Raw genomic sequence first — 144179 nt, forward strand, 5'->3', positions numbered from 1 at the left:
CTAACTCTACAAGCAAATTCAACCTATCACTAAAGCCAAGAAATCTACCTAGTCATGGATGCACTAAAGGGGGTCCCTAAAGCCTCTCCTAGGGTCAAAACAACATAAAATACGCATATAAGCACTCAAAACAGTGATTTAAAGCTCCAAACACGTAGTAGAAAACCTACACCGAATCTTGAATGATTACACTTGAATGGAAGAACAAAATAAGAGGAACACAGTGCAATAAACAAATTTGAATTCGGATTACCGTAGCCACAGTAGCGAAGATTACAAGTTGGAGCAAGATAGAGCTCTCAAACGTACACTATCTTCTTCTAAAACTTGTGATAAAAGAAGATAATGTTCAAACTTACAAAACTGACCTTTATAGTTTAGGTCTTTACAAATGGCTTGTCCGGCCAAAAAGTCCTAAACTTCTAACTGGATCTCCACTATACAATTGCTCCCAGAAAAATAATCATAAATCCTTTTACAAGTTCTTGGCTTAGAGATGCTCTCTTACAAAACAATTTTACAAGGGTTTCCCACTAAAATGTGACTCCTTCTCTGGAAATTGCAGCTTTGTCCGCCAAACATACCCCTTCCAACATAATCTAATGATTCTTTCACTACTTTGTCCACTTTTTCCTAACTTGTCTTAGCATCATCTGATTTGGGCATATCCCCTAGGGTGTTTGAATTATCTTTTAAAAAATCTAAAACCATTGGGATGTTAAATCAAACTTGGTTTTTCAAATCCTTGCAATAAATTTGCTTGCATGTGCTCATTTTGATATTGAATGCCATGTTGTGCTAATGCATGAAAGTAAAAAACCATTGCATCATATTTAGCATAGAAGCCTCTTGCAATATATGCATTTTCTCAATCAAACATTTCTTGTCTCAGCTTGTTTAACATTGGGTTCACCAAAGATGTTGGGGGATATTCTATTCAAGAGGTGATCCGAGATAAACTAGGGCTATTTTTTGTGAGAGATATGAGAAAGAATAGATGATCCACACAAGAAACATTACACAATTGACACATTGGAACCGAAAATTGTTTTACTAAATGAATTTTGAATTAATTACCAAAAGTAACTACCAACGGGACACTGTTTTCTCCTTTCTTCTTCTTGAACAAGAGTGAAAGAGTGAGAAGTGATTGGGCCTTCTTCAACACGTGTGTGTGTGTGTGTGTGTGTGTGGTGTGTGTGTGTGTGTGTGTGTGTGTGTGTGTGTGTGTGTGTGTGTGTGTGTGTGTGTGTGTGTGTGTGTGTGTGTGTGTGTGTGTGTGGTGTGTGTGTGTGTGTGTGTGTGAGAGAGAGAGAGAGAGAGAGAGAGAGAGAGAGAGCTATAGCTGGGAGCATAGGGGACCTTCAAAATAAACAAAATACCATGTTGCAAACTACAAAACAACAGATATGCATACCTGAAAGACCATAGATGCAAATAATCCAAAGCGAAGTTGATAGAAGAGAAATAGAGAGGAAGATAGAGCATTAGAGAACATGCGAGGTGCACCTCCTAGAGCAAAGTGCTACACCGACACGGTGAGAGAGAACAGAGGAGAGGAGAGGAGAGAAGAATAACATAGACACTGGGTGCAATCTCCCCCATGCAAGAGTGAGCATTTTTCTCTTGCACATATTTGTTTATAGATCCTTGAATGCTAAAAAATGGATACAAATTGCCCTGCTTGACATAATAATGATCATGGTTCATAAAGAGCACTTGAATAATAAAATGTGCATAAATGTGATATTCTATCACATAAGCTATACATCAAGCAAGATTTTGCCACCTGTCAGCTACAAAATAAGCATATATTTATCAGTTCCCATTACATACCTCTCCGTTCGAGAAAAACTATCCTCAATTGCCAAGATAAGAATCTGTAAATCATACTTGTCAAAAACAAAGCTTAAGTGTCAAAAATATGATGTATCAAAATAAAAATTCATAAACTTAAACAAACACAGAAGCAATGTATATCATATCCTGATGTATCACAATATCATGGTCACACTCATCATTCAATAATCACTTTTCATAAATTTCAAGTCCAATTCCATAAACACTGTCGCAACAAGAAATCATCATATACCAAATCCAATTTCAAATCCAAATATAAGTCCAATCCAAATTTCTTCCATTATAAACCCCAATAGAAAAATCATACCAAGGATAGTGGTGGCCAGACACTGTAGTATGATTTTGTAATTGGTGTTTCCTAAATTGACAAATCTACACCAATGAGACATGTTGCCTAAATTGGTAAATCTACAATTGTGCTGTCTAAAGTGCTAAATCTACACTTAATATTCTTTAAAATGGTGAATCTATAATTTGTCAATCTGTTGCCTAAATTAGCAAAATTGCATTTAGTTTTGTACTGCCTAAATCGGCAAATTTGCACTAATACTACCTAAATTAATGAATTTGCATTTTACTTTTGTGTTGCCTAAATTGGTGAATCTAGACTCATGCTAATGATAGCCATTTTTTGGCTATCCTTATTTGCCATAGTGAGCTACCTCACCCAATCAAAATCACCTAAACACTATGGCTATCTTCACCTTTTCACTGTACATAGGCGTGTGTGAGTTAGGAAACTTTTTCCATATCTCCTTAAAAATCCTCAGTTACCCATTCATTGGGCTAGTTGAGCCAAAAATAAAATAAAGATAAAAATAAAAATATATTATGGCCCCTTTGCATGTAAATATTTCCCCTTACCTTGGGCCTAACTATATTATAATTTTAATTACTCTAATATATAAGAAGTATGGGCATACTCTTTTAGGTGTACGTTTTTATCGATGTTTTACCATCCATAATATATTTTAATATCATCCATGTATACATCTCGTGCATTCAATGTCCTCACTTAAGCTTACACTAAGCTAGGTGTGACTCCACTCTAGCAAAATTCACAATAATCCTTTCACTCCCTCGAGATAAAATTTTTCTTACCTATTACATCTATTTTCTTTACAATAGAAAATTTAATTCACAATCACCTACCATGCTAATCAATAATTGAGAGACACTTAATTTATTTTTATATTTTTAGCTCTTTGTCATTAAATCCTGTCACAAGTCAATGTAGCAGTTTGTTTGTTCTTTCCTCTTGTATATATTTTATTTTACCAAAAAATTCTCATCCATATATGTGTAAAGGGCATGATCTCAATTATTCCCTCCATGCATCATGGCATGGAGGGACACACTCTTGGAGCCACATGGAGGTTTAACCAAAGAGGGACCGCAAGAAGACTTTTGTAGTCTTGAATCATACATATTTTGGTGGAATCCACCTCTAGTACAAATTTGAAGAATTCATCAAAAGACAAAATGTAGTCCACGAGCTGAATAATTGCCCTTAACATTTTCATAATTTTTGCAGCTACTACTAGTGAGATATGATTTTTTTGGTGGACTCCAATTTGCCCACTTTTCTAACAAGTCACCCCTAGTCTTCTCTCACCTCCTTTCACACTTCATTGAAAAGAATATTCTCTAAAGTGCCAACAACAAAGCAAGCATGGGATTCCTTGAGGAGACTTCAACAACATTGTGAAGCCTACTATGCTTATAAGGAATGTGGACTTAATTCTACTTTTTTGGATTATGTAAATACGTCCATCAATTTATGTTTTGATTGTCTTCTTTTCTAAAACAACGTAGACTACTTGTAATGAACCCTCTATCTTTAAAGATGCAGTCTCTATTGCCCAGAGAAAGTTTCACAAGTACTTCTACATCGAAAAGGGAGTCCATCAAGCATGAAGAAACCTACCATCATGAAACTTGTTTCAATCAAGTGATTGTCTCCTTTTCCATATTTCTCTACTTTTACTCTAAAAAATCTTGAATATGATGTTTACATGTCTAATTGCCATAGAGATTCAAATGTGACATCTCTTTCTTGTACCTTCATCACAAGTCTGCAACAATCGGCACAAGATATCTCAAATGGCGTTGAGGATGACTCAATAATGGATACATCAACATTTTGGAGCACCAGTTTTTTGTGAGATCCAAGAAAGCTTCAATGAAATGCAACTCTATGGAGAATGAATATCTCAAAGGTAGCTTTTGTTCTATGGAGAGTTTTGAGAGTTCTTCTTGTTTAAAAGAAGAGAGTGAAGAAGAAGAGAAAATCATAGGTGAAGAGACAATAAACTACATGATCATCAAGAGAAGACAGTGGACATGGATTGTCAACTCCAAATTAAATTAGAAGAGTGTAAAGTGAATCCATGTGAGGATGATCTTCAAGAAGTTTGTGAGGGCATTAAAAAGCTTTGGTATGAACCCTCATGCTCTAAGCATGGAAGAACCTACCATACAATAAGCCAAGGATTTTATAACTTTAGAAATTAATCCATCAACCTTTGATCTGGTACGATGTGAGGAGTTTCTTTCTTTTCTTTTTTTTGGGGGGGGGGGGGGGCTTAGTATTGGACGGAGAAAATGAGAGAGTAGCACAAAATATTTTCATTAAAGGGAACCATCAAAAGGGCATCATTCTCTTCAATGGTAGATTAGTGAGTCGCTTTTCATTTATGGGACAATCTCCTAACACAAAAATCCAAGATTTTGAAGCTCCAATGAATTTAACATTGGGTTTCACCTCTTTAGAGTCAACCTCCCCTTACCTTGGGCCTAGCTATATTATAATTTTAATTACTCTAATATATAAGAGTTATGTGCATATTCTTTTATAGGTGCGTTTTTACGAGCCTAAGTAAGCCACTTCTCATTTTTTACCATCCATAATATATTTTAATATCATCCATGTATACATCTTGTGCATTCATTGTCCTCACTTAAGCTTCCATTAAGCTAGGTGTGACTCCACTCTAGCAAAATTCACAATAATCCTTTCACTCCTTCAACATGAGGGAGGAAAAAAGAGGCCCAGAAATGACAAAGAGACCTCAAAAGGAGGAAGCTTAGAGTTTGAGCCAAAGAAGCCAAAGACTGGAGCAAAGATAGTAGAATAGGGAGAAAGTCACGGGGATACTGGAGTTCATATATGAGACTAGCCTCCAGAAAGGTCCCTTTGCATTGCTTCAGAATCTCAAAGGAGATGGATTAGACAAATTAAATAAATTTTCACAGGAGAGTCTACAAGAGCTCCTAGGGCCCTTGATAACCAAACCACAGGTATCATTGAATCTAGAAAGTGCCTAACGTACACAAGTAAAGGAAACCCACCGATAGGGGAACAAAATAGAGAGGATTGATGAATTGTGATTAATGGAGACTTGAAAAGAGTACTATGAAAAATTGTAGAAGCCACAAGTGCATCTCAAAACCAAGGCAATAGATGACCTCCAATGCATAATATTGTTTGATAGAATGTCGTTAATAAACCTGAAAGAGGAAGAGTTCAACTTGAGTGTGGAACTGGAGGCACAACTCAAAGCAATGTTGGTGACCATAAACACTATGACCCTCCAAGCATAGCATGTGCTCAAGGCATCTACTAATAGGTAATCCAGCTCCAAAACCAAAGAGGAAAAGGAGGAGCTAGCACAAAAAGACAAACAAAGAGAAGAGCAAGCGAGGGAGCTGGAAGGACAATTGAAAATCCAACAACAATAGATGGAAAACTAGAAAGGAAATTCTCTAAGGCCAAAAAGAAATTGAAGAAACACGTTGCCCAAGCTTAGAACATGTATAAGAAAACAAAAATGACACAAAAAACAAAACCAATAGGGCTAAGGACTGCCAAGACTATTTCAATCGGGCAATACTGCTAAGGATATTAGAGAGCATGAAAGTACACCCAAAAGAAGGGATCTAGGTGAATAGTGATTAACCACAAAGTCTCATAAGAAACTCTATGGATCTGATCAATCAACACAACTAGGAGCTACTGTAGTAGTTGAGCAACAAGGAAACAGAGCAAGCGACCAACCAACAAAAGAATGAAGATGAATATGTGGATGCGGGTGAGGAAGAAAACTACGATTTCGATTCTGACAATGAATATGATGATGAGGAGAAAGGAATGGTAGGGGGAATGATACAGCAACAAATTAATGAGTAATCTAAGTCAAAAGAAAAACTAGAGAAGGAAAACACACACGAAGACAACATAGACAAAAATGAGAGATAACAAAAAGGGAAAACTAAAGAGTAGATAAAGAGGAATCAAGCTAACCCCTGGTATGAAAAGAAACCTTTCATTGTCAAATTAATCAAGAGGCTCACAAAGGATCACAAGGAGCTGAAATAATTCAAAATGGATGCCAAGATCAACAAATTGGCATGGGAAGAGGTAAAATTTGAGGATAAATTGGTAGAATTGAAACACATTTTCATAGGTTTCTTCAAGAAGTGGCCAAGGTGATGCCCCCATGATAAAACCAAATGCCAATTACCCCTCCACCCCTCATGTATTCAAGTATTGGAAAGGCCACCCAAAGTAATTTCAACAAAGGAAATGGGACTAGGATCCAAGTGGACCACCTTCATTGTGGAGAGCCCTATGACGATGGACATGGAATCACTATTGGGCGATAGGCCCAAGTATGCATGTATGGAAGATTGTAAACAAGCTATCAAGAAAATCAAATGGCAAGCTTAGATAAAGAGTGAACACTTGCAAAAAAAATATGAAACTTGGAGATTTCACCATAAAAAGAATGATGCAAGTGTTTGGGAGGAGTGCCTGGTCAAAGTCATCGAGTTGCTAAGCACTGGTACTAGTTGGCCAAGGAGTATGTCCAATTCATGGAAACTTGTGTGGACGATCTACTAGCTGTATGCCATAGCATCCTCACCTAAAGCTTTTCCAAGGTTTTGTTGAGTGCTACACCCAAGGATGACAAAGCGAGCAGATTCTGAAGAATATGTGGTGCTGGTGGAGAAGTTTACAGAATGGGGTGAGAAAATGGAGGAAAACCACAAGTTCATAAAGCACATACTTCAAGAAAACCTAAGGGGGGACACATTCAAAGATATCTTTGTAAAATGGACTCAACATCAAAACAAACTAAACAAATTTTGTAATAGCATCAAATTTTAGCACGAAAGATGCTACCCAAGAAGCAAGAAACAACCATTGTGGACCTAGATGTGCAGTGGCTATCAGAGGAGCTATTGGAAGCGAGAGTGGAATCCAATCGTCAACCTTTGGCACTTGATTGGAAATGTCTTAGTTGGATGTGCACTCAGGTGGCAAGAGCAATGATAAGATCTGATACAAAAATGGTAGAAGTCTTTAAGGGAGGGGATGAGATTGCTAGAGGCTTCACCTATTTGAAAGGGCCGGGGCCCAAACATAGGCAAATCCATTCGGCATAGTTCTCATATCACAGAGCCTCTAGAAAGTAGGGAAATCAGAAGAGGGGCTCCTTATGACAAGCAAGTAAAAGAGGGCCTCCACCCTGGCCATGAACAAGATCTGATGCGGGTCATAGCCAACCACCAAGAAAATCGAGACATGTTTGCCACGAACAAGAGGGCTAGAACTCTGGTTAAATGCATGCCAAAATCTGACAGTGATTGAGATTAGCCACTAGATAATTCATGGGCTTTTGGCTTCAGTACTTGGGCCTACAAACCATGTCAAGGAGCTAATTCAAAAGAGGGAGGACAATGTTAGCGGTGAGAATCCAAAAAGGGAAACCAATAACCATGGGTAGTTAGAATCAAGAAGCAATATTTAGGAAGTACAACATTTAATGCGAGTAAGGATAAAAGAAATTCGATTCCTATACGTGGGGAGTGGATGTGTAAGTGCATGGTTTCCTTGAGCAGTGAGCACCAATGCAAAACATAATTGTGTACCTACTCATTTTTTATAATTATAAATGAGTAAGTGATGTGTTGGTTTTCAGTTGTACATCTCAAGGAGGGTTGTGCCACTTTTGTGTCTGGTACTGGTATAGTCATGGACTATAACCAAAGTTTAGTAACACTGTTATTTAGAAGTCTTTAAGGGTGTTGTACACTTCAGGAAAAAACTTCACCAATAGGCCACCCCATAGCCCTTCACTTCTTCCGGTTCATGCTCTCACTTTGTAAAAGCTAACCTTCAACAAATGAATTGCCTTTATTATTCGCGTTGCATTGCTAAAGATTTTGCTCATCCAAAAGGTTAACCGTGCATGTAAGACTCCTTTCATATAACATCTCATCACTTTGTTATGACCACCTTGTTTTAACACATTTATAGAAGGGAGATGCCATGAGAAAGTAGAAACCATGGGTTTAAGATGGGAAAACCTCCATGGAAAACAATTGACAAGCGCAAAGCGCAATATGGACCCCGACGGCCTCAAATGCTAGGAGCCGATGCACGTCGGCCTGGCTACGATGAAGCGAACAGGGGGCACCACTTAGTTTTGAGCAGCTAGGACGTGGACAACGGTGATTCAAAGTGATACAAACTCTGCGCGCGCGCGCACACACACACACACACACATAGAGAGAGAGAGAGAGAGAGAGAGACGCAGGTGATGAAAACACCTCGGGGGTGTGAGGGAAAACTATTTTCATGCAATATTTACAGTAACCTTATTTCCGACGAGGTGGTAACCATGGTGATAGAGAGATATAGTGAGCCTAATAGTGCATTCTCTGGAGGTGACTCATAGACATAGAGATCTTTACCATCGTGAGTGTGTGTGTAGCGACCATTGGAGTCAAGGTGTAGACTTGGCTTCTTCAAATAGTGCTTATTCCCAAAATGCTACACTAAATCCCCTCTCTCTTTATACAAGTGTTGCCGATCCCTCCCACCAAAATGCGACCAAGTGCTGACCCCCCCCCCCCCCCCCCCCCCCGATAGTGACCTCTCAATGCATTTTTATAAGTGCTGGCTGCTTTAGGTTTAGGGAAGTATGATTAGGTTAGGACCTTAATCAGGGGAGACAACGCGAGGTGGTGGGACCTATATGGTTGACCCTTGCTTTGTCCTAGGGAAATTTAAAAAATGAAAACTCTTAGGTGGGCCTTTGTGACCATCACCTAGAGAGAGGTGACAATTTACAATTGGGGTTTTTACAAGATTTGGCTTGAAACTGGAAAAATAATGACAACCTACGGATATTACTACAAAGATGCGTTGTGGACGAGATCCAGTGAATGGCGGGCCTTGTTGGTGCGTCGGTGTAGCGCGTTCGTCATTTCCCGGGCCGCGACCGGGGCATACCTTCAGCATCTTTTCTTGTTTCGGTGTCGGCGGCACGCAAGTCGGCCATCTTTCTTCTTTTGCCGATGATGTTGATTCCTTCGGTTTTTATTATTTTCTGTGGGTGCATATGGCGTGCATGTGTTGTGTTTTGGTGAGTGTATGTAGGCGCGTGTATATATATGTGAGTGCGTTTTATGCTGTCAGTGCTTGTATGTGTGTATGCGTGTGTGTGCATGCATATATACACGGGGTTGTGTGTGTGGTTGTGTGTGTGGTGTGGGTACTTGGAAAGAATGTGTGTGTGTGTGAACGAGAGGGGGGGAAGAGAGTACATTTTGTATTATACATATAATATATATATATATATATATATATATATATATATATATATATATATATATATATATATGATTTTTCCTACCCAGGTAGGGGTGGTATGGCGATGGCGTGTCTGGGTTTGTGTGTGTGTGTGTCGAGAGAGGGAGAGGGTGTGTATGTATAGAGAGAGAGAGAGAGTTTTTCCCTACGCCTCCGGGCCTATCAAGAGCGCGCGCGCGCGAGAGAGAGAGAGAGAGAGAGAGAGAGAGAGAGAGAGAGAGAGAGAGAGAGAGAGAGAGAGAGAGAGAGAGAGAGAGAGAGAGAGGAGAGAGAGGAGAGAGGAGGGAGAGAGAGAGGTGTGTGGGGGGGAGAGGGGGGGGTATGGGGGGGGGGGTAATGTGTGTGTGGGTGTGTGCATAGAGAGGGGGGGGGGGGGGGGGGGGGGGGGGGGGGGGGGGGGGGAGAGAGAGAGAGAGAGAGAGAGAGAACAGTTGAGCCCTGTGGGCCTGAATGAGAGGAGTGAGAGAGAGAAAGGGCGAGCTCAGGCTGCACGTTGTCGTGCAGCTCCGCTCCCATGCTAAGAAAGATGCCAAAAAAATGCACATCAAGTTTGTTTGAAGCTTATATGTTTAATGAACAAAGATTAAGGCCTGGTAATAGGCCAAGTTCAATGCTGAATGTATGTCAAATACAACTGAAAGGGCCAAAACATGCCTTAAGGATGCTAAAAAGTGTTATGCTTGAAGTGGGCATGGATGGGATATTTTGACCTAGAACTGCAGTGCTCAATGTGCTCTACCGGCTTGTCTTTACGGCTCGTCGATTGGAGCTACGGTGAAGAAATTATGGTAGTTTAAAGTTCAAGCAATTGCAGATCCGTGCCGGATTGGGCAACTGCAGTTGAGGGGACATAAATGAAATGAATGCATGGGCTTGAAGTGCTCGCTTTGTGGAGCGTGTTTGTCTTTTCAAATCAGCGATTGGAGTTCTGGTTGCCAAGTTATTGGCTGTTAAAGATTTACTGGGGGCCGGTTTTGCACCAGTCCGATCCACTCGGTTGGAGTGCCATCTCGGAGTTTTTGTCTTTCGTCCGGGTTTGGAATGCAACCATTGCGGGGAAAGGCCAACACTGTTGTGGCTTGCTGGAGAAAAATGAGTTGCTAGGCAATGCTTGACCGATGTGTATACTAAATGTGATGCTGTTTTACGAAAGCACAAAAAGTGCTTGAAGAGCTTCGTGTTCGGAATGTGGCCTCTTTGAATGCATTGATTGTGGGATTTACCCCAAGGTGAGAGATTACCTGATGAGATTGTTGGACGGGGCTGCTGGAGAAAGTTGCAGTGCTTGGCATTGTTTGGCCAATATGTATGCCAAATGTGATGCCCTTCAAATGGCCACCCAAGGGCCCAATTCAAATGGCCGCCCTATACAATGGCCACCCTAAATAAAAGAGGGTGTGAGAAAATGGGAAAATAAAAGAAAGAAAAGGCATGGCGTGAGCTGCAACAGTGAACGACGACGGGGGAGAGGAGTGTTGTGCTCGCACTGGCCTGCACGAGGCTCGGACGAGCTTGCGGCATGAACAAAAACTGCACATATCAGCAGGGCGCACCATTTTGGCTCTATCTCACCAATTTGGGCACTAGGTCCGCAGCTGGCCCTGCCACGTCATAGGGATGGGTTCCCCCACGTCAGCTACCCATTAGCAACATCGCTAATGGGTAGGCTATTTTAAGAAGGGAGCCATGCAACCTATATTAAGAGGGACTAGTGTTTTTTTTAAGGGTCCTCACCTCTTGATTTGAAGCTCTCTCTTTGGAAGAATAAGGAAAAGCTCTTAAACACTCATTAAGCAAGCCATTAGGTGGGCTTTCATAACGAGCTCTTGGGCAAGCAATTAAGCCATCTTAAGCGCTCATCGATCTCTTTAGCGCGAACCATGCTAACGTTCATAAGTTCTCTAAGCCAAGCTTTGAATCCTAACCTCATAAGCCAAAGCTAAGCCTAAACTCTCATCAATCAAGCTTAAGCCCGATTTCTTAATTTCTGAAGCCAAGCCAAGCATAAGCTCGGATCTCTTAAGCTCTTCTGCCAAGCCAAAGCCAGCAGGCCTAAGCCTAATATCATAAGTTGAGCTCTAATCCTAATCTCCTTAATCCAAACCCAAAGCTCCCTAATCTCTCAGGAGCTAAGCGAAGTTTGCCCATTCTCACTCTCATAAGCCATAAATCTTAAGCCAAATCAGATGTCCATTGGAAGACGAAGTTCTTATGCCATAACGGGAAGAAGAAGAAGGCACCTGGATTAAGCCAGGTTCCACCTTGTAAGGAGCATAAAGCCTCCATTAACGATTAATTGATCATGGATACTGTTGATTAACTAGTATTAAGGGAATTGTTTGTTTTGAGCTCTGTTTCATTAATTGTGTCTGCTGCACCTCTTTCCTTGCAACTCTCACAGCCAGGGGCCCGGTGCCTTCCCAGCTCACCTTTCACACACTTATCCCCTGACATTCTTGGTGAACCCGACGCGAAACGAGCCGGGGTGAGGAGTGTGGTGGAAGAAGATGTCGACATCGCAAGAGGCTACCATGCAGCAAATGATGTAGCCGTTTGCTGCTTACATGCAACAACAACAGGCTCCCCAACAACAGTACAATTTACAAGAGAGGATCCGTAAAGCTCGGCACACGGTTATCAAGAAATTGCATCGATTTGAAGGCCGGGATATTAGCAAGTTTTACAATATCTATGAGCAGGCAATGGAAGAGAATGGAACTGATGATCAGAATGCACTGGAAGGGTTCCATTTAATTGTGGAGCTAGAACTTAGGAGCTGAATTAAAGAGATTCAGGCGGTTCAAGGCCCAAATTGGCAGGATTTCAAGAAGGCGCTTCAGGAGGAATACTTCCTTGAGGATTCGCAAAGAGTAACAAGGCAAAGCTTTATGAAGTGGGTGCAGAAGAAGAACAAAAATCTGTCTGCACGAGAGTTATTATGGGAATTTGAGAAGAAATTCGAGCAACTGTTCTCGATAGAGCAATGTTCAATGAGGGATCAGAAGGTTGAGCTATTCATTTAGGCTGCTCATCCTTGACTTCAGAAGAGTTTGGTGCAGTTGCTGGAGGATTAAATAGGAGAATTGGGCTTAACATCATCCGACTGGAAGGTAGTCACTGAAGCAGTCAACATGATCGTGAAACAACAGATGAGAGTCGATAAGCTGATCGTGGCTGACATCATGGATGTTGTGGAAGAGGAACCTAAAGAGAAAACAACCTCGGTAATACCCAAGAGCCAGTTCTTGACAAATTTAAAGCTATTAAATTTGACGAACTAGCTGCAAAGGGGTCTACATCTGAGCCTAGACAACAGCCACCACGCAAAGGCTACGACCGATGCATGTGGTGTGACAGTGAAGACCACAAGTACGTTAAAGAATGTGATGAATTTGACGAAGCTTATAAAAGGAACGTGGTGTTCTGGAAGGACAAGAAGATACACCTTAGGGAAACAGGTGAGATGCTCCACCTGAACTTTGGTAGGGGCGGCGTGAAGAAGATAGTTGAAGAGATCCAGCATAATGTTGCTCTTGTAGAAGCAGCTACATATGGGCTACAAGTCTGCGGGAAGGGTGATGATGATGGTGCAGGTACCAAGGGTCAATTATGGCCTTATGCTTTGAAGACAACAGAAACATGATAGGTAACTTATGGGAAGTTGCGGCAAGTAGGGAATTCAATTTGAGAAACCATAGGGTGGACTGATCTAGTGGATTCCCTCTCGGTGTATGCATTCATTGCGAAGTCTCAAGCTAATGAGGCTATGGTGAAGGAGAAACGGAAAAGAGATGAAGAAGTTCCTGGGACATCGAAAAGGACAACGAGGTTCAACAGCAAGCAAGAAGAAGGTCCTGCTCCTAAGCCTGCTCCTGAAGTGGTGATGGAGGATGCACCCAAGGACAGAAAGCAAGGTAAACCCAAATGACCCTCATATAAGCTTAAGTCTGACATTGAATTAGCTATAGATTTAAAGAAATTTTTTGAAGAGCGAATTCTGAATAGCAAAGTGGAGCTCACATTGGGTGATATTTTTGGCATTGCCAAATGTGAGTTTCACGAGGAGATAATAGATATCATCAAAAGAAAGTGGCAGATACCAAGTGAACAGGAGCCGGAGTCAGTTAAGAGCCAGGCAGTTCGCCACATTGAAGCAATTTTGGATGGCTATGAAGAGTATTTGGAAAATCTTGAAGAAGAAGAAGAGTCGAGGTCTATGGTGATGTCAAATCCAACCGTACCTGAGGTAAGGTATGTTCATTTCAATGAAGATAAAGATAGTGAAAGTATACCAAGGAGTCACTTTTCAAGGACTCATTGGGAAAGGGCAACAATCAAAACTGTTGTGAAGCTTGGCGACATTGAAGAACCGGTCTTAGCACTCATAGATCATGGATCAGAGATCAATTTGATGGCTAAAATCTTGCACAAGAAAGGAAAATGGGCTATTGATGTGGACCATGGTTGGCGGTGTCAGGAGTTTTTTGGAGCAAGGGATTGCGCATATGTACATACCCATGCATGGTGCATCGAATAAAGGATTGCCCATTTTTCAGAGCCAGGTGGTTACGTGGGGCCCACATGTGTACAAGTAAGACACCATGTACATAGTGCATCGATTTTCACTATCACCAGTACCAGTGTGTTTTTTCTACAATAATGAGGATTTGGTAGCGAGTAAAACTTCTCGAGGAAGCTATCCGCAGGCCGACGACATGAGGTAAGCAGATGCGTCAGATGGCATCTAGTGGCGTCAGGAGGTAGAATGGGGTCAATACTTGCACGTGGAGAAGTACGGGCACAACGTGGGTGTTTTCTTGTGATAATTATGCAGAAAGGTCATCATGAGGACCATATTTTGGGACCACTTCATGTGGTGGCAGGATGCATTATTGGAAAAAGCTAAGTGCCAGGTGTGCGGATGATGAAAAAAGGTGACAACTATGCACTGCGGGGTCAGTTTTTGGCCTGTTCGGGGTCCGTTTGAGGTCAACTAAAAGGCCAAGGGTGCCCAACTAATAAAGCTAAGTGTGGGAACTGAAAAAAAAAAGAGAGAAGACCATAAAAAACGTGGAGAGAAGAGGAGGAACAGCCGTAGGTGTGTTTTTGGGTTTATGGAGCCTGTTTTGGCCGTAAACTGCTCATCCGAGGTCGGATTTGAGCACTTTGACATTGTAGATTGGGGTTTTAGGCCATTCCGGACGCGATGGCACTGTCCATTTTGCCAAATTCCTCACTCTTTTTCTGTTGTTTTTGTTGTGTAAGTTTCTCCTATGAGCGAAGCTTTTGCTCTAGTTTGTGATTGTATCTAGCATATTTTACCCATATTGTGTGAGCTATTTGCCCCATTGGTGTTGGCACAAGCTCATTTGATCTAAACATCAGAAGTTCTCCTCTTTTGAGCTGAGTTTTTTGGGTGTGTGTGTGTGTGTCTTTGTGTGGAGTGGACAAACGGATAGTCTCTCTCCTCTCACTCCATAGGTGTGTTCCCTGTCTCGGCCAGGTGTGTTGTGTAAGCCGAGTGGTGCCCAATAGCGTGTGTGTGTGTATCATTCCAAGAGTGTGTGTCGGGTTGTTATAGAGGCGTTCTGTGTGTTTCCATCTCGCCCACATTCTTTTGGTGCCCCCACTGAGGATCTTCTTCGAGTACCTTCTGGTTCGAGCTACAAGCTTGCAGATTACAGGTTACAGGTTACAGGTTGCAGATTACAGGGATAGGTACAGGTACAGGTACAGGTGATTCACACAGGTACAGGTAGCGGGAGTATAGTGATATACTAGCAGTGGTGTCACTTGCAGTTGCCGTGGGTATGCATCAGTTGGCGCCTGTTTGAGCGCATTGTCCTGCTGGTATTGTACGTTACTTGTGGAAACTGCCATTGTACGCCTTTGTGGAGTCATACTTGGTTTTATTTGGTAGTCCCAGCCATTTCTGAGACTTGGTCTGGAAGATAGTCATTTCTGAGACTTGACTATATGCGATTTGCATTAGCCTTCGTGTGAGGGTCGATAGCGTGAGATTTTATTGAGCTGGGGGATTCTCAAATGTGGAGATCCTTTCGGTGATACAGGTAGCTGGAGCACCCTTTTCGTGATCTCACCATAGGCTATGTACTAGTGAGTCCTATTTGATGCTCGGGTTCTATTGTTGACAGTTTATGCATACATATAATGTCTATATTTTGGGTTCCTACTGCTCAATTTCTAGGGAAACTCTGTCAAAATTTTTCCAAGTTATGATGGCTGGTTTTTTGGTCTTTTGAGCCATTTATGTTGTGATGCTGCTGAAATTTTGGCAAAATCAGAGGATAAGTCAGGTGTGCCTTCTTGAGAGCTTCATGGTTGACTTTAATGGATGATCAAAATGGCCCTCAATTCACTCCTTTTCATTTAACTCAGAGAATCCAGATAAATGTTCATGTGTCCAGGAAGATTTTTTTCCAACAGCGCATAGTCTTTATGTTTGGGCCAAGAAGATTAAGAGAGATCCTGGAATGTCCTTTGCCTGTTGTAATTCAGATGATCAACTATGAAAACTCATTTGATGTGCATGTGTTTGTCCTTATCTAAAACTGAGCTCCATTGAAGTTTTTGGGGATTGGGTAGTGAAAAGTTTTGGGTTCTTGCACGTTTGTTCGAAGGGGTTCTCAAAGCATCGTAACTTGGGTAGCCATGGCTTTCTCTTACCCGGAGTTTCATGGAAGAAGTAATGAAGATGTGGAAGACTTTTTGGAAAAGATGAAGGTTGCCTGCATTAGCAACCAAATTCATGACCCGGCGCAGATGTTACGTCTTCTCCAAATTTGTTTGAAGAGTGATGCACGAGCTTGGTCCAAGGCATTTGAAGAGGAGTTGTGTGTGGCTGATCCACCCGTAAGGTTGAGTTGGGACAATCTACGGCATGGGTTGGAAGTGGAGTTTGTGAAGATAGAAGATCCTGACAAAGTGTGGCAAGAAGTACAAGGTTTGGTGCAAAAGGAAGGTGAGCCAGTAGATGCTTACATACGTAATTTTTCAATGGCATGGGAGCGGATGTGCAAGGCCTTAGCACCACAGGTACCTCCGCCTGACATGATGAAGAAGGACAGATTCTTGGCTGGTCTTTGGGAGAATATACGTTGGAGAGTGGAGCTAAAGAAGCCTAGGACATATGAAGATGCACTAGAGGTAGCAAGGAACAAAGAGTGGAAGCTGAGGAAAATGAGCCAGTTAGGGGTGGAGTCTTTGCCCATGAGGTCTAAATTTCAGTCTATGGACTCTTTACAAGGTTGCATGCCAGGGGTTCATCATGAACCAATGGTTGTTGTTACTCCTCAGGTTATGCCAGCAGTGGTTACTATATCAGTGCAAGATGATGGGTTAAGGCAAGACATGAGGCAAGTGGTAGATTTAATGAAGAATCTTAGCCTAAACATGCTAGGTCAAGTGGGAAATAATCGAGGTCGAGGGAGGTTTGCAAATCAGCCAAGAGGTGAAGAAAGACCTAGGAATGGTGTTGGACAAAGCAATGGTAGGTTCTGGAGGCAGACGCCCACATGTTATAATTGTGGAGAGTTGGGCCACATCAGCTCACAATGTGATAAGCCACCAAGGATGGGTGGAGACATGTATCCATTTCCAAGACAAGTGCTAACTAGGTCAAATGATTATGGCATCGAAATTAAGGGAGATGAAGGAACCAGTGGATTAACCCAGGAGGAAAAGGGAAAGACAAAAGTGCTAAGTGTAGTCACCTTGGAGAAGGCATCAAAGCTAGAGGATACATTAGTGATGCCTATTGGGAAGAGGACCACAGAGGAAAAGGAAGGAAGAAGTGCCCCAGGTCCTAGTAAGAAGAAGGGAAAAATCCATGAAGGCGAGGATGTCAAGGCCAAGAGAAAAAGGAGGGCTCGTCGCAAGTTTCATGTTTCAGATTTTCCACTAGGGGATGGGCAATTAAGCTATGACTTGAAGGAGGATCTGACAAGCAGAAAGGCAGATGTTACTTTTGGGGAGCTCATAGAGATGGTGCCTAAGCTAAAGCAACAGTGGAAGAGGATAGTTAACCCAATGGAGAAAGAGCCAGAGAGAGGTTCAGTGAAGGTGTTGGCGATGGATGAGCTACCAGACATTTGTCCAATAGTAGATGTGTGGCACAAAAGAAAAAATATGGGACAAGGTTGTGTGGATGGTGGAGCCCAAATATGCGTCATAACACACTCATGCGTTGAGAAGATGGGTCTCACAGTGACTGGGGTGTCAGGCTTTCGGATCAGATTGGCCAACCATCAAAAAGTAAAATGTCTGGGTGTTGTAAAGAGCTTAGAAGTGGAGGCGTATGATGCAAAGGCGGTGGTTGATTTTCATGTGATGCCAGTAGGATTGGGAGCATATCCTATTATACTGGGTAGACCATGGTTACGTGCAGTGGGAGCTGTTCAGGATTGGCGACGTGGTACGATTAGCCTCTATGGAAAGACAGGTGCCAAGAAGCTATATAATATGGACACAAGGAAACGATTGGAGGAGCTTTATGAAGATGAGGATGAGTCTAGTGATGAAGACTCTTCCACGGTGACAGATGAGGACAGTGATAGCACTACCAATAGTGATCAGGATGCTGATGTTGCATTTCTTTTGATGGATAAAGAAATCCAGGAGTCTGGTTTAGTTACATTTGCGAATGAAGTTGAAGATGAAAGTGAAGGACCTTATGAAGTGATTAAAGGGCTGATGCAAACCAAGGTTGAATTGCCAAAGAAGCAGGAATTGATGACACAAATGATCAGTGGAGACCTCTCAATTATGGAGAAGGAGATATATTTGCAAATGCTGGCTAGTTTTCTTGATTTGTTCATTACTTCATATGAAGAGATTAGAGGGTTCAAGGGAGAAGAGATGCATATAGAGCTGAAAGAAGGTGCTAAGCCTGTGCGGCAAAGGCTAAGAAGGATGGGTCAAGAGCAAATGGAAGCCTTGCGGGAAGAGGTGGACAAGTTATTGAAGGCAGGGTTCATAGTCCCTGTGGAGACCACAGAATGGGTGAGTCCAGTAGTAGTCAGTCCAAAGAAGGATGGGAAGTGGAGGATTTGTGTAGATTTTAAGCCCTTAAATGCAGCCACTACGAAGAACCCATATCCTCTTCCATTCATCGATCAGATCTTGGATTTAGTGGCAAGTTATGAGAGGTACAGTGTGTGTGATGGTTTTTCAGGCTATTTTCAATTGAAGATTGCTCCTAAAGACTGCACAAAGACAACTTTTATTACGCCATGCGGCTGCTATTGCTATACGGTATTTCCATTTGGGTTGTCAAATGGACCATCTTTCTATCAAGAGAGAGCAAATTGGATGTTGGAACCTTTCATTGGTAGTTGTGTTAAAGCTTTTATGGACGACTTCTGTGTCTACCGTAGTAGGGCTGAGCACCATGAGAAGCTGCAGATGGTATTGGCTTGATATGATGAATGTGGAGGACAACTAAATCCCAAGAAATGTCATCTAGCACAGCCAAGGGTGAAGTTATTGGGCCATATGGTGTCAGAAAATGGCATTGAGGCTGATCCAGACAAGGTTAAGTCTATTATTCTTCTTCCATCACCTACGAGTACAAAGCAATTGGCAACCTTTATACACAAAGTGAAGTACATGGCGCGGTTTATTCCATTGTCTTCGCAGATCCTTTATCCATTACAACAAGTGGCAAAGCATGATCCATTGCAATGGGATGACAAGTGTGAAGAAGTGTTTCAAGAGGTGAAAGAGGTGTTAGGGGGGTTGTCAGCCATGCGGGCTCCTAATTGGGAGCAAGTGTTTTATGTAAATCCATCAGTAGGGGATGATGCCATTGGAGCCATCTATTGCAAAAGGGGAAGGGCAGCCATTATATGAGGCCAGTGTATTGTGCAAGCCGAGTGAAGTTGGTAGCGGCAGAGAGAAATTTCTCGGAAGTAGAGCTAGTGATGGCCAGTGTGATATTTGCTTGTCGACGATTTCGTCATTACTTGCTACCACGACCTTTTGTTTTCTTGACGAGTTATGCCTTTTTGCCACAATTAATTAATGGCACTAACATGTCAAATGTGGTCAAGAAATGGGTAATTGAGCTGCAAGAGTTTGAGTTCTCTTTTCTAGTGGAAGACAGTACAAGGGCTACCCTAGCCGATTTGTTGACCTATAAGGAGAATCCCTTTCTTGTTAAGGAAGAGGTGGTGAGAAAGGTAGTTGAAGAAGTGCCACAGATTAGCAATGCACATGTGTTGTTCTTTGATGGTTCATACAGAAAGAGCCATGATGCGGCTTCAGGGGGTATAGCACTTTATGATCCAGAGGGGAAGCTAGTATGCAAGAGAGGGTTCAAATTGGATGCGCATAGTAACAATGAGGCTGAATATGCTACTTTGGAAGCCGGATTACACATTTGTTTGAAGCATGGGGTTAGAAGGTTGAGCATAAAAGGTGATGCATTGTTAGTTGTGAAGCAAGTGCTGGGTGTGTGGAAGAGCAAGAACACCTCATTGAAGGAAATGTGTTTTAGAATTAAAGGCCTGTTAAAAAAGTTTGAAGCATGGAGCATCAGACACATTGAACGTGCTCTAAATGGAGAGGCACATGAAGCAACTCAAAGCATGATCGGGGAACTATTTGTGTTGAGGACCACTTTACCTCTTTGTCATGGCCGGGAAATTTTGGCTCAAGAAGAGGAGTTTTTGCTAATAGGAATCATTCCAAAGCAGATTCAGAAGTCTAAGAAGTATGGTTTGTGCGTAGGGCATACAGGTACAAATTGATTGGTGATGTCTCATACATGAAAGGGACTGATCTCGTGTTGACACGTGTACCTTGGCGGGAGGAGCTTTACAGAGTGTTGGAAGAGAATCATGAAGGCACATGTGGCAGACATTTTGCTCTAAAGATCACCTTGCATAAGATCTTGCAAGAGGGGTATGTCTGGCCTAGTTTGCACAAGGATTTTCACCATTGGTGTAGGTCTTGCAATAGGTGTCAAGCATTTGGGAAGAGAGTGTTGAAGCCAGAGCTACGAAAAACCATTATGGCATTTGATGTGTTTGAAAAGTGGGGGATTGATGCAATAGGCCCGCTACCTATCACAAGCAGGGGCAAAAGCTATATTTTGACTGCAGTGGACTATCTCTCTAGATGGGCAGAGGCTATAGCAGTAAAACAGATCACTGCAAAGGATGTGGCAAAATTTGTGTATGATGAAATATGTTGCAAGTTTGGGGTGCCACTAGAGCTACTTTCAGATAAGGGGCCAGGATTTAGAGCTAAACTGCTAGATTTTTTATGCGCAAAGATGAAGATTAGGCACCAGCATACCACTCCTTATTACCCGCAGTGTAATGGCTTGAATGAAAGGTTCAATGGTGAGTTGGTACAAATTCTTTCAAAAGTGACAGAGCACCAAGGAAAGAATTGGGATTTGGAATTGCCTAGTGCATTATGGGCTTACCGTACTTCGGTGAAGACAGGTACAGGGTTTACTCCATTTCATTTGGTGTACAGAAAGGAAGCACTATTTCCTGTGGAAGTAGAGTTGCCTGCAGTAAAGATGCTAGAGAAGTTGCTTGGGCCACCTAGTGATGCATTCAAAGAGAGGCTCTTGCAGTTACAAGAGGTTCATCTGGATAGGATGAGTGCATTGGCGCATTATGGGCAGATGCAAGATAAGGCTTTGGCAAAGATAAATGAAAAGGTCAGGAGTAAGGGTATCAAGAAGAATGACTTGGTTTTGTGCTACAATAGTAAGCTGGACAACACCTTCCAAAAGAAGTTTCAAGTTAAGTGGGAAGGCCCTTTCAAGGTAGTGGAGTGTTTTCCGAATGATACATATCAGCTGGCTAACCTGGATGGGATTCTACATAAGTCAAGGGTAAATGGATTGCGTCTTAAATTATATCATGCCAAGTTAATGATGGTGGAGCAAGATGAGATGTTTGTGGATCAAGCAGTGTTAGTGAAGGATGAGGAGACTTGTGACGCTGCGAGTCTCATATCGCTTTTTGCTGCTGCTGATCATGAATGATCTAGCAGGCTAGGGGATGGGCAAATTATGTCAGGAGTTTTTTGGAGCAAGGGATTGCGCATATGTACATACCCATGCATGGTGCATCGAATAAAGGATTGCCCATTTTCCAGAGCCAGGTGGTTACGTGGGGCCCACATGTGTACAAGTAAGACACCATGTACATAGTGCATCGATTTTCACTATCACCAGTACCAGTGTGTTTTTTCTACAATAATGAGGAGTTGGTAGCGCGTAAAACTTCTCGAGGAAGCTATCACTGTTCAAGTGCAGGCAAGGCATTTTTATGCAGCCTTTTACAACACTCAACAAGGTTGTGGGTAAGTACTAAACTTCTGCAAGATCCATGCAAGGCATGTTGGTGGTGATAGAGAAGGATGGACATGCAAAGGGCTGTCAATCTATCGGATTTGACCGAGCAATGGATTCAACACGAATTCCATCAGGTACACTTCATTTAGAGGTATACATTTTTTTATGTTGCTAATAATTTTGAAGAAGGTGGTATTGCTTGTGTGCCCACGCAAGCCAAAGTGACGCAAGGGCTTGTGGATCCCACGTTTTTGTCAGTATCACTCTCAAGGAGAGCAAAGTTTGTACATTTCAAGGATGATCGGTAAGTACATTCAAATTAGAGCTTTCCATTTTGCATTTTAAAATTTTAGTAGAAAGATACTCGATTGAAGTTTGACAAGGCTATGATGCTGCAAAGGCAAGGCCTGTTGCTAGCCTTCATGGGAGGAAGCAGGTGTTTAGCATTGCAGTTCTTTGTGTTCAAGAAGTAGACAAAGATATTTCTCTGACTACCTCAAAATTTGGGGTTTCACTTTTTGCTAGGACAAAGTTCCTCATCGATTTTTTATGAGTTTTATGATCAGTAATCGGGGACATGACTTGTCGCGATTTTGCATGTGGAAGCAAGGCTTTTAATAATGAGATCCACTATGCTTGAGCAAAATCACACCAACGCATGCTACGACCTCTAATGCCAAGGGTGGGGATTCCAGCCAGTTGAGTTTGGCAATAGCTTAACATTTGATATACTAAGATGTATGATTCAACTTGGTCGTTTCTCTATGAAAATTTGACAATTGGAACCTGCCCATCCAACGCGGGATGAATAATAGCAATAAGAGGGAGGTACTTTCCTTCAACCACTTACAGACAGTCTTCCACGACTGACGATTTCCATGATGAGACTATTCACGGCATGTACGTGAAAGCCTTGCAACAAGAGTTAGACGATAACAGAATGTGAAAGCTCAGTCACACGTAGGTACCAACCATGAGACATTCTCATGAACGTAGCATACTTGGCTATATGTAGAAACAACCCTCTGTTTATGTGGTTTCACGGCACTTGTATTCTCAACAAGTCAGTACATAGTACCCGGAAATTTTTGGCCACCGAAATTTTTCTTGATATGGTGTGCTCCAAATGGTCTAATAAACGGATGCGACCAGCATGTAGGGACTTCGTCGCAACTCATCATTAGGAATTAGGCGCCAGTGTTGGTCCCAGAGACTCATATTCGCCACATGTGGAATATGCCTCAAGTAAGGATGGCAGAGAAAGAGACATCCATCAAGCATAAATTGTGCTTGTGTGTGGAGGTAACTATGAACACTCCGCAACGCAAGTGAGAGGGACCCTCATTATCATTGCTCCACACTAGCTAAATAGAACTCCTTGAGTTGCTAAACCATGTTGTAGCCCATGTGACAACAAGTGCCACACAATACCAGACCATGTAGGTTTGTAACAGTTTCAACAAGAATCAAACCCATCACGGTATCTTGACGAACACGGAAGAGAGAAAATAACACTATTTTCTCAAAATGTTGTGCTCTCACATGACCTTGTCATGTGGCTAAAGAGCAAGCTAGATGAAATTTTTAGCTCAAACATCCATTGTATAGAACTTAATCAAACGTAATTGGAAAGGGACAAAAAAACCCAAAAAAAAACATAAACTTACAATGAGGTGGAAAATTACCTGATACTTTCCCGAAAGTCGGGTATATCCCTCAACCTGTAAGCGTACCATATCAAAATTTCTTTGACCTGCTAATCACTAAAATTAGAGATTAGTGAAGATAAAGAAATGAAACTTGTAACCTTGGGTGTTGCCGTGGCAATCCAAACCCCTGGGTATAGCTTGCAAAACCAACCCCCAAAGGTTGGAAAGAACCTTCTGACTATCCCTTGGTAGATAGTGTTTTTTTGAAAAACAAAGTGTGAAGGTTTCCAAAATTACCATCAACACGTATTGTGTCATTTAGTAATCACATATGTGGTCATACCACAAAACTGTGCTCCTATATGCATGCCTGGTGCTATAGAGAATACGGGAGATCCACGCAAGGCAGAACCCCGAGCTCTTAGGGACAGCCATGCTGTCAAAAATGCTTGCTGCATCTATACGCCATGATATATATCAGCCTATGCGAGTGTAAGTTCATCAAAACTCAACGCAATCGTCGCATCAAAACATGTAGTGCTTACAAAATACCCAAAAACATATGGAATGGTAAGACTATTGCTTGGCCATGAACATCGATGGGGAGTCCACTGGGTAGATATGTTCAACCTGGAAAACAATCACCCAAGGAATGCTAACAGTTGGATCTTACCCTAGATTTGACAATGGCTCTTAGCCATGTGGCTCATAGCCCTTATGTCAATTAGTGTTCAATCCACGAACCGATGAAGGCTAATTTCGATGGCGTCTTGGCCACTTACTAGCTAAGAGTTAGAGCACCTTGGCTCAAGCTGACTCATGAGCAAAACATGTATCAAAAGCTTCTTAGAAATTTTTCATTATTCTTTGAGAGAAATAAGAAAGAGAGAGAAGGAGAGCATGCTGGGCTGAGGAGATTCCTTAAGTTTCTAGAGTGTGTACTCAATCTGTGTGCTCTTACGCATGCTATGCTTGACTTGCAGCTTATCCTATAAGCATTCCATAGTTTTTTGGCATGACTCTCTCATCGAGAGAGGTAAGTGAAAAACACAAAACACATCCTGACCCACCTACCTTGCAGGGGTCGTAGTTGTACGAAAATGACTTAGCGTTGGCAGTTTTCTTGTGAATCAAGTCCGAGTTTTAGGTTCTTTTTAGTGTTGTTGTGGGTTGACAACAACCAAAAATCATGTTAAACAATCCAGAACGTATCTTGTCCTTGATAGAGTTGCTAGTGTGATACGAAAGCATAATCCATGAAGCGGTGGTATTCATGCCACCTGGTTGGCATGCCTTGCATGCATAATTGTAAGCCCTTGGCGATTATGACGGCCGCAACATGAGAGTCGAAATTATAAGTGCCTTGAACAGTCTATACTGGTAGAGATTTGGTGAGATGAAATTCCTAGTGTACTAGTTCCCCAAACTTGGGTGCAAATGCCCTTGATTTGAAGTCAATGGGTTGTATCGTGGCACACAGTAGAAGCCTTACTTCGAGTGAAACTGTCAAAGCACTTTGCTTTGCACAACAACAAGAGTTTCAAAGTAAACATGAAAACGTGGAAAAACAAGTAAACTGAAAATTATCTAACCTGGTCGTTCCTGTAACCAGTTGTCCCGAGATTTCAAGGAAGAAAAATCGCTCAAAGATGGCTCATAGCCATATCTGTTGCGCGAGAGAGAATTTTCGTGTGTATCATGTACACCCTCGTGTAGCATGTACGCCCATCTGGTATGTAATGAAATAACCTGCAAGCATATTGCCGATTCCCCCCCCAAGTGTGTATGCTCATAGCATAGTCTAAATGTGGGAATCTTCAATGCGAGATGCCCAAATTGAAGCCTTGCTTCATATAAGTATGTTAGTTTTGGTAGCCAAGCAATTTCAAATGAAATTGGCTAGTGTTGTGTGGCGAGAATTTTCGCCGGCTTCTGGAAGCAATGACAAGAAGTCAGCCATGCCGAGCTCTATGCACCCTTCAGGAAGTCGAGCCACAGGGTGTGCCAATCGCGTTGAGATTCCACGGGCATCAAAATTGAACTGCTGATGATTCGTGCAACAGATCAGGGCTACAGGTCCTTAAGCCATGCTTGAGGCAAGTTGGCAGGTTAAGCATTGGTTCGATGCCAACAAAATTGTAATGCTTAAAACAACTATCACAAGCAGTGCTTGTGCTTGGAGTGCCTAAATTGCACTCACATCTGTTGCATGTAAAAATTATCTTGCGATTCTCATACATTACTTTATGCAGGCATACAACAATTAATTGTATATCAAGTTATGCAGATAAGAATGGAGTAGGAGCATTGTAATGCATCAACAAAGCGTACTTGAAATTGTTTGTCAAAGCATGTAAAAGCTATTTGCAAATCCGGATTGACTGAAAACATCCGACCTATCCACCGTGCTATGTCAAGTACGATAATTTTCCAAGACATGCTATGCATGCCTGATCCTACGGATGATGGAGAATAGTTGTGCTTCTTATGCTTATGCTAACCACAGGAGCACCTTGTGCTTGGTACAAGCCTTGCTTGTGGATGCACTTACACGTCTAGTACATGCACGAGTTACACGGCATGGCTCAAAAATTTTGGCGAACAAAAAACCAAATCTATGCATACCTTACCTTTGAAGGTCAGAGATGAAGTTTAGTCACTCCATCCAAAAGCTACATCAGTCTCGTCGTCGCACTTGCTTGGATGCAAGAGCTATAGCACCATTGATGCCTCGGCAATTCGAAAAATGCATAGAAATTCTGTGAAAACATGACCTTGTCGTGCATGGTATGGAGAACCCAGAGGAGACTGACAGGTTGTCAAAAGACGTGTCAAGCTGCTGCACCGTGCCGAAGTCGGGTGCTAAACTTGTATGGGTGTCGAGGTCAGTTGCTCGGTGTAATACCCGTGGGCACTTGCCCTAAGGAGGGTTAATTTTCTTGAAGTTTCCCTAAGGCCAAGGGCCTTTGGGCGCTGAGTGTGAAAAAAAAGGAAGCCCCCAGCGATGGCGGGCTGGGCCGACCGCGCGCACAGTTGGACAAGGTGGGGCGGGCGCTGTGTTGCGAACAACACTTCACCCATGCAATGGGAAATGCTCCCTCCTGCGGTGCGAGCCTGTTGAGCTCTTCCCGACTTGATTTGGCCGCGGACGAATGTTGCTCTCTCCCCGACTTGGAGAAGCTGCACACGGCCCCTGTGTTCGGCTTTGTCTTCTTCACCTTACTTAGCGGCCGTGCACACCTGGTCCTCGACCTCGTTCCCATCCTCGACTGCTAAGGGCTCCTGCCCATGGCAGTCCACTTCTTCACCACGCCATGATGGCTTGACCTGAGAGAGAGAGAGAGAGAGATAACATGCAAAACATGCAAAGTCATGCAAGCCTTTTCCCTCTCCCCCATAGCTCGTTCTTCTCCCTCCTCTCCACCTTGCTCTGATACCAATGTAAGACCCAGGAGCTGTGTTATGAAGATTCTCCGCCCAACCCCCCATTATATAGCCCTTGGCCACTGAATGGAATCTCCATGTCTGCCTTTAGCAGCCGGCCCTTGGCCCGGATCCTACTCGCCTAGGTTTGCCCTTGGCATGACAACAACCGCTCTCAAAGAGGCAACAAGGTTAGTACATTTCAAGTTATACTTGTTTTTTTTTTGTAATTTAATCTTTTACTTGCAAAAGATCTCCGTGTTGAGTAAAGTAAAGTGCAGCCTTCATAAGAAGCAAGGCTTCTATCCTATACCATAGTACTATCCACTGATTTTATATCAAGGATAATGGTGCGTATGTTTCACACTAAGTGGATATAAGCTCACAGTTTATGTTTAGCAACAATGCATTGTGATGTATTCATGCTTGTGTAATTGTGCAAGGCACATATAGCAGTAGCTCACAAGCTTGAGACTGTCATGGAAGTAAAGGGCTTATCAATCTATTTTTTTGATATGCATGCATGGCATGCAAATAAGACGGTAGTACTTCCACTCCATCATTGTATACGCTTTCACAATAACATCGACTACTCTATCCAAGAAGAATTGAGGCTAGTAGATGGGCTTCCGATTGTTGTATATGTATACATCACTTCACATCATTGGATCTATGCACAAGGTGCAACCAATCCCAATGACATTTTTTATGGGTAGCAAAGCTAGGTGGCTTGAAGTACATCGATAACTCATCAAACGTCATTGTCGTCCTTTAAACAGACAACACAACTAATCCTCCTCCAAACCATCTTTAGTATTCAAGAACCATTCAAATAAATACAAACTTGCATGTTGCTCAATGCACCGTCCGTTTAATAGCGTAGTTTCGATGGGCTTCGTGGGCGATGTCCTGGAGAAGACCTTTTTCTTACATTGCAACGTCGAAGAGGCCCACTGCTAAAAGCCCAATCCATAGCAACAGTTTGTATTAGAAGCTTTGCCCCATTCATATGATTGATTGCAACTTGTGCTTCCTGCTTCTTCTCATACTCTATCAAGGCCCTAAAATTGAAGAACGGAGCCCATCAATGAACTGAATCCCATGTTCAAATTTTAGAGATAGGGAAACCTAGACGCTATACCAACCTGCATGTTTATAGTAAAACCCTCAATGTCGGTAGGGTTGACAATCACTCATAGCCTGCCTTCGTGCCTTCTCGGCCAAGCTTGTGTTGTCGAGGGTGTCAAAATAACTAGAGGTGTGACATATTAGCAAGCTTGTGCTGTCCAGGAAATGCTAAGCAACATAACTACTCCCGCCCGTCTTTTTTTTAATGCTACAGCTCGTCGTCTCAAACTATTTGCATGCTGCTTCAGCTTCTGCAGAGGATAGGGCAAGCGCACAAGCTATTGAGGGCCTGGCGAGCAGTTCAGGAGAGGGAGAGCTTGAGAATACCGTAGAGCTAGGGATGACGAGCTTTAATGTTTGCTTTTTCAAAAACAAGGTGAAGTCTCAAAACCAGTTCTCTCTCTCTCTCTCTCTCTCTCTCTCTCTCTCTCTCTCTCTCTCTCTCTCTCTCTCTCTCTCTCTCTCTCTCTCTCCCCCTACCAATCCCCAGCTCACGTTTGCTCCGAGATAAGGAGCCAAGGAGGTGAAGACATGAGTGAGGCTTCACAAAATCTCTCTCTCTCTCTCTCTCTCTCTGTGTGTGTGTGTGTGTGTGTGTGTGTGTGTGTGTGTGTGTGTGTGTGTGTGTGTGTGTGTGTGTGTGTGTGTGTGTGTGGCAGAGACAAACCTTCAAAGAAACTTGCTAGTTGTTGGCTTTCGTCTCCGAACTGCTGCACGTCTATGAATTTGCTTCTGATTACTTGCCAACCTGCGGCGTCAGCACGGCCTTTTTTATTATATTCACAGCTTTTCATTAACAGCTTTTCAAGCGCTTTTTTTACCTGGTGAGCTTGAAATTAAATTTAATAATAATTTAAAGTTGTGCCACGTGTGGCTTCTGCGATCAAAGAGAGTAATAAGGGTCTTTGGCTCACCAAGTAAACAGTTACAACTTCCAAAATAATTCTTGGCATTAATCATCTAACTGAGTAAGTAGATCCGCAAAATCAGACTAAGCTACCTGGTTCAACAGGTCCGTAACACCTAGTGTGCATGCATTTAGCAAAAACAGATCCAAATGTGCATTTCCAGGATCGCACTTGCCAATACTTATGGCAAATATGATGCTCATAGCACACATGAAAGTGGAGTGTAAATAGTTCTAAGAAGAAACTAAATATTGTTTACTACAATCATTTGCAAGCCTTGTTAAAACATTTGAACCATAATAGAATGTGAAACATAAGTCACTTCTAGGTACAAACAATGACACATTTTCATTAACAACACATAGCCTTGCTATATGCATAAACAACCATCTGTTAATGTTAGTTAGCAACACTTGTAACCTTAACAAGTTGTTCTAAGTACCCGACAATTCTTGGCCACCAAAATTGTTCCCAATACGATGTGCTCAAAATGTTCTTATAAACGGATTTGACCAGCACCTAGGGACTTTTTCACAACACATAATCAAAATAGTGGACGCCAGTATCTATCCCAGAGACTCATATTCTCTACGTGGAATATGTTTCAATTGAGGATGTCTTAAAAAAGAACATCCTTCAAGTATGAGATGTACAATTGTACACACTTAGCAAAATGAGTGAGAGGTGCCCTCATTAACTGTGCTCCACATTGGCTAAATTGAACTCCTTGAGTTCCTAGACAACGTTGTATCCCATGTGACAACATGTGCCAAAGAAAAGCCTACATATAGGTCCATAATTGCATAATGCATAAATGCATTTGGGCTAGTGCAGCCCAAAATTATTTGCTCTTACATGACCTTGTCATGTCTTTGAAGAGCAAAATGGATGAAATCATTCAAGCTTATTCATCGGACTTGAAAAGGTCAAGCAAAGCATTTAAAAAAATGGAATAAAACCAAATCATATGCAAACCTTGAGGTTGAACATAACGTTCGCTTTCTTGTAGTCATGAGCACTTTTCAAACTTGAAAGAAACAATTGGAAAAACAAGCAGTAGAAACTGGTAACCCTGGGTCTTGCATTTGCAATCGAAACCCCTTGGTTTGATTCTGCAGAAAAATTGTAGCCAACGGTGACGAACACAGTCTATTGTGGTCAAAAGTGTATGGAATCAACTGAGAAAGTTGAATTTGTCCACTACCCCATCGTAGATTGTGGACTTCTTCCTTGAAAGTACAACTGTGTTGAGCTCAAAATCATGACTCTGAACTCCTATGGAGTGATTGTGTGGTAGCTGGCTCATACCCCTAAAAATACCACTCGTAGAGACATAGTCAATGCTATAACTAAGCAACAAATCTTCTTCCGTACAACTAAGTCATGACAGAATCTTCTCCCGCCAGGAATAGAGGAGAAAGATGCATGTCAAATACCCCCAAAGAAAATAGTCATACTAGATTTTCTCAGGTGTCTATTTGGTTCCTTTCATCTTGTGTGAACCTAGTGCTGCGGCTTTTTTGTTCATTTGCTTCTTTATAGTGGAAATCAATATACAATAACCTGCTAATGATAAACACTACCATAATGTAATTTTGTGTCTCCTGTGTGCACAAGAGAGAGAGAGAGAGAGAGAGAGAGAGAGAGAGAGAGAGAGAGAGAGAGATGGAAACAATTCTTGTCGATCAGCAAAGAGGTGATGAAAAGGCACAAGGCCTTCTCGAAAAATGCCATCGCCAAGCTAAATTGCCTCTCTAGTTATATAGTTCAGAATCCGGCTTTGGCGACTCTGTGCGTGGGAAGGAGAGCATATCCTGAGCCCTTTGTTGCCTTGCCTCTCATGCATGCCTTGCTCTCTTTGCGTTTTTGGATGTATGTGTGTGTGTGTGTAAGGGCACATTGCAAATAGGGAACTAGGAGAAAGAGTTGACAGACGAACAAAGAGAGATAGTGCAATTTTAGTAAGGGAAAATCTATCAAAAAGCACCCTTAACTCTTTATGTAGCGAACCTTCGACATAGGATATAAAATTAGATCTTCTTCTCTTTAAGCTGAATCAATATGCCACATCTCGTAGGGAGGAGATATATTCATAACATTGGACGTTTCAATTGCACAAGCATGCTTCCAGCTCAATAACACTACAAGGTTCGTTATCTGTATCCAACACCCCATGACTATGCGTTTGCTTGGCGTAACACATAAACGCTACGGGGCAGGGCACAACTTCCGTTTCTTATAATTTTTGGAGAGACCACAATGCCAGCTCTCCACCATACTTTTGTATGGCACCTTTGCATGACGTGCACTGTAAACTTTGTAGTTTCAGTTTGTGACATTTTATTGCAAGACAATATGTTTAACTATTCACATTGCTTTTTTGTAGCTTGACTAAAACATTGTCCTCCGGCTTGCACAATTGGATGACATTTATACATGATTATCAGGTCAGTAATGTAGTTCAATTTTTATAGTCTGTTTATGCTTTCTGTAATTTTGAGTTTGTCAAAGCTTCCTTAAATTTAGTTTAGCTATATGTTTTCCTCACCAGTGCATGCTCAATTTCGATCATCGTATCTATATATCAAATAGACATGCATTTCTTTTCTCATAGTTTGGCAATTCAACGTATATATTGAAATAAAGAAAAATTGACTACACTTGATTGAGAATAAGATGAGTGTCTCAAAGATGGTTCCACGATTTAGAGACTAAATGATCGATATTACTAGGTTGAATGGTACAATCTGCAAACAACTACCAAAGTAGGTTAAGTTGCAACCCTTTTGCTCGATTCAATTACCCTCTTTAGTAGCCCTTTGTTGTATATGGAGCACTATGGGACACAACTTGCTTCTTCCCAATGCTCATCAAGTCCCAAGCTGAGATATTATTGGTGCCTATCAATTGGTTCTACTCATTTTCTTGTATCACCAACCAAAACCCAAGTCGACAACACTCACAACCAACTACCCAAGTAACTAGCCGCGCTCCAAAATCTATCAGATTATGTACGGCAAAGGCCCACCAAGCAAGACTGTTTTGGTGTTAGTTACTTTAGAAGGTAACAAAACGCTTATGGAAAGAAGTAGTGTAGTATGGGAGTCACGTATGATGTATGGTGTTCTTTTCTTCATGAATACAAATAGTGTTTCCTACTCTGTCTGAATTCTCTTTGTGCAAAAATTTGCTCTATCTGAAATACTCTGCATGTAATCTCTATTGTGATAGAAATGGTCATGTTTGTTTTTTGTGAGAAATGATGTTTACCTGTGTTTGCTTTCATGTGTTGTAAAAACCCAACAGGGCCCTAGTGTTTAGCAAAGGCTGATTTGGACTAATAAGTTGGAGCGGCATGCACATTTTGCACATTTTGCACATTTCATGACATAGATCTAACAATCGGCAATAGAGGTCATGGCTCAATTTGGGTACTTGTGGATCTTTTGAGTTAACCAAGATGGTTATTTAGAACATTGTTGGTTCCTCAACCATGTTGTAAGGTATTGTGATCCCTGTTTACTAGTCATTTTGAAAGATTATCCATAAACAACGGGGAAACACACCTCAATATACTGTCATTTATCCAAAGGGGATAGACAAATTACAAGTGTAATCTTGTGCTAAAGGATATGCAAAGTGTGCACGTTAGCACCAAGCAATCCAATTAGAAAGCATGTATCACTCTAGTTTGGAGCCTGCTTACCATAAGAAAAATCATGTTACGACTAAGTTTACTCCCTTCATGTTAATGTCAGGTTCTCAACTTCGACCACTAGTTATGGTGGGGTTGTTTACTGATAAAAAATGATAACAAGTCAAGGACTTATACTTTGATGATGAGTTACGTCAGTCAATTACTTTCATGGAAAGTAAAAAGAGGTACCCTTTTGGGTACTTCATAGTTGTGATAACTCGTTTAGCATACTCAAATGAGTTCTAAATGGAGTCTATACGCTATGTTGTATATGGGCTAGTTACACAAGATGGTTGTGAAGGGACAACATTGTGGAAAATCAGGATGTTATTCTTGATTTCATTGAACCTCTTACTGAACCGTGTTTTGGTCAAACCAATAGCTCGATCCATGAAGGATGTCACTCTGAAAAACATAAGTGTCCTTATGACGATACAACCACTTTTTTTTTGAGGACACAAATGCTTCTCCAAGGGGGGAGTAATGTCAGGCCTAAGGTAACACGGGCCAGGGCCAAGGGCCAGAACTCGCATGTAGTACAAGGGTCTAGATGTAGCTAAGAGCCAGAGAGCCAAGAACCTATATATAGTACGGTTGGGAGGTTATTGGCATGTGCAGTTATCGAGAGTCTTATAACAAGACGCTGTTGTAGGGATCCACTATGGCATTGGAGACCTGCGGAGAGGGGTATACGATGAAGCCAAGTTTAGATTTTTTGTCGTAGTCCACTGACAAGCGCTCCAAGAGCAGGGAGCCAAGGCCAGAGCCGGTGCTACCGCTCACTACATGGAAGACTAGGAATCCCTCCAGCCCGCTGCAGTTATCGACCAACTTTCGGATACGGCCCAGGCAAAGGTCCATAAATTCCTTGCCAACTATGTGCGGTTATTAGGACATTAATTAGCAAGTAATTAGGGCATTACTTAGCTAGTAGACAATGATCAATTGATAATACATGCAGGGAAGGATGGTTAATTACTAGTATAATAGCCGCAAGCAAAGTTGTTGACGACGTCCTCCTTGTTGCTGATGAGATGCTCAAGATGGAAGAGCTGACAATAAGTGCCTGTCCTCACTTCGTCAATGATGATGGGCTCCAAGTCTAGAAAGACGGCACGAGACACGTGTGCTTGTCTTGTTGAAGAAGGTGTTGAAGGCATCATCTCCTCCTCCTATTGTCTCATCGCTTGGCATTTGTCCATCGCACTACACATACACATATCCACCACAACAACAATATCATACAAGCATGCCATGATCATACACTCTTAATGAAATGACTCTCAATGATTCTCTATATTCCATGCTCAAGCAAGTATAACTCCCAACATGCATGGTTGATCTGAATGCCAACCTGGCCAATGTGGATGGAGATGCACTCCCTCATACTGTTAGTGAGGAAGAAATACGGCCAAAAAAATAAGCCAAGGAGCCCTGGATTGTTCTGAACAGATACAAAACAAGGACATATCTCCAGATGCAATCACCTATGCTTTTTCTCGAAGGCATGTGGCACTGCCTTGGTTGACATGTATGTCCGGAATGTCGTCCCTTGAAATGCATTGATTGCGGGATATACCCAACAAGGATTGGGGCACGAAGCGAGGGCACTACTTGATGTCAATCTATGTATATCCTTGTTCGGCAATGCATCTTATATTTTATATGCCATTTCTCCTCTGTATAACAGTTCTGTAGCACGAATAAATTTTTTTATACTAGTGTTCTTCTCCTAAGATATGTTTTGCGCCAGGTTCTGTGATCGACAGCCAAGACCCTCCAACTATGACAACACGTAACTCTCACTCTCTTTCTCTCTCTCTCTCTCTCTCTCTCTCTCTCTCTCACAGGTCCTACGAGAAATAAGAAAAAATTGACTATGCTTGATTCAGAGTAAGATGGGTGCCTCAAAATTGGGTTCCCGTTCTTGAGCTTAGTCTAGAGACTAAATGACGAGCGATATTACCACGCTGAATGGCAATTTACAAATAAACTACCAAAGTAGGTTAAGGAGTAGGGTTTAAGCTTAATGATTAAGCTGTAACCCTTTGCTTGATTTAATTATCCCCTTTATTAGCCCTCTGTCATATAGTGAGCTCTATGGGACACAACTCGCTTCTTCCCAATAGTTATCAAGTTCCAATCTAAACCATTGTTGTTGCCTATCAATTGGTTCTACTCATTCGCTCGTGTTCCACAACAAAAGCCGAGGTGACATCAATCGCAACCAACCAAGTAACCAACTGCGCTCCAAAATCTATCAGAAACAATTGTAGAGAAAGCCGTGAAATTAGAACATTTTAGAGACAGCTATTAGGTCTGCCCAATCTCAGAAAAATAAAAATTCTCTCAAAACATATTTAGTGCATAAGTGAAGGGTGAGTTTAGGAAATAAAAAGACAGATGAAAGTGGAAAGTCAACAGACATATGAAGGTGGAAAGTCAAAAGACGCATGAAGATGGAAAGTCAAAAGACTCATGAACATAGAAAGTCAAAAGACTTTTTGTGTTCATATAAATAGGTGTTTCTCTTCTCTTTTATTTTTTCTTTAAGATTTTCTTCTCTGCAAAGTATCCTCTCTCTCTCTCTCTCAATGTTGCATCCGTCTTTTATTGCTAACACTGTTGCAGATCTACGTGGTTCGTCATTACGCGTGGTTACGACTAACACATCACTCTTGTTGTTGTTGAGGGAATCTTCGAATTAAGAATACCTTTTAATTTTTTTGAAGCCATTAATACCTTTCAATATAAACTATAAAGGTAATCAATTTTCATATATGTTTAATAAATACACATGCAATTCGTTTTTAAAAATTCGCCAATGTACTTTGTGTTAGATGTTTGATGTCAATCTGTGTCTTATTGTTTAGACGCCTTGTTTCGAAAGCAGAGAGCCAAGATGGAGCAGTCAGAGGAACTCGTAAGGGTTGTTGCTGACCAGGATGACTTCGACTTGGCCTACCGTCTGCAATTCCAAGAGGCGATGGCGGCCTCCTGCTTTGATCAACACAATCACTCTCCTGCTCAAGATGAACCAGCAGCCCATCCATACTCTCCAGATGATCGAGCTGTGGCCTTGGCGCTTCAGAATGAGGAGCTGTACAAGAGTCAAGTCGAGGAGCAAGACCGCTCTCAGATGACCCACGACATAGAACAGCTTCAGCTTGAGATAAAGAGGCGTGCCCATGATGCCACTTTTGCCAAATCCATCATGGACATGGATGACAGTGAATGGGAAGCCCATGGAGACCTTTGGCAGAGTCCCTTCAATGCCCACTCCGTTTCCGCTTCCTTCGACAGCTCGTCTGTTTCTGTCCCTCTTTGCAAGATCTACTTTACTGTTGCCTCTTCTGAGAATAACACGCTCTTTGCTATGGGTGCTGCTGTCTTTGACACACAGAATATTGTCTTAACTGAGATAAAGAAAACATTTGAACTAGGCACTAACAAGGCTATGGCGGACTACATGGCAATGCTTGCTGGACTACAGACCATCTATAGCATGGGTTTCCAACATGTTGAAGCACATACAGACTCTATCTTGCTTTACAATCAAGTATGTGCCTATTCCTTTTCTCCAAAAGCTGCCCTTTTTTTAATGGCCTCCAATTTTTTTAGTAGTCTGAATGGGTTGCTAGCATCCTTTGATTGAAGCTTTGCTTTGACTTTAAAGCACTGTCAAAGGTTTTTGAGATTTCTATTGGGATGGCCAATTTACCCAGTTCTTGAGAGGTATGTGGAGCTTCTATATGTGAAGTTTGGAGCTTTACTTGAATGGCTATATCGACAGCATTTATGGGGATTGCAACGGCTGGTACCACGTTCCAAGCAGATATCATTGATGCAGACCGAAACTCAGCTGAACATTGTTGGAAAAATGTGTCACACTTAAAGACCAGAGAGATTGTATTACTACTTGAGCGAATTGGCTTTAGTTTTGACTGATCAAGAATTGGTGTATTATTGTCAAGTGAGACCACTCACCACAATCTGAGTCAAATGTTGGCCACATATTCGTAGGTCCTTTTCAAAGAAAACTTAAAAAGCCATCTTCCATTTACAACTTCTAACATCGGCTAATAATTTGACATCAGAAATTGCAAAAAGCATACATAGAAACTATAGCTTAAGCTGATCCCAACGTTCTGCCGCATCATCTATCTGTACGGTACGGTCCGCGTTTCATGTATGAAGATGTGGTGAGAGTTGTAGGAATCTATACCGTCTGTAGGGCCACCACGATGGCATCTCTCTCTCTCTGTCTCCCCCCCCCCCAAGTGTGGTAGATTGGTTATGCCGATTCCCTCTTGAATAACAGGTCTTGAGTTCAACTCTTCTCGTTGGATAGATCTTTAAGGTCTCTTGGGATAGTTTCTTATGACGTCAAAATTCTCTTCTTCTTCTGCTTCTCTCTTTGGTCTAGATTTCTTCTAGATCTCTCCCTCCTACTGTTGGAGCCATGCCATGCCACCAACTTGTCGCATATCCTCTCTTAATGAAGAGGGGATATATAGAGGAATCATTTTCGATTGCACGTGTCAATACCAAAACTCAAGAAGCATATGAAGATTAACTGACTGAAAAAGGTATGTTGTGATAGATGTTGCGCTATTAATAGATACAATGTATGCAATCATTGAACAAGAGAACATGTAGTATCACATAAACTGTGCAAAACGGGCCTTGGAATTTCACCCAATCGTCAAGTGATATAGCAAGAACGGGTCTTGGACTTGCGTTCAACTGGTCAAAATAAGTGTCATGACAGTACATGGGTGGATCGAGCATGGAACGGGTCCTACATAACATTCGGTCACTTAAAGTAAGTGTCTTCATAGGTCTTGGATAACATCCAATCGTTATCCGGGTGAAGATCACTTGGCCACTTTTGTCAAGGTGCAGCAGAAGGTGTGGTGACAACGGAACGCACAGGAGAGAAAGAGGACAAGAGGAGAGAAATATTCTAGAGAGATAGAGAGAGCAAGTGGCACAAGCCCTACGGGGCACAAACTCTGCAAACTTAAGAGATTCAAGGATGGAACACTACTAGAATTGGAGTGCTTCCCTCTCCCTATATAGGAGGCTACAAAATATGCTCGACCACCTACAAGTAACCCATGCCAAGTAAATGGGTATATGAAGGGCCAGAAAGCACAAAAATAGGGCACCCAACAAAAAGCCTACAAGTGGCACACCAGACATAATCCCTCACAAGGCCAGGCACAGCCACAAAGAAGCCCTCACAACATGTAGACGGGGAAAGGCAAGAGATGATCTCCAAAAGTCTAAAACCCCCTCTCAAATCTTGGGTACACTATACCATGGATTGGGGCCTCCAAGAGTGAAGAAGCTACCATGAAGGCTTGAACCTCCGCATTACGAGTTTACAACATGTAGACATTAATCTAGGCATGCTGTAACCTGCTTGGTATCGATAAGACCATAATCTTGCAGCAACACGTGAACAAAACAGGAACTTTAACACTTGAACTTTAAGACTGTGCACATTGCTTCCCTCAAGCGCCCTTGCCTTGCACCTCCGGTCATATACCACATGTTAGAATCTCCAAGCTGCTATGGGAGGTCCAAAGAATGGGACAACCAAAGCTACTAAGAAATCAATTGTCCAATGAACCAAAGAAATGCACCAACCACCATAAAGAAATGATGAATTGCAAACTGTATGTAAAGGAACTTTATCGGAATTGAGAGTCAAAATTGCTCATTGGTCTGGAACACATTTCGAGAGGATATCACCCCACTCTTAGGGTGAATTGGGAACAAACATCGATCAGAAAGGGACACCAAAGCTCTGCAAGAGAAGAACAAGGTGCTGTAGAAAGCCACCAAATAGATTGTCAATCCTGTCTGCTCCTTATGGAACTACAAGAACTGTAAGGAAGTAGTTCGGGAAATTGACTCCCAAGATGGTGCCACATCCCATTCTGCAGGGAGAATACTCGGAACATGGATAACTACCATAACTCTCCAACTGTCTCTACTTGTGTATGTGGATCACCAGAGGTAGGCGAATTTGAAAGAAATTATACTTGTGGAACCTGGAACCAAATGTGGGAGAACAAAGAAGACCGTCTCCCCACTGTAAAGAATGCTCGAGCTAACTGTAACTGGTTCCTAGTTCGAGGAGGACCACTGTCCATCTGTACAAAACAACATGCTTGTCTAAGGATAAGAGAAGTAGGTGTGTTGTGAATGGTAAAGTCTCTAGGGATCAATCTGGAAGACAAGGCATAGGAACTCCTGCCCGGATGCACTAGGAAGAGCAACCAGCACACCACAAATCCGAAAGATGAAGCAATCATCAAAGTGACTAAAGAAAAATATCTACCAAGAAACTAAATGCACTGTGGGCGAAAGCACACCATTCGAACGTGCAAGAAATGGGCAAGGAAACCAAGGACTAGAAGACACTGGACATGGTATTCCGGTACTAGAAGACACCGCACATGGTACTCAACTGAAGATAATAACCTAGAAGCCTCCTTGGAAAGAGAAGTATCCTCAAAAGTATGCTCTGAGGTAACAATTGACTCAACTCCACGTCGGAACGGAGCAAACACTATCACTGAAAGCTCCAACGCTAAATCCGAGAACTCGCCCAGAGATAGGAAGCCCCCTTAGGCTCAATCATGGGAAAAGAGAATAAATACCACCAGAAAGAAATCTGAGACAACTTGGAGTAAAATTGCCTTCTCTATGACTGAATAGGAAAACTTGAATCTAGAATCACATCATCGGTAAACTTGAACTACTAAGAATAGGACGACTTGAAAGGTCTTAATCTGCGGATCATGTTTACCAAAGAAGCCTTCGGGGTCCAGAAGGATGTAGCTACTCAAGCTAACTGCGTGAGATCAAACCAATTGTCCGCCACTCCTCTACATTTGCAAACGTCAAACCTACAGGTACAATCCAATACAATATGCCAAACTGCATATAGACTCGGAATAGCACATATACTCCCACTGTTGTAACTTGCTTCCTTAAAATCTTCAACAAAACTGTCCTTTCCACTTGTGCTGACCACTGAACTGTGCAATCAATATCCAATACACAACACCAATACTCAAGAGAAGAGTAAAGGAACCGGCTCGGGGAAGTGCAACAAGCCCATGAAGAACGTTGGGGCTGATCTGCTACATGCCAGAAAACTGGGCAAAAGACTGCTGTTAGCTTGCAAACGACAAGAAAAACGAGTGCCTCTATAGCCTTGCATGAGTCACACTGTTGGAAGGAAGAACTATTGCACAATCGAAAACACCTGTAGAGATTTATGAAAAACCCTTCAAGCATGAGACACTCGAAATTAGAAGAAACCAAGGACCGTGGAGATGTCCGTAGAGTATCCATAGGCAACAAACAGATGAAAGATGAAGAAGTTATGGCCGCCCCAAACCAGGGGTATTCTCTCTCTTGCTAAAAAATGAGCTCTCTGGAAGTTGTGCAGGTGTTGCAGCTATCAAAATGGGGGCTTCCTTCTCTTTTATTCCAAGAATTTTCTCTCTCTTCTTAGCCGACAAGGCTCTCTATCAAGGCATCTTTTAATTGGCTCATTTTAGGCCTTTTTGGGGCAAAAAATGAGGTGTCGATGACCCTTTGACCAAGGGAATGGGGTGGGGGCAAGTGGCGGGGCCCCGAGGACCAAAAGGATTGTCCAGGCGCCTGTCCAGCTGAGTGTGAACTCCCAAAATGTGCCCTTTCTCCCCCATGAGCCCACGAGCCCCTCCATGGCAAGCCTTGAGAGCTCCTCTCACGTAGATACACCCATAATGGGCTCGCCCTTTAGGTTATATACCCCCCACTTTCCACTTTTCCCTTCCCATATGAGATAATCCCCCCGCCACATGGGACTTCCTCCTCGAGCTTCCCAACTCCCTCATGCCCAAAAATTTCCAGATTTTCCCCAAAGCATGAGAGCTTATCGGACAACTTCCCCCAAGCATAACTTGCTACTCCGGTCACTGAATGACACACCGTAACTGTAACATTTAATGGCCTAAAAACTTGTGTGTAACGGAAATTAGCATGAACATAGTGGGCATTTCATTAGAATAGATTCCTAATGAGAATTACAAGAGTGCTTGGGTGGAGAGAGCAACAAAAAGCATAACATCTAGTTAGATAGCATGAGCAATACTTTCAAAAGAGAGAGAACTTAAGCTATTGACAACAGTTGAGGACCAGATTTGCATGGAGCCGGTTCCCCCTCCAAAAGGCTTTGTATTATGGTTTCTCCCATCAAGAGAGACATTGTACAATACAATTCTTTGTGTTCCTTCAAGACTAGCTAGTGCAATGAAGATGAAAGCTTCATGCATCTTTTCTTCACCCACGAGATTGTGTGAGTGTGTGTGTAATAATGCCTTGCAAAATTTAGCCCCCTCTCTCTCTTGGGCGAGCCCTCTTGCTATTTGCTCTTACTCTACCCTCATTGGACCTCCCCAGGTCAAGCCAATGATTATTAAGCAGCATAAGTGATAGCCTTCTGACATGTGTCTCCCTTTCCTCTTTTGTGAGAGCTTTAGGTAATTTAATAATTCAACTAAACTCTCATTGGACCCCTTTGCCTCCTGGCCAATAGGAATGAGGCAAGCCATTGGGCTGTTGAATGCTCATTGGACCCCTTGGGAGACTGTCCAATAGTCTTCTAGAGGACTTAATTATCATTGGTTCTTTTATTAAGTGTTTTTAAATTAATTAAACTAGATTTACTCTAGCCTAATTCTCATTGGTCCACCTCCAAGGCCATCCAATAGGAATTGGGTACACCTTGTGGGCATCTGGCCTAGGGAGCTGACATGTGTCCCTCATTCCCTTTGTGTAAAGGGAGCTTGTGTGTGTGTGTGTGGCTTTCTCTCTCATCCCCTACATGCAAGGCTCGCCCCCTCCCAAGTAGGGATTGCAAAGACTTTTTTGTACACACACAAAGCATCCAATTCCCTTAAGATTGACCTTTGGACACAACCTTTGAATTTTGGAACCTTAGCATTTTGGAAGTCTTAATGGGCTGAACCTTAGGGTCTTTTTAGCCCATTGTTGCACATGGCTCTTTTGTAGATGGCCCCCCCTTTGGATCCTTGTTTTCCCTCCTTTGGATCCCTACTGTGGCCGGTCTGCTAGCTTAACCAATATTCTAGCTTTTTCTCCCCTGGCACTTCCCCATATTAAATGATCAGTTTAACATGAGAAAATCATTTAGGAGAATTAGATATTGATTATTATGACATTACCTCTCTCTTGAAATCATAGTCGTCCTCGACTATGGTGTAGAGAAGATAAAGCATATTCATGAGTCCTTTTCTTAGCGGGTAGAGGATCCCTATGTTACCCTACGACATCATTCCACAATGGATAACTAGTCCATTTGGCGCCTGAGAGCCTGAGGTTGCCGCAAGCATGTCTGCACATTAGTCCTATCAGTCTTCCATAGTAGAGTGACAAGCTCTACTCGGTGTTTGGGAGACGTCGTCTCCGCAAACTTGATCTAAGCATGCATACTACTTCATTTTTGTGCACAATAAAGGAAAAGAGAGTCTTATAAGACAAAAAACTTTGTTCATTTTTAACATTTTGTACATTTGCTTACTCTTGGGAAGCATTGTAAGCATTGACAAGGTTTAGGTTATCCTTTAATTGTATGCCTTGCATCCATCTAGCATCTTCAAAAGGATAATTCTTAAACTTAATAAGATATCGTCGGATAGTCTTACCGCCTCTTAATACCTTGTCTTCATGTCGGAGAATGGACTCGGGCTGCAGCACCTCCTCTTGGTCCTCGATAAGACAAAAAACTTTGTTCATTTTTAACATTTTGTACATTTGCTTACTAAGAGAGTCTTATAAGACAAAAAACTTTGTTCATTTTCAACATTTTGTACATTTGCTTACTCTTGGGAAGCATTGTAAGCATTGACAAGGTTTAGGTTATCCTTTAATTGTATGCCTTGCATCCATCTAGCATCTTCAAAAGGATAATTCTTAAACTTAATAAGATATCGTCGGATAGTCTTACCGCCTCTTAATACCTTGTCTTCATGTCGGAGAATGGACTCGGTCTGCAGCACCTCCTCTTGGTCCTCGATCTCCGGTGGGTCTTCAATAGTTGGTTCTTGAGGCGGCTCTCCTTTGTAAGGCTTTAATAGGCTCACATGGAAGCATTGTGTATGAGCCAATGATTGGGCAACTTGAGTTGATAGGCCATCTCATTGATTGGCCGAAGAATCTGGAAGGGACCATAGTATCCTTTTGCTAGTTTAGCATAGTACTTTTGGTGTCCCGTAGGATTCTTGCCCGTTGTGTGCCTTAATCGAGCCTTTAAACTTTAATAAGACCCAATCATTTTCTTTAAAGGCTTGGGCTCTTCTGTGCTTGTCAGCAACAGCCTTTTGCCTTTGCTGTGAGATAGAGATAGTATCCTTAATCTTTTGAAAAGATTCTTGTAGGTCTCAACTATACTCATCTGTAGCGAAGATCTTCCCATGTACCTTAAGTAGCAAGGGACTTTTTGATCTCCCCTCAATTACCTCGAAAGGTGCTTTTCCCGTGGAAGTATGTACAGTGTTATTGTAAGCATACTCCACTAAGGGTAAGTACTTCTCTCATTGGGATCTTTGATCTACTTCCGTTACATAGGCTTTTAGTAGATCAAGAATGGTTAGGTTAGCTATTTCACTTTGGCCATCCGTTTGTGGATGATAGGCCAAAGAGAAGTTTAGCCTTGTCCCTAAATTCTCAAAGAGACCCTTTCAGAAATTACTGGTGATTCTAGGATCTCTATCCGACACTATGGACATTGGCAAGCCATGGTACTTGAAAATTTGTGAAATGAAGAGGGTTGCCATTTGATGGGCTTTGATAGTCTTTTTGACAGGTATAAAATGAGCTTGTTTACTGAACCTGTCTACTATCGTCCATATTTCCGTATTCCCATGGATAGACTTAGGCAATCCAAAGATAAAATCCATGGATATGCTCTCCCATGGTGAATTAGGGATTGGCAAGGGTTGAAGCAATCCAAGTTGCTTCCCTCTATCAAATTTTGTCTTTTGGCATACCACACATTTAGAAACATACACTTGTATGTTCACTTTCATGGTAGGCCAATAGAAATATGTTTCAATTCCCTTTAAGGTAGATTGAATCCCTCTATGCCCCGCATAAGGAGGAGCATGAGATTCATACATTACTTTCTTACGTAGTGAGTTAGTAACGCATAGTCTATTGCCATAGAGAAGATAACCATCTTGTAAAGTAAATGGTTCTTCTTTCTTCCCTAATGCAAGGGCTGAAATCACATCTCTAAAATCGGGATCAATAGCATACTCATCTATCATTGAAGATAGATCATTGTGAGTTGCTATGGAAACCGCATTCACTCTCGGCCGTCTTGAGAGTGCATCAGCTACTTGATTATGCTTGCCAGCAATGTGAGCAATATGAAAATGAAATTGCGAAAGGAAATTTGCCCACCTCATTTATTTGTCGGAGAGCTTGGTCTGTGTCATGAAGTACTTAAGACTTTGGTGATCCGTTCGCAGAATGAAAGGAGTCCCCAATAAATAGTGCTTCCATGAGTCTAAGGCATGTAGAACTGCAAGGAGTTCCTTTTTATATATGCCTAGAGCTTGCTCAACAGGGTCGAGCCTTCGACTCTCATAGCCTATGGCGTGCCCTTCTTGGAGGAAAACAACTCCAAGGCAATCACCACAAGCATCACATTGGACCTCAAATGGTTTTGAGAGATCCGATAGTGTAAGCACAGGTTGAGAGAGAAGCTTTTCTTTAAGATTTTCGAAAGCATTGTTCTCCTTAGCAGACCATGTATACCTAACGCTTTTCTTTGTTAGGTCATGTAATGGTCCCGCAATTTGTGAGAACTTTTCTATGAAGCGTCTATAGTATGCACACATACCTATAAAGCTTCTTAGTTCATGAAGATTCCTTGGTTTAGGCCATCCTTTTATTACCTCTAACTTGGATGGATCCATTTGGATGCCATCTTGAGAGATAATGTGACCTAAATATTGAATCTCTTGCAAGAAAAATTCACTTTTCTTTCGATTAATATAAAGTTTATTCTCTCTTAAAACTTGAAATATTACCTGGAGGTGTTGCTTGTGTTCGTCTAATGAATTAGAGTAGATGATAATATCATCAAAGAACACTCCAGTGAAGGTTCGATGAGGCCTGAACAGCTTCTCCATCAAGCGGTTGAATGTGGTTGGTGCATTGGTCAAGCCAAAAGGCATGACAATGTATTCGTAAAGACCAAATGTGGTGCGAAATGCTGTCTTTACAATGTCTTGATCAACTATCCTTATTTGATGATAGCCACTTTTTAGGTCAATCCTACTGAAGTAGGTTGATCCTTATAGCTTATCAAATAGGTCTTCTACCCGTGGAACGGGAAACCTATTCTTGATAGTGATCCTATTTAGTGCTCTATAGTCGACACACATACGATATGTGCCGTCTTTCTTTTGCACTAATATCACAGGTGAGCAAAATGGAGACGAGCTAGGCCTAACCATGCCCTTCTCAACTAACTCATGTGCTTGCCGCATAATCTCCTCTTGTTGAGCTTGAGAAACTCTATAAGGAGGTTTGTTAGGCGGTGAACTTCCTGGAAGAAGTTCAATTGCATGGTCATCATTACCTCGTTTAGGAGGTAGCTCACAAGGGATGTCGTCAATAAAAACATCTTGAAACCCCTTGAGAAAATTGGATAACTCTAATTCCTTTTGGTTGCTTTTATTTTCTTTTGCTAAAGCATTAGGTTCATTTTGAGAATCTTTAACAAAAATCATGTACACGGAAATAGAGCTCTTTATTGACTTGTTGAAAGCTGGTGTATGTACAATGGGGATAGTGTTACCCATTTCCTTAGCATCTATATACATGTCTTTTTCCCTAAACTTAAAGGAGATTCTCCTTTCAGGGAATTTAACATTGGCAACCAGGCGATCAAACCATGGTGCCCCTAGGATTACATCCTCATGCTTGAGAGGAGAGATAAAGAAGTCCTCTTTGTCCACATAGCTTTGAACATGAAGCCTCAATTTCCCGATTAAGGGAGTGACTGAAGCTTCTTGCTCCTTGAAAGCACTGTCTGCGGGTAGGACATCTCCCACCTCATAGGCTTGTATGCCTAGCTTGGTGGCCAACTCTATAGATATAAAATTGTGAGTAGAACCAGGGTCAAAGAGAATAAAAGCATCATGTTCTCTTACCTTTCCCCAAGCATGGCATAGAGGAGATCCTTTGTGGTGAGTTTGGTAAGTCTCCTCCTCTTGGATTTCAACCAAGGAAGCTCTAGGAGTATCTTGGCGGTTGTTCTTTTGGGGACAAGCGCAGTACGCATGCCCTTGTTCGCCGCACTTGAAACACCGGTTATCCTTGCGATAATGCTCAAGCTTTTCAGGAGAGAGTTTGTTCTTACCTTCGTAAACTCCCTTCTCTTTAGCTTTGTTGGAGTTGCCCTTAGGAGACTTTTGGACATTGTCCTTCCCCTTAGGCTCGTTGGAACCCTTGTTTTTCGTGGGCTTATTATTTCTTTTAGCCCCCGTTTGAAAATTGATTCGAGAGGCCACCATAGTATGGTGTATTACCGCCGATATGGTACGTGGCCTTTGGGAGTTGACATACTCCGCCATTTCTTCGGTTAAGCCCGCACAAAATTGTTGCTCTTAAAGCTTTCCATGTTCGTGGAGCTTCACCGTTGGCTCGTAGGCTAGACCACCATTGTCTGGCGGACTTTTGAAAGTGCATAGCTACATGGCGTAGCTTAGAGGACTCCGTGAAGCCCTCATCTCCAAACGCTGCATCAAACTGTTGGATAAAGGCCAAGACTTTGTCCGTAGCACCAAAGGTGCCATCATAGGTAAGGAAAGAGATGCTCTTCCCTCCCTCTTTGAACTTCTTCAGCTTGGATGACCTCTTCCATGCAGCATAGGATTTCCTATGGCCTCTTCTTTTTGATGGTTCAAAGGTTGCACCATCACTTTCTTCAGAAGGTGAAGAATTTGAAGAAGGTAGTGACCTCTTTCTCGCCTTTTTCTTGTCTTGATCTTCGTCGTCTTCACCATCACTTTCATAAGAAGAAGAGGATGAAGAAGATGGAGAAGAGGGTGTCCTCTTTCTCGCCTTTTTCTTCTCTTGCTTTTTATCATCCCTCTTTGAATTATGGTGTGGAGAAGAGTGTGATGGTCTTCTCCGCTTTGGTGGTGATGGAGAGCGTTTAGCCCGTCGTCTTCGTGGAGCCATCTCCGCCGAGGTGGCGGGAGACTCACTTCTTTCTCGTTGCTTCGGTGGAGGCTCTTGAGTTCTCCTTTGGGAAGGAGATGCATCATCAAGAAGTAAATTCTTGAGCCCTTCGTATGGATTCTCTTCTTCTTCCCGAATCGGAGAGAGACCTCTTTTGGGAGTCTCACAAGGAGGCTTCCTAGGCGTTCTCTCGTCATGGTGATGAGCTTGGAGAATCCCGTGAGCACGGAGCTGCTGTTGCACTTCACTTTGGAGAGATGGATTGCCCATGGCTTGTTGAAGCCTAGAAACAAGATAGTTAACAAGCATCGGAGCATCATTAGTAGCTTGCTCATTAGCAAAATCAAAGTTATCAACATTAATTTCACTCTCTTTACTATTGTCAGCCATTCTAACAACTTTTAGGTGTAAACTTTTTAGGTGTACTTTGACACTTCAAGCCCTAGTTGCTACTCCTCTTTACCCCTTTAGAAAAATCACTCAAGCTACTGTCCCCGTGGCTCGAATACCATTAATTGCAAGGAATAGAAGAGCGGGTCTTTCAATACCAAAACAGCACCGGCTCCTGTCAAGCTTCTAATAGCTCAATAGTGGTTAAGCCGTATGCAAGCCCCGTAGGACTCCACTATTAAGACCATAGCTCTCGACGGTGATGTCCCGCTAACTGCACGAAGGCAGGCGCACTGCAAGGCTGAAAAATCCTTATTCTACTTACTCACAGACAATTAATAATACCAACCATTTATAGCTAGCTTGAGGACCTCTTTTCTTGAGCAAGAAAAGAGAAACCTTGTGCTCTGATACCAATGTAACATTTAATGGCCTAAAAACTTGTGTGTAGCGGAAATTAGCATGAACATAGTGGGCATTTCATTAGAATAGATTCTTAATGAGAATTACAAGAGTGCTTGGGTGGAGAGAGCAACAAAAAGCATAACATCTAGTTAGATAGCATGAACAATACTTTCAAAAGAGAGAGAACTTAAGCTATTGACAATAGTTGAGGACCGGATTTACATGGAGCCGGTCCCCCCTCCAAAAGGCTTTGTATTATGGTTTTTCCCATCAAGAGAGACATTGTACAATACAATTCTTTGTGTTCCTTCCAGACTAGCTAGTGCAATGAAGATGAAAGCTTCATGCACTAAGCAAAACACTTAACAAACACAACATCAATTATCCCCGGTCTCAGACCCAAGACCTCACACACCTTCGAAGATGGTGAGAGCTAGCAGGGTATGAGAGTAGATTGAGAGGAAGAAGGAGTATCTTACGAGAAAGATGTACATCTCCTCACATAATCACTCATATTAGCATAGCTTAGCTTAGTAATTAGCATGGTAGAGGAGATGAGCATGCATTGAAGCTTGGCTCTTGGTTGGATTTGCATCCACATGTCAAGAGTATGTTGATGTAGGCTTCTATCTCACAAGCTTGGAGTAGGTGATGAGCTCTTCATTAAAGCTTGGGAAGAGATAGTTTTCTTTTCTTCACCCATGAGATTGTGTGAGTGTGTGTGTAATAATGCCTTGCAAAATTTAGCCCCCTCTCTCTCTTGGGCGAGCCCTCTTGCTATTTGCTCTTACTCTACCCTCATTGGACCTCCCCAGGTCAAGCCAATGACTATTAAGCAGCATAAGTGATAGCCTTCTGACATGTGTCCCCCTTTCCTCTTTTGTGAGAGCTTTAGGTAATTTAATAATTCAACTAAACTCTCATTGGACCCCTTTGCCTCCTGGCCAATAGGAATGAGGCAAGCCATTGGGCTGTTGAATGCTCATTGGACCCCTTGGGAGACTGTCCAATAGTCTTCTAGAGGACTTAATTATCATTGGTTCTTTTATTAAGTGTTTTTAAATTAATTAAACTAGATTTACTCTAGCCTAATTCTCATTGGTCCACCTCCAAGGCCATCCAATAGGAATTGGGTACACCTTGTGGGCATCTGGCCTAGGGAGCTGACATGTGTCCCTCATTCCCTTTGTGTAAAGGGAGCTTGTGTGTGTGTGTGTGGCTTTCTCTCTCATCCCCTACATGCAAGGCTCGCCCCCTCCCAAGTAGGGATTGCAAAGACTTTTTTGTACACACACAAAGTATCCAATTCCCATAAGGTTGACCTTTGGACACAACCTTTGAATTTTGGAACCTTAGCATTTTGGAAGTCTTAATGGGCTGAACCTTAGGGTCTTTTTAGCCCATTGTTGCACATGGCTCTTTTGCGGATGGCCCCCCCTTTGGATCCCTATTTCCCCTCCTTTGGATCCCTACTGTGGCCGGTCTGCTAGCTTAACCAATATTCTAGCTTTTTCTCCCCTGGCACTTCCCCATATTAAATGATCAATTGAACATGAGAAAATCATTTAGGAGAATTAGATATTGATTATTATGACAGTAACACACGGCTTGGAGCCCAAGTCCTCGGCTATTTTTAGAATTCTTACACGTCATCATTTATAATTTCAATTGTCAAGTTGGTCCAGTTGCCCTTGTCACATGCATCCGCAATCACTTCTCATGTTGAGACCGCCTACTTTGGATGCTCATAACTCATGATGTACAAGTCCGATTCACGAGCTATAAAGCACGGCTGAAAATACTTATTAAAAACAATGTTTTGGAGACTCGAACAACCCAAAATATCAGTATTCAAGCTTAGCAAAATCACACCTTTGTACATGAATTTTTACACGGGTACTTCCAAGACTTGCAGGGCTATGTACACATATATACACGAGGCTAGTGGGCAAGCTTTTTGGCATGACTTAGTGACTTTATGCTCATCCAAAAAATACCCGACATAGCATGGCAACCCCCCCTAGCCTGCTTGATCATTCATGACAAGCAGAGGTTTCTAGGGTGAACAATTGCTGCAGCTCATTCCCAGAAACCTCATTTACATTCTCAGATGTTTCCACACTGTCTTCCTCTATTGATAGCATCTCATCTGTCACAATTGTCATCAAACGTGCTAGATATTTCTTCAATCTGTAACCACTAATACGATATTTATGCCATGCACCACTCAAATCTACCAACTAATATGTGCCATTATCAAACTTGTTCACAACAGTAAAAGGACCTTCCCACTTGATTTGAAACTTTTTCTAAAAGGTATTGTCCAACTTACTATTGTATCATAACACCAGATCACCCTTTTCAATTCCCTTATCCTTTATGCATTCATTAGCTTTTAGTTGAGTCTTCTTTGACACTCCTTCATAGTAGCTCAAAGCTAAAACTCTATCCAATTGCAAATATTGTAGATCCAACAACCTTTTCTGCCAAGTATTTGTTTGCTCTTCATCTCCCAATGACAATAACTTGAGTGCAGGAATCTCCACTTCAATTGGCAATAAAGCTTCCTTGCCATAAACCAAGTGGTAAGGAGAAAATCGTGTGTTCGTTTTGATAGCAGTTCTGTAGGCCCATAATGCACAAGGCAATTCCGAATCCCAAGTCTTCTCATGTGTCTGGGTCATCTTTGTTAAGATCTTCACTAACTCTCCATTGAATCTTTCATTGAGACCATTGCACTATGGATAATAAGGAGAACTGTACCTCTATATTGAGCTTTTCGCATAAGAAATCAAACAACTTTCCTCTAAATCTTGGTCCTCTATCGGAAAGTAGCTCTAAGGGCACACCAAATTTGCAACATATATGCTCATCAACAAACTTCCCCATTTCTTTACTGGTGATCTGTTTGACAGCCTTAGCTTCTACCCATCGTGACAAATAATCCATTGCTGTCAAAATATAAGCATTTCTTTTGCTAGTCATAGGTAAGGGTCCAATAGCATCAAGACCCCATTTTTCAAACACATCAAAAGCTAGAATTGTCTTCCGTAATTTGGGCTCCAAAATTCTCTTTCCCATTTTCTGGCAAGGTACACACGACTTGCACCAATGACTAACATCCTGTTGAAGGCTTGGCCATACATAGCCTTTTTGCAAAATTTTATGCAACATGATCTTCATGCCGATCTTGTAGATTTCCTCTTTCCAGGACACAGGACGGAAAACCAAATTACTTCCTTTTATGTAAAGCACATTATCAAGCATTTTGTATTTCCTGGCTTTTCTTATAAACGCATACTTTTTGGAGGATGGTAAACCTTCAGGTAGGACATCTGTCAATAGAAAATTCATCTCCTTTGATAACACTTCCCTCCCATGATATAAAGGGCCATTTGCCTTCAACACAAACACACAAGTGATCATTTCTTGGGTAGCATCATGAGCTTCTTCATTTTGAGACCTCTCAATATGCTACAAACTTCATGCTTCAAACTTTTTGAGCAATGACTTTACCTTGAAGCATAATTTTTCAGTTTAAGACTCTTATTCTTCCATACTCCCAATACTTGCATCACGACCAGCAAGGCATCTCCTTTGATCTGCAAGCGTCTAATTCCCAACTGTAAACAAATGTGTAAACCACCTTCAAGCGCCATGTACTCTGCTTCATTATTACTTTTTTCATCAAGTTTCAGCCCTTGCTTCCTTACAAGTTTTCCTTGGGTATCATAAATGAAAATGCCTCCCAAGCTTCTTCGATAAGAGCCATCAAAATATAACAGTGAAGCATCAAATATGGCAAGAGTCTCTACTTTCTTTTTCCGTACCACCTCTTTCTTAACCAAAACATGAGTGTCTTTATAAGTGAGTAAATCTGCTAAGGAAGGTTGAGTACTCTCTTCTACCAAAAAGGTGAACTGAAACTCCTGAAGTTCAATAACCCATTTCATCACTGTTTTTCATATATTTGAATTATTGAACAACTGAGGAAGCAATGAATAACTTGTGAGATAAGTGAACAACTTTTGCAACAAGTAATGCCCGAATCGTCTGTAAGCATAAACCATACTGGTCATCACCAACTCAAACTAAGAGAAATCTCTTTCATGAGGAGTCTTCACTCTGCTAGCATAATGAACAGGTTTCATATACATTCCTTCCCCTTTTGCAACACATGGTCCCAATGGCATTATCTCCCACTGATGGGTTAATGTAACAAACTGCTGACGTGTCGAAACCCTAATTCTGTAGAAACCCTAAGTATAAAATCAGAAACCCTAATTCTGTCCAAAACCTTAATTCTGTTGAAACCCTAGCCCTAAAGTTAGAAACCCTAATTCTCCTGAAACCCTAACCCTAAAATAAAAAATCCTAATTTTGTCTGAAACCCTAATTCTGTTGAAACCCTAACCCTGACATGATGATGTGGCAGGCTATACGGATTTCTGCGTTTTGCGTTGGCTGATGACGTGGCAGGCTGTACGGATTTTCGTAAATTACGCTGCCAGTTTTTGGCTTTGCTTTTGGACGAGATGCTTTTAAGTTTGAAGGCTTTTCACTGTAATTGCTTTTTAGGCCAAGGGCCTTTAAATATGAGGTTAGGGCTCATTCTTTGGCATGCTTCTTGGCGAAGGTGCAGAGTTTGGAGTACCGACTTGTACTGTGTTGATGCAATGTAAAGAAATCCTGAAACGGGCGCCAAGGTTTGGGGCAATACTCTCTGGGGTCGAATTCTGCCACTCTGTGTCAGGTGTCGTCTCTCTCTCTCTCTTTCAGTTTAGTTGTTATTGAAGTGCTAAAAGTTTGTTCAGTCTGTTCTTTTCTATTGGCACGTGGTGCCCGCCTTGTGACAATGGTATCAGAGCATCAGGTGTGTGCTTTTCTGAAAGCATACCGGTCCTACAAAAGAGTAGATAGTTATTTGAGGTATCTTCAGCCTCCGACCCCGGACTTATTACATTTATTTGAGGTATCTTCGGCCTCCGACCCCGGACTTATTAGCCACTCCCACCCTTACTTCATCGTGCATCGGGCACGCTCCCGTCTTCACCACTCATGTCTTACAGGGCATAAGCCATTAAGATCACTTGCAAAGAAGGATCCGATATTTGTTTCGAGTCACTGTTTTTCTCAAAAGCAGTGCCATGCAGATGTTGATGTCTATAGCTACCAAGCGCACACTCCAAGTACTTGGCAAGCTTTCAAGAAAATTTTTGCCCGAAGTTATATGGTTTCTAACATCTTCCTTCGGAGTGCAACCTTTGGCAGAGTTGGTTATCTTGAAATGCTTGCCATGGAAACCCTAGCAGATTATATCTTGAATTTCTCGACATCTCTTAGTAGATGTCTCTTCTCGAGTTGATAACCTTGGAGTTCGGTGTGATTGCTATCTCTTGGGACTACCATCGCCGCCAAAGAAACACTGTCTGTCCAAGAGTTGATGGACCATGCTGTGCTCGGCTACGACCTTATGGAATGAACTTAACCCTAATTTTGGTGCAAGTTTAAGGATGGAAAGTCAGTCGACTTTTCGAGCTCGACTGATGTCGAGATTGCTTTTTAAGTTTGAAATCTGTTTGAGAACTTGTTTGGTGATCCTGTTTGGAATTTGTTTGAAATGGATGCTATCTGTTTTGAACCTGTTTTGGTGCCGATTTGAATTGTTTGACTCTGGCTTGATACTGGTTTCAATGATTGCTGATTTTACTCCCGGGTGGAGAAGTGAGAAATACTGTTTGGGTATTGTTTGAACCTCGGAACGACGCAGGCTGATGCGTGGGGAGCGTTTCGTTGTATGTTTGAAAACCTCGGAACGACATAGGCCGATGTCTGGGGAGCATTTCATTGTATGTTTGAAAACCTCCGAACGACGCAGGCCGATGCCTGGGGATCGTTTGGTTGTATGCTTGTAAATAATTGTTGTTGTGACTCCGGGCGCGGACGTGGATGGTTATGCGGGAGGAGTATTAAGAAGTCTGAGCAGTGGTTACTCTCAACACCTCCAAACGATGCAGGCTGCGGTCTGGGGGGCGTTTGGTTGTAAAAGGCCTCTATATCTCCCGGCCCGGACCTTTTTAGGTTATGCGGGAGGAGTGATGAAGGAGTCGTTGAATATCTCCCGGCCTCGACCTTGTTAGGTTATGCGGGAGGAGTGTTCATCGGCGGCTTTATGTTTCTATCTCTTGTAACATGCATATGTAAGCATTTGTGTTGCATTGTGATGTGCCAATCACTGAATATTTCTAATTGGATGAGATTGCCTGGGTATGTAATTTTAGTGCGTCAAGACACCCGTGGAAGATGAGTACGGGCTGGGTGTGATGGCTAATTTTACTACGCCGGAATATCAAGAGTTCCGATCTGGACGAAAGGAGAAGCTAACTCCTTAATAAAAAGAGCAAACTCATTGTCCCTCGGAATGACCCTCGGAAATTTTTGAGCTAACTTGAGTTGTTTTGTAGATATGCTGTAATCGTGGACGATTACTCTCTTTCAAGAAGGGGAGATGTAACAAACTGCTGACGTGTTGAAACCCTAATTCTGCAGAAACCCTAACCCTAAAATAAAAAACCCTAATTCTATCCAAAACCCTAATTTTGCTGAAACCCTAACCCTAAAATCAGAAACCCTAATTCTGCTGAAACCTTAACCCTAAAATCAAAAACCCTAATTCTGTCCGAAACCCTAATTTTGCTGAAACCCTAACCCTAACCCTAACCCTGACATGATGACATGGCAGGCTGTATGGATTCATAAATTACGCTGATAGTTTTTGGCTTTGCTTTTGGACCAGATGCTTTTAAGTTTGAAGGCTTTTCACTGTAATTGCTTTTCAGGCCAAGGGCCTTTAAATATGAGGCTAGGACTCATTCTTTGGCATGCTTCTTGGTGAAGGTGCAGAGTCTGGAGTACCGGCTTGTACTGTGTTGATGCAATATAAAGAAATACCGAAAGGGACGCCAAGGTTTGGGGCCAATACTCTCTGGGGTGGAATTGCCACTCCGTGTCACGTGTCGTCTCTCTCTCTCTTTCAGTTCAGTTGTTATTGAAGTGCTAAAAGTCCGTTCAGTCTGTTCTTTTCTATTGGCACGTGGTGTCCGCCTTGTGACAGTTAACATAAAACTCATTTTCCCAGTCAGGAGCTTGCTTAGTGGGTAGTGTACTCAAAACTTCTTTGACTCTGTCAAACACATCGTCACAATCATGTGACCACTCCAAGGGATCATTCTTAACTGTTTGCTGCAATGGATACAATAGTTGTGTTGTCAAAGGTATGAAACGAGACAGATATTAAACCTTCTGTATGAAAGTGGCCAACTGGCTGGTATCTTTTGGAGATGACAGCAATAACAAAGCCTCCACTTTCTCTGGATCTGCTTCAATCCCATTTTTTGAAATTACATGCCCAAGACGCTTCACCCTTGGCTGCGTCAAATGACACTTCTTAGGGTTCAATTGACCCCCGTATTCATCATACCTTGCAAGTCATTTCAAGCTTTTGAACATGCTCTTTCCTTGAACTGTATACACAGAAATCATCTTTGAATCCTTTGACAAACTTCCCAAGGAACGGGGTAAGGACCCAATCCACTTTTCTTTCAAAAGCTCCTGGCCCATTTGTCAACCCAAAAGAAAGGCAGCAAAAGTAGATACAACCCTATGGCGTGATAAAAGTAGTCTTTTTCCAATCTTCAGGAGCAAGGATAAGCTGAAAATATCCTGAATAACCATCACAACACTGTATCTTTCAAAGCCAACCATTGTATGTAAAAGTCAATCAATGAAAGGCAAAGGGTAAGGATCTTTTTTGGTCACTGCATTTAATGGCTTATAATCAACACAAACTCTCCAACGCCCATCTTTCTTTGGAGTGACCACTACAGGGCTCACCCATTCAGCATTATCAACTGGTACAATGAACTCTGCATCCAAAAGTTTATCCACTTCTTCCTTAAAAGCATTCATTTGCTCCTTATCCATCCTTCTTAATTTCTGTCGTATTGGTTTTGTCCCTTCAACTAGCTTGATCTTCACAAGATCCCCAACAAAACCCCTTATTTCCTGGTATGAAGTGATGAAAGGATTTGGAAACTTGTCCAACTTTGCTAAGTACTCCCTTCTTTCTCCTTGTGTCAGATCGGTACTCAACATATTTTGAATCAACTCTTTCTTCACTGGCAATTGTGTTTAGGCTGCATCAACTCCTCAAGTTACTCTAAACGGCTTGAAGCATTTATATTCCTTGACACTTGCAACATTTCACCCACTTCCCTCTTCTCCTCGTCCAACAACAAGAATGACACTTCACCCTCATCACTGGAACTGGAAGCATAGCTACTTTCTGAATCTTCAGAACCGTCTTCACTGGTAACTTCGGATTCATCTTTCTCACTCACATCTTCTAGTGCCATAGGTTGCTTGATAGTGATATCAAACACCCTCTTTTCACCCTTCTTGCCATACACAGATTGTATCCTTGCCCCAATCTTGCAGAGCACCAACAACTCTCAACCAAGGTCATCCCAAAATGAGAGGAAAAGCTCCCAGGCCAGCTGGCATAACATGAAAGTTTACTATAACCTTCACGTTAAAGACTTCAACTTTCAAATTCTTCATCATCCCCAAACACTTCACTTTGGCATGGTTTGCTAGTCGAATCCGAAACCCAGAGCTTCCGCATGTAATGAGACCCAGTCTCTTGACACCTGACTGTGTGATTACACAAACTTGAGCACCTCCATCAATGTATCATGGGAATCAATGTAGGCCTCTCCCATGCCCACACCTTTGTGCCAAGTGTTCACTACATGACAAATGTCGGGTAACTCTCCCACAACCAACACTCTGACTTGTCTATGCTTCGGCTCTTTCTTTGGATTCACTAATGACTTTCAGTGCCTCTTAAGTTTGGGCACCATATTCATCAACTGTCCAAAAGTACAATCTACTTTCCTCCCAATCAGGTCTTCCTTTAAACTGTAAGCTGTTTGGCCTTCTCCCAAAGGTAAATCTGCTACTTCAAACCGTCTTCTAGGTCTTCTCTTCCTCTTGGCTTTCGCATCTTCACCCTCTCTCTCTTTCCCTTTCTTTTTGCTGGGACCTAGAGCGGCATAGCCTTCTCTCTCTCTCTTTTGCCCACGGGCAACATATCTGCCTCTTTCTTTACCACTTGCACAATACCCACATGACCACTAGAGGTTGAGGCTTGATTTTCCTGTTCAATACCTTGATCTTCCCTTATATCCAATGCATAATTTTTAGCCCTGTTAGGAATCTGCTGGGTAAGTGGAAACATATCACCTCCCATCCTTGTTGGCTTTGAACAATAAGTGCTGATGTGACCAAGTTCACCACAATTATAATAGGTAGGGAATGAACCTTCTCTGCGGCTCAAAGACGCCTTGTTCATGACCGGCTTTAGCATTAGGCTGAGCTACACATGCTTGAACCATTCCTCTACCACGTCCACGTCCACGACCACGGCCACCTGCACCTCCAAGAACACTAAGTTGCAATTTCTGCATCATGGTCATCATGTCTTGCATATTTCGCTGTAACTATTCAGTATTAGCAAGCCTTTGAGCAGGTTGGGCTCCAGCCTCTGCGTGATTTTCCTCCTTTTGGCCATCATTACTTTGCACAGGGACCGCTTTTCCATACTCATTAAGTCTTGAGCCTTCCATTCTTTCTCCTTGGCGATAGTGACTGCTTCCTCAAAGGTGGCAGGCCTTTTCAACTCAATTTTGAACTTCAGGCTTTCTTTTAAGTTTGCCACAAAACGGTCCTTCTTCAACATGGATGGAGGGATTTCATTTCCCAAAGCTCGGGCCCATTTATCCCATAAACGGGTGAACTGCATGACAAAATCATCAACACTTTGATTAACCTTTTGAGTGTACCCCAAAATTTCATGCCAAACTTCATCAGGCACTTCAATGGACGTGTACTGTGCCAAGAAAGCTTGCTTCACACGATTGTAGTCCTGGAGTTTGTGCATGTACCAACTCTTCATGATTGTGTAACCAAACTTTTGCCTCATCCAGTAAACTGTATTGTATCAGCCACAACAATATAGCTTGGTCTAGTATATTTAGCAGTAAGAAATTAACTCCAATTTTTCAATAGAAGTCTGTGCATTTTCATTAGGCAATCCATGAAACTGTGGGAACTCGTCCTCCATGTTTGATTGCCACAAAAACACTTACATGTGACGTCGAAAGCTCAAGGATGTCGATTGATCGCTCCAATACCTAATCCACCTCACACTGGGTAACCCGGTCCCTAGTGCTTGGCTTCACAAAATCTCACGACCCTCCAAAGGCTGCATCCAATTATACAACCGCCTCAAGTGCTGTCCACAATTTGCACATACATAGGCGATTGTCTATAAGGACCCATATCCCTTTACATTCTCTACCTGTAGAATAGACATATTTCACAGGAATTGGAGCATACTTGCTCCTCCGTGGGGGCACCAAAACGATGTTAGTGTGCAAACAATAAGAAAAACTAGTGCCTCTATAGCCTTGCACGAGTCACACCGTCGGAAGGAAGAACTATTGCATGGCCGAAAACACCTGTGATAAACATCTGTAGAGATTTATGGAAAAGCCTTCAAGCATGAGACACACTCGAAATTAGAAGAAACCAAGGGTATCATAACGAAGCTCGTCTCAAGGAGATGGCTGTAGAGTATCCATAGGCAAAAAACAGATGAAAGTTGAAGACGTTATGGCTGCCCGAAATCGGGGGTGTTCTCTCTCTTGCTAAAAAATGAGCTCTCTGGAAGCTGTGCAGGTGTTGCAGCTATTAAGATGGGGGCTTCCTTCTCTTTTATCCCCAAGGAGGGAAGATGCAAAGCCTATGAGACAATTTGGTACTAAAGTGCAATTGAATCATCAACCAACTACCCATTGGATTGGTAGCTCTGTTGACAATTCCAAGAATGACCCGCATTTGCGAAAGGCACAACAAATCTGCAATCCATCTCCTCGAAGGAAAAACACAGCCATAGAAACCTACTCTAGAAGTGTTGAAGAAGATCCTACTGCTTTCCAAACACTTCTCTCTGAAGAAGCAGTTAGAATAAAGTGGTCCTCGACGAAAAAACACAACCATAGAAACCTACTCCAGAAGTGCTGAAGAAGATCCTACTACTGCCTAAACACCTCTCTCTAAAGAAGCAGTTGGAAATAAAGTGGTTCCCCCTCTGGATGCAAAGGCCGCATGCATGCTCCTCTTGTGGGAAGGCTTGACATCATAACTCATCTGGGAAAACCAAAGCAATCCAGCAACGCTACACATCTTGCAACCTCAGGTGAAGAGAGGTTGGGGTAAACAAGGGTAAAGACGGGGATGTTGTAGACGAGGGTCCATAGCCTCCACATACCCAAATCAGCCCCAAACTCCAAAAAAACAAGGAAAAAACAGCAAGCTTGTTCTCTATCAATCGGGTCCAAAAAGGCACTAGATCATCCAAATCTGACATCTAAGGTGGTCGTGTCACCTAGGGCTCTGATACCTATCAAAGATGGCAGTGGAAGATGCAATGAAAACAAGAACTGGCTCGTGAATCGGTGGACATGTAACAAAGTGCTGACGTGTCAAAGCCTTGAAGAATGGGGCCAACTTGCAGATGTCGGCCGAGGGGCCTAAACCTTAAAAAGAACAAGTAACAGAAGAAGAAGTCCTACCAACTTATGGGGACCCCATTCGATAGGGCCCCAAGTGACATAAAGGATTAAAATAAAGCAGGACCCGAACACACACAAAGAACTGATGACGTGGCCGATTTTTGAAAATCACACTGGTTGATGACGTGGCATGTTGTACGGATTTTCGTGTTTTGCATTGGCTGATGACGTGGCAAGCTGTACGGATTTTCGTGATTTACGTTGGCAGCTTTTGGCATTGCTTTTTGGACCAGAAGCTTTTGAGTTTTGAAGGCTTTTCACTGTAATTGCTTTTTAAGCCAAGGGCCTTTAAATATGAGGTTAGGGCTCATTCTCTGGCATGCTTCCTGGCGAAGGTGCAGAGTCTGGAGTACCGGCTTGTACTGTGTTGATGCAAAATAAAGAAATACCGAAAGGGGCGCCAAGGTTTGGGGCCAATACTCTCTGGGGTGGAATTTTGCCACTCCGTGTCGCGTGTAGTCTCTCTCTATTTCAATTCAATTGTTATTGAAGTACTAAAGGTCTGTTCAGTCTGTTCTTTTCTATTGGCACGTGGTGCCCGTCTTGTGACAGTGGTATCAGAGCATCAGGCGTGTGCTTTTTTGAAAGCATACCGGTCCTACAAAAGAGCAGACAGAGCTATTGGATTTTTATTTGAGATATCTTCGCCCTCCAACCCGGACTTATTTTAGCCACTCCCACCCTTACTTCATCGCGCATCGGGCGTGCTCCAGTCTTCATCGCTCATGTCTTACAGGCCATAAGCCATTAAGTTCACTTGCAAGAGAAGGATCCAAGATTTGTTTCGAGCTGCTGTTTTTCTCAGAGGCAGTGTCATGCAGATATTCATAGCTACCAAGCAGCATACTCCAAGTACTTTGCAAGCTTTCAAGAAAATTTTTGTCCAAAGTTATATGGTTTCTGACATCTTCCTTCGGAGTGCAACTTCTGGCAGAGTGGGGTATCCTGAAATGCTTGCCATGGAAACCCTAGCAGATTATAACTTGAAATTTTCTCGACAACTCTCAGTAGATGTCTCTTCACGAGCAGATGACCTTGGAGGTCGAGTGTGACTGCTATGACTTGGGACTACCATCGCTGCCAGAGGAACATTGTCTGTCCAAGAGCTGATGGACCAAGCTGTGCTCGGCTACAACCTTATGGAAGGAATCTAACCCTAATTTTTGGTGCAGGTTCCAGGATGGAAAGTCAATTGACTTTTCGAGCTCGATTGATGTCGAGATTGCTTTTTAAGTTTGAAATGTGTTTGAGAACTTGTTTGGTGATCCTGTTTGAAATTTGTTTGAAATGGATGGTATCTGTTTTTAACTTGTCTTGGTGCCGATTTGAATTGTTTGACTCTGGTTTTAATAATGGTTTCATTGATTGGTGATTTTACTCCCGAGTGGAGAAGTGAAAAATACTGTTTTGGTATTGTTTGAACCTCGGAACGACGTAGGCCGATGCTTGGGGAGCGTTTCGTTGTATGTTTGACAACCTCCAAATGATGCAGGCTGATGCCTGGAGAGCGTTTGGTTGTATGCTCGAACCTCCAAGTGACGCAGACTGCGGTCTGGGGAGCGTTTGGTTGTACAGTCTTCTGAGCTCATGGCCCGGACTTTTTTAGGTTATTTGCGGGGGGAGTGACGAGGTAGTCGTTGAGTAGCTTCATACCGCAGACCGTTTGTTTCGGGGGAGTGCTTAGCGGCGCTGTATGTTGTGTCTTGTAACATGCATATGTAAGCATTTGTGTTGCATTGTGATGTGTCAATTACTGAATATTCCTAATTGGGCGAGATTGCCCGGGTATGTAATTTTAGTGCATCAAGACACCTGTGGAAGATCAGTACGGTCTGGGTGTGATGGCTAATTTTACTACGCTGGAATATCAAGAGTTCCAATTTGGACGAAAGGAGAAGCTAACTCCTTGATCAAAACAGCCGAAAGGAGAAGCTAACTCCTTGATCAAAAGAGCAAAAAGGAGAAGCTAACTCCTTAATAAAAAGAGCAAATCCCTCGGAAATTTTTGAGCTAACTTGAGTTGTTTTGCAGAAATTATGTAATCGTGGACGATTACTCTCTTTCAAGAAGGGGAGATGTAACAAATTGCTGACGTGTCAAAGCCCTAAAGAAGGGGGCCAACTTGTAGATGTCGGTCGAGGGACCTAAACCCTAAGAAGAACAAGTAACAGAAGAAGAAGTCCTACCAACTTATGGGGACCCCGTTCGATGGGGCCCCAAGTGACATAAAGGATTTAAAATAAAGCAGGACCCGCATACACAAAAAAAAAGTAATGACGTGGCAGATTTTTAAAAATCACGCTGGCTGATGACGTTGCATGTTGTATAGATTTTCGCATTTTGTGCTGGTTGATGACGTGGCAAGCTGTACGGATTTCCGTGATTTATGCTGGTAGCTTTTGGCATTGCTTTTTGGACCAGAAGCTTTTGAGTTTTGAAGGCTTTTCACTGTAACTGCTATCAGGCCAAGGGCCTTTAAATATGAGGTTAGGGCTCATTCTCTGGCATGCTTCCTGGCGAAGGTGCAGAGTCTGGAGTACCGACTTGTACTGTGTTGATGCAAAATAAAGAAATACTGAAACGGGTGCCAAGGTTTGGGGCCAATACTCTCTGGGGTGGAATTCCGCCACTTCGTGTCACGTGTCGTCTCTCTCTATTTCAGCTCAGTTGTTATTCAAGTACTTAAGGTCTGTTCAGTCTATTTCAGTCTGTTCTTTTCTAGTGGCACGTGGTGCCCGTCTTGTGATAGGACACCTCGACTCCAATCTAGAACACCTACAATGCCACATACATGAACAAGGCAACTGTGGAGAAGAAATGAAATAAAATTGTCACGTGCAAATCTAACCCTATGTGTACAAGCTACTCCATGACAAGGGTTCAGTTCAGTTAGCTTAGGAAGTGTTCTGGCACTTTTGTGAGTCTGTTCGCATACCGTGCATGTCAAGGCACTTAAGAGTAGATGCATATCCTCTGGTTGCATAGAGCATGATCATCAGATTACCATCAAAACCCATCAGGAGCATTTTTACAGTGCACAGACCCATTTTCCCTATTTTAGCCATTTTTCACTTATTATTATTAAGTGACTTTGTTGGGAAACTGGGTAGGGCAAATTTGCTAAGTTAATATAAAAGAAACCTGACAGTCACTCAGTAGAGCAGAAGAAGCAAAGAGAGCACAGGCAATCCTCTTGCAGCAGGCCCTCTAGTTTCCCTTCTCAAGCAAGAACCCAGAATCAGCCCTAGCGTTTTTGCATTCCAGTAGATTTTCTAGCGTTTTCAGAATTCAGCCAATAGCCTCTACGAACCGCCTGAACCCGCAGCAGATCCTCGCATCGAGAGTTTGCAGTAGCCGGGTTTGCAGCGAGCAGTTTTCAGCCACTACAACAACCATTGAATTTCAGATTTAGACCTCAGATCTGCCAGCGTTTTCAGCCTTGACCTGCTGGCGTATTCAGCCCTGCTGTTCACAGGTTAAACCAGCGCTTTTCAGCCAAGAATAGCAGCGTTTTTCTCACAGCTACACCAGCGTTTTCAGAGATCTGCATCAGCGTTTCAGCAAGGTTAAACCAGTGTTTTTACACAGCTATACCAGCGTTTTTAGCCCTGCTTGACAGTAGCATTTCCAGCCATACAAGATAGCGTTTTTCAGCCATCAAAGACAACATCGTCGTCGCCATTGTCACAGACTTAGATTGTCTTTGCATCATAGCATCAAGAACTTGCATCAGCACCTTTGTACTAGATTTGTGCAATCAGTAGCATAGACTTCTCTCGCCATCGAGAGAGGGGCCCTTGGAGGAGGGTTTGACAACTTTTCTAGCACCTTTGTACCAGATTTGCGCAATCAATAGCATAGACTTCTCTCATCATCGAGAGAGGGGCCCTTGGAGGAGAGTTTGACAACTTTTCTGGTGTCGTATTCTTCTCTCTCTAGCTCTCAGTCTCAGCACCTTCATTCACAGTGTTTACCACTTTGTTTTGTGATCATTTGCACTCTCTCACTAAAGGAACGGAAGGCTCTCCTTTCCGTAAGTAAAAGGAACCCTTGAGCATAGTTCGGAGCACTCATCTTGAGCAAAGTTCAATATTCACTTCCGCTGCACCTTACATTGGTATCAGAGTTTTGGCAATGTTCTGTATCACTCAAGGAAAGAACCACAATAAATTTTTTTGCTTGTTGCGGTCGCACGTAACCCAAGTCTTCTTGGGCGTGTGTCACAAGACGGGCACCACGTGCCAATAGAATAGAACAGACTGAATAGACTTTTAGCACTTCAATAACAACTGAATTGAGAGAGAGAGAGAGACGACGCGCGACACGGAGTGGCGGAATTCCATCCCAGAGAGAATTGGCCCCAAACCTTGGCGCTCCTTTTGGTATTTCTTTATATTGCATCAACACAGTACAAGTCGGTACTCCAAACTTTGCACCTTCTCCAGGAAGCATGCTAGAGATTGAGTCCTAACCTCATATTTAGAGGCCCTAGGCCCTAGAAGCAATTTACATGAAAAACCTTCAAACTCAAAAGCATATGGTCCAAAAGCAATGCCTAAAAGCTGCCATCGTAAATCACGAAAATCTGTACAGTCTGCCATGTCATCATGTCAGTGCAAAATCAGGGTTTTCCGTACAACTGCCACGTCATCAGTCCACACGTGTGTGTGGGTCTTGCTTTATTTTAATGCCATTATGTTTTTGGGCCCCATCGGACGGGGTCCCATAAGTTGGTAGAACTTCTTCTTCTACTGTTGCTTGTTCTTCTTAGGGTTTAGGTCCCTCGGCCAATAATCTGCATAGTGGCTCCGTTCTTCAGTGGCTTGACACGTCACCAGTTTGTGACAGCGTGTCGATTTCTAATTGTGTTTTTGAGGAGTGACAGGAAACCCAAGAAAGAAGGGCTTGTCCGGCCTCCCCTTGTTTCTCTTTTCACTCATTGAGAGCGGACCGTGCACTTAGCGGCCGGCCAATCGACGTGAGGTGGGGAAAAGCAACCTTGGTGTGAGCGCAAGGCCGCCAAGGGGTGTGCCCGCAGGAAAGAGTAGAGCTTGGGTAAGAGAAGATCCTTCTCTAACATAGATTGCAAGCTAAAGAAGAACCTCAAGAACTCAAGACCGTCAAGAACTCAAGAACCCAAGAACCACAAGAACCCAAGTTCCTCAGGTGAACTCAAGAACTCAAGACTTCAGTGTATGGTCACCACCCGAAGCAAAATGGATACTTCGCATGGAGGTGATGAGCATGGAGGTGGTGAAGAAGAATTTTCCCCACCGGGAGGTTTTTCCGACCCTCCCCCTTCCCCATCTACGCCACGGTTTGCACCAAATCCTATGGAGGCTTTGGTCAAGTCAATGATGAATATGATGTTACAACAAGAGGCGCAACGCGCCACCTTTGATCGCGAGCGTGAGCGAGCGCTCATGGCGTGAGCAAGCGCACAGGGCTGTTAGGTGCAGCGGAATGAATGTTTGAACTTTGCTCAAGATGAGTGCTCCGAACTGTGCTCAAGGGTTCCTTTTACTTATGGAAGGGAGAGCCTTCCGTTCCTTTAGTGAGAGAGTGCAATGGACACAAACAAAGTGAATGGACACTGTGAATGGAAGTGTATGAGACTGAGAGATAGAGAAGAGAATACGACACTAGAGACGCTGTAAAACCCTCCTCCGAAGGCCCCACTCTCTATGGCGAGAGCGGTCTACTTATGATTGCACAAATCTCTACAATGCTTGGACTTGCCGACGACGAGGACGATGACAAGACGGGCTGAAATGTGAAAACTCTAAGGGCTGAAATCTGCAAATCTTGTATCTGCTGAATTCTGACTCTATGTCGATGACAACGGTACCACGATGACGCGCTGAAAATGCAGATGCTGAAATCTGCGTTTTCCGGGCTAAATCTGTAAACTTCGATGGATCCGACCGTGCGGCGAGGAACTGCTACGGGAAGGTGAGATCTGCGAGGCTCGGGACTTGATCTGCGAGTGCTAAAAGCTGAAAACTGAAAACGCTGGTCCTATGGCTGATTCTGTTGCGATGATCTGCATAAACGTTGAGGTTGTGTTGCAAACCAAAAACGCTAGGGCTGAAAACTGACCTTGCAGGGAAATCTGCTAACGCTAGGAAATCTACTGTGTTGCTGTGGGAATCTGCTAACGCTAGGGCTGATCTGCTGTCTACTGTCGCCGGGGATCTGCAAGTGCAAAAACGCTGGCTGATCTGATGCAAAAACGCTAGGCCTTCTGCAGTGTTGAAAACGCTAGAGTTGTCACGGGGGTTGGTCTTGCTGAGAAGTTGCCTGTTGAGCAAGGTGCTCCTGCTACCTCTTCTGCCAAATAGTGCTAGTCTAGGTTTTCTTATATACAAACTTACTCAATTTGCCCTACCTACTTTCCAACAAAAGTCACTTAAAAATAATACGTGAAAAATGTCAAAAATTGGTAAAATAGGTTAAGTGCACTGGAAAATTCCCCTAAAGGATTCTGATGGATTTTGATGAGAATGCATATGATCATGCTGTGTGCAACTAGAGGATATGCATCTACACTAAGTGACTGGGCATGCACGGTCTACGAATAGACTCACAAAAGTGCCAGATCACTTCTAATCTAGACTGACTGGACTGACTGAACCCTGATCATGCTGTAGCTTGTCCACGGACTCATAGGGTTGGATGTGTCACGTGACATCCCCTCCTTTTCAAAGTGAGGTATTGGTACCGAACTGTATGGCGTCGAGGGAGATCACCAATAGCATCCGGAATCCTAGAAGGGACTCTTCCTTGGCCCACTCTGATGTGTGGGTCGTGCGGTACTTGAACTTCATAAAGGTCTGCAAAGTCTTTTGCTTTGGGCCGCGCCGAAAGCGACACAAAGTTATCTTCAATGCTTCCACTTCGTCTAGAGTCATGCGTCTACCTTCTTCAAGAATCTCTGATGCTGACAATTCCTGAAACCACTTCCAACACAAAAACATGAACCTACCTATTCCATGTAAGGCGACTGGAAAAAATCTCGTCTTCCTAAAAGACTGTGCATGCAATGTAGATGAACAATTAGACGGAGTGCCAAACCGTTCACCACACACATGCAAACACTGAGATCGAATCTTGTCTTTCTGATCTAAATCAATCAACTGTGGCAAATCACAATGGAAATGCCCATGCTTGATGCTCAATCTTTCTTGTGCTCTTGAGTCTTTCGGAAACTGTGTCATGCCAAGGAAGAGACATGGAATGCGACTTCCTTGAATGCATACTTTTCAGCTTTTCATGAATAATCCGCATACATTCGTGCTCATTCATGAGTGAAACGTGCTCAACGTACAATATGTCATGCCTAGGAAAAGGGATCATATAAAGACGTTGACTAAAATACAGGAAAGGATCACGAATGAAACACTCGATCAATGCGTGCTGACTAATCATGCGAACACATAATACTTCCTGTGAGGCTTCTTTGGATCTAGGCTCGAGAGCCAAGATCGGTTTTTCCTGAAGGGGTGCTTTGGATCTAGGCTCGAGAGCCAAGATCGATCCTTCGTGATTGCTCGAATCTGCAACGAGGTTAGCTTCACTAGAGAAAGTATCCACTAACACATCATCCTTCTTGTGAACAATCACATCTTCTTCATGCAACTCATCATGCTTGTGAGAAATCACATCTTGATCATAATGGAAATCATCATGCGTTTCATTGCCAACCAAATCATCATGCAAATCATTGGCATTCAAATCATCATGCTCATCATTATCATTCAATTCATCATGCTTCTCATAATCATGCAAATCTTGTGTGTCATGCTTGGGAGAAGAAGAGACTAAGAGAGTCTCCTTTTTCCGAAGCTTTTCAATCTTCGCCTGCACATTAGAAATGAGAGAGGAAGAATGAACAACGTTCTTGCGATCCAATTCTGTTTTTCTTTCTACGTACTTGCGATCAAATTCTTTGGCCTCCAAGCGTAATTGCTCGCGCTCACCCTCCATGGCTGCCATTCTTGCTTTGTGCCACGTTGTCATCATGTCCATCATCGTCTTGCGCAAAGCCTCCATAGGATCTGGTGCAATCCTTGGTGTAGATGGGGAAGGGGGAGGGTCAGAAAAACCTCCTAGTGGGGGAAATTCTTCTTCGCCTCTCTTATGCTCATCATTTCCAAGCGAAGTATCCATTCCGCTTCGAGTGATGACCATCCACTGAAGTCTTGGGTTCTTGTGGGTTCTTGTGGTCTTGGGTTCTTAAGTTCACGAGGAACTTGGGTTCTTGGGGGTCTTGGTTCTTGGGGTTCTTGAGTTCTTGAGGTTCTTGCGGGTCTTGAGGTTCTTCTTTCGCTTGCGATCTGTGTTCGAGAAGGATCTTCTCTTCACACGAGTTCTACTCTTTTCTGCGGGCGCATCCCTTGGCGGCCTTGCGCTCACACCAACGTTGCTTTTTCCCACCTCACATCGATTGGCCGGCCGTTAAGTGCACGGTCCGCTCTCAATGAGTGAAAAGAGGCACAAGGGGAGGCTGGACAAGCCCTTCTTTCCTGGGATTCCTGTCACTCTTCAAAAACACGATTAGGAATCGACACGCCCAAGTGAACTTGGGTTCATGCGACCTCAACAAGCAAAACAAAATTCTTGTGATTCTTGTGGTTCTTTCTTTGAGTGATACAGAACACTACCAAAGCTCTGATACCAATGTTAGGTGCAGTGGAATGAACGTTTGAACTTTGCTCAAGATGAGTGCTCCGAACTGTGCTCAAGGGTTCCTTTTACTTACGGAAGGGAGAGCCTTCCGTTCCTTTAGGAGAGAGTGCAATGGACACAAACAAAGTGAATGGACAGTGTGAATGGAAGTGTCTGAGACTGAGAGATAGAGAAGAGAATACGACACCAGAGACGTAAAACCCTCCTCTGAAGGCCCCACTCTCTATGGCGACAGCGGTCTACTTATTACTGCACAAATCTCTACAATGCTTGGACTTGCCGACGATGTCGACGACGATGAGGACGACGACAAGACGGGCTGAAATGTGAAAACTCTAAGGGCTGAAATCTGCAAATCTTGTATCTGCTGAATTCTGACTCTATGTCGATGACGACGATACCACGATGACGCGTTGAAAATGCAGATGCTGAAATCTATGTTTTCCGGGCCAATGTGTAAACATTCGATGGATCCGACCGTGCGGCGAGGAACTGCTGCGGGAAGGTGAGATCTGCGAGGTTCGGGACTTGATCTGCGAATGCTAAAGGCTGAAAACTGAAAACGCTGGTCCTATGGCTGATTCTGTCGCGATGATCTGCATAAACGCTGAGGTTGTGCTGCAAACCAAAAACGCTAGGGCTGAAAACTGACCTTGTGGGGAAATCTGCTAACGCTAGGAAATCTGCTGTGTTGTTGTGGGAATCTGCTAACGCTAGGGCTGATCTGCTGTCTATTGTCACCGGGAATCTGCTAGTGCAAAAACGTTGGCTGATCTGATGCAAAAACGCTAGGCCTTCTGCAATGTTTAGAACGCTAGAGTTGTCACGGGGATTGGTCTTGTTGAGAAGTTGCCTCTTGAGCAAGGTGCTCCTGTTGCCTCTTCCTCTTCTGCCAAATAGTGCTAGTCTAGGTTTGCTTATATACAAACTTACTCAATTCGACCTACCTACTTTCCAACAAAAGTCACTTAAAAATAATAAGTGAAAAATGTCAAAAATAGGTAAAATAGACTAAATGCACTGGAAAATTCCCCTGAAGGATTTCTGACGGGAATGCTTATGATCATGCTGTGTGCAACCAGAGGATATGCATCTACACTAAGTGACTGGACATGCACGGTCTACGAATAAACTCACAAAAGTGCCAGATCACTTCTAATCTAGGTTGACTGGACTGACTGAACCCTGATCATGCTGTAGCTCCACGGACACATAGGGTTGGATGTGTCACGTGACAAGGGCGGCTGAAGAAAGACGAGCAGCCTTGGAATTAGAACGTGAGGCGCCGTGGTCCTACACGTTCTCACCTTGAAGTTCCAGCCACTCAAGGACGTGGACGAATCATTAGGTAGTCGAGAAGCGGATTCCAACAATGCCGTCACGGAGAAGTTGGCATTTAGTAAGTATGACGGTAAGATGGATGCTAATGCTATTCATTCTTGGTTGCATCAATTTAATGCTTATTTTGCGACAACTAAGAGGACAGGAAATAGCAAAGTTTTGACGGTAGCCATATATCTTGTCGGTGATGCCATTAATTGGTATCAAGCATGGCAAGAGGAGTAATTGGCCGCGCACCTAGAGGAAGCCAAGGTCGGCGTGCCCCTTTCTTTCAGTTGGGCCGACTTCCAAGGCAAGCTCAAGGCGCGGTTCTTGCCACCTCAGTACCTAGCACGATTAAAAGAAGATTGGTGCAATCTTAAGCATAATGGTACTCCAGTCATCATGTCTTTTTCTAACCGTGTTTTGTAGCTTGGCACCCAATTATGCAAATCGGATGCGAAGCGCAAAGAAGCTTTTATGTTCGGGTTGGACGTCGAAGTCCTCGATCCCGTAGATCTCAACAAGGCGGTAGCGATTGCTCTTGCACAGGAGATGAAGCACAATAAGGGAAAGCCAAAGGAGAACAAGATTTCTCAAAGTATCGCTCAGACTTCTCAGAATGGTAAGAATGGTAACTCTTCTAACCAATCTTCCTCTTGTCTCTCAGAAAAGAATACTCAAAATGAACCTAAGGGTAAAGCAAACACAATTGCTAAACCTAAGCGCACTCCAGATGAAAAGGCAGAATGTCACAAACGGGAGTGCATAACAATATAAAATATACTCGGATAAATAGAATTTATCACTTAATACTGAAGCCAAACGATATAGAGAGAAATAGATAGAGAGATAGAGAGGGAGAAGATCGACACAGTACTGGGGACCAGAAGATGGGATGGGTCCCCTCGTAATAGTATCTTTATTACTGAGGAGAAGTCTATACAAGCACTTGAACCGAACGTATTACCACGTTCGTTCTAGAATAAGACTTGATGGTTCCTGGAAGCCTCGGCTTCCTATTCCTAGGGCAAAACCCTATTCCAAGGAACTTCCGTTCCTTATTCCAAATCCTCGAGAATCAAGGTTCTCGCCTCTCGATCTCACCTTCCAGACTCAGGGCATGACATCCCTGCAACTCTTTTCTAACTCTGTTTCCAGAGTCCTCTTCTTGCAGATTAACTCTGCTTTCCTGGACACGAAGTCCTTCCCTTGGGAATTTCAACTTCTGGATCACATCTCGAGAGTCTACCTCTCTTCAATCCGTGGATCTGCTTCCCAAACTTGGGTACGAAACCCTTGGGCTGATCTGGCTCTAGTTCCTCAGAGCGCTTTTCTCCTGCAGAGGCTCATGCCTTCCTCTGCTCCTACTCCCTCATGAAGAGGAAGTGCACCTGCAATTAGAGATCATAACATGAAAATCGTACCTTCAAAGTCTCGACGCTCGTAACGCAACTCGATTCTTGAAAAAGCAATTCCCCGGAAGAGATCTCTACATAGAAAATCCTCTCTTCCAATCCTACACACAAAAGAGGTGTGTTCTCGGGTTCCTTCTCGTAAATCAGCCCCGTCTACGACTTTTATGGGCTGAAAACAGAGAAAAACGCGACGGAAGCACGCTCCGTAGGCACTTCTTCGCGAGGGAACTCGCGCACTAGGTCTTGGCGACATCGGGTACACTTGGGATAGTCATGGGCATCACCGGCAAACGTCTTCTTTGCGGGTGAACTCTGCAGCAGCATCTCCTTCTTGCAAAAACTGATCCTCCCCTCTGAGTGAGGGCATGTGATGCTTTTATATCTCCTAGCCACGAGCACGAATAGTTGAGCATTCGCTGCTCGCATAGAGATCGCGGCCAATTTTTCGGGTTTTTTTTTTTTCACTGTTCCGCCAGAAAAAGAGAGAGAAAAAAAACAATGGCTGATCTCTTGCCTTATTTATTAGATGGCTGCCCACTTATTAAGTGGGCGGCTGGTCACCTTTAAAAATGGTCTGAATCTGTCCAAAAACTCAATAAAACCTTATAAGTTAAAACAATGCTTTCACAGCACTTCCCAGGCGTCCCTGGATGCAATCACATGCACAGTTGCAATGCAGACATAGATTTCCTTGACCTCCTCGCAGGAAAGCATTTGCTTTCCTGAAAAGCAATCCCGCTTTCTCAAAAAGCATCTGTTTTTCCTCAAAGTTTCCTTTGAACCCATCTTCATTCAACTGCTTGCTTTTCCTTGTGCACAATTCTAACACAGTTTGGAATTTTCTCTTGACTATGAATATATCCCCTTTCTGATGCACCCGTCACTCACCTTGTGACGCATCAGGAATACCCATCACCTAGTCCTTTCCTACCGAACTTACGGTACAATCTCCTTCACGATGCTCTATGTCACATCCTATGACGCATCAGAGATGTCCATTCCTGGATGGTCGGATACTTCTTTCCGATGCTCCCTATCACCCATCCGATGTGACGCATGAGAAGTACCCGTTCCTGGTGGCCTTACAGATATTCCTGTTCTCAGTGCTCCCGTCATTACTAGAAATACTCTGTACTCGGATATCTCCAGTGAGAAAAACCCTCTCACTTAAAATTCCAATAATTCATTTAGAATTATTTTTCCTGGTGTTCCAAGCGAGAAAACCCTCTCACTTATAAATCCAATAATTCATTTAGAATTATTTTTATGTTAGATAAAGCCAATTTAGCAACACAGAACAAGGAATTTTAGGAGGATAGATCACGTCGGAAGAACAAAGCATTTATTGTAAGGAAGGTCGATGTTATCATTGTGACATCAAGGGTTACATAAAAATTCTAAGCTCGACTCTAATGAATCTAAAGAACCCATAGAACCCACATCCTCTGTCAATGCAATAAATGAGAACACGAGTGTGACCGAAGTTTCTCATGATCCTCCCATTAATGAGTCTCTCATTAAGTGTTATGGTCATGTGAAGGGTCAGCGTTTTGTCATATTGTTTGACCAAGACAGTATGCATGATGTGATTAGTGACTCTCTTGTCGAAAGAGCCCGCTTGGAGGTTAGCAAGACATTTCCTTTCGAGGTGTCGGGCTTCGGTCCCGGTATGGACTCTCTCATCACGCAAGAGTACCTTGATGTTTTGTTCATTGTTCAACAAGCGTCCCTCCACAGAAAATTTGTAGTATCTCCTCTTTCAGGATGTGATATGCTTTTAGGCATTCGATGGTTTTGTGAGCATAACCCTCTCATTGATTGGGCAGCTAATACTTTCACATTCAATGCCAAGAGTGACTCTCCCATTGTCATTTGTGGGGAGAAAGTTGTTCATTCTTCATCTCTCATTTCTAATGTGCAGGCGAAGATTGAAAAGAATCAGGAGAAGGAGACTCTCTCAGTCTTGTCTTCTCCAAAGCACGACATACATGATTTGCATGATAAAGATGTGATTGTTCACAAGGATGATGGTTTAGTTGATACTGTCTAGTGAAGCTAATCTCATTGCAGATTCGGTCAATCTGAAGAACCGATCTTGGCTCTCGAGTCGAGGTCCATGGAACCCCCACAGGAAGTGTTCTGTGTGTGCATGATTAGTCAGCACACATTGTTCGAGTGTTTCATCGTGATGGTTTCGTGTATTTTAGCCATCGTCCTTATGTGATCCCTTTTCATAGGCATGCCTTATTGTACGATGAACACGATTCACTCATGAATGAGCACGGATGTATGCGGATTACTCATGAAAAGATGAAATGTTTGCATTCAAGGAATCCACATTCCATGTATCTTCCTTGGCATGACACAGTGTCCGAAAGAGCACAAGAAGGATTGAGCATCAAGCATCGGCATTTCCATTGTGATTTGCCACAGTTGATAGATTTAGATCAGAAAGACAAGTTTCGATTCCATTTTTTGCGTGTGTTGGATGAACAGTTTGATACTCCGTCTATATGTTCATCTACATTGCATGCACAGTCTTTACAAAAGACTAGAATTTTTCCAGTCACTTTACATGGAATGGGTATGTTCATGTTTTTGTGTTGGAAATGGTTTCAAGAATTTTTTTTCCTCCTCGGAGATTCTTGAAGAAGGTAGATACACGACTATAGCCGAAGTGGAAGCATTGAAGGAGCCACAAATGACTTAGGTCGCTTTCGGCGCGGCCCGAAGAAGCAAGCGTTGCAGACCTTTATGAAGTTCAAGTATCGCATGACCCACGTATTAGAGTGGGCCGATGAAGAGTCCTTTCCAGGATTCCAAACGCTGTTGGCGATCTCCCTCGAGCCATACAGTTCGGTATCAGTACCTCACTTTAAAAAGGAGGGGATGTCACGTGCATATCTAACCCTATGTGTACGTGGACAAGCTACTTCATGACAAGGGTTCAGTTCATTTAGCTTAGGAAGTGTTCTGGCACTTTTGTGAGTCTGTTCGCAGACCGTGCATGTCAAGGCACTTAGAGTAGATGCATATCCTCTGGTTGCACACAACGTGATCGTCAGATTACCATCAAAACCCATCAGGAGCATTTTTACAGTGCATAGACCTATTTTAGCCATTTTTCACTTATTATTATTAAGTGACTTTGTTGGGAAACTGGGTAGGGCAAATTTGCTATGTTAATATAAAAGAAACCTGGCATTCACTTAGTAGAGCAGAAGAAGCAAAGAGAGCACATGCAATCCTCTTGCAGCAGGCCCTCTAGCTTCCCTTCTCAAGCAAGAACACCAGAATCAGTCCTAGTGTTTTTGCATCCAGCAGATCTGCCAGCGTTTTCAAAATTCAGCCAATAGCCTCTACAAACCGCCCAAACCTGCAATAGATCCTCGCATCGAGACTTCGCCGTAGCCGGGTTTGCAGCGAGCAGTTTTCAGCCACTACGACAACCATTCAATTTCAGATTTAGACCTCAGATCTGCTAGCGTTTTCAGCCCTGCTGTCCACAGGTTAAACCAACGCTTTTCAGCCAAGAATAGCAGCTTTTTTCTCACAGCTACACCAGCGTTTTCAGAGATCTGCATCAGCGTTTCAGCAAGGTTAAACCAGTGTTTTTACACAGCTATACCAGCGTTTTTAGCCCTGCCTGACAGTAGCATTTCCAGCCATACAAGACAGCGTTTTTCAGCCATACAAGACAGCGTTATCGTCGCCTCGTCGTCGCCATCGTGATCGACTTAGATTGTCTTTGCATCATAGCATCAAGAACTTGCATCAGCACCTATGTACCATATTTGTGCAATCAATAACATAGACTTCTCTCGCCATTGAGAGAGGGGCCCTTGGAGGAGGGTTTGACAACTTTTCTGGTGTCGTATTCTTCTCTCTCTAGCTCTCAGTCTCAGCACCTTCATTGACAGTGTTTACCACTTTGTTTGTGATCATTTGCACTCTCTCACTAAAGGAACGGAAGGCTCTCCCTTCCGTAAGTAAAAGGAACCCTTGAGCACAATTTGGAGCACTCATCTCAAGCAAAGTTCAACATTCACTTCCGCTGCGGCTTACAGAAATGAAATGTTATATTAAACGTCTTCAAAAGGCCAAAATGACCTATGAGACCAAACGGATACAATCCTTGTGGATCTAGTCCAATGTCTTGGTACAAACATAAAATGAATTAAAGTGAAAGACTAAACTAGAAAAACTAAAAGATTAAAATCGTCGGATTGGAGTCATCATCATCATCATCATCATCAATGCCCAAAGATGCCCGGCATTGGCGTTGTTCGAGAAAGTATTGCATCGGTCACTGAAGAGCTTCGTCAATGTCCGCCTCTGTAAATAGTCGTACTCGGCGTGTCCCATATCGTGCTAGAATAGTCCTGATCCTCTAATGGAGCCTTTGTTGATGTCGTGGTTGCCCTCGTAGACGTGGGCATCTAGCTCTCCCAAGCTCAATGGCCTTGTCCACTAATATACCTCTGGTATAAGTGAGCTTTGAAGTCTGCTGTGAAGCATGCTCGTTTGGCTGTTGAGTCCTTGCTCTAAAGAAGTCAGTGATCTCCCCTATGAATGTCTCTTAGTGCCTTGTCTCGTCAAGAGACTCTCCCTGTGTCTGTGTAGCTCTAGCAAAAACAACCCAAGGCATCTCTGACATAGTCATAGGGGACGCTCTTTTTCGGGCTTCCCGTCCCCACTTTTCTGTCCTGCCCTCTTTTTTACACAAAAAATCGATTTGAGCCCCGTCCCCCGTCCCCCGTTCCCAGTCCCGGAATGCGTCCCTTGTGACTATGATCTCTGATCTTGATATCTCATGACTCTAGCCAATGGTCCAAAGCGCTCTCTGAATAGACAGTGAAAGCGGCCTCGTATCTCATAGTATACCGGACAATGACAAATGTGATGTAACTTTGTCTCTGGCTCTGTATGACACAACTGGCATATCTTGGCTTCTGCTGGTACTCTCCTAAATCTGCCAGTCTCAATCTCTAGTTGATGCGATGATGTGCCCATCTGACCAATAGCACATCGTATCCCATAGGATAAATGAGTGTCCATATAGGTAGGTTTGATCACATATCCATCCTTTGTTAGTTGGAGAATGTGAGGATTAGTGGTACTAATCCTATAATTAAGACTTATAACTTCGTACTTAAGATCAAACTGAGACCCAAGAGACTGAATGTGTGTTTGATTGCTTGAATGAATGAATGAAAACTGAGTACAATAGTCTCCTTATATAGGAGACGAAGAGACACAAATGAAAAGACACATCTCATGGTGAAGAGACACGACTTTAGACGTAAAGACACATCCTTTTGGCGAAGAGCTGCAACCATTGGACGAAGAGTCGCAACCATAGAGCGAAGGGGTGTGACCAGTCGTCGATGGAGTGTGGCTTTTGGCGAAGAGGCACGTCTCTTGAGCGAAGGGTTGTGACCATTTAAGCGTAGGGGTTCTCCTTAGCATGACACTTTGCGTATGTGCAACTAGGAGTAGATGTAATACTGCAACATAGTCACAATCGTGACATTGTGTCACAAAGTGATGACGTGGCTACGGACAACAGAAACCCTAATTTCTGCCAAAAACCCTAAAGAAACCTGCAAACCCTAATTTCTGCCGCAAACCCTAATTTCCGGAAATCGCAGAGGTTTTTTTGGGATATTTTTGAGCGACGCAAATCTCAGCTTTTGGCCAAAAAGAAAGCATAATTGCTTTCTATTGCTCTCATTGAGAGAGAGAGAGAGAGAGAGAGAGAGAGAGAGAGAGAGAGAGAGAGAGAGAGAGAGAGAGAGAGAGAATTTGCTTTTGCTTTCAGAAACTCTTTGTGAGAGAGGGAAAAGAGCTTTTGCTTTCAGGGCTTTTGATTTTGAAGCTTTTGGGGCTCTGCTTTTGGACATCCCTTGTAACCTTTAAATTAGTGGTGAGGGCCTCACTTCTCAGAGCATCTGGACGCAGAGTCTGAGAGTGAAACCCTAACCGCTCTCTTGTACTTTGATGATTGATTAATACAAGAAGAAATATCGAAAGGGGCGCCAGTCTTTGGGGCCAATATCTCTAGGCACGGAACTCCGCCGGGCCAGTGCAAATCTATTGTGATTTGTGAATTGTTTGAAGTGGTTATTTGGTGATGTCGTGATTGATTCTTGACTTGGAGTGTCCAAGTCTGTTACAGTGGTATCAGAGCACGGCCGATTTCTCTTCTACGGGAAATCCGATCCCCAAATTTTTTTTCCGCGGCACCTATGGCTTCAGGCAATGATCAGTCGACTCCCTCTGCATCTGGAGATGCGGGCAGGGATCACAACGAAGATTCTGGCACGGAGTATGGCCCGCCTAGGCCTACTCCAGCGGAGCAGCGAGAGATGGAGCGTCGAAAATTGATTGATGATGCAACAAAGATGATGCTCAATTTTGCCAATTACCTGAAGATGGCAAAATATATGAACCAGACCTCTTTGGAAGAGGTACAGACAGAGTGGCAGAGAACCACAACACCACTCTCGAAACCCGCTCTCAAGAAATTTTCTGCCTCCAAGAAATATACGGAGAAGGATTTGGAGAACGTGGTTGATGCACGGATTGCTCAGCTTTTCGACGCACAGAAGAAAGCCAAAAAGCATGGCAAAAAGCAAAAGAAAAGCACTGACTTTCCAGGTTATTTGGGTCGTCAGTCGACTTTTGACAAGGCAAAGAAATAGAAGAAGCGTGTTCGATTTGAAGGAGTACCCAGTTCTTCTTCTTCTTCTTCTTCTTCTGACAGTTCTTCTAGCTCTTCAGATTTGAGCCAAGAAGACAGAAAAGGTAAAAAGCGAAGCAAGAAGCAACGCTTCGGAAAGGGCAAGAGAAAGACAAAGAAGGCTAAATCTCGCCCAGAGACTGACAGTTCTACTGAGGACTCGTCTACAGACAGCTCAGATTCCGATGACGGAAACTTTTATGCGAACAAGAAGAATTTTTACAAAGCCAACCAGTATGACTTTCTGGAAGATAAAAGAAGAAAGTCCGAGAGTTTAAGGAAGGTGGCCACTCGATCAAGTTTGATACTTTTTCAGGATACTCAGATGCTTCGAAGGCTTGCTTTGTCTTTTATACAGCAGTTTGACATCGCTTTCGCGGGAGGACGCTATTCAGAGCACTCCAAGATTCGGAGAGCTGCCTCTTATTTTAAGGGGAATGCTCGCACTTGGTGGTCCACGCTTCTATTAAGCAAGACTGTGCCAGTTACATGGCTGAAATTCAAGAGGCTTTTTATTTCTTCTTGGTTGACTCAAGAGTTTGAGCGAGATATACGAGCTGCTTGGAACCATCTCCAGATGACCAAGAGCGATACAGTGAATTCTTATGTGAAAGATTCTGGAACTCGTTTCTACCTGCCTCTTCATTCAAGAAGATCTCGTTCAGAGAACAGATTGAGCGGTTTACATTGGGTCTACCTACAGAGATCCGAGACCGCTGCTTGGAACATAAGTCAGCTTCTATTCAGGAGTTGATGAGTCATGCGAAGCGGGGCTTTGCAATTCACTCTGGCAGTGTGACCTACCCCACAGATGAGGTCACGACACAACGAACCGGACAGACTTCTGGGAATGAAAGTAGAAAAAGAAAGAGCAACCCAGAGAAAAAGGATGCATGACCTAGACTTACTCCTCAGGAGCGGACTCGCTACATCAGGGAGAGGAAGTGCTTTGGATGCGGGGAAACTGGACATATCTCCGCGAAGTGTCCTTACAAGTCATAGAAAGAACAGAATGACAAGGACGACGAAAGGCCTGAGAGTTCGAGAGCAGCTGAGGACTGTGTACGAAAAGGCAAGATGAAAACAGGACTAGTTCCAGATTGTGTGGGTACTGATCCCGACACCATGGATGAGAGTACAGAACTTTGCCGAGCTTGGGGCAAAGTGAAAGATCAAGAGGCCCTGATTTTCTTTGATGGAGGAGCCAAGGCCAACTTCATTTCACCGGAATTGGCGGCGCGGCTCGAGATTACTCGATCGGATGGGACCACTTGCAGAGGCAGTTCTAGCGGCACCTGGCAGGGACGTAGCCATTACACCTGTCATTGGCACTCTTTGGTTGCATTGTCAGGGGTATTTGGGGCATGAGGACTTCTTCATAATGCCTTTGGAGGGTTGTGATGTTCTCTTAGGGATTCCCTGGTACCACAAGAACAACGCCGTGGTCGATTATCGGGCGAGAAAAGCGACTTTGACTACAGAAAAGGGCAGAACAATTGTACTTGATATTAAACTGAAGGGCGAGTCTGTCCCTATTGTATCGGAAAATTAATGAAATCCAGTCTGTTTGTTTACTCGATCTTTATGAAAGAGTTGAGTGATGATGATAGGACAAATATGCCTAAACTTGATAAAGAACGCCAAGATTTTCTACACTCACGCCGATTGCTTCTTAGAAGGCCTGCCAGGAGAGTTACCACCTACTCGTCCTAAAGATCATACCATTGATCTGATACCTGGTAGTACACCACCGAACCGGCCACCCTACTGTGTGAGCCGAGCACAGAATGAAGAGATTATGAACCAAGTGAAAGACCTCTTGGAAAAGGGTCTTGTCCAGCCTAGTACTTGACCGTATTGCTCTCCAGTGTTGTTGGTTTTGAAGAAAGACGGATCTTGGAGAATGTGCATCGATTATAGAGCTCTCAACAAAATCACCATTAAGAACAGATTTTCGATTCCTAGGATCGATGATATACTCGACAGGTTACAGGGATCCTCGTGCTTTAGCAGGATTGACTTGAAGAGTGGATATCATCTGATCAGGATAGCTTCGGGAGACGTCTACAAGACAGCTTTTCGGACGACTTTTGGGTTATTTGAGTTTTTTGGTGATGCCTTTTGGCTTAACCAATGCTCCTACGACATTTAACCGGATGATGGATAGGATTTTTCGAGAGTACAGGCTATTTGTTGGCACTTTCTTTGATGACATCATTGTTTTCTCCAAGAATGAGGCTGAACACAGAGATCATCTGCTTCAGGTCTTTCAGGCATTACGAGATCACAAGTTAGTGATTAATGCAAAGAAAAGTGAATTTTTCCTACTAGAGATACACTTTTTGGGACACATTGTGTCAGCAGCAGGAGTGCAAATGGATCCGGCCAAGATAGAGACTATCTGTGATTGGCCCGACTTGAAGAATGTCCATGAAGTTAGAAGCTTCTTGGGATTGTGTTCGTACTACAGGCGGTTCATACGAAAGTTTGCAGAGGTTGCTTCCCCATTGTATATCTTGACACAGAAAGGAGTACCTTTTTCGTGGGGACCCACAGAGGTGACTGCCTTTCAGACATTGAAAGAGAAATTGACTACGGGACCTATTTTGACTTTGCCGGACTTGCAGAAGTCATTTGAAGTATTTTTTGATGCTTATGGTTGTAGTCTAAGTGCGGTCTTGATGCAAGAAGGCCATGTCATTGCTTACGAGAGCCGATTGTTCTCTAGGCCGGAGATGACAACACAGATTTATGAGAAAGAGCTTTTGGCGGTTATCCATGCTCTTACTCAGTGACGGCATTACCTACTCGGAGCGGATTTTACTGTCTTTACAGACCATCAGAATTTGCGCTACTTCTTGTCACAGAAGCAGCTTTCGGAAAAGTAGATGCAGTGGGCGAACTTCTTGTCATAGTTTCACTTCCAGATTGTCCATGTGCAGGGACAGAAGAATGTGGTGGCAGATGCTTTGTCTCGGAAGCCGTTGGTTATGGCTATTTCCGCGATACATCATAGGAGCTTCGAGGACATGGTCGATCAATATGCCACAGATACAGATTTTGTAGATATTGTCACACGGATACGGAATGGGGAGACAGTAGCTGGATACTCCCTTCGGGAAGGCTACTTGATGAAAAAGACTATGTTGTGCGTTACACAACCGTTGAGGGAAAAGGTTATGACTGAATGCCATTGTCCACCTTTTACGGGTCACCGCGGCATTGCTACCACCATGAAAGGGGTAGAGAGATATTTCTTTTGGCCGAGACTCAAGAAAGATGTGGAAGAGTTTGTGCGCAGCTGCTTGGTATGCTAGAAGGTCAAGTTTGACAGGCATAAAACACAGGGATTGTTACAGCCTTTACCCATACCCACCCGCCCCTGTGAAAGTATAGCGATGGATTTCATTGTTGATCTCCCGAGAACACAGAGTGGTCACGATGGTATCTGGACTGTTATTGACAGATTTAGCAAACAGGCTCATTTCATTCCAGTGAAGAAAACAGTCAAGCCGGATAACTTAGCGAGACTGTTTGTGGCCCAGATTTTCAGATTACATGGCATGCCTGAGACGATTGTCTCCGACAGAGACCCCAAATTTACGAGCTTGTTTTGGAAGGCAATTTGGGAGAACATTGGCATGCGGTTGCAGTTCTCGTCATCGTTCCACCCGCAGACTGACGGGCAATCCGAGATTGCCAATTCAATGGTTCTAGATTTATTGAAATCTTATATCCCAGATCAGAAGACTCAATGGGAAAGATATTTACCTTTGGTGGAATTTAACACGATACACTCGTCGCGACGGGGAAGGTGTCATTTGAGATTGTTGAAGGTGCTGCGAAGGTTCCACCCTTCCTGAGTACGAAAGATAAGATCTTTGAAGCGGATGAATATACGCGAGATCTGGATACGGCTTTTGCCAAGGTTCGCGAGACTTTGCAGAAGTCTCAAGAACGAAAGAAAAAGGCAGCGGATTGCCATCGTCGCGACATGAAATTGAAGGAGGATGATTGGATGCTCTTACATTTTGAGAAGGCACGCCTACGAAAGAAAAAGGGAAAGGAGAGGCTTTTTCCAAAGCTTAGTATGCGATACTACGGCCCTTTCCAGATTATTGAAAAGATAAATGAAGTCTCCTTCCGACTGAAACTGCCAGATACTTGGAGGATTCACAATGCATTTCATGTGAGTCTCTTGAAACCTTTTAAAGGTGATGTGCCTGATGATGGGGAGCCTGATGAGCAACCCGAAGTGGAAGAAAACGAGGAGATCCTTGTTCTTGAACAGTTTTTAGCACATAAGGATACGAAGAATAAGAGTAAAGTCCGAAGGCGGTTCTTGGTTAAGTTCAAGAATTATCCTGCATTTGATGCGAAGTGGATGGAGGAGGAGGACCTAGCAGATACTCCTCAGATTGTGAAACTTTACCTCGATGCTTTTGGTTTAGCATAGTCTACTCCAAATGGAACCTAGAATTCAGCTTGGCCGGAGATCTGGTGCAGTGGGATGCACAAGAGGGGAGTCACTCCACGCCTTTGTCAACAGATGCCTTGATTTAGATACTAGAGTCACTGATGTCTCTTTGAGCTTCAGGGATACTGAGAGCTGACAGTATTCTGCTGTATGACTTTATGAAATGGAATTCTTGATAATGATATTGATTTGTTCTTGACTTCTTGTGAGTGCAGGAACTGATAGACGAAATGACTGCAGCATTTTGGTCTACTTGATCTCGAATAGACATGGTTGCAATAGGGGTTAGTCAATTGGACATTGATGAGGTCCCGATTGTGGACCTAGATGTGATGGCTAGCTACATTGCCGATAAATCATGCTCTAAGATCCGAATGAATGTTGAATGTCATGTGATGTCCTGTGATGTCGTGTGATGTGACTGCCGATTTTGTACATGTGCTAGATGTGTCTTCCTAGTACGTAGGTACTAACAGTCAGTGTCTGCTAAGACGGTTTATGGCTTTTGTCGGTTTTGTAGGCTTAATCGCGGTCGATTACAATGCTTTCAAGAGGGGGGTATGTCACAAAGTGATGAAGTGGCTACGTACAGCAGAAACCCTAATTTTTGCCAAAAACCCTAAAAAAACCTGCAAACTCTAATTTTTGTCGCAAACCCTAATTTCCGGAAATCGCGGAGGTTAAAAAAAAAAAGATTTTTTTTTTTTTTTGGGATATTTTTGAGCGATGCACATCTCAGCTTTTGGCAAAAAAAAAAAGCATAATTTTTTTCTATTGCTCTCATTGAGAGAGAGAGAGAGAGAGAGAGAGAGAGAGAGAGAGAGAGAGAGAGAGAGAGAGAATTTGCTTTTGCTTTCAGAAACTCTCTGTGAGAGAGGGAAAAGAGCTTTTGCTTTCTAGGCTTTTGATTTTGAAGCTTTTGGGGCTCTGCTTTTGGACATCCCTTGTAACCTTTAAATTAGTGGTGAGTGCCTCACTTCTCAGAACATCTGGACGCAGAGTCTGAGAGTGAAACCCTAACCGCTCTCTTGTACTTTGATGATTGATTAATACAAGAAGAAATATCGAAAGGGGCGCCAGTCTTTGGGGCCAATATCTCTAGGCACGGAACTCCGCCGGGCCAGTGCAAATCTATTGTGATCTGTGAATTGTTTGAAGTGGTTATTTGGTGATGTCGTGATTGATTCTTGACTTGGAGTGTCCAAGCCTGTCACACATTCCCTCCCATTTAAAATGAGAGCCTCGGTTAAAGGAATGACTTCTGATGTTGATAGAACTATGGAAAAGCATTGAATCTTTGAAAATCTTCAGTCTTTGAGTTATTCAAAACCTTTGTCTTGAACTTTTGCTTCTTGCGAAACCTTTTTGCTTTGACTTCTAAATCCCATGTCATTGCATTGTTCAAAGACATTTTAGAAGAATCTGACATAATCAGGTTGACTGCAACAAGGGATTGATCTTCAAAATCCTTCATGCGATGTAAGATTTCTAGTTCAAAATCTTCCAATAACTGTGAAATATTTGGTGAAGAGGAAATCTTCTCTAAGGCACTCTTCAGATGGGATAACTTCAACTTTATGAATCATTGGAGAGTATTTTGGATTGAGACTGCAATCATCTCTTAATAATGAATCTCAAAATTCTTCAAAACCATCTTCAGAAACTGCCACTTCATGATTTGCAATTGGCATACCATCGTCCAACAAAGAATCAAACAAAGCGTAGTCGTCTTCAAACTCGGAATCTGTAACTATATCCTTATCTTTGTCTGGTAACGAAGTATCACTTGAAAAAACCTCTTGCTTGAAATCATCAATAATAATTTTTGCATCTGGCATCGGAGATCATATTCGTTTCATAATCCATTGTATCATGTCGTTTGACTAGTACATGTAAGGCTTGAATGATAAAGTCCGTGTAAAGTCAGTTCACGTCCATCTTTAAACAAATTTATAGTATGTTTTTTGAAAGCTAATAGCTGGATCATATTGGAATAACCAATGCTGACCAAGAATCATGTCGTAGTAAGATAAAGACATGACCTCGAAATCCAGTTGATCTGCATAATTTTGAATATCGAATTGCAACTGTCTAACTGTCTCATCACAAGTTAAAATTGATCCATCTGCTAACTCCACATCATATAAGTGAGTTGTCTTCTGAGTCGGCAAGCCAAGCTGTCGAACTATCTTGAGTGCTGACGAAATTATTCGAGTATCCATTGTCCACCAAAACATTGATGGAGCGACCATTGAGAGTTCCAAGAAGGCTCAAAACTTACTTTGAAAGAGGCTCCAAAATTGAAGAATCACATTGAGCATGCTTCATAAGGATAGCCGTATCCGCTGAGACATGAATTGTACTGACCATAGATTTTCCTTTATCTTGAGCAAAAGCTTGTTGTTTAGAATTCGATGATGTTCTGTGTTGGAATTTATTTTCAAATTAGATGGGTTTGGTTTCTTTGGACATTGATACCATCTATGGTCACCACCGCAAATTGTACATAAACCATCCTTCTTTGAAGCCGAAGATGCATTTGAGGAAGAGCCTTGCTGAGAATTGGAATGCGGATCTTAAGAAAATTCACGTCCTTTACCACGATGAAGTGGAGCATTTGAAGAAGATCTGCTTTGAGATTGTCGATCTTGAGAATAGAACCTTGAAGTTGAATGAGGCTCCGTTGCTTGTTGTCTGAACTGAGATTGTTGCTGTTGACTTTGGCTATAGCTTTCTCTACGATCGCGCTGTGAAAAGCGAGCGCTGCTTGAAGATCTATCACCAGGAAAAAAATTCCGTATAGGGCTTCGATTATCGCCAAGACGCTCCACATAGGCAATTGCAACATCCAAGGTGGTAGGGTTGTATTTGTGCACACCATCCCTCAGAGTTGGTTCAAGCCCGCCAATGAAACTGTGTAGCTTATCAGAGGGTTTGAGATCTTTACCTCCAGAATTAGTCTCTAAAACTCTGTGATATACGTGGCCAAGGAACTTGTCTGGCTTAGGCGGCGAAGAGAGAACTGGGCATGAAAATCCGCATTGGTAGGTTCAAATGCCTTGCGTATAGCATTCCGGAATTTATTCCAAGGTGTGTGTTTACCATCAGCAACCGGTCGTTGCCACCAAAGAAATGTTTTGTCCTTGAGCAGAGAACTAGCAAGTGCAACTTTTTTACTCTGTACTAAGTTCGTGTTGGACAAGTAGACCTCCATTTTGAGTAGCCATTGGTCCAGCACGCATTGTCGCGGCGACCGTTATATGGTTCGGATAGTTTAACATCAAGCTTCTTCTTTCGTGCAGCATTAAAATTTTTATAAAGTAATTGAAGTTCGCGATTGTCTACCTCATCAGTTGGATCTGGTTCGTTTTGTTCGTCCACTGAAGCTTCGAAAGAAGGTGGTGGAGAAGTGGCATTAGTCGTCTGAGAAGTTGTAGGAAGACTCTGAGAAGTGTCTTGCGTCTGCATCTGATCCAAGTGAGTGTGAAGTGATGCGAGACTTGTGGAAAGTGTGGCCATCTGTTCCTTGATAAGAGTAAGGGCGTCTTCAGGATGACCACCTCCGTCCTGAGAATTCGGCATGGTTATGTCTCAAAGGGAACTCGAACAGGTGTAGGTTCTGGTTCGACAATAGGTTCTGGGACAGGTGCTCTGAGAGCGAAAAGTCCCTCTGGAATAAGTTCGCACTCTGGAGTCGGGGAATCAGGGATTATGACCACCTCGTGTGTTCGGGTAGAATTTCCTCCGGAAATTGTCTAGGAAAAGTATGGGTGCATTCAACTCTCCATCGGCCGTGGGGTATACAACAGAGGTTTGCCAGCGCTCAAAGCAAAGGAAAGAGAGAGACGCATTCGGCACAACAAAACACTGGATGATCATCATATTTTTTTTTAACGTAAGTTGAACTTTGAGAATTAATGTGATAAATTGCTTTCACATGAGCTTATTATTTAGGGGCTTGCTGGCCACTTGAAATAAACTTTGGGCTGATTATAATAAAGTTTTTGTGTTGTTGGCTGGGTTACGTAAGTAAGCCAATGAAACAAATTTGACGAGGAGGCAGCCGACACAGAATTTGACGAGGAGGCAGCCAACACAGCGTTTCAGCCTAGCGCAAGGGGGTGTGATCCTTTGGGAAGGGGTGCGAGCACGTGGGAAGAGGCAGCTAAGGGCGTCCTTTCGCATGAAGGGGTGCCAATGCAGTTTTGAAGAGGTACCACCCGAGGAAAGGGTACGCAAAGAGTCACCAACATAAATTCACCGGGTACGCCATACACACGCATCTGTGTTCTCACTTTTATTCATAACATTGGAACAAAAAATTTCAAGTTACCTCATGTCACAAACTGTTGACGTGTCAAAGCCTAAAGAATGGAGCCAACTTGCAGATCTTGGCCTAGGGGCCTAAACCCTAAGAAGAACAAGTAACAGAAGAAGAAGTCCTACCAACTTATGGGGACCCCGTCCGATGGGATGACGTGGCAGATTTTCAAAAATTGCGCTGGCATGATGACGTGGCAGGCTGTATGGATTTCCGCGTTTTGCAATGGCTGATGATGTGGCAGCTGTACGGACTTCCGTAAATTACGTTGGCAGCTTTTTGGCATTGCTTTTGGACCAAGAGCTTTTGAGTTTGAAGGCTTTTCATGTAAACTGCTTTTCATAGGCCAACGGCCTTTAAACATGTGCTAAGGGCTCATTCTCTGGCATGCTTCCTGGAGAAGGTGAAGAGTCTGGAGTACCGGCTTGTACTTGGTTGATACAATATAAAGAAATATGGAAAGGGGCGCCAAGGTTTGGGGCCAATACTCTGTAAGTGGAATCCTGCCACTCCGTGTCGTGTGTCGTCTCTCTCTCTCTCTCCGTTCTGTATTTATTGACTAAAAATCTATTTAGTCTGTTCTTTTCTATTGGCAGGTGGTGCCCGTCTTGTGACAGCGGTATCAGAGTATCAGACGTGTGCTTTTCTGAAAGCATACCGGTCCCTTAAAATGGCAGACAGAGCAAACCAGAGACTTCTCGAATTTATTCGAGGTAGCTCGCTTTATTGAAGGTATCTTCGCCCTCCAACCCGGACTTATTAGCCACTCCCACCCTTACTTCATCGCACATCGGGCACGCTCTCGTCTTCACCGCTCATGTCTTACAGGGCATAAGCCATTAAGATCACTTGCAAAAGAAGGATCCAAGATTTGTTTCGAGTCACTTTTTTTCTTAGAGGCAGTGTCATGCAGATGTTGATAGCTACCAAGTACTTGGCAAGCTTTCAAGAAAATTTTTGCCCAAAGTTATATGGTTTCTGACATCTTCCTTCGGAGTGCAACTTCTGGCAGAGTGGGGTATCCTGAAATGCTTGCCATGGAAACCTTAGCAGATTATATCTTGAAATTTCTCGACATCTGTCAGTAGATGTCTCTTCTTGAATTGATAACCTTGGAGGTTCGATGCGATTGCTATGTCTTGGGACTACCATCACCGCCAAAGGAACACTGTCTGTCCAAGAGCTGATGGACCATGCTGTGGTTGTCTATGACCTCATGGAAGGAACCTAACCCTAATTTTTGATGCAGGTTTCAGGATGGAAAGTCAGTCGACTTTTTGAGCTCGACTGATGTCGAGATTGCTTTTTAAGTTTGAAATCTGTTTAAGAACTTGTTTGGTGATCCTGTTTGGAATTTGTTTTGAAATGGATGGTAGCTGTTTTGAACCTGTCTTTTGGTGCCAATTGGAATTGTTTTGACTCTGGTTTTAATACTGGTTTCAATGATTGGTGATTTTACTCCCGGGTGGAGTAGTGAGAAATTATGTTTGAGAATGCTTGTTCATACTCATGGCCCGGTTATTTGCGGGGGGAGTATTGAATGATTGAAAAGTGCTGTTTTTTTTACTCATGGCCTGGACCCTTGTGGTTATTTACGGGGGGAGTATTGTTGTTGTGACTCTCGGCACGGACCTGGATGGTTATGCGGGAGGAGTATTAAGAAGTCTGAGCAGTGGTTACTCTCAGCACTTCCAAACGACGCAGGCTGCGGTCTGGGGGGGGGGGGGGGGGGGGCATTGGTTGTAAAAGGCCTCTATATCTTCCGGCCAAGACCTTTTTAGGTTATGCGGGAGGAGTGATGAGGGAGTCGTTGAACAGCTCATGGCCCGAACCTGGATGGTTATTTGCGGGGGGAGTGTTCATCAACGGCTTTATGTTTCCATGTCTTGTCACATGCATATGTGAGCATTTGTGTTGCATTGTGATGTGTTAACCACTGAATATTCCTAATTGGATGAGATTGCCTGGGTATGTAATTTTAGTGCATCAAGATACTCGTGGAAGATCAGTACGGTCTGGGTGTGATGGCTAATTTTACTACGCCGGAATATCAAGAGTTCCAATCTGGACGAAAGGAGAAGCTAACTCCTTGATCAAAAGAGCCGAAAGGAGAAGCTAACTCCTTAACAAAAAAAAGAGCAAACCGGTTGTCCCTCGGAATGACCCTTGGAAATTTTTGAGCTAACTTGAGTTGTTTTGCAAATATGCTGTAATCGCGGACGATTACTCTCTTTCAAGAAGGGGAGATGTCACAAACTGTTGACGTGCCAAAGTCTAAAGAATGGAGCCAACTTGTAGATGTTGACCTAGGGGCCTAAACCCTAAGAAGAACAAGTAACAGAAGAAGAAGTCCTACCAACTTATGGGGACCCCGTCGATGGGGTCCCAGTGACATAAAGAAACTAAAATAAAGCAGGATCCACACGCAAAAAATGATGACGTGGCAGATTTTTGAAAATTGCACTGGCATGATGACGTGGCAGGCTGTATGGATTTCCGCGTTTTGCGCTGGCTGATGACGTAGCACTTGTACGGATTTCTGTAAATTACGTTGGCAGCTTTTTGGCATTGCTTTTGGACTAGGAGCTTTTGAGGTTGAAGGCTTTTCATGTAAGGGCCTTTAAATATGTGTTAAGGGCTCATTCTCTGGCATGCTTTCTAGAGAAGGTGCATAGTCTGGAGTACTGGCTTGTACTGGGTTGATGCAATATAAAGAAATATCGAAAGGTGCGCCAAGGTTTGGGGCCAATACTCTCTGGGGTGGAATTCCACCACTTCGTGTCGTGTGTCGTCTCTCTCTCTCTCTCTCTCTCTCTCTCTCTCTCTCTCTCAGTTTCGTATTTATTGACTAAAAGCCTGTTCAGTCTGTTCTTTTCTATTGGCATGTGGTGCCCGTCTTGTGACATCTCATGCTCGGATGCATATGTGTACCACCTTTCTTCGCTTCCATGCAACTTTGGGAAGGGGTTACAATGTAGCGGCGAGGGTGAGAGGCTCACAACCTTCGGGTCTCGGGAATTTTTTTTCCTCTGATACCACTATGAGGATTAGTGGTGCTAATCCTATAATTAAGACTTAAAACTTTATACTTAAGATCAAACTGAGACTCAAGAGACTGAATGTGTGTTTGATTGCTTGAATGAATGAATGAAAACTGGGTACAATAGGCTCCTTATATAGGAGATGAAGAAACACAAATGAAAAGACACGTCTCGTGGTGAAGAGACGCGACTTTAGACGTAAAGACACATCCTTTCAGCGAAGAGCTGCAACCATTGGACGAAGAGTCGCAACCATAGAGCGAAGGGGTGTGACCAATCGTTGAAGGAGTGTGGCTTTTGGCGAAGAGGCACGTCTTTCGAGCGAAGGGTCGTGACCATCCAAGCGTAGGGGTTCTCCTTGGCATGTCACTTTGCGTATCTACAACTAGAAGTAGATGTAATATTGCAACATAGTCAAAATCGTGACAGAGAAGATGCTCTCTATAGAAACCATCTTCGTGCCCAACTCTTGTATCGGCTGTATCCATGTGCTTCTGGTATCTAGTTGAATTAAATCCTGATGTATCAGTCTAGTGATCTATGTGTGTGTGAGAAAGGGAGGGTGCATCCAAGGAATACTGGAATGGGGGCAATATATCCATGCTGAAGCCATGTGACTGAAACCATTATTTCATTTGCCCATACCAGCATGTTGCGTCCCCCTGTAGTCTAGCTGTCATGACTCAAGGGCTAGCTGACCATATCTGTCTATGGGGAGGTCCCATAAATTATGCATGAAGGAAATTGATTTAATAAGGGCCTCAACTACGAGAGGGGGGGCAGCTAGCTCGGCTCGAATAATCTCATGTGGCACTGAGGCCTTAGCTCGAATCAGCCGAGATATCATAGAGACTGGCCTCTCCATACATCTCCATCCATCAGTGCTACCAGATCTTCCATGGTGGTCCACTAAGGGTCCCCAAATCTGAACCCCATAAAGCATAGCTGAAGCCACTAGAGTGTCAAAAAGCCGCAGCTTTGTTCGAGGTTCCTGAAACTGAACCTGCGAACACATCTTCTCCAATCCTCCCAAGGCTGCATAAGCTCTCGTCAATCTAGTTTCTGCTGCTCTCCTCAATGAAAACACCGGTCCACTGAAGACTACCCCAAGATAGGTGTATGCATTTGTATACTCCACCGTCTCCTGGCCATATGTAAAAGTGGGTGCTGCCTCATGTAAAAGTGGGTGCTGACCTCCTGACCCATTGTGTTGTGGTGTTAAACACCATAACCTTGGTTTTCCCCAGGTTAACTGACAATCCACTATTGTGGGCAAATCTGTACAAAGCATCTAAATGATGCTGCATCCCCTCCGGAGAGTCAGAAATCAACACAATTCATCAGCATATAACAATAATGGGATCCATGCATAGTCACAAGGGACACCCATTTTTGGGCTTACTATCCCCACTTGCCGTCCCTCCCTCTTTTTTACACTAAAAATCCATTTGAGCCCCGTCCACTGTATCCCGTTCCCCGTCCCCAAACGTGTCCCTTGTGACTATGGATCCATGTCCCTGACAACTGTGCTCCTCTATCACCATCCCTCTCAATGTAGTCAGCAACCTCATCCACATACATGCCAAATAGTGTAGGAGATAGCGGGCAGCCCTGTTTCACCCCAAATAGTGGAGTGAACCAAATCAAAAATCCCCTTTGGAGTGCGTACATGCCCCACTACTGACTTGTATAGAGCCATGATCCCCCAAACCAACTCTTTGGGTACCCCCATCTCGTGCAGTCTGCGCATCAATCTAGCTCTAGGCACTGTTTTGAAAGCTTTGCGGAAATCCACGAAGCAACAATAGAGCCGTCTCCCACGTGATTTCCCCTCCTCAATAATGGCTCTGAGTGTCAGAATATGATCAAGAGTAGAGAAATCTCTTCTAAAAACCTCCTGTCCTGCTGCCTGTACACCTTCTCTCTCTGCCCATCTACTCAACTGCTGCTCAAGGATGGAAGCGTACAACCGTGCCAATGTGTGTTTAATCATGATAGTGTGGTAATTCCCAGGCTCCATAGGGTCCCCTGACTTGAGATAGGTACGGTAGTGGACAAACTCCAAGTATCAGGTAGGCCCTCGCACATGGCACGGTTGAACATTACTGCTAGAAGCTCTGCAAGTAGATCTTTGGCATGTAAAAGGCCGTCGTGATCATATGCTCTCCTAGTCTTCATCCCGTCAATGGCTTTCTTTACCATCTCGGTGGTAAAGAAAGCACATGTGTGTGGGCATGGCTCCGGCGAATCTGGAAGAGGTGGCTGCCCCAAGACTATGTAGAGAGATGATGCATACTGACCCCATACCTATGTAGAAGTGATGACTGGTGGGGGAGAGTGCTCATGGAAGAGTCGCCATGCCTCGCTTGAATCCTAGCTCAAAAACAACTGATATAAATCTTGCTCGAGTCGAGCTAGAAACGCCCTCTTCTTCCGTCATACCAAACGCCGAGAAGCAATCCGTGACTGCGTGTGAGTAATGACTCCTAGAAGTACCTCTCTTTGAAGTCGGGCTTTCCCAGAACGTCGTCGCTGCCCAGGCTTAGTGTGTGGGTATGCCTCTGCTGCTGCATCTTGTAGTGTCTTTGTCTTCAAAAGAGGTGGTTTGTAGCGGTATCAGAGCTTCAGGCGTCTGCTCTTCAAAGAGCACACTGATCCCTTGCCAAACAAATTGGACAAGATGACGGTTCTCGATTCTACAGTATTTTGCTTTATTTTTTTTCCCGAGAAAAAGATCCTTCCATTAGTTATAAAACTGACCACGTCCTAACTGAAAAGAAGAGACTTTAGCACTTCAAAACAATTGAATAGAGAGGGAAAGAGAATCCATGCGATAGACAAGGATGCACTGGCCCCAAAACCTTGACGCCCCTTTTAGTATTTCTTTTCTATTGCTTTGACAAAAGGTACAACTATCTGGGCTTTGCTCTTCTTCCTCCAAACTTGGAATGCCAGAAAGAGCCCCAAGGCACATGTAAAGGCCCCTGGCCTTGAAAAGCAGTACACATGAAAAGCTATACATCCCCAAAAGTTCCTAGGCCAAAATCTGGCGCCAGAAAGGAGTTCCGCAATTTGCAGTAGTCCGTATAATGTGATGTCACCATGCTCCGCAGTGCGCTGGCTGTTTGTACGGGTGTCCACGTGAGCATCACGTTTTTAGTAAAACCCCCCATGGTCGGTTGTCCCTTAGTTGGGTTTCTAATAACCTAACCCTCTAGGGGTGCCATGTCACCAAACTTGTTACAGATTGCACATGTAGTCGCCTGGGCTGCGAGTTCTGGCCATGATCTGACTTGCTAGCGACGTACTTTACCACAGGAGTACATCCTTGGGATATAGACGGAGTTCTCTATAGATGGTTTCAGATACTTTACATCAGTCCGACTTTCATCAGCAGGATGCAGTTTTACCACAATCTGTAGCATCACATTATGGACCATGTGGAAGGCTCCTTGTGCTCCATATTTTGGGCGAAGGCCATAAACTCTGAAATTTTGAAACAGTGTTAGAAAACTGGGAAAATTGAAACCAAATGAGTGCTCCCCTGCAAGATGCATATAGACTTAGCGTGCCCCTCTGTTTCTTCTGTTTTTAAAATCTTGTTTGTCGTCTCTTTCTGTGTTGCATGTTGGTTCTTGTTTGTTGTTTTCTACCTGTTTTTTTGTTGTGCTCGTATGTGTGTGTGTGTGGGTACGTTGGCGTGAGCGGGTGTGGTTGTGTGTGCTAGCGTGCAACTTGTATTATTTCTTTTGTGTAATTTTTGTCTCATTTTTGTGTTTTCTTTTCTTGTTTACAGGCCTGTGTGTGTGTGTGCGTGCACGTGCATGTGTGGTTCTTTTTCGTGGGTTTTCCTCGGTTTGAGGTTTCCCACTTGTAAATTAATCAAATCTGATTTACAAAAAAAAAAAAGTGTGTGTGTGTGTGTGTGATGTGTGTGAAGTTTTGTTTGTTGTTTTTCTTTCGCGTAGAGGTGGCTGCAGTGGGTGATAGGTTCAGCCGAGATGAGAGTCTCCGCTCCCGCCTTTGAACCGGTGGTTATCTTCACATTGTTGCTGCTCCTCCTCTAGTCATCCTCGTTGTTCCTCCTTAGCTTTGTTGGTTGTTGCTTTGGTTGCTTTCGATGCTGACTTACTGGCCTCCTCTTGCGGTGGTGCTTATTAGTGGCTACCTGGTGGCTGCCTTATGATCTCCTCGATTTTTTTCATGGCACTTCATTGGTGGCTTTTTTGCTTTTCTTGTGTTTTCTCAGCTGGCTGTCGATGCCAACCTTGCAGGATCCCTCTTGTGGTGATGCTTTTTAACGGCTACCTGGTGGTTGACCTGCTGTCTCCTCGATTTCCTTCATGGCGTTTCGCTGGTGGTTTTTCTTCTTCGTCCTGGATGGGCACCTTCCATGGCTGTTGTTTTGGTCATCCTCCTCAGCCTCTTCTCTCCCATCCTTCACTTTCTGTGCAGTGGTTATCTCTCAGTGCGTCTGTTGATGCTGTCTAGGGATTCTCAGTCATGCCCCATACCTTCCTTGGTGGTCTCCCTCTTCGTAGCAATTTGGAGGTCCTTATCTTTCAGAGGCTTTGGTGGATACCCTCTCCCACCTCTTTCCTCCTACAGTAGTTGCTAGATCACTTTTTTCCCTCAATAGGAAGGGTTTTTTCCCCCTTGTGTTATTTCAGTTTTAATTATTTTGACATTCTACGAATTGCCTCCTGACAGACCTCCAGATGAGATTGAATCTACATGGGGGTGAGAGGCACCTCCTGATGGGATGGGTCTTGATTTTAGGATGGAGTCACCATTTGGAAAAGAGATGGTAAGTGGTTTACGTTTAAGATTCAAAACAGCTTGTAATGTAAAGATCAGGGGCTAATGCATGTTGCAAACTGAGGGAGTGCTTTTGTGCAATATTTTGATTGAATTCAATGCATTTTAGGACATTTTCTGTAGCAAAAACAAACAGAAATGTTTCTTTGTTTCTTTTGGGGATTAACTTACCTACCACTTTAATCAGGATTGTTGCTTCTGTTTTGGCCTAGGTCACAAATAGATGGAGGGTGCGAACCCAAAAAATGCAAGCACTTTGGTCTCAAGTGAGGGAGTATGTACATAACTGGCCAGAATTTCATATATTTCTTGAACCTCGAAATCGGAATCAGCATGCTATGCGGCTAGCTAGAGAAGCAGTCAGTGGAATAAAAAGTGGAGGTTCAATGGGGTCCAAAGTTGACAACATGGAACCATGCAGAATTTGTTTGGAGTCAAAACATCAAGCTGAGATGGTTAAAATCTTAGGGTGCTCACACGAATTTTGTAGCAAATGTATTGTTCAGCATGCGGAGGTGAAAGTGCAATCAGGTCAAGTACCCGTTGGTTGTCCACAGGTCAATTGCACAACCTTGTTGAGCCTTGACCAGTGCCAGTCCCTATTGTCTCTGAGGTGGTACGATTTGCTAAGGAGGCGCTTGAGCGAAGCCAGCATACCAGAAGCAGAAAGGGTTTACTGCCCGTACTCTCATTGCTCTGCTCTAATGGACAGAAGGAATTTGAATGTCAAAGTTGCGACGTCTGCTGCGTCGCCTAGTACGGCGCGCAAGATGTGTGTGGAATGTTCTCGGTTCTTCTGTGTGGAATGCCGAGTCCCTTGGCATGCTTTAATGACTTGTGACTATTATCAAAGCCTTCCACCCGAGTTTCAGGATAAGCAGGATGTAGAGCTTCACCGGCTTGCTGAAAATCAGAAGTGGCAGCGTTGCCAGAAGTGCAGACGCATGATTGAACTTTCAGAGGGCTGTTATCACATGACATGTCGGTATGGTTTCTTAACGAATACAGGTCTCCTTATGGATAATTTCATTTGTGTGGTTTATTCAAAGTTTATCATTTGGCTTCTCAAAGGTAAAGCAAGCTGTGTGTTTCTGACTTTGGTCATTTGCCCCAATTTTTGGTTCAGATCTTTCAGATTGCGTGTGTGGGCGTGTGCATGTGTGCATGGGTGCTTGCATGACATGACACAGGTCGGATCTATGAATAAGATTAGGCATTGTGGGTAGGCATCAACGTCCGCCGTCAGATCAAGTTGGTGAACTAGCCATCCTAGTTCACCGGTAGTTCACCCTCAGCTCACCAACTTGATCTGGCGGCCGATGTTGACCCAGACTTGGTGATGCCTATTCTCATCGATAGTTCCCATGCAAGATAGTGATGAGGGGGTCATGCTGTTGTGGATGCACGCATTTGTGACACTTGATATGTTTCATTCAATACATGCTATCGACAATTCTTGTTGAAGATTGGAGGTTTACCATTACTCCTAAAATAGAGCTAATTTCTTGCTTGGATTAAAAGCCACCCGCTTTCTGGATATTTGTGCAGGTGTGGCTATGAGTTCTGCTACCTTTGTGGAAAGGAATACAAACACAAAGCTGCAACTTGTGGTTGCCAACTTTGGGACGAAGGTTATATACTGGTAAATGAGGTGGAAACAGACTCATACGATGACGTCGATTTTGATGAAATAGATGGAAGATCAAATTTCCTTTTTGTAGCCAATCCAACCAATCCCTATTACAAAACAAGGATTTGTAGGCACTGGTCATCAGGTGCTTGTTTTGCTGGACTGCAATGTAACTTTGCTCATGGAGCCCATGAGCTACGGTGATTTCGGAAATTTGGCTGGTTTCAGTATCTGTGGTGTGCCTTGAGTTGCATGTGCCTCTGATACCTCTATATATATCTATTTATAAATGCCAATGGGTTGTGGTTTTAGTGTTGCTCTTCCATAAGAACTGTTTGACACACACACACACACACACACACATACACGCGCGGTCACTTGGCTATGGTTGCCTCATCTGGTTACAATCTGCTGGCTGCCATTGCCCGGTTTCTTTAAAAGAACACTTTTCAATCGTTGCACCTTTGCTAAGTAACTGCTTTAGCTTGCTAACCTTCAGCTACTTTAGTTATACTTTGCTTGATGGAGCTGATGGTTATATTGTCTTGTGGGTGATTACCATGAGTATTTACCTTGCACTTTCCTCCATGGGAGAATTTGGATTTACTATGCACGGTAGAGCTGATGGGTATTTTGTTTTGTGGGTGAGTACCATGACCTCAAGGGGGTATGCCTTGCCTTTGCTATTGCCCTTGCATTTCTAACTAATAGAGCTGGTGAGTATTTTGTTTTGTGGGTGAGTACCATGATGTAAAGGGGGTATGCCTTGCCTTTGCTACTGCCCTTGCATTTCTAACTGTGTGGGACACTATCTTTCAAATCTTACTCTCTCCTCGGCACTTGGAGTAGTACATATAATGCTACAATGCTACACACGAGAGAGAGAGAGAGAGAGAGAGAGAGAGAGAGAGAGAGAGAGAGAGAGAGAGAGGTGGGGATGAGGGGTGCTCTTTATTACATGTGCAAGATCTTTATGACTGCCACATGCACACTTAATGTCCGAGAAAAATCATTTTCCATAGAGAACCATTTACCATTTCTCCATAAGGAAATTCAACTAATTTCTACTATATTTCGATTATTTTTCTCAAAATCTACTCGGACCTTTTCCTTTCCTCTTGCTCTCAATAGGCATTTTTCAATTTCAAGGCGGTAGTCACTTATGAAAGTGGAGGTTAGTGAATCAGATATATACAAAGCAAACCATTTCTAGTGGTAGGGATAAAATATCTTAAGAGAACAAGTAGCAAAAGATATATGCACTAAGGTTGGAAATTAATCTTTAAATGAGATGATATTCTTTGATGGAGGTAACCGATATACATTGTGTTCAACAAACAGAGCTTTGGACACAATTCTTTTGTGGTGTTTGGTCTTTCATTAGAGCACGTTGCCATTTGTACTTCACAATGTGCACAATATAATCTTCATACTCTTTGCATGACAAAACCCATAAAATGGATTGCATTTTCAAAGCCCTTTATACTAGAAGTATGTCAAGCCTACAAGGTTGGTTTCCATGCTAAAAGGTAACATTGATGCCTTTATACATCGTATCCCTTCCTTGAACATGGATTTATGAAGCTTATCCCCAATCTAACACTTCGATTATTGGAAACAAACAATCGTGTCGACAAACCATTTAAAAAATTTTGTTGAGAGATCTTGAACTTACAACCTAAGTATGGAATTTTTTTCCCTCTTTCCCTTCTCCCCCTCTTCTTTTTGGCTTTCTTAAACAAGGCTTTGATAAGAAGAGAGTTGGGCATACATTTAATACTTTATTATTCCATAGTGATTAGACCCACCTTTCAGTGTGAAGCATTGAAATCTTCTCTTGTTTTTAGTTTGTCCAAAAGGTGGTCCCTTCATTTCACTGCTTTGCAACACTTTGAAGTTAAAGGATCACTCGAACAAGGTTGTCCTCTTGCTCGGTTGTTATTCGCCATTGGTTCTCAACCCCTAGTCGCCATGCTGGAAGCAAGTGTTGTGACCAAAGAATCAAGGCAACATTGGGATCATTGACCCCATACTGCATGCAGAAGCCGTATGTGCCAGTTTTGTCGTTACATTAACGGTTCAAAAGGAGGAATGGGCCATCATGGCTTGAGGTATGATTAACAATGCAGAGCTTGCTTCTAAAGGGGAACATGGATGGAGGCCACATTGCATGATAAGATCTTGGCGCCGACTTACTTAAAGCTTGGCAATTGCACTTGGGCTCTGGCTTAAGAATGTAACAAAGTAGCTTCAACATGGGATTGGGGAGAGAAGTTCAAAGACTTCAGTGGCTCCTCGGTCCCCTTGGATCTCCAAACTAGGAAAGGGTTCAAGGAGGGAGGTTGCGTGCAAGGTGAGTAACGATGGGATCACTAAACTATCTCACCTATGGGATGGCAAAAACCTCTGTTGGAAGGACATAGAGCTTTTAGTGTAGCATTATAATTTGGGATTGTACGAAAGGCTTCTCGTCAACAGAATCTTGGAAGTGTTGTCTTCAGTACCATTAACAGTCTATAAGTCTAGAAAGCCTGGAATTGACCCAAAGATAGAGTGTTCACGCTCCCCAAGACCCATTATGCCTATATTGACCTGGTTTACAAAGCGGACTGGTTTTCTTCACTCATCAGATCATGGAAGAAAAACTGGTCGTAGGAGCGGTGGCAGAGAAGTGTGAACACCATATGGAAGATCAAATGGCTTGAGTACATGAAGGTATTTACATGGAAAGTGACATGGGGAGCCTTGCCAGATGGGGTTAAGGTGCGTGCTAGAGGGATATGCATCCATATTGTGCCCAAAGCCTCTAGATAATGAGCACCATCCAAAGAAATATCTGTTTGTTTGGAGATTGCCCGAAATTGGTATAACCAAGTGATAGTAGGGAGTTGAATGTGAAGGCTTTTAAGGATGTCCAAACTCGACACGGTGATACCATTGATAATGATAAGAAGAGAAAGGACTTGGTTGTGGAAGAATGCAAAGTACTACTATTCTTCATCTCTTTTTAGATCGTCTCAAAAGCTTCATCAAGCATAACTTCCTCTTTAGGTGGTAAGCTTGAAACCTCAAAGATTGCTTGCTCAACTTTCCTAGCGATGTTGTTGTGCATGTCGATTGTTGAAGTTATTCATTTGAAATGTAGAATGAGATTAAATCCATGCATTGGTTGTCAACCCAAAGAGGGGCAGTGAGCTTGTGCCCGTGCATGCCGGAAGGGGAAGAAGGAGAATAGAGTAAGCTTTGGGAAAACACACCACACAACAATGATTGTGTGTGTTGTTGTTATTACATTATGTATGAAGAGTAAATGAGGTAGGAGCTAGTCACTTGTAGGGCTAGTCACACGGGTGGATAGCCACATGACTTTACCCAAAATATCTCTCACTTAAAAGCTAATGTGGTTGGAAGTGGCCATGACTAAAACTAGTATGTACAACCATGAATTGCGATAGCTTCACCCTTGTACAACTATATTCACCCTAGGCCCATTAACTCAATGCAATGTGCAAACCGCTCCATAGGTAGTAGAATATTTATATAAGAGCATCCACTGGGTTGTCATCACTGTGAACCTTCATAAACTCCAATTTATTATCAATGCATCCCAAATGAGATGATATCTCACGTCAATACATTTTGACTTGGAATGAAAGATGAGATTTCTTGCCAAAGCAATGGCATTTTGACTATCACAATGCAAAACTAGAACCTACTGAATGTTTAAATCTCCCACTAAATGTGTCAACCATATAGCTTCCTTGCTAGCATCTGATGTTGCAACATAAACTTTTTGGTGAAAGAAGACGTACAATCTTGGAAAGATGATCTCGAAGAAATGGATCCTTTTGTAAATATGAAAGTGTAACCAGACGTAGATCTCCTACTATCTTTGCAACCTGCATAATCCGCATCCATGTAATGGACAATAGATACATTGCTATTTCAAAAGCGTAGGAACTTTCTCGCTAGCCTCCTACAAGTATCTAAGGACGTGTTTCACTACTATCCAATGCTACTTGTCAGGATCAATCATATACCGACTAACCACTCCCACTACAAGTGCAATGTCTGGCATTGTAGCTACCATGTCATACATAAGACTACCCTGAAGAATATGGCATGCTTTATATTTATTCTCTCTTAGCATTTGACTTGGGATAATTTTCCTTGGTTAATTTCAAATATGATGGTAGTGAGACACTCACTGCCTTCCCCCTACATATTGAAATGTTGCAAGACCTTGTGGATATAACATGCTTGAGATAACTCAAGCATACCCTTTTCCTATCTCTCTTAATACATATAAAGAGAATGATTCGATTCACCCAAATCCTCCATAAAAAAAAATTTGCTCAACATTTTTCTTTAGTTTGACAATCTCCTTAGTGGAATTTCTTGCAATGAGCATGTCATTTACATATAAAATGAGAATGAAAAAAGAGCCATCACTGAGTTTCCTTGTATATGTTGGGTTTGTGGTCTTTAGTTTATGAGTGGGACTACCTCTAGTCTACTAGGATTCTTAGTTGGCCTAGGGCACATGTGGATGCCTAGGTGGAAGGTGATGTGGACACTTGTACCACACTTGTACTAGACATTGTACTACCCTCCAACTCTCCTATATAAGAGCACTCTTGTAGCCATTTTCTAAGTAATAGTAATTTAGTTTCATTTGGGTCTACACTCTAGACTACATTTGGCGCTTCAATTGCCCGCACAAAACACTCTATTTTTAGTTTCATTTTGAGCTATTAATCCATGATTTTCAATCTTAATTGATACCTAATCATTATAACTAGGTGTGTGTGTGTGTGTGTGTGTGTGTGTGTGTGTGTGTGTGTGTGTTTTGACTCACTTTTGTCTTTTAGGGTGAGAACACATCCTTTTTTGGGCCTACTAGGCTAATTGGAGCAAGGCAACCGGAAGGCTTTAACCAACGCCAACCTGCGGATTTAAATTAGGCGGTAAATCGTGTTGAATTCTGTTGTCAGGTTCGAACCAAACAAAAGCATATACCGTCTTCATCGCGCGCCTTATTTACTCCCCGACCATTTGCTTCGTCCGGTGCCCTGTAGCCGAACGTACCGGCCGACCGGTCTGATCACCTTGCATCTGCACCCTGCCCGCTTTCGATTTGAGCCGTCCGTTCGGCCACCCCGTGGGCGCTTGTTCTCGCGGCTTCAAGAGCCTCAAGACCCCAAACCTCAAAAAATTTGGAGCCCTTTCACACAAAGGCCCATTAGCCATTTACTTCAAGAGGCCACTGCCACGAGCTTCAAGCGACCAAGGTATAACACAACAATGCTATTAATGTAATTCTCTACACACCGTGCTTGTGCACCACTAAAGGGGAAATAAATGCTTTAAGCATTTCTTTTGACGCATTGGTCATGCTCATATGTGCGGAGTTAGACATTGGCATTGGAAAGTCTCCTTTGCTAAGACCTCTCCAGAATGAGTGAAAAGGGAATATAAAAGTTCAATGGGGTCGGGTTCCACACATGGCATATAAAACTGCGACGTTACTTAATGAAAAAGGGGTTATGGGGAGTCATCAAGCAAAACCAAGAAAAGAGTGAAGGGTTACAAACAAGAGCCACTGATGCACAAGCTTTAGTCAAGGATGAGTAAGCAGTGGGTATCATTATCACTCCACTACACGACAACTACATTCATTTCATTGGGGAATGTGAGAGTGCACAAGAAGCATGGGAAGTGTTAGAGACCAATTATGGTGCCAAGACCAAGAATTCCAAAGTGAGTTTGAAACATCAATTATATAAGCTAACTATGGAGCATGATGAAGACATAGCCAGCCTAGTCAACATGTTTAAGAGTCTTCTCACACAACTCACCTAACTAAAGTGCAACATCCCTGAAGATGACCAAGTGGAGGTACTTCTTAGTGCATTATCTGAAGCATATGAAAACATACTCACCATCCTGGAGGAGAGAGAGCCAGAGCCAAAGCTTCAAGACGTGATCAGTTCTTTGCCAAAAGAGGAGAAGAAACACGTGAGTCCAACATCATCATCAGGATCGAGGAGCTTTCATTGCAAGGGGAGGAGCCTTTGTGGCCTCATCCAAGAACAATATCAAGACATGCTTTAAGTGTGAGAAATTGGAATCAAGGACACAACGCCAAAGATTGCCTCTCTTCAAGGCATGCAACAATTGCGGGAAGATTGGGCATCTTGCTTCAAATTACTTCTTCAAGGATCGAGGAGCTAGTACTAGTAGAAGAAGTGACAACAACCAAGCATCAAAAATATGATTGAAGAAAAAGAGGTTCGAAGCAGCAACATTGTTTACATTGATGGTTTATAAACTCTGACAAATATTTTGCCCCTTGTGATGTAGTCATGGTATTTGACCTCATTAGGTCAAGGGGAGGAAAATTGTCTCTTGGATTAGACATGTTGGGTCTGTTGGATTGGAGATGTCATGTATTGCTCTTGGATTGGAGCGGACTCCTAGATTGGAGTTGGTCAGAGTCAACATTATCATCATTGTCATCATCATAGCCCAAAGTCCAAGGGGACACTTGTTGGGTTTGTGGTCTTTAGTCTATGAGTGGGAACTACTTCTAGTGTACTAGGACGCTTAGTTGGCCTAGGACACATGTGGATGCCTAGGTGGAAAGTGATGTGGACACTTGTACTACACATTGTACTACCCTCGAGCTCTCCTATATAAGAGCACTCTTATTATTAATCTGGTATCATTTGGGTCTACACTCTAGCATAATCTCTATTGCTTAACCCTAGTTGATTAAGCTTGTAATTAGCATGTCATTATCATGAATGCCTCTCTCTCTCTCTCTCTCTCTCTCTCTCTCTCTCTCTCTCTCTCTCTCTCTCTCTATCCCCCCTAATGCTTTTAGTATACAAGTAGTGATCCTCTTGAATCCTCCTAAATCACCGTGACGTATAAAAGCGTCAAACTTTGAATACTACTACTTCCAACCCTACTTTAAGCCGTAGAGCGATTTCTTGAGTTTTCATGTAAGATTCTCCCTCCTAGGCTATTCAAAACACTCAGGTTGCTTCATGTAAACATCCTTTTTACAAGATCGTGTGAATAAATTCTCTCTTCATATCCATTTGGACAAGCTCCATGTCCTCAATGGCTACTAATCCACGCATTATGCATTGTGTATTTATCTTGACCATAGGTGAGAAGAGTTCATCAAAATCAACTCTCTTTTGCAGCTTCAATCCCTTAGCAACCAATATAGCCTCCTACTTAGGCTTGGGATCATTAGATATAAACTTCTTTTTGAAAACTCATTCCCAAGCTAAGACCTACTTGCCTTTTGGAAATGCAACCAAGTTCCATGTTTCATTGTTGACAACCAACTTTTACTTTGATTTATGATCTGCTTCCTCTTGGCGCTTTCATCCATTTTCATGGATTCTTTGTAACAAGGTGGCTCATCGTAGTCAGGGATCATGACATAGTCCAACGACAAAGCTTCCTGATACAACATCTTCACCTAGGCTTAGACCACTCAGGTGGATGTGAGGATCTACTAGATCGTGTCAAAGAATAAACCTATCAATTGGAGCACTACTAGTGGAAGGTACATCATTAGGATTCTCAATTTCCATAGATTTTAAAACAATGTCCTCAAATGTGACTTTTCTATATTCAACCTCTCTAATAGGTTTCTTGTGCAACTTCGATTTTTTGAAGATAACATGTGAACTATGAATGAATTTACAAGGTTTTGGGTGCCAAGGATGATATCCCATCTCTCCATCTATACCTTGATCAAGGAAAATAGACTTGTGTGACTTTGGGTCTAGTTTTTTGCAAAGCTCGTTGGGCACATGTGCATATGCCTTGCAATCAAAGATGCACAAATGATCATAATGTGGCTTATTTTCATAACACAACTCCTTTGCAATTTGGTAATTTGATGGTGTACTAGGTGACATGTTAATGATGTGTACCATTGTTAGTACTACCTCTGTCCAAAAACCTTAAGTTTGATTTTCCACAGAAAGCACGATTATGACTCACTCTTGAATCATTCAATTCATTCCTTTTGCAACTCCATTCTAATTGGGTGTGTAAAGAGCATCAATTTTCATCTTAATAAGTCTCTTGCTACAAAAATTATCTAGGTCCTTGGAGACGCCCATAAGCTTTTGATCTTCTTGCCAGATTGATTTTCTACCAATGCTAAAAAATGTTGGAAAGTGGAGAAGGCTTGATCCTTATGACGCAAAGGATAAATCCACAACTTCTTACTGGAATCTTCTATGAAACTCACAAAACAACTAGTTCCCCCTATATATTTGGTTGGCATAGGACCGCAAATGTCACTATGAACAAGTTCTAGTGGCTGCAAACGCTTCATATTCAATGGCAATGATGTCTTCCTAGTTTGTTTGCCATAGATGCAGCTTATGATTTTTTTTGAATAAATTAATACAAGTAAGTAGCCAAAATGTGCGAAGGTTTTCATTCCCTTTTGTTTCATATGGCCTAGCCAGCTATGCGATAACTTTGTAGATGGCAGGTCGATTATTGATATAGAATCCTCTTTTACACACAAAACAAACATAAAAAAAGCGTTTCATGCTTTTGGCCCTTGAGAATCACAAGATTTCCCATATTGATTTATCATGAACCATTCCCAAAGGTGGTCATGTAACCCAAATCGTCAAGTTGACTAGCAGATATTTAACTCTTTGATAGTTTCCATATTGATTAATCATGAACCATTCCCAAAGGTGGTCATGTAACCCAAATTGTCAAGCTAACTAGCAAATGTCTAACTCTTTGATAGTTTATCATGAACCATTCCCAAAGGTGGTCATGTAACCCAAAGCGTCAAGCTGACTAGCAGATATCTAACTCTTTGATAGTTTGGAGACATACCTAACATTGCTAACCATGAATTTCATGCAATTATGTAAAACTAGTTTGATGTCTCTAACACCATGTATCTCAATCTCATAGGTATCACCAAGCTTCACTTTACCACGAGTATGGGCATACGTAGAGAATTGTTCTTTATGAGGTGTCACATGGAGACGTTCTCTAGCATCTATGATCCAACTTTGATCAAAGCTAGCATCATGTGCAACAACAATATCTAGACTAAAATGTATTGTGAAGACTAGACCGTTCGACAAAGTTTTGACCTCAAGTACATCTACAATCTTAGGAGACTCTACCACATTGAGCTCCTCAATCTTAGTTTTCTCCTTTCTATCATTGTCAAACTTCTTCTTGTCTTGAAACTTTTTCTTATTTTCTATGCATGGAAGTATTTCTTTAAATGCCTTTTCTTGTGGCAATGATAGCACTCAACATTTTTCAAAGAACCTCTAGATTTGCTACAAGAATTCACATGATCCTTACTTTTGGCACGATTATGAGTGTATCCGCTCTATTCTCTATCACTGACAATATATGCATCGTCTTGCTTTGTAGACTTCATAGACTTCCTCTGAATCTCTTCATTGTGTAGATTAGAAAGTACGACATCATAGGACAATTTGCAAATCACGTTCCATGAAGAGGGTATAGAGCACAAAAAGAAGACAGACTGCACTTAGTTGTCAAAATCGAATCCCTAAGACATCATCTGACAAAAATTACATTCAATGTGTTCAACAAATGTGTCACCTTATTTCATGCAAAGCTTAAAGAGATTCTTCATCTATCTAGATGGGTGCAAGGGTGTCTATCTAGACTCTAGGTATACTCAATACCTGGAGAGAGGGTGTCCTATTAAGCATCTAGGTTTACTCATGAGCAAGGTGTCCCATGTGTGTAAGTGAGTGTTCAAAAGAGAAAGTGCATGAGAGAAATAATAAAAATTCCCCTCGCTTGCATGATCAACATGAAAATTATGAGCAAAAGCAAACTATATTTCGCATTGAAAATCAACTTAATCAATGAGAGAACCTTGAAAACTAATCTTAATACTCAACAAAAAACAAACAAGGTATGCTTTTATCACATCAAAATATGTCTTGTTGCACTAGGAGAAAATTTGCTGAAATACTGTGAACTGTGAACTGAGAATCCTCAATCTTATTTAGGCACAACTATGTGTAAATCTCTATAACTATGAAGAGCTCTCCCCCTAGAGAGACATCCACACTCTCATCCAAGAGGTCATCCACATTGCTGCCGATCATGAGTTTCTTTCACGATTGCATCCATGGCATCATTGATAGCTTCTTCTTTGAGCATCCCTTTTTGGGAATCTTCCACATTTTTTGCATTTTCCTCTAGTGCCATGAGCATGAGAATGTAGCTCTCATAGAGTCATGGGAAAACTCCATGACATGCCACCATCTCATATTTGAAGTCATGGGATAGAAAATCACTTGTATAGAACTTTAGGTGTACTCATTTTTCACAATTACTTGTAGCCAATGAAATGGGCAAACTAGAGGTAGCTCTCTTTGATGATATTGTGCGCTCAAGCATTGAGATCATTCACATGGTAGGAGCAAGAAGAGAGGTAGCAAACAAAAATGAAGGATGGATGCAGACTTTGAGCTATTTAGAAGACCGAAGAGGTTAGGAGTTACTCATTTGGTAGTATTTTGTGTACAAGTCTCTGATGGAACCCTAGCCCCCTCAAGGCACATGTTGTGCTTGAGGGCTGTTGTATTCTTATCCGGTTATTATAAATTATCTCAACTCACAATTGTGAGTATGGCAAAAAAAAAAAGGATGAAATGGGAATACTTATTTTTAATGCTCAAGAAGGATGAATGTGTCTCAAAAATTGGTTCACTTTTTCTCCAAGTCCACCTCAAGAAAGCCTAACTCTCTTTGTTGCAACAAGGTCCATATGCTCACCTCAAACCATTGTCAAAAAAATATCCCTCGTGCCTCAAAATTGATCCACTTTTTTTGCAATTCCACCTCAAGAAAGCCCAACTCTCTTATATGCATTCTTGCAACACAGTCCTCCAAGTTCACCTCAAACCATTGCAAAACAAATATCCCCATGTCAAATCCTTTGTAAACCACCCTCAACATTTCTTAAGGACATCTCAAATGACCACCACAATTGGATTTAATCTCAAAATTGTCATTCACTAGCCTACTTGAATTTAGCCATGACCCCACAATCACATATATGCATGCTTTGTATCAACCCACCCTACCTTGAAGTGTCGACCTTTAGACCAAGAACTACAATGTATGATGCACTACATTAAGATAGTTACAAGATTAGCCAATCCCAAACTGTTGTAAGGGCCAAATGTTAGACAGCTACGTTAGGATTGAAACCTTGAAAAAACTCCCACTTCTCATACATCACTTCTACACCTTCTAGGTGGTCGCTAACCAGTGTATCCATCTTAGACTCATTGAATAAGGAAACGTCTCAAACTCCTTTGGGTAGTGTACCAGTGCTCAATTGCCCCTTTGGAAACTATGTCACATAGCTTCTCTCTCTTGCGTTGCCCCCAATATGCATCCTCATATTAGAAAATCCACTTCTCCATTGTTAGATTAGCATATAAAATCAATTGATCTTTTCCTCTAGGTCCACTCTCATTCTCTTTTCCATGCATGGGCCCACCATAACAACTCTAGGTAGCTGCTCATCATCCATTATCCACCATAGCATGTCGTCTATGAGCTTAAATTATGAGAGCCACTCTCCATGGTATACTTGTGACTCTAAAACTAGCCAGCCCTAGGCCATGCTTCCCTCTAGACATGCCCTTTGATGTTGATAAGGGAAGAAAAATGTAGGGCACCTTTATACCTTGGCCTCCTCTTTGTTTGGAAAATACACTCCCTAAACACAAAATCTCAACCAAATACACAAGATGGCCTCCTTTCTCCCAATTCAAACCTCACCTTTTGTGAATCACAAGTATCCCCACCAACCCAAATACCCTCGGGGGATTCACCATTCAGTACCCCCTATATAACGTGTGTTCGAGGGGTATTAAAAAACCCCTCTTTTAACATGTTTGAATGAATAAAATGACCCTTTATTTTAGGATTTGTTTCAAAATTGAATATAAAACCCCCTTATTTTAATGTATCTCTGTTAAATTGCTTAAAATTTTTGCATTTTAAAACCCCTCCTTTCAAACCCACGTTATACATTTCTCATGGTTACATAGTGCACACCCCAAGCAAATACCCTACAAGAAGGATTGTGCAGCTTGGGCTTGGAGTATCGAGCGCATTCCAACCAAGCTAACAAAGAGACACACCTGAAACATCATTTCCTCAATCAGCAAAATTGAATTCCCACAAACCTTTTGTTACCATATACATGTGGTAGTGATGTGTGTGAACACACTTAGGATCGTCGAGGCATTTTTTCCCTCACTAGGAGGTTTTCCCCCCCGTGCATTGTATATACACCCATCACTCTAGGGTTATCTAATCATTCCATTGCACACTAAGTAATACACTCTCTTTTCTGTGCCTTAAGCTTCCTTCGTCTTCTCTAAGCTGTGTGTGTTTTCCTACAACCCTAATTCCAAAAATTGGTATCAGAGCAGGTTGCGTCCTCCCAAGCTTAGTCGCCAGTAGCTCTAGCACACGCTTGCTCACTTTCTCCAATTTTTGTGAGCTTTGGCGAGTGTTTGCAGGTTGAAACATATTATGGGTAAGCTGGAAGAGCTTAGTCTACTCAAATTTTCGATTCGGACTCATTTCGGCCTCCATTTCTACTACAGGCAGTATTGTGCAGGCTATTTTGTCATTTTGTGCAAATTTTTTGTCAAATCTATTTTTTGCAAAATATGTCCTTACAATCTTCTATGGTTTGAGCTATGTAGCACGTATTGTTTTCGCTTTGTTTCTCCTCTTTTAAGACAATTTTCACATCAGGTGTAGGCATTCGCCATGGCCGACAACAACACAGATGTGTTTAAGATGTTTGTTGTTGAGGACATATTGGATGGGGACAATTACCCTATGTGGGCTTACATGATGCAACATGTTCTTTTGTCAAAGGGTGTTTGGAATATTGTGCAGGGCATTGATGTATGTCCTGGTTCTTAGGATGTAGGCGATGTTGAGGATGTTGCAGGCCTTGTTGCAAGGATTGTTGTTGTTAGAGTTGTTTTTCCTACGACAAAACAAGCTCGTTGGGATGTAAAAGATGCACAGGTTCATGCATTGATTGCGTTATTTGTGAAGCACACTATTACTCCTCACATTTCTTCAACGAAATCTGCAAAACAGGCTTGGGATATTCTGGATGGTCTTTATGCAAGTCGCAATGAGGCAAAAATTGCATTTGCTGCGTAAAGAGCTGGAGTCGAAGATTATGCATGAGGAAGACGGTATGGACACTTTCCTTGCTGGTGTCAAGGATATCAATGAGCAACTTATTTTTGCAGGTGAAGTCATTTCAATCAGTTCCCTTGTTTATACTGTTCTTGATGCCGTGCCAAATTCTTACTAGACTTTTGCTAGTACTTGGAGACTTATGACCCAAGGAAATCCTAAAGTTGTCAAGTTTGATGCATTATGCACATTGCTGTTGCAAGAGTCGCTTTCTAGAAAAAATAGGACTAAATAGCATGCAGTTGAACATGCCTTCATTGCTGCTCAAAGAAAAGGTGGTAACAGTAATTCAACCACTTCTCATGGTTCTTCTGCGAGTGGAAAATCACTTGTTCCTAATGCTTATGATAGTAGCAATTCATGTAGAAATTTTGGTGATAAGGGAAAAAAGAAGATGCGTTGTCATTATTGTAAAGCTAATGATCACTTGATCAAGCATTGTCCTAAGTTGAAGGCCAAAGAAGCTAAGAAGAAAGAGGCTTGTTCCACTACTAATGTTGGTTCCATTACAAATGCAACCATTGTTGAGTCTTCTATGAAAGGAGACTCTAATGCTGATGTTGATGCAGAATGGTCTTTTAGTGTAGAATGCACTTATAATCCTGCTTTCCATGATGCATGCATGTCAGTTACTGCAGATTCACATGTGTGGTATTTTGACAGTGGTGCTACAAAGCACATTACCTCATATCGTGATTTGTTCACCTCTCTTGAGTCTATCCCTCATGGGAATTCAGTTACTTGTGCCAACAATGCCTCTTATCTGGTTCATGGAGTTGGAAAGATTGTGCTTACTATAGCAAATGGTAGTTCTTTCATACTTGTTGATGCACTTTATGTACATGGGATCAAGAAAAATCTTTTGTTTGTATCTGTAGTCAAATTAGTGGATGGTGATGAAATTGTTGCATTTGGCATTTTATGCCGTGGGTTGTATAAGCTCACTTTGTATGACATGTGTGGGTAGAATTTTGCAAATGCAGTTGTGGATTCAAAGGCTATTTCAGATGCAAAACTTTGGCATGCACGTCTTGGTCATCTGAATTTTGCCAGTTTGCTGTGGTTGCAAAAGTGTGATATGGTTTCTTCTTTGCCGCCTCTTGAAGCACCTATCAAACATTTCTATGAAGGCTGTATTTTGGGTAAGATTCCTTGAACATGTTGCATTGAAAATTTTTGAGTTTAATGCACAATCCCTTTGCATTGATTACAAGGATATGACACCCTAGCCACGAGATATACATCTCAATAAGATAATAAGATGGGCCCACTTTGCTGTTGCTCGTAATGCCTACACATGTTAAATCTAGTAAATTACTTGAGTTTTGAGATAACAAATCTTGGATCTTACTACCAACCACGGACCCATGGTTGAGGTCAAGTCACTTTTTCATTAGAGAAAAAGGTGCAATTTTTTGATAGTCTATTACTCAATGGAAGGCGTAGATTATTTGATAGTGTGCTTGTGAATACAAACCTAGAAGATTCTATAGTTGTAACCCCCCTTCAATATTTGTGAGGTTGAGATGGTGTAGCAATATGGAGCTCATTTTTAGATTCTTCCAAGATTTAGTTAGGGTCTTACCTTTGAATTAAAAATATCGTTTCAAAAATTTGATGAGGACGTCCAATTGATATTTCAATTGGCCATATTGTGTCCATGTTCTAGTAACTGAAATTAGAATTTCGGTCATGAACTCATCAACTTACGTACCTACCTCGATCGGTACTAAGAATGGTATACCAACCATGAGACTCTTTAAAACCTTAAACCAGGTCTCCCTAGCCATAAAAATCAAGTCATGCTAAAATAATCTTCAACTAACTTTATACATATAAAGCTGATCCTAAGCTAAGTCACTATAAATCCTTAAACCCTAAAAACTAAGTCACCCTAAACCCTACAAACTAATCTTAGACTTACTTCATAGATCATAAACTAATATCAAATTAATCCTAAAGTAGGTCAAACTAACCCTAACTTTATAAATCCTAAACAAATCTTAAACTAAGCCACCTTAACCCCTAGAAACTAATCTTTAACTAACTTTATAGATCTTAAACTAACCATAAACTAAGCCTCCTTAACTCTTAAACTAGCTCACCCTAAACGATAAATTAGTCTTAAACTAATCCTAAATTCAATCACCCTTATCCTAATCCATGTCACCCCAAACCTCAATTCAGACCTTACACTAAGTCGCCTTAGAGTTTTTACTAATCCCAAGAAAATTCTAAATTAAGTCACCCAAAATAATTTCATAAGCTAAACCGAAAAAAGCTTAAGTTAAACTAACTTGATCAAATTGTAAACTCCTACATTGACTAACATTTATACGAAAATATACTAAATTAAGTTTTGTGATCAACAAACTAAATAAAATTACCATGAAATCCATTAAAAAAATCTTGATTAATAAAAACTTGGCTACATTCAAAGTTTATTAACAAAAAGAACTCAAATAAAATTAATTAACAAAAAACATAACATAGGACACAAATTTAAAAATAATTAATAATAATTAACAAAAATGGACAAAATTGATGTATTTCATTTTTTAACGCATGTTTTCTTCTTCTTCTTCTTCTTCTTCTTCTCTCTCTCTCTCTCTCTCTCTCTCTCACACACACACACACACACACACACACACACACACACACACACACACACACACACACACACACACACACACACACACAATATATGTGTGTGTATTAGAATTGTATATGCAGATCTCCTTCTCTGTGTGTGTGTGTGTGTGTGTACGTGTGCGCGTGTCCACACCTAGGGGAGGGAGGTGTAAGAAGGCAAGTGTGGAGATGGTGTGGGTGAGGGAGGCTAGGTTATCTATAGATTTGCAGGTAAGGTAGATCACAGATCTATATCTTTATAGTCGTGGCCTCCCCCTCTCTCTCTTCCTTGCCATTGAAAACTCAAAAAGACCTTGTGGTAGAGCTTCAAAATGTTTCCCCCCACCAAATCATTGTTGCAGTGGTAAAGGGCATAGTGGCCTCCCGTGACTACACCCTGCACCACTAACACTAACTCTATTTACTCTCTTCTCATACACAGAGCGCTCCCTTCTAGTAGTGTGCTTCCAGCTCCCAAAGCAAAGATTTCATATTCACAAAATCACATGTTTTTTCTTGTAGTCACATTGTTAATTAACAAAATTCTCAATTCACAACTCTTCCCATTCACAAAAAATGATAATGTGACATGAAGGCTACTAGAGGGTCCGATCATATTCGTCTGCTGATACAGAGGCCTAGTCCACCAAGAAACATTAACAACCCGACAGGTTTTCACATTAGAGTGGTGTGTAACACGAAGGACCTTGGTGGACGCAACCCCTCTCTCTCTCTCTCTCTCTCTCTCTCTCTCTCTCTCTCTCTCCCCATCGTCTACAAGTTTCCATAGTTGAGATTCATTTCATAAAAGCCATAAGTAGGCACCCAAGGTACCCCAAGGACCACCAAGGGCCCTCTCCCACAAAGAGGTAAGCTTTCAAAGCCTGATCTCAAAGGCTTGGAGGCATTGAATTGGGTAGTAAAGACTCAAAGTTAGAACAAGGTTTTGCAAAAAAGAAAAAGAACCAAATTTTGATGATCTCAAACCACCAGAATTAGATTTTCAAAGTCGAGTTTGAATTTGGACATTAGGCAAGAATCCCATAGTTGAAGGGTTGAGGGTAGCCATCCAACCTAACCTTTGCCTTCAGCTCAAATAAGGATTTTGTGAAAAGATAAAGAGCATACAAATTATGACCATATAAAGATCGTCAATGGCCAAGAAAACAAGTCTAATGAGTTCCAAATTCAATGTTCATACCAAGGCAGTAGGTATTCACAAAGTCAAATTCAACCAAGGCGGTAGATTCTATTTGTTTGTATAAAAGCAAGCTTTTGACACAAAAATTGCAAATGCATATTAATTGGGGTAGCTAGAAACGACATTTCAATTAGAATCTAGGAGGCTGATTTGTTGCTACTACATGTATGAATGGGCATGCAAGGCACTCAACTCTAGTGGGCATAAAAATCCATGCAAGAAGGCTACTATGATGCTTCATGCAACTATGTAAGGATGCTAGTTCCTAGATTAAGGAAAACTATCTAATTTTTCTAGCAATTCACACATGTCTAGAATGGCACAAGATCTTCTGACAGGTAATGAATTTAATTTCAAGCATCAATCCCCTGATTGCCAGCTCGCACATGACCCGCCCGATGTGTCTATAAGGCATGTCAATGAGAACCTATAATTGGCTAATGATCATGGGTTACTTGATTAGCACGAGTACAATTGCATATCGGCTCATAAAACCACATTATAGCAAAATTTTGCATTATTAAATGCTAATGTAATGCATTACCTACATTATTAAATCAACTTATGGCAAATATAGTTGCACAAGGTGCACCAAAGCCAATTCCCCCTATGAGTGGGTAAGGACAAGGGGATTCAAGGGTTTTTGACCAAGGGTCTAGGCCTCAAGAAATTCCCCTGCACCTATTGCCGATGCACTACATGATGATGTGCTTCCCTCTTATTTCACAGATGCAGGCAATATGCTTAAGAATATGACACTACCAATTTATAAGGGGGAAGAGTGTGAGATGAATAATTATTCTTTGAATACCTTTCTCCATAAGTAGAGAGATATTCATAGGCTCATGCTCACACCTAAAGAGGAAAAAGGGACAAAAACTACTCTATCCCAAAAGGACAAGGCCTACAAGTGGTGGATGAATCTCAAGGAGTCTCTTAAGACGACCACTTGGGCATCTTTTGAGACTTCATTTTTCAAGGAATTCCTTCCATAAAATGACTAAGATCCAAATTGGGATTCCTGGGATGAGTGTCTGATAGATAATCTCATGCTTACTCAGTATATATCCAATTATAGAAAGATCATCGTAAAATTGAAAGATATTAATGAGTTTCATAAGTATTGGGGCTTTATCCATGGGCTTGATCTAAAGTATTAGGCTAAGGTTAAATCCCACCACCCAAAGCTTTTAAATGAAGCTATTCAACTTGTACAAATTTATGATGGGACTATGCGTAAGAAGCAAGCAAAACATAAGAATAAGACACTTACACAATCACCTACAGAGTCACTTGTATCTATCAAAAAAATAAATTCTTTTACTCCTATGAGAGAATTCTCAAACATATCTTAGCAACCTCGATGCCTACTCTCAAATAAAGAGTTTGAGAGAGCCAAGAAAGAGAAGCTCTACTTCAATTGTCCTGGAAAGCTCTGGCAAGCATGAAATCAAGGTTCTCCACAAGAAAATCCCAAGATTGAAAAGATAGAAGGGGAAAGGCAAGACCTTGAACATGGTGCAATTATCACTCCTAAACTCTTCGTCCAAATGTGCTCACATGGAGGTTTCTCAAAGAGAGGATCTCCATGACTGTTTCTTCACTACTAATTTGCGGTAGCCTTCCTTTAGACCTCATAAGCTTGTGCACATCCATGGCATTATTCAAGGCACACATGTGCATATTCTGATTGATGATGTTGCCATGCACAATTTCTTCGATGACGAGCTCTTAAGAATCTTAACTTACCACGAACTCCAAAATCACACCACTATTTTGTGTCCCTTATGACTGGGCTAGACAAGGAGGTGTGAGACATGGAGGTAAATAATTTTTCTATGGATATTCATGTATATCTCATGCACTTTTGGATTTCTAAGTGATGAACATGAGTCATAGAAATGTGGTCCGTATTAAGCATAATTACATAGTCTAGATCCTTCTTTAGCTAGGAATTACAAGCATAATTCCCTTCAGTTATTTGCCAGTGGAAGACATGGGTTGTTGTTGGGAGAACAAGATGTACCTTAGTCTCTTTTGATATGATCCATGGAACTTTTATATTTGTATGACAAACATGGAATAAAAGAAGTCTTTTTGTGTTACTCATTGTCTCATTCTTCATGCTGTTGGATGTTACTTTAAGTTTTAGTGAAAATGTGTCTATTAACAAGGAACTTCCTCAACCTAGCATTCTTACTCTTTTTCTATGGCTACTCAAAAACACACTAAGAATCATGTCGCTAAGCACACATCAAATCAACTCAAGACTTCTTTGTATGAGGCTTAAAGAAGTGTCTGTCCTTAGGCTCAACCCCAGGCTTTCCACCCAGACTCAGACTCACAACTAGGGAGAGTCCAACTATCAAGTCTTTCCAGGACTCTCCCTACTAATTAGAAGTCTCTCATTCCCATATAGGTTATACTGGCCTACCACTTGGTATCTTATTTTCCATTAGTTACTGTTATAATCCCATAGTTGGCCCAAACATCTATTATTAATCTTTTTAGCAGGCTCCCTCCAATATGCGTTAAGGAGGATTCTTTCCACTTTAGAAAGTCAACGGGACCAATGAGTTGAAGAGTTGTGGCAGTACCTTGCAAGCTCACCCCACTCCAAAGTCTCCAGTGCTCTATCCTGTCAATCTTTGAGATTCTGTGATAGTTGTACTGCACACTTATGGGGTCGTTGGATTGGTTCTCTCCCTTGAAAAAGAAATGGGGTATGGACTAGCCAGAATCAATATGGGTGACTGTAATTAGAGCACTGATTTCTTGCAAACTAGTTTTCACAAATGAGGCCTCTAGATTTTGTGTCGTGTTGTGCTTGTCTTGCAAAGGACCTCGCAATGTAGGTATAGAGAAGCCTTCTACCTTTGGTATAGGTGCAATTTACTTCTTACAAGGCCTCAAGATTTGTCCATGTGCTGACTAATTAAAACCTAGGTGATTGACTTAGGTGTTGTTCATGTGGAAAAGAATTTAAAAAAATTAGACCTAGGTTACAAACCTCTTGATAACTATGGTCTACTAATATATATATATATATATATATATATATATATGTAGAGAGAGAGAGAGAGAGAGAGAGAGAGAGAGAGAGAGAGAGGCCAAGAAGGCAAGACGTTTTACATGTGTAATGTTTGTCATGGGGTACCTCTAGATTTTTCCATGTGGATAAAAGCAAAAATTGGAGCATTGACTGCTTGCCAACTACTCTCTCTCACTCTCTCTCTCTCTCTCTCTCTCTCTCTCTCACACACACACACACACACACACACACACACACACACACACACACACACACACACACACACACACACACACACACACACACACACACACACACACACACACACACACACACACAGATAAAGCGAAACTAAGTGTCTAGATTTTGTATCAAGTGTTACGTTTGCCTTGCAAAGCCTCTAAAGGTCCCATGTGGACAGAGGGTAAAGATTAAAACTTTGTCAATGAATTCTTGTCAACTACAATGTATGAGAGAGAGAGAGAGAGAGAGAGAGAGAGAGAGAGAAGCAAGAGATTCCCATTTGGTATCGGTGCAATTCATGTCTTGCACTATATCAAGATTTGTCAATGTGGGACAAAACCTAACATATTCAAGCTTAGGTCATTGACCTAGGCTTTTCCAATGTAGGACAAAACTTAACATATTCAAGCCTAGGTCATTGACCTAGGCTTTTTCCATGTGGACAAAACCTAATAAACTAAAACTTTGGTCATTGACATATTGTAAACTAGGGTCCACTGTGTGTGTGTGTGTGTGTGAGAGAGAGAGAGAGAGAGAGAGGGGGGGGGGAGGGAGAGAAAGAGAGAGGTAGGGAAGTTATTAGGACTTTGTATGGGTGCAATGTTTGTCCTACAATGCTTCTAGATTTGTCCATGCAGATAAAAGCCAAAGTTGGAGCATTTACTTTTGGCCAACTACACATTGCTAGAGAGAGAAAGATTAAGGTAAACAAGGCCTCTAGATGGTGTATCAAGTGTTGTGTTTTTAGGCTTCTCAATGTCCCATATTTACAAAAGCAAATGATTAAAACTTTGTTCTTAACTTCTTGCCAAGTATAATTTAAAAGAGAGAGAAATATTGAGGCCTCAGATTTGTCCATATGGACAAAACCTAACAAATACAAACCTCAGTCATTGACCTAGGTTCTGTCCTTGTTGACAAAACCCAATAAATTTAAATTGACCCCTTGTCGACCCCTAAGTCATAATCGCTAATATCGTCAATGTCGAATAGTTTCTTGCAATATGTCTTATGGCCTAGCTTATGAGACCCTTGCGGAATCTTCTTGGGCACAAGGTTTTTGCCACAAGGACAAATCTTAAGGATTGTTGTCACTTTGTCGAAAATAGTTCATTATTTGGCTAAAACATATAAAAATATTCTGACTTAAAATATGCACACAATTTTGTAAACTCTTTCTCACATATCAAAAAAATGACATATGTTGCAAAAAATACCTTGCTTGGAGGTAGGACATACAAACTGCAAGAACTTAGATGGGTGCATGATGTTGCAATGATAATACAACGGAGGAAGTAGAGAGGATGAGAAGTATTGATGGGCTATTGGGGTGCTGGAGCACTATTGCATGGAACTCAAAGTGGTGGGACATTCTTGGTGGCACATTGAGTCTCCAACACACCGAGGGTTTGTAGATGGTGCCAACTCTGCAATTTCACATCAAACCCTAATGGCAGTTACTATGACATTGTCACTCCAAGATGAGAGAGAGAGAGAGAGAGAGAGAGTAAATCTTGGACTCCAACAACAGAGAGAGACTACACAAAATAAACTCCAATAAGAAAGAGGCAACGCACATCGATGGGAGCGAAAGGCAAAGTGGGTCACCTTCTAGGGCTTTCAAGATTGCGACAAACCTTTGAGCCAGGTATGATCTAGAACCCTCAACTTTGGGGAGAGAGAGAGAGAGAGAGAGAGAGAGAGAGAGATTTATCTATGGTGACACCAAAATACACCTCTGCATGTAGGAAATAGAACTCCTTACAACATGCAAGTGCTACTTTTTTCCTTGTATGAGTAGGTCCAATCTTAGAAAAAACCCGGGGTTTCGTGTATTTTAACCGCCTGAAATTTTAAAAGTCCGGGTACCTTTTGAGCTCGCCTTGAAGAAAATAAAGAAATTTTATGCAAGTCTTAGGGTAAATACCGGCAAAAGCTTCAAATTTTGACTAAAAACTAGGAGAATTACAAGCTTGCCCTTCTTGATTAGGAAAAATGAGTGGGCAAAAGCTTCAAATTTTGACTAAAAACTAGGAGAATTACAAGCTTGCCCTTCTCAGTTAGGAAAAATGAGTGGGTAGGTACATGTTGAGCGGGTAGATGTCGGATAGGCGGGGTCACAAAGCAGACGACAAGCAGTTGGGCAGGCACATGTCGGACGGGCGGGGGCAGGCAACACACGTTGACGAGCAGTTGGACAACGTGAGCAGAGGCGATGGCGAGCGGGCTAGTGAAGGATGCGACATGCAAGGGAGGGGAAGCGGGTGAAGAGCAGTTAGGGTTTTCTTGATGCAGGTAGCGAGAGATAGATCAAGCTTTGCAGAGTGAGTTCCAGAGCAATGCGCTGAGGGAAGCAGCTAGTGGCAATGATGAGGCTAGTTTTGCATGTCCTATTTAGTAGCAGGATTTCACTGCCGAATAGGAAGCGGGTGAAGAGCAGTTAGGGTTTGCTCGATGCAAGTAGTGAGAGATAGATCAAGCTTTGCAGAGTGCATTCCAAAGCAAGGCGCCAAGGGAAGCAGCTACTGGCAATGACGAGGCTGGTTTTGCATGTCCTATTCAGCAGGATTTCATCGCCTCACCCCTCTTCTGCTCTTGCTGTGGGTTTCACCCTCGCCCCTCTCCTCTGTCTCCTCTCTGTGTGCATTCAGCCTTCGCCCCTCTCCTGTCGATAGTACCTCGTAGACAAGAGAGAGAGAGAGAGAGAGAGAGAGAGAGAGAGAGAGAGAGAGAGAGAGAGAGAGAGAGAGAGAGAGAGAGAGAGAGAGAGAGAGAGAGAGAGAGAGAGAGAGAGAGAGAGAGAGAGGAGGAGGAGGAGGAGGAGGAGGAGGAGGAGGAGGAGGAGACAAGAAGAAGAAGAGAATGTTAACGTCGCAGATGAGAGAGAGAGAGAGAGAGTCTGACAACCAAACCAACTTTATGTAGCAAAGGGGCCACACTTTAGACTTGAAATTCAAATTTCAAAATTTGAATGTCTCTCGGGCCAAAAAGTACTTTCTCTAAACTTTAAAATAAAGGGAAATTTATCAAAATTTCCCTCTAATTCGTGGAAATATCCCTCAAATTTCAAAAATTCCCGATCTATCCCTCATATTTGACCAAAAATTCCCAAAATATCCTTCAATCTCTCCAAAATTCTCAAAATACCCCTCATTAAACTAGTAAACATCTCTAACCACAAATTTTTTATCTATCCCTCATATTTGACCAAAAAATCCCAAAATATCCTTCAATTTCTCCAAAATACCCCTCATTAACCTCGTAAACATCTCTAACCACAAACTTTTTGCAGCTCTGCACAGGAAGATTGGTGATAGAACTAGGATTTGATATGGTATTGTGGGCTCTTAAGATGAAACTGCTCATCTTTTTTAGGAACAAATGTCTCTATTTGTGATTGCATTCGTAAATAGTTTCGTTTAGAAAGTTTAAAAAGAACTCCATCTTGTCATATGCAAAAAACGGGGCAAATCCATCCAAAATGATACAAGGGTGTATTGGGATTTTTTGAAATTTGAGGGGTACTTTGAGAATTTCCACAAATTAGAGGGGTATTTTGGTAATTTTTTCTAAAATAAAAACTTTTTTATTAAAAAGGAAATTTAGAAGATTGTTAAAATATTTCAATTTATGCTAATTTCAAGGGGGCTAGGGGTTTTGATCTCTCATACACCACCCATATATGAAAGGTTTTATCAGTGATTTGAATCAAGATCCTTACCATAGCATGATCAGAAAACTCCCAATAGAATATATGCCCTTGTTAGCAAGGCTTATTTTGGTTCCTTGATTAGACAAAACGGAAAAAGAATGCATACTTCACTAAGTCCCAAATTAACAAAATTCCCAAGCAAACGGGATCTATTTTGATTTGGAATTTCCAAAATGTCTCTAAAGTCTCAAACTCTTTAATAAGGTGTTGTCTGCCATATCTACATAACTAAGGATTCCTTGGATTCTCAGAAAGCAACTCCTTCAACCCCGCAAAATGGCCAAAAGAAGTTATAGGCAAGGGCATTGTGTTCAGGCACAATGGCACTCTTGAGGTGGGCATTACGGATAAACAGAGATTTGGCTGGCTGTTGGCCAAAATAAACAATAAAATGAGAAGATGGAAGTTTGTGCTCCTCCCCTTCCATAGTAGAGTCATGGTGATTAATGCATTCATGATACCGTACATTTCATTTGTGGCACCGCTGCTGAAACTGAGCAAATCCAATTGAAAAGAATTCATCTAATGGTTTTTGTGGAAAAGCAACATGAAAGCCACAACCCCTTCCTAATGGGGGAAATGGGAATGGGTAGCATGACCTAAGAATCAAAATGGACTCGGGATTATTGACCCCATGGTGCATGCAGAAGATTCATGTGTCAAAATTGTTGTATCTTTGACGGATCAAAAACATGAATGGGCTATCATGGCATGGGATATGACAAACGATGCAAAGCTTGCCTCGAAAGGGGGCATATGGAAGAAGGTCACTGTGCCGGACAAGATTTTGGCACCAGACATTCTTGAAGCTTGGCGAGAGGAACTAGCACAAAAGTGTAACAAAGCAGCTTCAACCTAGAATGGGGAAAGAATATCAGATATTTCAAGGATTCCTCCCACAATTGGTCCCCCTGACTCTTCAAACTTGGAAGGGGCTCCGTGGACCCCTTTTGGAGGGAGGTTGCACAAGTGGTAAACAACAAAGGAATTTCTAAACTTTCTCATCTTTGGGATGACAGAAGCCTTTGCTGGAAGGATATAAAGCTCATGGTGTTGCAACATAATTTGGGGTTACATGAAAGGCTTTTGATTGGTAGACTATTGGAAGTGCTTCCATCCTCATTTCCACCTATCTGCGGATCAGAAATTGATTGGAGAGCCTAACATTGGCCGAAAGAAAAAGTGTTCTTGCTTCCCAAGGCACGGAGTACCTACAATGTACTGGTGTATAAAGAGGATTGGTTTGTCCCACAAAACAGAATTTGAAAGAAAAATTGTTCAGAAGAACGTTGGCAGAAGAGTGTTAATACCATCTGGGAGAGTAAGGGCATGTATACATAAAGATATTCATCTAGAAAAGTGCTCTAGGGAGCCTTGCCTACTAGGATTAAGGTGCATGCTAGAGGGATCGGCTCTGACACTTGCTCTAGTTGCAGCTTCGGCCTCTGAACACCCCTTGCATCTATTAGGAAGGGCCCGGGGTTGGCCGCTAGGGTTTGCAAATGGGTAAGAAGGACTTGGAAGATCATTTTCTTTACGGATGACCTGATCTTGGGAGGGCATGGTTTCCAGAGCCAGGCCGTTTAGGTGTGCACACAAATTACCCTATTCTACTACTTGAACCAGGTCTGGAAGTCTAAGAACCTTCAAGTTTTTGAGGATAAACTGGATGTAGCTCAGCTTGAGGATATTGTGTGTCAGAGCAATGAGCTCATAATGTTATAGGAGCAAGAAGAGGGGTAGCTGACAAGGATGAAAAATGGATTCATGCAATGGGCTTCTTAGAACACTCAAGAGGGTAAGAGTATCATCGCTCCGTTTCTATGTACAAGTCTCTATTGGAACCCTAGCCCCCTCAAGGCACATGCAGTGCTTGACAAAAATTGTATCCTTTTTGAGTTAATATGATTTTCTCAACTCAACAACTGTGAGTATAGAAAAAAGAAAGAATTTATTGGATTCAAGTCACGTGATTTGAAGGACCCATTTCCAAGTTACTACATGTATATTATGAAAAAATTTGGGCACATTTGTAGTTGAAGTGTTCATCATGCAATGCAAGACGATTAGTCTTTCTTCTTCTCAATTATCTGAGATCAAACAGTTGGGATATTGTGTCCAAGTTTGAGCAGATGTTTAGGAATTTTTATATCTTTTTTTCTTTTTTGCCATACTCACAATTGTGAGTGGAGAGAAATTATATTAACTAAAAAAGAATACAATCTCCCTCATGCACAACATGTGCCTTGAGGTGTCAATAATTCCGAAAATCCAAGAACCCAGTCACGCATGTAACCAAAACATGGGTACTATGAGAGGCCTAGGCAACTCAGTGCATGGTGCCACTCTTCATCTATGTTTGGCCGAAAGAAAAAGTGTTCTTGCTTCCCAAGGCACGGAGTACCTACAATGTGCTGGTGTATAAAGAGGATTGGTTTGTCCCACTCAACAGAATTTGAAAGAAAAATTGTTCAGAAGAACGTTGGAAAAAGAGTGTTAATACCATCTGGGAGAGTAAGGGCATGTATACATAAAGATATTCATCTAGAAAAGTGATCTATGGAGCCTTGCCTACTAGGATTAAGGTGCATGCTAGAGGGATCGGCTCTGACACTTGCTCTAGTTGCAGCTTCGGCCTCTGAACACCCCTTGCATCTATTAGGAAGGGCCCGGGGTTGGCCGCTAGGGTTTGCAAATGGGTAAGAAGGACTTGGAAGGTCATCTTCTTTACGGATGACCCGATCTTGGGAGGGCATGGTTTCCAAAGCCGAGCCGTTTTGGTGTGCACACAAATTACCCTATTCTACTACCTGAACCAAGTCTAGAAGTCTAGGAACCTTCAAGTTTTTGCGGATAAACTAGATGTAGCTCAGCTTGAGGATATTCTGTGTCCAAGCACTAAGCTCATACATGTTATAGGAGCATGAAGAGGGGTAGTTGACAAGGATGAAAAGTTGATTCATGCAATGGGCTGCTTAAAACACTCGCTATGTTTCTATGTACAAGTCTCTGTTGGAACCCTAGCCCCCTCAAGGCACATGCAGTGCTTTGATGGAAATTGTATTCTTTTCGAGTTAATTTTCTCAACTCACAATTGTGATTATAAAGAAAAAAAGAATTTATGGGATTCAAGTCACGTGATTTGAAGGACCCATTTCCAAATTACTACATGTATATTATGACAAAATTTGGGCACATTTGTAGTTGAAGTGTTCATCATGCAATGCAAGACGATAAGTCTTCTTCTTCTCAATCATCCGAGATCAAAGAGTTGGGATATTGTTTCCAAGTTTGAGCAGATGTTTAGAAATTTTTATTTCTTTTTTTCTTTTTTGCCATACTCACAATTGTGAGTGGAGAGAAATTATATTAACTAAAAAAGAATACAATCTCCCTGATGCACAAGATGTGCCTTGAGGTCTCAATAATTCCGTAAAATCCAAGAACCCAGCCACGCTTGTAACCAAAACATGGGTACTATGAGAGGCCTAGGCAACTCAGTGCATGGTGCCACTCTTCATCTATGTTTGTTATCCCTCTCTTGGCTCCTGCTACGTGGATGAGCTCGATGCTGAGACACACAACATCATCAAAACTAGTTCACCCTCAAACACCCAAAGGTTCTTAGACTTCTAGACTTCGTTGAGGTAGCAAAATCTGGTGATTTATATCCTAGCCTATAGCCAAATAAGCGTACTTCCATCTTATCATCTCCTCAACTACAACAGTAATGAAGTAAAAAGGCTCGATGACATTATGTTTGATGCACATGCTTTTGTCTCTGGCTATACCCATTTGATTCTTGCATTAAAGCTTCCTTGGCTTTGCATCCATTTCATAAAAATGTGATCAGCATAAACCATCCTTGAGGGAGTTGGCATTTTGCACATGCTTAATTATGGTGTCTAGCACAGTGATAGAAAACCACTAAATGATGCTTCATGCTTCCTCGTTATAATCTTTGAGGGATTTTGCCAGGCTATCAAAGCATTGGGTACTAATTCCTTAGATCCTCTCATTTTTTCATTCATTGTGATCACACTACTACCCTTTTATACTCAAAAAGTTGGTCATTCTAAACTTTCAAGAATGGATGGTGTCTATTCAACTTCTCACTAAGCATTTGTGGAAATTTTGTTATGACAACGCTTTGAAAATAACCAAGAATTGTTGCAAATCCTACCAAAATATGTGTATACTACATAATTATCTATCACACCAACGTACAATTACTATGCTTAATGCTCCACCCATCACTTCCTACAACACCTTAGAATTGATGCATGCAAACATACTTTAACTCCAAAGAACTCCCAAATGTACTTGTAATGGAAAAATAAATTGCATCATTAAGTCTAAATGGCTACATAAAACCTCGTTTTTCAAGAGATGAAGTCAATTAAAGATCATTACTAACAAGTGTAAAAAATCCCAAGGGGATGTAGCAGTGTTAGAAAAAAACCAGGGTCTAGTGTATTTTAACCGGTTGAAATTATAAAATCTCAGTTAGATTTTGAGCTTGCCTTTAAGAAAACTGGCAAATTTACACAAGTTTTAGTGTAATTACTGGCAAAAGCTTCAAGTTTTGATCTAGAAACTGGGAGAATTTCAAACTTCCCCTTATTTTGATCGGTTAGGAAAAATGTATTTTTCTAGCCCTGGGATGTAGTGACAACACAGGAGGAAGAAGTTGACATAGTAAGATTAAATTTCCACAAGTACACTCGTACAAAATTATAGTAATGATAGTGTACCTTTTGAGATATCAAGCTCAACATGTAGTACGCTCGGATGATTAAAAAACATGAGTTGAAAAGTAAAGGAGAAGCGTCATTTGATGGTAACTCCTTTTTTTCTTTTCTATAAGTTGTTTCCTTTTTTATTTATTTGTATAAGTAATAGAACTTACTCCATGTTTGTGTTTGTGTTGGTCTCTTGGATTCATATTTTTTTTTCTTTTTGTTCTTTTTTGGCCAAGAAGGCCATAGGAAAGTGGTAGAGAAAACGTGCAATTCTCTCACCATCAAGTAGTCACCCTCACATTAACTTTTATAGGTGACATTTCAAATCATTTCAAGCCTTACTATATTCATTTGAACATTTTCATTATGAAAAATGAGAGAGTGTGTGTATGTATGCGCGTGCACGTGCATCTCTCTCTCTCTCCCCCCCATTAAATTGTTCGAGAAAAAATATTTTTACAGACATACAAAATTTCTTTTCTTGAATATGCCTAGAGAAAATGTTAAAAATTAGATTTATTTTTTAAGGTTTTACATTATTTTTTTCTATTTCGAGGTGGAACTTCTCCTTTTTCCCTTGCTCTTCATTGACATTTTTGAGATTGAAAACGGAAATGTTAGAAAAAAACCAAAATCTAGTGTATTTTAACCGATTAAAATTGAAAGATCCCAACTAGATTTTAAGCTTGCCTTTAAGAAAACCGACAAATTTACACAAGTTTTAGTGTAATTGTCGGCAAAAGATTCAAATTTTGACCTATAAACCTAGAGATTTCAAGTTTCCTCTTATTTTGACTGTTTAGGAAAAATGTATTTTTCTAGCCATGAACGACAAGATATTAAGTTGAGACACATTTTTTCTCAAACACATACCATTAACATGTCAAATGTGTTCTAATAATCATTTATTACAACAAAAAATGATGGCTTCTGGAGGCCATTGTGAAGTGTTGACCTTGTTTTTTTAATAGCAAAACTCACACTTGTGAGTGAATTATATTGAACAGCCCAAAAAATTACAAGGTCTTGTCATGCTCTTGTTAAGCCATGAAATCATCCAGGGACCATACTTACATCGGCTATCAGGGCAGCCACCCCTATCAACTCGCCCCCGCATCCTTGGATTCCTATTTCTAATACATCCCTTTATTTGATTTTTAAAATTCTTTATGTGTTTTTTTTTTTGTGCAAAACTCACAATTGTGAATGATTGTATTATAAAGTTACCAACAGATATACAAATGAGTCTCAAGCTCACGCCGAGCCTTTAGGGACAAAGGATTACATCCGAGCTTAGTTACAAGTACCTAGTAGCTTAGGGGCAGCGTCGCCATCCGGTTAAATTTTTTTTATGTTATGTGATTGGTTGTGAACCTCCTTACATTTGTACTGGGAGTATGAAGGTACATGGTCACGCAGACATAGTGCTATTTCACTTTGAACTTTATGTTGCCCTATGCAACTTTAAGAGACTCTTTTACTTTGGTGCATATTGTGACTTTGAAAGCAAGTAAGTAGTATGCAATAGATTGGCCTTATTCTTCTTCATTTAGCTAAAGTCTACATCTGCCTCTTAGGTAGCTCATGTTGGTAAGTCGTTTTACCATGAGGTGACCTTACGTCATCTTACGTCATCAATTGACATTCAATTTTTATTTATTTTTTACCATACAGGGCGAGAGCAGATTTATATTAAAGGAGCAAAATTACAAAAAGCTACCGCATAGGGTATTGTTCGGTCAATTTTAATTCTTTTTTACCAGTGGCAGCTTTTAGTCTTGTGGTACTTCCTCTCATAAAAGACATCTCATGTGCTTTTGCCTTTGGTGAAGAGAAAATAGAAGCTCTTTATGAAGGATAACTCCAAATGAACAAGTCTTGTGTGAGTGATTCTTAAAGTGTGTTTGATTTTAGTTCAAACGCTCTAGACCAAAGAGTGTAACTCTGTTTCGACGAAAGGATAGTCCCTTTGAGGACTTAAATTACCCTTTCGCCTACTAAGGAGTCCCTTGTGAGTGATTCTTGTTCATTGGGTATTGAACGAAAACGTTAGCAGCTCAAAAGACCTTTGAATTTTGAAGTGCAAAAAGATGTGGGAAAGCTACTGAGCTACTTGGGCATGGCTAATTGATATCTAAGAAGCAACCCCCCTCGCCGTGTTCACATATACATGTATCAAGCTTATTGTGAGAGGGACAACACCTAATAAGGTTAAAATTACAGGGCGTGCTCACCAAAAGTAGCTTCTTGAACTCAAACAAAAATGTACAAATCCTCTCTTAGGATTGCTAGGAGATTTTTCCATGGATAGACTATATATATGTACAAATTTAGTGTTTTTTTTCCTTTTGACAGCATCAAGTTGTGAGAAGAATAGGCAGACATTGAAATCGATTTGTTGTCAGTAGTTATTTTTGTCTTGTAGAAGATAGGAACATTAGAAGATAGGGCACGTAATATGTGTGTCCAATGGAGACAAGAAGTAGCATTCACTAGCCTAGGAGAAATGGACTAATTCCATCAAGGGTGTGATTGAGAGGGAAGAAAGGGCATAGATTGGCATGTTCTTCAACAAATGAGCATTTGTACATGGAAAAGTCTATCAAGAAAATCTTAGAAAACCTTCAATCCAAAAAAGAAATTGTAGTGCTAACTCGATCGATAGGATTGGAATTCAAGGCCACTTGATCGAGACCGTAACAAACCCATTTCACGAGAAGTTATTGGCCCTTTTTGGAACTTTACTTTCCACCTACAGTGGGCCATCGGGGAATTGGCTAATGTGGCAAAGCTAAATATGGTATTACCCAAATTTGCTTGAGCTATGGCGGTAAGTTTTAAAGGGATTGCTCTAAACTTGGGTGTTGTAAGCATGTGGCAATATACAAAATATGAACTTATACACTCCCTCAAAAGGGAGGTATTAAACATAACTTTGCTAGCTCATGAGGCTTCGATACTCTTTCTCCCTCCTTAGAACTCTTGAGCCATTTCTTCGTGTCCCCCCCCCCTTCTCTCTCTCTCTCTCTCTCTCTCTCCCCCCCCCCTTAATTGATATATATCGATTGCTTTCACCGGAAAGAAATTGTTGTAATGTTTTGTCATGGTCCCATGGATCATATATGACCTCCGTGGACGATCATTTAATCTCTCTCTCTCTCTCTCTCTCTCTCTCTCTCTCTCTCTCTCTCTCTCTATATATATATATATATATATAGCTTTTGCTACTCGACACACACATTCTCTCTCTCTCTCTCTCTCTCTCTCTCTCACGATCGATCTCGCGTGCACAAAACCTTGCGCTCACAAGTCCTACATGCTCTTGCTCCTTTATAGTAAGGTGGGGATGAGACGCAGACGCCAGCAATATTACATTATTATTTTGTTATATGAAACTTCAAACCTTAGAATGATTGCCATGATGCTATCAACAAGCTCCAAAAAAAACCTTGGAAGAAAATGAAAGGGGAGGAGGAGAGGAGAGGAGAGCTGTCTGGGAGACTGGCCCGAACTCGGATGACACGGCATCATCAGAAAGGAGTCGCTGTCGCAAGCGACGTCATTTGATTGAACGAGCACGTGAGGGACCCCCGCGCGTGCTCTCGCGAGCTCAGCGTGGCTGCCTATCATTGGCCGGGCTATCTTGCGATCCTGGCAATCAAAAGCATTAGGGCCCCTGGCTGGTAGATGCCTCCCCCCCTCAAAAAGAAAAAATTAAACCATCCCGGCCCACGGCATCCCTGCCTTTTGTACGACCCATATGTTTTACACCCCCCTTCTCCCCCCCCGCCCCAAAAAGCAGTGTTTGGGAAAAATCATTTTTCCAAACATACCAAATTCTTTTTCTTTATTTTGTCAAGAGACAAATTAGGTTATTTTTTTGAGTTTTTACACTATTTTTCTCTATTTTGAGGCGGAATTTCTCCTTCTCCCCTTGCCCTCAACCGACATTTTTGAAATTGAGAACAACACGATATTAAGCTGAGACACATTTTTCCCGAACACTGCCCCCAACTCTACAGGCTTCCCATGGATGATGGGCCCTCCTTAAAAATTTAGCTCCGCATTGCCTATCGCCACTAGAAAATTTTGGAAGACTTTGCTCTAAATTTTCCCACCTTCTCCTCTCCATTGTTCTAAATCATCCGCTGCAAATGCTAGATGTGCTCCCACTATTGATAAAAGCAATCCAACTTCCCCCTAGCGTGAATGCGATGCCAATCAGTGCATCTCTTCGATATATGGCCACAAGGAAGCATCTTGGACAGCTACATAAAAGCGCGGTTATCTAACCTATGAGGTAGGTTCTTAGCACCTATTCACACACATCACACCCTTGCTCTCCACCAAACAGGCTATGCAGGTACATATACGACAATCATACTGCACGCAATTTCTAAACCGTTCACATCTAGCTTACATCAACTTTTGTATTGCGTAGTTATGTATTAACTAGTCTCTGATGATTGATTTGCACATAAATGATCCAAGATGAGATTGCGGATATGTGAATTCCATGCAAGCCCTTACCATTGTTCTTTTGTTCATAAGTCACAACATTTTTGGCAGAACCCAGAGCCCAGAGCCCAGAATGCACCATGGCAATAAGGAGGGGGTCATAAACTCTCTAGTAGGAAACCTCCCTTGTTTCAACACATTGATCCTCACTAAGTGTCCGTTTCCTCTCTAAACCAAAAGCTAGCACTCAAGTATGTGTATTGATGTTTCCAAAGGAGCTTTTTAGCTAGATGGATGACCCCTTGATGGTGAGATCTCTATCTATCGATGGGAGTGGACTTTAGGTCTTGTCCCAGGGTCTAACATTAACACACACAGTTTTGGACTTTTCCCCTATACCTATTGCCCTCCACTTAGACCATTATCCTTCAAACTATAGGGTGAATCAACCTTACCTTTAATATTAATTTCAAGATCTCAACGTCTCACCTTGTCAAGATAATCCTCCTTTTGAAATCTCCTTAGGGGATCAAAACTCATAGGCTCTCTGAAGGTACCAAGGAGAAACTTATCATGTATTTACAACTGTACATTGCCAATGGTTGAAAAAAAGAAAAAGACTCATAGGCTCAATAAAATGCCCCAACTCAATAAGATCCACATTTCTTGCCATTGGTTCGAATGCGATCAAGTGATCCGTTGGCACTCACAGACGTACTTTGTCACCTTGCACGGGAGTTGTGCGATTTGAGCAAAAATAAAAAAGACAAATTTCTTTCCATTGCATGTTGAGAGCTCCTTAGGGAATCAAAATACATCGAGGACTCAATAAAAAGCCGCAACTCAATAAAATCCAAAATGAATGCTCGTGAGTCATTACATACTCCCTTCTCCTTTTGCTCCACTTTCCCAAACCAAAGGAAGTATTCCATCCTCATCTATTTTGGAAGGGTTTCTCTCGAAGAAAAGAAGGAAATTTTAAAGATAAATCAAAGTTGCAAAGATAAATGATTTTTAGAAAAAAGAAAAAGTTATTTCTCTCCTTTTTTTTGTGACAAATATTTCGATTTTTCGCTCGTCGGAGCAAATTTTCCCATCGAGAAAGTGCGCGTGGTTATCGTCATAAACAAGCTAATCAGGATGGGGACCTCCCACCTTTCTACATAGATTATACTCTTTATTCACTTAAAGGGAGAAAAGGAGAAGTGACTAGATATACTATGAGCATTTGGTAGTCCCACATAGGGGCTTTCCCATCATTGGACAACCCCCTCTCATCCAAAGGGTTATAAATTATATATGCATCTATAGTTCCCAAGTTCCCAACACTATGCATTGGGACTCTCTAGGGCAACCCTATTCTTAGTGGCATTCAAAATCTTTTAAAGGGAGGGTACCAGTATCATGCACACCATATTTCTGCAATGAAAGTCCTTGGGGACCCTTGATGTGATGGTTCTCAGCTTTCTTTCGAGCTTATCCTTTCCTTTGCCTTTCTACCACCTAGGGCTTCAACTTTTCTCGCTTGCTTGAAGGAGACAAACAACCAACCAAACCCCACCCCCCCCCCCCCCCCCCCCCCCCCCCAACCCCCAACAAAAAAAAAAAAAAAAATCCTAACAGAAAAAAATAAGGGCAAGTTCGAAATTCTCCCGGTTTTTAGGTCAAAATTTAAAGCTTTTGCCATTAATCACGCTAAAATTTGTGAGAACTTCTTAGTTTTCTTCAAAGCAAGCTCAAAATCTAACCGGGATTTTAAGATTTCAAACAGTTAAAATACATTGGACCCCGTTTTTTTTAAGAGTGCACGCATGGGCCTCCCTCCTAAAAAAAAAAAACAAAAAAACAAAAAAATCAACAAAAAAAAGATATATATATATATATATATAGAGAGAGAGAGAGAGAGAGAGACCCACCTTACAAGGCCCCCAAGTGAGATCCCATATCATAGCATTGCTTCACTATCAAGAAACTATGATGAAAGAGAGTACTTCTCTTTGCACACTTGCAAGCTTTTCTAGAAGTTTTAAAGGCCTTTGTCGTCAAATCACCTTCTCTATTTTTCCCCCCAATTAGGGCACTCCTTGCCATTATGATCATGATCCTTAGGTGCCCAACAAGCTATCTTGCCTTTCATCTTCTCTATTAGGAAATTCTTCTTGCCATTAATGATGCCACTTGGAACCCAACACTACATTTGGACTTGAAAATCACCCCTTTCTTAGCTTTTATAGTGAGCTTTTATAGACCCATGTTAAAAGTCATGATGCCTCACTTTTCCACCCTTGAGAAATTATTTTGATTCATTGGACATTAACAAGGTAGTATATTTTGGTGTTTGTTGTTGTGGGTGACTTTTAAGCTTTCAAAGTTAGGACTTAGTGGAGTGATCACGTTAGGTGTGATAAAGTCCTTTTCACATTTCTTTAAAGGCATTTGTGGCCCAACAAAGGAGCTTCAATTTTTAGTGAAGTTGGAACTAGGGATTTTTTATTATTTTCTATTAAAAATAAAATTCTTTCATATAGAGTATTTAAAAGAGAATATTTCTCTCCTTCCAAACGAGCCAAACCATTTAGATAGACAATGTCCTTATGAAGCCACTCAAACTTGTGACGATGATTAGTCGACAAATTCATCGCTAGTTAGCATGTACATTGATGGATAAGATTTTGATGTCAACCCACTTGGATCCACTTAGATGCTACAACAATTGTTTAGGTGAAGGATTGATGGAGAAGATTGTAATGTCAAAGAATCCACCTAAACATGATGATTATTCAAGGAATTGATGGATTTAGATAGGTTCAACATGAGTGATTAAATTTACCAAGGATACCAAGGGGAGGAATGGAACTTCCCTTACTTTGTAGGTGCCTAGTCAAGTCATAATGGAGCTTGATTTTTTATTTTTTATTGCAAAACTCACAATTGTGAGTGGATAGTATCAAGAACCACTCGTTCGGACGAGTCCTTGGGGTTAGAATCAGATGGGACAATCAACCTATTACCATAGTAAATGTTTACGACCCTTGCAACGCAAAGGATAGAGCTAAATTGTGGATGCAGCTTAGGGATACTCCGATCGAAGGGGAGTGGTTGATGGTTGGAGATTTCAATATGGTCAAGAAAAGCAAGGATAGAACATGCTCTGCCAGTATACTGACTGGCTCAAAAAAGTCTAAATGGTAGAGCTTATGTGAGAAGTGGGCTATGATTTACTTGTTGGAAGTGGGCCGATGGAACAACATGCCTAGATTCACCTACACAAGCCTTCAATATACCCGCATTGTCTCCCGGCTGGACAAAGGCTACTGCTCTCATCAAGCCGACTGCATCTCATCGACGCTAGAGATGAAGGTAATCTCAACAAAAAGCTTCTCCGATCACATGACATTACACTTACAACTCAAGAAACGTGATCTAACCAAAGGATTGTTCAAAGAGCATATTATTTTCTATTAAGGAACCTCATAGAAGTGAAACAAGGGCCCATCCGCAATAGAAACATATTCTCATGTGGTCATGGTCCATACTCCACTGTGGTGAGAAGGGTTGCAATTGGAACCTCATAGAAGTGAAACAAGGGCCTATCTAATCCATCAGCAATAGAAACATATTCTCATGTGGTCATGGTCCATACTCCACTGTGGTGAGAAGGGTTGCAATTCGAGGGTCTCAAAGGTACGCTAGTTCTTGTCTTTTGTAGACAAGTTTAGTTCCTCACTTGTCTCTCCACTATACTTTATAAGAGTAAGACGGGGTTGTTTGTGTTGTGTTTACAAGATCGACCCTCACATGAATGAATGATGATTAGTCACCAAGGGCTTTCGTCCCTAGATCAAAGTCTGCAAAATACTTGAATCACATACGATACTATAGACAAAGAGAGAGGTCTTTTGACGATTGTAAGACCAACTCCATGAGACAAAGTTTTTTCTAGGGAGTCTTAAACTCAAGACCGCGTGTGCATACGCACATACACATAAATGTGTGTGTGTGTGTGTGAGTGTGTGTGTGTGTGTGTGTGTGTGTGAGAGAGAGAGAGAGAGAGAGAGAGAGAGAGAGAGAGAGAGAGAGAGATCTTGCTCACCAAAAACTTCCCAAAAAAATGCAAACAAGAGACAATATAAATTCTCATTCCCAACAAAGTTTTTTTCCCACCAAGCATACATGCTCATCCGAAACATCGCTCGGTGGGGCAAGGAATGCATTTTGAGATTGAGGGTTCAGTTGCAAAAAGTTCCGCCAAACCAAACTTTGTTTTTGAGTCTGAGGGAAAGAAACGTGGTAGTGGAAACTTCCATAATGCAAGAGACGAAGCTTTCAAGCCTTCCCCTTTTGGCATGCGCACAATGTCTGAGGAGAATGCTTCACGGGGTGAATATTTTCAGCCAAAGTAAGGTTGGTGACGGCTTTGTGATGCAAGTGGACTTCAATCCAAAGATTGCTCTACCGAGTTTGACTATTTGTTGTGTCAAATCGGTAGTGTTGTACTTCATGGGTAGAAGAATGATGACCCAAGGGTTATGGGATTGGGTGGCAACAATGTCAGATGTAGAAATGAGGTCCAACGTACACTTCACATCGGTCGGCAAGGGTGTCTATGTGGCTACATGTACATCAAGGCAAACGGTAGAGGATTTAGTCATAAGAGGTGGTATGTGGGGTGCCACGTATTTTGCGTATGCTATGCCGTGGACACTAGGATTTTTCCCTCATGAAGAGATAATGCACTTTTGATTTGTATGGGTGACGTTTAAGAGTCTACCAATTTGGTTACATGATCCCATAGCCGCTTTTTTGGGCCAGATTTTATTCACGCCGAAGCTACAACATATGAGATCTGGACTAGATATTGAGGTGTGTATTTTGTGGAACATTGACAAACCTATTCTGAAGTTTATGGATTTAAACATGGGATGCTTTGGAGCTTTCCTTCAAGATCTTTTTCTTCTTCCCCCAATGTATGTTATAAATGTCACAAGGTTGGACACTTTGCAAGGAACTGCCCTATGGTTGTGGTGGCTGTCAGTAATTTAATGGTCAAAACCACATGGAACTGTGTTGATAGAGATGCCAAGCCAACTATGGTCAAGAATGCTAGTATCCCTAAGGAGAATGTATGTTCCGAGGTCAACGTTGAGGATGCAGTCATTGAGGATGATTGTCCACATGTGGCAGATAAGTAGGAGAAAAAGGCCATTATCTCTAAGTCCTTGCATGAGACCTCAATGAGCAATGAAACCCAAGAGCAATAAGCTACATTTGATTGCAATCCGGGGCATACGATTGATCTCCTTAGCCACCTTGTGTCTGTCTTGAGCTTTGCAAAGAACTCTACTTTGAAAAAGAAGAAGAAAAGGAAAAAGTGAATCTCTCAACATGTGCTTAGGCTTCTTTTCTGATGGTAGGGTGCCTCCCTTTTAGCCGGATCTTGTATTGTCCCTTTGTTTGCTTTGTTGCCCCTCATGGACGAGTTGGCATGAGGTTATGATGCACTTTTATTAGGTTTATTAATATAATGTGCAATTTGCTATTTTTTTAATAAAAAAGTTATAGAAATTTTGCTAGTTTTCTAAAGGCTATTTGAAATCTTGTTGGAATATTCAAGTTTTCTTTAGCTCATTGTATCCTCCTCTTTGTGGGTATGTATAAAGGCTTTTACCTTTATGTGTATGTATGGACCTCAGTTTATCACCATTCATATTGTCCATCCCCATTATTGTCATCGCTGGTATTTGCAACTACAATATTCCATACCCACATTCCTCTAATAGTTATCCTTTTTTGAGTGCAGTTGTATTCCTCCCTTGAAGGGGCATTGAGGGAGTACCAAAAGACAAGCTTGAATTCTTGTTGTCATATTCAAGTTGCAATAAATGGAGGCACAATGCTTTGCAAAATCATGAAGAAAACACAAACAATGAGAGAATAGATAGTGAACAGTCATGCATACCTTGCAATTAAATGAGAGTGCTACACATGTATGCAAGAGAGGAGGCAAGAGGTAGAGAAGATGAGCAACACAAGCAATGGGTACATCTTTCCCCATGGAGAAGTGAGCTTCATATATTTTTTAAATGAAAATTTTAGCTCAAAATTGGTACAATCCACTTTGGGTAAAAATAAGGATTATTCTTACACTATATTGACAATAGAAATATGATTGTTGTAGTGATAATTGGTCTACATAAATACTTGAATCCATCACCAATGCACCATGCACCTAACCACTCATTCATGTGCCAAACAAAAGCACCATATCGTGGCACTGCAATAATCATACAATCTCTCAATGCACCGTTAGAAAATTTAAATCAAAATAAACAATATAAAAATATGCAAGTATTCAAAATCAAAGTAGTGGCAATGGCGGCCAGCTACTTGTAGTAGGGTCTACTAAATGGTCCTTCCTAAACTGGTGAACCTACTCTAATATGTGTGTGTTGCTTAAATTGGTAAATCTGCATTTGTGCTACCTAAAATAACAAATTTACACTATGGTCATGGTACTAAACTAACAACTCTGCACTTGTGCTACTTAAATTGTTGAATATGCACGAGTGCTATCTATACCAATAAATATGCACTACAAGAGGATAATTGCTCCAACAGATGAATCAACGATTCTTTTAGTTGAGAATAATTTTTGTATTGATTACCTGTATGGGTAGATAGTAGGTCATGATCAAGAACTATTTTGGGAATTAGAATTTCTTATTCATCCTTAATAAGGGGTCATCTACAAGAGGGCTTTCCCATGCCGTCATCTTTAGTATGTTGGAAGAAGCTCCATATCTTTTAATGGGAGGAGATGTTCAAGTGGGATATAAAGTCTATATAAGGATAACTTTAAATTTTTATATCTCTAGTGTACCATGGTCTCATGCCAATTACTAGATCTATTACCACTATAACAGTTTAAGGCATGATGCACCACATAATAACACAAAAACACAAATAAAGAGAGAATAGAGAGTGAACAAACATGCACACGTCCGTAATTGGAGTGCTACGTATGTACGCAATAGAGGAGGGGAGAGGTAGCGAGGATGAGTGACGCAAGCACTAGTACAATCTCTTCCAATATAGAAGTGAGCCTCTTCCTTTTTCATGTATTTAATTGATAGATGAAAATTCCAACTCAATATAGACACAACCACTTTGTGTAAAATAGAGAATAGTTTTAAACTACATTTACAACAAAAATATAATTTTTATAAGAATATTTGGTATGCATAGATACTTCAAGGCATCACCAATCCTATAATAAATTTCATAAAAAATGTAAATTCTATAGTAATACTTGGTGTACTTACAACAAAAATATAATTGCTATAATAATACTTTGTACGCATAGATACTTCAAGGCAGCACCAATGCATCTTATACCTAGCCACTCACGGATTTGCAAAACAAAAACACCATAAATGTCTCATCATGATAATGATATCAATTCTCAATGCAGTCTCAATAAAACCAAATCCATTAAAAATATCTAAATTATCCACAAAATCATTTCCATTACACAAGTTTTCTTAGTTGAGCATACCCTCCTCTTTGTGTGTATTCACATCTCAATATGAAATGTATACACTCTTCTCACATCATATCAATGTGTGGGGCTATTGCCATAGCTCATATCCACGTTCCTCTAAGTCTTGTTTTGTGTATTTCAATTACATTTCTCCCTTGGAAGGAAAGTAGAGGCCGCATCATCATGGTATCGTGTGATTCTATATTTGGGCCTCACCATTAAGTTTGCCTTTTTCTTGTGCAAAACTCACAAACATGAGTATGTTATATTAGTAACCCAAAAGAATTACAAATACTATTCATGCTCATGATGAGCCATGGCATCTTCCGACAGACACTAGTACATCGGCTAAAATGGGGGTCACCCCACTCCAATGGTGAAAAACCAAAGAGTCAGATCCTTACCCATGCAATTCTGAAAATTCTACAGGCACCGTTTTGTCCCACTCTTCATAGTTTCTCCTTTTCCCAATGGCAGTAATCGCTACCTTGCTTTCTTGAGCAATCTCCATAAACCTTGTTGTTTCAATGCAGTTCTCAAAAAGTCAATTGTTCTCGGCCTTCCAAATGTGTTTAAAGTAACGAAACCTAACGATTTGAGTACTGATGAGAAGTGGTTGCTTTGTGATCGCCTTCCCCCTCAGAAAAACATCGTTCTTGTAGAACCCAATCTTCCTTGTCTTTGGAATCCACTTGCAAATCTTTCCTGCCAGGCCATATATCCCAGATAGTCCTTCAACAGGTGGGGGAGATTCTCACTTGCATATCTACATTGTGGGCATCTATCTGGCCAAATACCTCTAGCTAGCACATTCACCCCAGTCGACAAGGCCCCTCAGAGAGCTTTCCAAATAAATACCTTCATTCTAAGTGGCCGTCTTGGGCACCAGATGTTCTCAACTATTGTCACCTATCTTGCCTCTAGCCATTGCTTGCTCCATTGTTTTTTCAGGGGGTAGAACCAATCCAACAAAGCCATGAGGGTGTTGTACACCGCCCTGGTGTGTGGTTTATGGAAATGTCTATCTATAGACCATCACCAAGCTTTCCAATCAATCCTAGATTTGCATGACAATAGGCAGCAGTTGTTCAACTGTTCTAGAACTCTCTTTACCATCAGTCTCTCTATCCCATTTAGCATGAACTCCGAGGCTAGTTGGTCCAAACCTTTCCAATCCCTGCTACTAAAGTCCCAAAATTGGCCCAATTGGAGGAGTCCTTTTTTGTTCATCTTTCTGGTCACCTCCCTCCAGGTAGGGTTTAGCAAGACTCTTCCCACCTTAGACATCCAAGGGGACTAGTGAGACATCGAGTTGTGGAAGTATCTAGTTACCTATCCCCATTCCAAGGCCTCCACCACTTTGTTGCACTTTCGAGCCAACTCACCAGTTAAGCCACCAAGCTTCATGTTAGACCACTGAGGGGCAAATAACTTGTTGTGTAGATCTAGCCCTTTCCATTGGCCACCTTGGGAGTATAGTTTGGCATTGTCCATCATGGCCTTAGTCATCACTGCCCAGGCTTGATCTTGATTCATAATTGCAGTCGCAAAATTGGCACATTGGGCCTTCGCGTGAGTACTAGAATTTAGAATTCTGAGATCGTCTTTCCCCATAGGCCTCGCTATGGCCTCCCAGCTTGCCCGTTGCCAATGCATTGCGTCTTTATTGTTGTTTTTCTAGAGGAATCTCTTCAATGGTTTAAGGAAATCCTTCCAGTTGCATTTGGATATCTTGAGCAGCGGGCCATTGAATGATAAGTATGGAATCATATACAATTTAATCAATTTCAATCTGCTCTCAAAAGGGATGAGTACATACTCCCACCTTCGCAAATTGCTCCTTATCTTATCCATCACCCATGAGAATCATTGCGTGTGGGTTGTATCCACCCCCAGAGGGGCTCCCAAGTGTTTAAACACCGTCCCTTTGGACACAATCTCCTCGGAACAAATTACCAGATCAAACGAGTCATCTTCTGACAGAAAGATCAATCTTGATTTTTCAATATTGCACTTCAACCCTGGGGCAATTGCATATGTTTTCACAATCTCTAGAGCCTTTTTGATCACTCAAGGACAAGCTTTGAGGAAGAGTAGCAAATCATCTGCAAATAACTTTGCTAGAAGGTGGTCATTATTGGAAAGGGATGGCCCTTGAATCTCCCCTCTTGCAGCATTGTCTTCAAGCATTGTCACCAGGGGATGGGATCCGATGGCAAACAGGAGGGGAGCTAGTGGGAATCCTTGTTTAGTAGATATTTTTACCTCAAAAGCCCCCACAATGTGCTCATTAAATAAAAGATTGGATTGACTACAAGCACCCAAAGTGCTAACCAACTGACACATCCTCTGCCCAAATCCCATTGATTTCATGACCTCTTTGATAAAAGACCATGTGATCCTATCATATGATTTATCCAAATCCAGCTGAAGTGCTATGTACACTTTTTCTTAGTGAAAGATACATACTCTATGTTGATCTTTGCTGCCAAAATATTGTTGTAGATAGACCTTCCTTCAAAAAATCCATGTTGGTGTGGGGTGCCTTCTCCAATCTATTGGCATCAGATCGTGATATCATTTTTTTGATGCTTCCCAGGAGAACGGTTGTGGCTTCATCTACTTTTGGGGATTGAGCCTCAGGCTGGCCAATAATCTGTTGCAAGTGGTTAAGCATCGTATGAGCCATTTTATTTAGGTCTTTACTCTTCTTCCCTTCCCCGACGGATAAAGAGTGTACTATGCCACAATTTCTCTTGACTTTGAGGGCCCTGAAGAAGTGAGATTGATTAGCCTCCTTCGGCTGGAGGAAAGTCTCTCTGGACAGAATTCTGGCCTTCTTCACATCCTCAAGTTTTTGATCCATCAGGCCGCCTTTTGCTTCAAGCCACCTCAAAAGCCCACCCTTCTTGCTTTTTGGTGGTTAACATCTCTACTTCATTTGCAATTTGTTTAAATTGCTCCTTGCCATGTTTCTTCCTTCTGGGGCCTACCGTCTTGATTGCTTTTTGTACATTCTTGGTGAATACCTCCCACGCCTTAGGGCTTATCATATCCATACTTTTAAAGAGTATCCTTATAGCTTTTATTACTAGGCTTCTAAAGAGAGGGTCTTTAAAAAGATGAGCTCCTGATGTCAATAGCTTCTTTGAGCCTTGAGGGAAGTGACATTCTATCTTGGTTTGATGGAAATAGTAGCATCTATCCAGACGAGATGTCGAGCCATCATACTACAGGCTGGTATATGTGAATCCTATTGTGGTATTCCATGGACCCACCTCCCACAAGTCTATTAAATCCCAATTCTTACACAATCTTTGCCATTTGGCACTCTCTGAACCTGCAAGAATGCTTGAGGAGCCTATTTTATCCTTTCTCTTCTCCACCATAAAGAAGTCTCCCACTATAAGACCCCTTCCACGTGTACTTCCTTCAAGTCATCCCAGAGCCTTGGTCTTTCCTTTGATATGCACGGACCATAGATGTTGACAATTGTGAAATTTTTGTCCCCCCACTTGATCTTGACTCCCAAAGCTCTCCCAAATGGATGATTTAGCATCACCTTAGGTTCTAGGTCCCTGTGGACAACCATCATTGCATCATTGTACCCATCCCCACCCTCTCCATAAAAAATAATATTCTTTCCTAGTGCTTGTTTTCTTTTACTCACGACATCGAGGTGATGTTCTTGCATAGCCCAGAAGTTAACTTCCTTTCCTTTTTTAGCTTCCTCCTAGAAGAGGGAGCTCTTCTTCTTGGTCCTGATCCCCTTAACATTCCATGTCTAGATAATCAACGCGTCCGTTACTGAGAAAGGGGAACAAACTCCTCCTCATCTCCTATGGAGCTCTCTTTCCTGATGTCCTCCTCCATTGGTCCTTTTTTGTTCCCCACAAAAAACATGAAGATCTAGAACAAGGCCTTTCTTCTCTTGCAAAATTGCAAAAGGATTGTGAAGAGGGACAAAATATGTTGTCCCTTTTGTGTGGGTGGGAGGTGGGGTGGAGCTTCTCGCTTTCCAAGTATTTGTATTCTCAAATGATTTGGAATCCTTTGCAGCTGCCTTCACCCTTTTGGCCCTCTTTAGGCCTGAGACTTGCATCGCTGACATAGTTGCCACTATTGTAAACTTCGATGGCGAGATAATCTCATTGCTTGGTCCATTAGGGATGTGCATAGCGATGTACTACTTCTCCATCACCTTCTCTTGCTGTTTGGTTACTTCTTTGTTACAAATGATAGCATCTTTTCCTTCACCTTCTCTTGACTCTTTGCTATCCTTTAACTTTCGTGGGACAGTCCATGGTGAAGTGCCCAATTTTGTTGCACTCAAAGCATGCCCCAAAGTACGTCCCAAAGGTAAGTGGAATCGTGACAAGCCCTACTCCAACATTGATGACCATGCTCTTAGGTGGTGTCTTAGCAACGTTGTTGTGATGCCCCACATTTACTGGAAGAAAAAGACAAAAATAAGAGGAGTTTTTAAGGTTTTTTGACAAAAGTACTCTTGATTTTTTTATGAAATTATTTTTAGTGTTCTGGTTACAGATACATATGTCAAATATGGTAACCTTGAGTGTTTGAGCGTTTATTGATTGAGACGATGTCTTTTGCGGAATTGTGATGCATTTATAGTATGATATGGCTAACATAACAATGGAAAATGTATTCTGCATCTAGTAATGTAGTGTTTGATAGTGCTTTGGCCGGTACTCATGCTCAGTGTGGTGTCCTTACAAAATCACAAAAGGATCTTGGTGGGCATTCTTTCCGAAGTGTCGCTACTTGGAGCACATTGATTGCAGTGTACAAGTGACATAGCTAACAAGATGTGTTTGCTAACGTTTGGTGGAGCGAGGAAGTTTTGGACGATATGAATGTGCTCAATATAACATTATATGTCAAGTTTGGAGAAGAGTCAAGTTTGAGAGGCAATGCTCGCACACTAAGGGTGTGAATGGCCGCCAATAGCTAAAAGTAAAAGCATGCTATTATAAGGGCAAGCACGATTAATAAGAGCATCATCTATGGAGTTAAAGGAGGGATCATCGTCGCCATAATTGCTTTGCAGAGATTGTCATTGAGCAAGCTTTCGGTGAGGACGACCTGTAGAGAGCTGACAGGTGTTGCTGGCAGGAGCATCAACGCAACCATCGTAGAATACAACTGTATTGGTTGGGTCAGTGGGGCTGAGGGCTTCTATAGCACAATCGCCTGAGCAAATAGCAGATTTGTTGGGGCCGTCGACCAGTTGACGAGCCCGAGCAGAGGGTTGGAGTGTTGGACTGTTTGCTAGGTACTGGGAAGCTTTTACAAAGAGGGCGTCGGCAAAAGTTGAGAAAGCTGCAGAAGAAGAGAAAGTTGGCTTGACGACATTGCAGAGAAGAGCGTCATCTTCTTTTTGGAGTTTTGGGAGGCAGGAGCCGACATACAAATTTTTTTTTCTTGTTAAAAGCTTGAGGTTCAGTGTTATTAAGAAGATTGAAGTCCGTTCTCACAGGGAGTCTTGGCACATCAACTAGTTAGAAAACTTACACCCTTTTAGATTCAAAGACTGATAAGCAAGATAGAGTTTTGAGATACAAAGGTTGATACAGAGGTCTAGTAAGAAAGTGTTGTACGTGGAAATGAAAAATTCTATGCAAATAAGAGCAAGGGAAGTGTTGAAGGATCGGATAGAGATTTCATAAAGAAGGGAGCAAGGAGAGATAAAGACTTTTTGCGCTCTCTTGGCAAAGGCCGTATCTATCACTTTAGTTCATGGTTGACTAATTAGAGGAGTCAAAACCGTAACTTCAAAATTGTACTTGAACTTGATGATTCTGGTTAGAAATCTAGTTTTAGAGCATCATTTCTGTGTTGTACATCTTTCTCTCATTGGTTTCCCATAGCCAACATCCCGATGATGAACCGACTCACTAACCAAACATAAAATTTCCCGACAACATTCCAGCCTATGCACACTCGACTGCATTAGGAAGAGAATGGGGTCTAGGAGGGCCTCTTCATTTGGCAGTTTAAGGGAATCAAACTTCTAGTATTAAGAAATAAATCAAAGGAAAAATTGAGTTCAAACAGGCAAAGCCGCTAGTTTATTTGAATTCAAAATTTCTCCCGAAAATGAAATTTAAAATCTAGCAGGCAAAACCATACCATGTAACATACCTACGGAAAGAGCTCGGCGTGTAGATTACAGATCTATAATCTCTACTCAAATAAGAGATTGTATGTAGGAGTTATGGAAGTCCAAAAATGATAAAGTTGTCCACCCCTTTTTTGGAGGGAAAAGTGTATCCTTTGACCGCTTTACATCTCTCTTACACACCCACTCTTCTTGCACACATGGCGTGCACCTATTTGTCAAAGTGCTAATAACCTCCATAATCTCATGGCAAATAAAGAGATCCTCCTAGACCCCATCCTCTTCCTAATGGATGCACTACCAAATGCTCTTTCTTTAGCAACAAAAAATGGGGTGCCTAGTTGACTTGCCTGCATCCTAATTTTATCCCACAGCCAACTTGGTAGCCTCGCAAACTCGACCCAAACTAGATGTAGCCCTTGGAGGGATTCTATCAAATCAAATACAGGCTCCCAAGGTACCACACTAACCAAACATAAAATTTCCCGACAACTTTCCAGCCTATGCACACCGAATTGCATTAGGAAGAGAATGGGGTCTAGGAGGCCTCTTTATTTGGCAGTTGAAGGGAATTAAACTTCTAGTATTAAGAAATAAATCAAAGGAAAACTTTTGAACTCAAACGGACAAAACGGCTAGTTTATTTGAATTCAAAATTTCTCCCCAAAATGAAATTTAAAATCTAGCGGGCAAAACCATATCATATCTACAGAAAGAGCTCGGCGTGTAGATTACAGATCTATAATCTCTGCTCAAATCAGAGATTGTATGTAGGAGTTATGGAAGGGCAAAAATCATAAAGTTTTCCACCCCCTTTTTTGGGGAAAAAGTGTATCCTTTGACCACTTTACACCTCTCTTACACACCCACTATTCGTGCACACATGGCGCGCACCTATTTGTCAAAGTGCTAATAACCTCCATAATTTCATGGCAAATAAAGAGGCCCTCCTAGACCCCATCCTATTCCTAATGGATGCCCTGCAAGTGCTCTTTTTTTAGGAAAAAAAAATGGGGTGCCTAGCTGACTTGCCAGCATCCTAATATTATCCCACAGCCAACTTGCTAGCCTCGCAAACTCGACCCAAACTGGATGTAGCCCTTGGAGGGATTCTATCGAATGAAATACATGCTCCCATGGTACCACATAGACCATTGTCTTGCTAAATAGGATGGGGCCCTTATCTAAAATCTTCACAACATGTGAGGCGTCCTTGAATCTGACTGAGCGGAATCCCTTAGCGAGGTACACCTTAATTTCAACAACTCATCCACGCCCCA

The 144179-nt window shown here is 42.0% G+C and overlaps 1 protein-coding gene and 1 pseudogene across 1 annotated transcript; one reads left to right on the forward strand and one right to left on the reverse strand.

Annotated features, from left to right (window-relative positions):
• Positions 1 to 33292: 33292 nt before the first annotated feature.
• On the reverse strand, positions 33293 to 34049 carry LOC147437800 (tubulin alpha-2 chain pseudogene; annotated as a pseudogene).
• Positions 34050 to 35499: 1450 nt separating this feature from the next.
• On the forward strand, positions 35500 to 96190 carry LOC147437801 (E3 ubiquitin-protein ligase RSL1-like). The gene is made up of 3 exons (XM_086487257.1): positions 35500 to 36221; positions 94477 to 95249; positions 95813 to 96190. Exons 1-3 carry the CDS (start codon positions 35565 to 35567, stop codon positions 96096 to 96098), a joined length of 1716 nt encoding a protein of 571 aa, XP_086343383.1. The 5' UTR covers positions 35500 to 35564; the 3' UTR covers positions 96099 to 96190.
• The last annotated feature ends 47989 nt before the right edge of the window (positions 96191 to 144179 follow it).

The sequence above is a fragment of the Adiantum capillus-veneris genome, chromosome 17 (genome assembly GCF_014529385.1).
Source record: "Adiantum capillus-veneris isolate H3 chromosome 17, ASM1452938v2, whole genome shotgun sequence".
In the NCBI taxonomy this organism is placed as follows: domain Eukaryota; kingdom Viridiplantae; phylum Streptophyta; class Polypodiopsida; order Polypodiales; family Pteridaceae; genus Adiantum; species Adiantum capillus-veneris.

Bases quoted from the DNA above. Each gene is read 5' to 3' on its own strand.
- LOC147437801 (XM_086487257.1), top strand. From the start codon at position 35,565: ATGGAGCAGTCAGAGGAACTCGTAAGGGTTGTTGCTGACCAGGATGAC. The intron at 36,222-94,476 runs GTATGTGCCTAT...GTTTTGGCCTAG, and splicing joins CTATCTTGCTTTACAATCAA to GTCACAAATAGATGGAGGGT. The intron at 95,250-95,812 runs GTATGGTTTCTT...ATATTTGTGCAG, and splicing joins TGTTATCACATGACATGTCG to GTGTGGCTATGAGTTCTGCT.